We start from the raw sequence: 144,179 nt of genomic DNA, 5'->3' as shown, positions 1-144,179 counted from the left end.
TTTCAGCCTGCTCCCTCCTGTTATTTTTAGATTTGGTTTTACTCCTTATAAAGGGCCAGGGGTGGAGATGGGGAGAACATTTTTCCTTTTTCATTGGAAGTAGATGACAAAAGACAAGTCACTCATGGGGATAACAGGAGTCGCACTGTCTCTGTCCATTCCCTCCACCAGCTGCCACTGAGCAGAAAAGCAGCCACGCTAATCCAGTCTCCTCTGACTTTTCTAGAAGATACGCATTACCTAAGCGGGTGCCTACTGAGATTCCATCGGAAAACGGCACATGGTGTTCCCTTTCCATTCCTGCTCGCAGAATGATTGCATCTTAGAGCTGGTAGGGAGCGTCTGTGATTGTCTTCACGTTACCAGGGAGGAGCCCGGGGCAAAGGGAGGCCAAGGGAGGTGACCGAGAAGGTCTAACCGCTTGAGGTCTCTCCAGTTCCACCTTGCAAACACTGAGCCTGTCTGCTGAATCCACGTTTCTCCACTATCAAAATAAAGCAAGCGCTCCTTCCAGGGAGGAACTCCTGCCTTGTATTTTCTGTTGCTCAGGCCTCAGGAACTAGCCCAGGCAGGTAACGGTTCAGGGCGAAGCACTCGGCCTTCGCTCATTCTCCCACGCACACTTCTTGTTGTTTACCTCCTTTCCAATGACTTTTTTCTGTCTCTCAACCAAATGTAGCCTTGCGCATACTCTGTAAGCCTAGATATTTGTTTGCTTCCCTGTTTCTTGACTCAAAGATAGTTTAATTCCAGATTTTCTTACAAGACTTCATTTAGACTCAAAGTCCCATTATTAAATGTGTTTACAGTTGAGATGTCCCAATATTGGATGTAATAATTCAAAAGTCCTAGTCTGTGTGCTCAAGTAAGTCACGCGGAACAAGCACAGTACTTGTGGTCATAGCATGGAATGCAGTTTGCTACTGTCAGACTCTTGCCTTCCTTCCTTGTTGCCCCAAACGTAAGAAGAAGGCCATGGGGCGGGTGTGACCAGATGACATCACTTACAGGTTATCCGCGGGATTGAGCGAGGGAAGGCCTGGTGAGGACAACCTCCGTTTCCTGTCCTACAGCTGATGGAAAAGGCATACGTTCTGGAATCTCGGTGCTGCACACCAGGAAAATTAGGACACTCGATTGCAAAAGACAGAAACCCTAACTAGCTTGAGCGAAAGCGCAAACTTATTGGAAGGCTCACATCCCCATCTGGGGTCTGGGAAGGGCAGGGAGGCCACTGGACGTCAGAGGGGGCGGGGCCCAGGGCCTCACAGCCCCCATGTGCTCTCTTTCTCTCCCTCTCTCTCTGAGTCAACATTATTTCTCCCGGGAGGGCTTTGTCCATGGAGTGCAACCACGACCTCTTCCTCATTCCCAGTTTAAGCACTGGGGAGAGGTTAGCTCCCTCTCCCCAGTTCCAGCTGCAAAACCCCCAGGGAATGATTCGGTTGGTCTGCCGAGGGTCAGGGCCCTCCCCCCGACACCTGGGTACTGCGGGTCTTTCTCAGATGAGGAGAAATCATAGCCGGCCCCGCAGCCTTGATTCACTTCCACCGCCACATGTGGCGATGGGCAAATTCCTTAGCTTCCCTGAGCCTTGCTTTCTTCACTGTAAAATGAAAAATTAGGGTTTTTTGCGGGGGGGGGGGGGGCAAAGATAATCGCTTCTTCAAAGAGCTGTTGATCATTTTACATAGACAACCAATGTCAGTGGCTGGTGCAGAGACTGGTGTATATGAAGCATCAATAAATATTCATTTTCTTTCAAGATGAGTCTTAAAGTCAAGGAAGAAGTCAGTGCATTAAAATGGAGAGGAGAGGGCTTCCCTGGTGGCGCAGTGGTTGAGAGTCCGCCTGCCAATGCAGAGGACACGGGTTCGTGCCCCGGTCCGGGAAGATCCCACATGCCGCGGAGCGGCGGCTGGGCCCGTGAGCCATGGCCGCTGAGCCTGCGCGTCCGGAGCCTGTGCTCCGCAACGGGAGAGGCCGCAGCAGTGAGAGGCCCGCGTACCGCAAAAAAAAAAAAAAAAAATGGAGAGGAGAATTATTTGGAGCACAGGGAACCAAATGGGAAATGCTATACAATTCAGAGTACGAGGCACTATAGGCGTTGTTAAAAGGAGGGTAATTGAGTCTTAAACCATTCCTACCCTTAAATCACACACAAGATCTGTATTCTAGAAAAAGGGGGGCCAGCATTAGCTATCGGGAACCTGGAATGTCAAGGATATCAATCAATCTGTGGTTTGTGAGACATTCTCTGCTACCCAGGGGGAGATTATTCCAGTCAAGTAACATTTTAGGGCCAACATAAAAAGAATTGTGAAAGGTTCGGATTTTGATGAACTCCAAGGAGTGGAAGCTGCCTTCGCTCGCATTCCCTTTATAACTTTTTGGAGTCAGGCCAATGAATGGACCCAGCTGTGCAGTAGGATAATTTGAATTTACTACTAGTTCTACAAAAATATACCCTGTGTTGTCTTCCCTCATACACTTCATCCTTAAGTTTTATGAGAGGAAAAATAGACTTCATATTAAACATTTCTTAGGTATGATTGCTACACCGGTGCACCAATGGAGCACTGAAATCAATAGATGGTAAAATTTCCAGTTTTCCCAAAGCTTAGAGAGTTTAGTGCACCTAAGATTTGGTGGTTTATGCATTTGAATCAATTTAAATCACACCAACGTCTGCTCTTGATAAAATACTATGAAATTTAACATCTTCCTGGTGGCACAAGATCAAACTCTATCCCCTCTCCCTACTCTTCATCCCTTTCTTCCATAGTCTCCATGTCATCTGCTCTGCCAGTTTGTAAATGACCATGACGTCTGACAACTCACTAGAAGTCACCCACCCAAGGACACACTTGTGGTGTGTGGCGTCCTGCACAGTTCAATTTCCACACCTGTCAGGTTCATCCCACCCCCTTGAGCTTTAACTCAGCCCAGAGCCTGGCCCTAAGACCCAGCCCCTCAATGAAAGCATCCTTTACTGTCCCAGCACAAGGCACATTCTCCTCCAAGCTCTTACGTAACAGCATCAGTACTTTGATCTTAATCAAAGGCTGCCTGGTATTGCAATTTCATGTTTACGTGCCTGTGTCTGGGACCTTGCTGTGTACTTGTTCCCTGGTACCCAGCACAATGCCGATACACGGTCGAGGCTCCATAAATACGTGCATGCGTGAATGAGTGAGTGAATGGGACGCTTTTCTACACAGCTTGGCATTTAAGTCTTCGGGAATTGAGGTCTATGTCATATTTAGGTCTAAAGACAGCAGATTTTGGCTCAACCCTGTCAATTTCTCTTATAACAAATTGTCTCATGGATCTGGAGAAGCTAAGATCAGCATATGGAGATAGAATGAAACAGGGGGCTGTGAAGGATGAGCTGTGGGCAGGCACAGGTGTGGGGATGGTGACACAGGATGGGGCAAACATCTCAAATCCTTGTCCAAGAACCACATGACCTGCATGCTGCCCCTGGTCAATCACTAAAAAGCAAGTTCTGTGATCTAGGGCAAGTCACTGAATCTTCCTGAGCCCAAGAAAATTCATAGACATCTACCAATGTGTATATAAATTCCTCCTCTTCGTTGGCAGAACAAATTCCAGCATCCATTTGAAAATCTAAGTCCTGGACCCACTGTCAACCTGGCAGGAGACTTGCTACCCCAGGAGAAAATCACATGCAGACCTGAGGGCTGCTGGGATCATCATGACAATGTGAGCAGGCCATCAAGATCACTGGCAGGTGACCCTCATCTTTAAGGACCATCTATCCCCTCTCCCTTGACACACTGGACACCTGAGCAACCCCCTACACCAGAAACCAGACTGGCTGGAAGAGGAGGAAGGGGGAGGAACTCCCAGCGTTTGAGCATTTACCAGTAAGACCCTGAATTAACTGTTCTAAAGCAGAAAATAGAGATATCAGTCTTCAGTTTTCAATCAAAAATTTTCCCCCATCCCCTAAATCATCTGTGAGATGGGGTTCAAAAATAAGTTGAGGTAAGTTACATTCTATACAGAAAAGCCCTACAATGCTGACCAATGTTCCACAGTAGACCCGCTCGCTGCTTTAGCCGAGTCATTCTCTACCATCCATTAGGAGATCCAGTACTAATGCCCGAGGCTGAGTTTGGGATGACAAGAGGGGGAAGTCCTAAAACACTTTTAGCGGTTTTTTATAAATATATTTATTTCAACATTTTTTAAAAAAATTGTCAGCAAAACCACCAGCAACTCCAAAACTCCAAACTCAGATATTTATTTTTCTAACATAGGCTTGTGGGTCTCCTTCTGCACTTCATGTTGCTTTAAGGCTGCGTTTCCAAACCTCCCCGAAGATAAGAGCCATTAGATGCCTATTAACAAAGCTAAGCCCAAACCCCTCCCTGGACAGTCAGGTACAGCAAGTTGCACAGGATCCAAGATCCTTTGTTCCTTAACAGGTGCCCAGGAAAGGAGGGGAAACACTGCTTTAAGGCAGTGGTTCTCAAAGTGTGGTCACTGGACCAGCAGCACCAGTGTCACTTTGGAACTTGTTACAAGTGCAAATTCTCCTCCACCCCCAACACACACACATCTACTGAGTCAGAAGGTCTGGGCGTAGGGCCCAGTGATCTGGATTTTACCAAGCTCCCCAGATGATTCTGATGGGGGAAGGGGGAGGGGGAGGGGAGGGGCGGGGGAGGGAGGGGAGGGGGAGGGGAGGGGAGGGGAGGAAGAAGAGGAGGGGAAGGGGAGGAAGAAGAGGTGGGGGAGGGGAGGAAGAGGGCGGCAGGAGGAAGAGAACTAATGCTCTTGAGAGATTCCCATGTGCCAAGCTCCAGGCCCCAGTCATTTTCTTATCTCCCTTTTGTAGAGGGCGATGGGAAGCCAGGGCAGGGTATGAACTTGCCCCCGGTCACACCTGTGAGTAGCAGAAGCTCTCACCAGTCAAGATGCGAAGGCTGCTGAGTGATCAAGGATGCCAAGGGACAGGAAAGAGACTCGGAGAGGGCAGACGGAGGATGCTTGGGGCTCACTGGGGCCAGATCTGTGACACAGTGACACTTTACAAATTAACCTTACCAGCCGGTCTAGTCTAGGCATGACATTCTGGATCGTGGCGGAGCGAAGGGAGGCTTCCCGTGGGGTCCAGAGCAGCTGGGGTGAGGGAGAGGGCTTGGCACAGGGGCTTGTGGCAGGGGCATCTACCAATGGGCACAGATAGATCTCCACATTCAAGCAGCCTATACACACACGAGTGTGTGCCAGCAGAAGGTGATTCCCGGTTTAACCCGGTGCGGACACAGGGCATAAGGTTTTTTGTGGTTTAGGAGATTTAACTTTTTCAAAAGCCCTTTGGCATCCTCCTTAACCCATCTGTAATGAGGTCCCAGATGTCTCAATTGGGCCTCGAGCACAAGCACATCCAACTGCATCCAAGAGAACACGGCTCCCCTCCCCCCACCGTAAGGCCGTCCTGGGGGCTCTGATTGGAACCTGAGGTGAACAGTCATTGCACGTGAAGAACTAGTAGGGAGAGTGGTAGGGAGAGGCGGGGAGAGATTCATGAAACATTACCCAGAGTTATCTCAACTTTCATATTTGAGCTCGGAAAACACACCCAAAACATAACAAATAGGAGGAGCTCGTTGCTTCAGTGTTGCAAGTTTCCAGTCTGCTAGGCACGGGCATCACAGTTTTGTCATCTTCAGAGGAAATGTCATCCAGCTGGGAGGGAGGGTGAGTGGGAGGAGGGAGGGGCGAGGCCCACAGGAAGGTCAGAGGATTATGACAGAGCTGGGAGTCTCGGGAGATTTCAGTGAAAACAAATCACAAGTTTGCCACTTCAGAGATGTTAACCAAATTATGGCACAGAAATTCCTCAAGAAAAATGTGGACTGAAATGTATTGTTTCTGCAATGCTCTGGCAATCGTTTTGCACAGATTTAAGAAAATCAGAGCATATGGGCTTCCCTGGTGGCGCAGTGGTTGAGAGTCCGCCTGCCGATGCAGGGGACCCGGGTTCGTGCCCCGGTCCGGGAAGATCCCACATGCCGCGGAGCGGCTGGGCCCGTGAGCCATGGCCGCTGAGCCTGCGCGTCCGGAGCCTGTGATCCACAAGGGGAGAGGCCACAACAGTGAGAGGCCCGCGTACCGCAAAAAATAAATAAATAAATAAATAAAAGAACAGTAGCAAACAGCACGTGTGGAAAGTTTACCTCGTGCAAGCACGTCCTGACTATGTTCTAGATGCTGGCTCGAGTAACCAACGTGGCAACCTGTCCCCAATTACAAGGGAGGAACAAGGGAGGCCACACGAGTGGCACAAGGAAGAGCTAAGGGGTGACCTCAGGCAGCCTGATTCCAGAGCCCATCATTTCTTTATAGTTATGTGCTCTTTGCTTATGCTATAAATCAGTGACGTTTCCTAAGCAGCCCTAAGCACTGTCCTAAGCAGTTTACAGGTATTAATTCATTTAATTCTCATTGTTATGAGATACTATTCACACACTTTTCTCTTCTTTCATTCTTTCTTTTTTTTTTTTTTTTTGACAAATGAGAAACTGAGGCACAGAAAAGAGATGTAAATTTTCCCAGATTTCATAGTATGCAGTGGAGCCAGGGTTCAGAATTAGGTAGCCTGATTCTGGGCCTCATGTTCCTCACCAGCCAGTAACTGCCTAAGAAACACACACATCAGTATTGAGGAAAAGCTTTCAGTGAAAGCATGAAAGCAGGAAAAAATTCTGCTGCCTGAAATCTAATCATGATCATGGATGGGGAAAACCTCCACCTGACTGCCCGCATTAAGGCCGAGGGAATCATGGGAGCAGGTGATGAGCTCACCCCTTGGTGTTGCTGCCGTGCGAGCCTGGGTCCCAGTTTAACATGCATAGCTTAGCCTGGGTACCACCCTCTCGGCACAGGTGGGATGGGTCTCCACCCAGGTCAGGGCATCCCTGAACTCCGTTGTTTTTCTCATAAATTTGGTCCCTCTCTTTAGTTTCCCAAGCATGTGAATCTGCCCCAACTAGCACGTTGAGTAACCAACACTCCAGCCGTGTCAGGGAACCTAAGCTCAGACGCCTGCTCCAACCTGCTCCAACCCAAACCCGCGGGAGGAAGTGACGTTTATGGAAAGGTATACTTACTCTAGGTCCCAGCCTTGCATTTAGAGGCACCAGCAGAAAGTTGAATCCCTGCACTATGTCACCCTCGTCCCTCATAGAGTGTCTTTCCTAGAGCTGCATTTGGATATTTTGCTGTCAACATTTACCAAAAGTCCTTTGTGAAGCGGTCAAATGAAACGCTTTACGGCATCTGCCGTGGGAAAGTTTTTGAGGATATTGTCCACTGTGTCACCCAGGCCCCAAAGGAAAAGCCCAAATAAAAAACTTCCTTTTTTTTTTAAGCTGAGAAAAGCTTTACTTATCTTGAGAAAATAATATGTTTTGTCATTTCTGAGCATGAAAATTATGTCCTAACTGTCCATCACTCTTTCTGTCTCTCTCATTTTTTTAAACTTCTAGGAAGCTCAGAATCAAACTTGAAGCTGTGGGCCTTTATAGCCTATACCAGGGGCCCCAGAACCTTTTTTTTTTTAAATCTCACCATCTCCATAAGGGAAAAATTTAAAGATAAATCCCTATTAGGTATAGGGATTCATCTTTAAATAAAAGATAATATAGGGCTTCCCCGGTGGCGCAGTGGTTGAGAGTCCGCCTGCCGATGCAGGGGACACGGGTTCGTGCCCCGGTCTGGGAAGATCCCACATGCCACAGAGCGGCTGGGCCCGTGAGCCATGGCTGCTGAGCCTGCGCGTCCGGAGCCTGTGCTCCGCAACGGGAGAGGCCACAACAGAGAGAGGCCCGCGTACCGCAAAAAAAAAAAAAAAAAAAAAAAAAAGATAATATAAATCATAATATACACAGAGCTTGAAGTTCATTGTTAATGAATGGGGATATAAATGCATATTTCAAAGGGTCTTCTAATAATTTCAAAATTATTTTAGCCTCTTCTTTCAGCCCCAACTAGATTATATTTACTTTTAATTTTATTTATTTATTTATTTATGGCTGTGTTGGGTCTTTGTTTCTGTGCGAGGGCTTTCTCTAGTTGTGGTGAGCGGGGGCCACTCTTCATTGCGGTGCGCGGGCCTCTCACTATCGCGGCCTCTCTTGTTGTGGAGCACAGGCTCCAGACACGCAGGCTCAGTAATTGTGGCTCACGGGCCCAGTTGCTACGTGGCATGTGGGATCTTCCCAGACCAGGGCTCGAACCTGTGTCCCCTACATTGGCAGGCAGATTCTCAACCACTGCGCCACCAGGGAAGCCCTATAATTACTTTTAATGAGTCTAACAAAGAGCTTGCTCAGGCAACACCAGTACCTTCTTTGCTTGAAGATAATACCAGTATGAAGCAAAACCGGCAGTTTCTTTGCAGAAGTATTTTTAAGCTACTATCCTCCTTTTATGAGGATATACTTAAACATGGGCAATACAAACTAGAAATCCACTTAACTGGACGCACGTGTGCTGCAAGATGCCCCAGCCTGCACAAGGAGGCTCTGGGGTTCTCTGGTTGTAGGGCGTCTGCCCAGGGTTCCTCAAACGCCTTCCAGAAGTGTCAGGGGCCAGCTGAGGGAAGCACATGACAAACACATGTTAGATGGCACTAAATCTTAACACCTGTCATTCTAGATGAAAAATGTCTCTCAACATTCTAATGTATTTTCTTCCCATACCACAAATGTTCTCATATACGTACACCTCTCTGGAACCTACCCGTACCTCTGTCCGTTTTTATCTTTTCCTGGTCCTGACTCCCTACTTATGCTTTTCCTCGCCCTCACTCTATTCTTATTTACATTACCCATTATTTTGGCCTGTGTTCTCATTAAATCCTCTATGGAATGAGAGTGTGTGTACATTCCTACATGCTGTGAACAGAACAGATACGAGAAAGTGAATGAAAACACTTTTCCTCAAAGTCCTTATTGTTATTTTAGCTGATCATATATCTGAGAATCTGTAAGTTTGGGGTTATTCCATACACCTATGTCTCCGAACATTTCAAGGCCATGTTCAAAGGAATAAATGTGAGCTGGCATTGATTATCAGCAGAAAAGCAAATATTTCGGCTTTAACGAGATGTTAAGTATCTACCTAATCAGGATTAGGTTTGATTAGGAAACCCTGAGAAAACAGTGAGAACCCCTGAGAAAACAGTGACTTTAACCCACTAGGTTTTAGCCTTTCATGTAAAAGAAGTTCAGAGAAGGTTTCTCTAGGGTTAGTCTGGCAGCTCCATGAAATTATCTGGGATGCAGCCACCTTCAGTCACTCCCAGGATGTGGTCTTCATCCCTGTGCTCTAAGACGGCAGCTGGGGCTCCAGCCACCTCGTCCGCTTTCCAGGCTAACAGCAAGAGGAAGAGGGGAAGGGCGTGTGTCCCTAAGGACACACCACAGGGGGCTCCACACCACTTCCCTCACATCTTCCCAGCCAGGACACAGTGATACGGCAGGTGGGCGGGAAACGGAGGCACTAAAATCAGGGAGAATGGATACTGGGAGAACAGCAAGCAGTCTTGGCCACAAGTGCTTTAAAATTTGAGATTTTCATTAGCCAAGTACAGGATCCAATACTAGAATTGCATTCAACAGAATTCTAATTCTAGGCCATCAACTTATAACTGATTCCAACCTTTTCTTTTTTTTTTTTCTATTCGAAGAACTATTATCCATTGCTACCCAAGGGTATTTAAAACAAGAATCATCCCAGGAATACATTGTACATTGTAGAAGCCCTGAAACATGTCTCTGTGAATGCACAACTAATACAGACATATTGAAAGACAAACGTTTTCTGCCTAATAGAAACCACAGTAAGTATCTTCCTAAGACATTGTTTTGCATCAGGTTTTGCAAACCTGATCCTCCTTCAAATGCATTAGGAAAGTCAGCTACTTCATCTTATAATGTGAATAATCACACTCTAAAACATCTGTATCAGAATCTGAAATGTTCACTTATCAGATTTTCCTAAATTAATACAATCTCACAGATGATTTTAGCAAACTAAAAGAAAGCCTCTGAAATAAACCCCAAATGTGAATCTCATCATGGGTCATCATTTCCCTTTTTAAGTCTCATCTCAGCCGTTGCCGTGTGTTCTCCAGTAAAGGCCCCACTGGGAAGACAGTCAGCGGATGTTGCTACTTTCCCATCGACTTGACTTCCACAGTGGGAGATGCAGGCAGACGCCGAGTGGCGGTCTTGCTGAGAGGATTCATTGTGCGACCATGCGCACCTCTCATCTTTCAGATGCCAAATGTTCCAAGTAGAAAAATACCTCAACTGGTCACTGAGTGGAATAAGACAGGCGGTGTTGCATTCATGAGCTCACACCTCATGGGCGACATCACACTCTAACCAGGAGGGTCTGTGCAGTTTATAACTAATCAACCCTCAAGCCTAAAATAGACAAAAGTTCTCCTTTGCTGGGCCTCATGCCCCCTCACCAAAGTTGGAGTGCTTGCTCGCTCGAGTTTACAGGAGAAGTCCAGGAATCTGGAGAGCTCCACTAAGCTGGAGAGTAAAACACGCTGGGAGACAGGGGTTGAATTTAACTGTGTCCCTTACCAGTAATGAAACGGCCATCTCAAGAGGTGTGGTTTCCAGAAAGCGGCCACCATGTGAGCGCATTCACCAACCCATCGACATTACTTCCAACCCACAGGAGGGGAGGAAATCTCTTCCTCCGTTTTGTATTTTTCCTCCTCTGAATTTTAAGGGAAAGAGGAAAATTATAAAATCAGGAGACTGCCTATCCCCTGAGACATTTAAATTTAAGCTGGAGCAAGCACTACCCCTGTAACACAGGCAACAATTTCACCCTGGCAGGGAAGTGGACTAAGTGACTTAATGGGTATTTTCCATCTCTAATTTCCATGATTAAAAGAAAGAGGTTGAGAGGGGTACATGTGGAGCCTATTGTGAGTTTGCCAATGAATCCTAATTTAGATCAAAGAGAGCCTATGTGACACTGAACCATAAACACCCTAGTGTGCGTTACTTCAAGGAAGTTGTTAGTGTGTCCCCGATGGCTATTATGGGATATAGTTGCGCTCTATAGGCTTCACCCTTCAATTACTAATATAGAAGAAAATCCCATATAAGAGGGAGGAATGTAAATGAGACCTCTGCTCTTTTGAACATTTTATGCACTTGCCAAATTAAAATTTGCTGTGGACTTTGGTTTTCCCTGAACGCTGTTGGTAGTGATCATTTGGCTCGTGGGATTAAATCTGACTTTCCAAAAACTATTTCCGATCAGCGGGCAGATTTCCAATCTCTGTGCACGCTTTGCTCAAGACATGGATCATCAGAACCAGACTGGGAACAATTTTTTTGAAGTTTTCAAAGGTAGGGAAGAAATCCTCTTTCATCCTCATCTTTCTTTGTGCCAGGCACTGTTCAGTGCAGGTTGAGAGGGCTGCCACTGAGAGAGGAGCCCAGGGGTCCAGAGGCACAATGTCACACCACACTCGTGCACTGCCCCCAACACGTGCATGTGCTCCTGCGCTTTAGGGACGTGGGTCTGGCTCAGTAAGCACGACCATGCTCAAAGATGTGGGGCTTGTTCACGCTGAGTTTTAATGCACAATTTCAGGATGAGGACAACCACAAAGGTCAACTTGAACAGCATGATTTTTATGCTACTTCCTTCCCTAGGATTCTCCTGTCCTCAGCCTTTTGTAGGGGAAAAGGATTGAGAAGAACTTTGCATTTAAATGAGGAGCTGAGTGTAGGTTCACATGGATGAATGGCCCCAGGGTGAGGGACAGCAGCCCCGCCTCTCCAGGGGACTCTTCAAGACCAGCAGCCCTGTGGCTGACAGGGTCTCGGTGCTCTGGCCTGGTGTCAGGCCTGAGCCTCTGAGGTAGGAGAGCCGAGTTCAGGACATTGGACCACCAGAGACCTCCCAGCCCCACGTAATATCAATCGGCAAGAGCTCTCCCAGAGATCTCCATCTCAACGCTAAGACCCAGCTCCACCCAACGGCCAGCAAGCTCCAGTGCTGGACGCCCCACGCCAAACAACTAGCAAGACAGGAACACAACCCCACCCGTTAGTAGAGAGGCTGCCTAAAATCAGACTAAGTTCACAGACACGCCAAAACACACCACAGGACATGGTCCTGCCCACCAGCAAGACAAGATCCAGCCTCATCCACCAGAACACAGGCACCAGTCCCCTCCACTATGAAGCCTACACAACCCACTGAACCAACCTTACCCACTGGGATCAGACACCAAAAACAACGGGAACTATGAACCTGCAGCCTGCGAAAAGGAGACCCCAAACACAGTAAGCTAAGCTAAGCAAAATGAGAAGACAGAAAAACACAGAGCAGATGAAGGAGCAAGGTAAAAACCCACCAGACCAAACAAATGAAGAGGAAAAAGGAAGTCTACCTGAAAAAGAATTCAGAGTAATGATAGTAAAGATGATCCAAAATCGTGGAAATAGAATGGAGAAAATACAAGAAATGTTTAACAAGGACCTAGAAGAACTAAAGAGTAAACAAACAATGATGAACAACACAATAAATGAAATTAAAAATTCTCTAGAAGGAATCAATAGCAGAATAATTGAGGCAGAAGAACGGATAAGTGACCTGGAAGATAAAATAGTGGAAATAACTACCACAGAGCAGAATAAAGAAAAAAGAATGAAAAGAATTAAGGACAGTCTAAGAGACCTCTGGACAACATTAAACACACCAACATTTGAATTATCAGGGTCCCAGAAGAAGAAGAGAAAAAGAAGGGTTCTGAGAAAATATTTGAAGAGATTATAGTTGAAAACTTCCCTAACATGGGAAAGGAAATAGTCAAGTCCAGGAAGTACAGAGAGTCCCATACAGGATAAATCCAAGGAGAATCGTGCCAAGACACATATTAATCAAACTATCAAAAATCAAATACAAAGAAAAAATATTAAAAGCAGCAAGGGAAAAGCAACAAATAACACACAAGGGAATCCCCATAAGGTTAACAGCTGATCTTTCAGCAGAAACTCTGCAAGCCAGAAGGGAGTGGCCGGACATATTTAAAGTGATGAAAGGGAAAAACCTACAACCAAGATTACTCTACCCAGCAAGGATCTCATTCAGATTTGACGGAGAAATTAAAACGTTTACAGACAAGCAAAAGTTAACAGAATTCAGCACCACCAAACCAGCTTTACAACAAATGCTAAAGGAACTTCTCTAGGCAGGAAACATAAGAGAAGGAAAAGACCTACAAAAACAAACCCAAAACAATTAAGAAAATGGTAATAGGGACATACATATCAATAATTACCTTAAACGTAAATGAATTAAATGCTCCAACCAAAAGACATAGACTGGCTGAATGGATACAAAAACAAGACCTGTATATATGCTGTCTATAAGAGACCCACTTCAGAGCTAGGGACACATACAGACTGAAAGTGAAGGGACGGAAAAAGATATTCCATGCAAATGGAAAGCAAAGGAAAGCTGGAGTAGCAATTTTCATATCAGACAAAATAGATTTTAAAATAAAGACTATTACAAGAGACAAAGAAGAACAGCCTCTTCAATAAGTGGTGCTGGGAAAACTGGACAGCCACATGTAAAAGAATGAAATTAGAACACTTCCTAACATCATACACAAAAATAAACTCAAAATGGATTAAAGACCTAAATGTAAGGCCAGACACTATAAAACTCTTAGAGGAAAACATAGGCAGAACACTCTATGACATAAATCACAGCAAGATCCTTTTTGACCCACCTCCCAGAGAAATGGAAATAAAAACAAAAATAAACAAATGGGACCTAATGAAACTTAAAAGCTTTTGCACAGCAAAGGACACCATAAACAAGATGAAAACACAACCCTCAGAATGGGGAAAATATTTGCAAATGAAGCAACTGACAAAGGATTAATTTCCAAAATATGCAAGCAGCTCATGCAGCTCAAGGTCAAAAGAAACAAACAACCCAATCCAAAAATGGGCAGAAAACCTAAATAGACATTTCTCCAAAGACGATATACAGACTGCCAACAAACACCTGAAAGGATGCTGAACATCACTAATTATTAGAGAAATGCAGGTCAAAGCTGCAGCGAGGTATCACCTCACACCAGTCAGAATGGCCATCATCAAAAAATCTACAAACAATAAATGCTGGAGAGGGTGTGGAGAAAAGGCAACCCTCCTGCACTGTTGGTAGGAATGTGGATTAATACAGCCACTATGGAGAACAGTATGGAGGTTCCTTAAAAATCTAAAAATAGAACTACCAAATGACCCAGAAATCCCACTACTGGGCATATACCCTGAGAAAACCATAATCCAAAAAGAGTCATGTACCAAAATGTTCATTGCACCTCTATTTACAATAGCCAAGACATGGAAGCAACCTAAGTGTCCATCGACAGATGAATGGATATAGAAGATGTGGCACATATATACAATGGAATATTACTCAGCCATAAAAAGAAACGAAATTGAGTTATTTGTCATGAGGTGGATGGACCTAGAGTCTGTCATACAGAGTGAAGTAAGCCAGAAAGAAGAAAACAAATACTGTATGCTAACATATATATGGAACCTAAAAAAAAAAAAAAAAGGTTTTGGAGAACCTAGGGGCAGGACAGGAATAAAGACGCAGATGTAGAGAATGGACTTGAGGACACGGGGAGGGGGAAGGGGAAGCTGGGACAAAGTGAGAGAGTAGCATATATGTATATATACACTACCAAACGTGAAATAGATAGTTATTGGGAAGCAGCTACATAGCACAGGGAGATCAGCTCGGTGCTTTGTGACCGCCTAGAGGGGTGGTATAGAGAGGGTGGGAGGGAGACACAAGAGGGAGGGGATATGGGGATATATGTATACATATAGCTGATTCACTTTGCTATACAGCAGAAACTAACACACCATTGTAAAGCAATTATACTACAATAAAAATGTTTTAAAAAAGAGACACTTAAACTATAATTTTAAAGGAAACTTAAATAAAAAAAAAAAGATGAGTGTAGAACCAGGCCCTGTGCAAAAGCCAAGATGCTTATTAGAAAGAATGAATACTGCAGATATTAACCATTCAGGGAGATCTGCCATGTCCAACAATGCATCTTGTGCAGTAAAGCAAACTCCTTCTTTGCCATCTGTCTCATACTACAAAGGGATAATAATACTAAAATCATTGCTTAATGAGTAAACTAAGTAGAGGATAATTCCCCGGTAGATCATACTGGTGTTCTTCTCCAAAGGATGCCATATTCTCAATGAGGCAGAGAACACAGGGGAGAGTGTGTGCTCGTGCACAAACGAGGATGCCTAAAATCAAAAACCAGTGCAGCATATGTCAGTATTTAAAGCCCCATCAAAGAAACATCCAACTTTTCAGCTGTAACCCAAATATAAATTTTCCTTACCCCATCAATTAGCAGATTACAAAACTTCTGTAGCAGGAAGGCCATTCTGCCAACAAAGCCGTAGCATTTGGAATGGGTCCAGGTCTGACAGATGGTGTGGAAAAGAGGTGCAATGAGACGTTCCCTATCAGCAGAGGCAACTGTTCTTCCGTGCAGCAAATGTACCCTTCGAAGGGAGGAGCCCCAAGTTGAAGTGCATCTCCACACAGCTGGAGAAGCCTACACACATCCAGAATCACCATAGTAGTCAGTGACAAGCACGACAATGGGCTTGCTTAAGGGGAAGCATTTACAGAAGGAAAATATGCAAAATATTAAATCACCGGAAACCTTGGTTTGGGGCACCTAAAATGTGCGCCCCCAACCCCAAGCCGATGGGCATAAAAAAGCAGAATCACATCTTCTCCAAGTAAGACATGATTGCTAAGTTAGGAGAATAGTTCTTGCTCTCTTTGGAATACTGACTATACTATAAACACTTGAATGATGTAACCACAAGGGGAAGACAAAGAACATGTGTTATACTATTATTAAATGCCGCCTGTACATGTCACAGTCTGTTTGCAAAACTGGCTCACTTAGAAACAGCACCTACCCAGCTGCACAGAAAAGCTTGATTCGGGGTTGGTGATCAGTGAAGTTATTATGAATAGTAATAACAGTAATAGCTCATTGGATTTTAAAAGTGAGTTAAAAAATGTAAACACTAATTGACGACTTTTAAATTTCTTTTTAAGAATTTAAATTCGCTTTCATTAAAATCAAAGAAGCAAACCTACTTCATTAACTGAAATATTTTTAGGTCAGTAAAAGTGACTTCGTCGCTATTTCTTTAAATTAATAGTGACCAAGCCACTAGTAAGCACCAACAGTACACAACCTTTGACGCTTTACACATGTCAACCTACTTAACCCTCTAAACAGCCCTACAAAATGGAAAAATTCTCACCATTTTAGAGGTAATAAATTAAAGATCCTAGAAAGGAGCCTGGCCACAGCAGCAATAACTCAAAGCACTGATATTCCAAACCCCGGGGTCTAGCTGGAAGGCTGTTTTCTCTCCATGCCACTGCAACGCCCTCAAGGAGGGAGTGGCTGCTTCCTGCAAGTTCTAAGTCAGACTTTTGCCTTCAGATGAAGAAGTGCTACCTGTTGATGTGCAGATGAATTGACCCAATGCAAAACAACCAGTTTCTTTATGTCCTAATTCCTATTTTAGCCAGCTCCAGGTCTTGGCTAGTAGAACATGATTTTGCACCATGAAGTTATTTGCACCCAAACACAGGCTGGAGTCTTACGTTGAAGCAGCTCTTCCTGAAGGTGTTCCTGCAGGACCAGGAACCTGGTTCCACCTGGATGACTGCCTTCTGCCAAGTGAGAGATATACACAACACATAAGGAGGGCCTGGCACTTTAGATCTTCTTGGTGCCCTTCTTCCTTCTACTGGTGCCCACTCACTCACAGAGGCTGTGGTGGCCAGGTGCTCTTGTTGACACGGCATAGAGAGGAAGACACCAGGGTCATCATCCTGACCACACTGGCTCAATTCTTTCCAGCTGCTTTAGCAAAAGTGGACTCTGCCTTCACACAGAGGATGCGTTTTCTTTGCCATCGTCTTGATCGAACAAAATAGCACATGTCATGCTCTGTCTGCAATAGCTCCCGATGAAAGAGACTATAGACCTGGCAAAGCATTTGATGCTGTAGAGATTTCAGAACCAAAGCAAGGTTCACCCACCAAAGCTGGAGTGAAATTTTATGACTAGCACCACTGTTTTCACTTTACAACGACCTATAAGAAAGGTCGTGATTAAAACACAGTGATTAGGACTTCCCAGGCGGTGCAGTGGTTAAGAATCCTCTTGCCAATGCAGGGGACACGGGTCCGAGCCCTGGTCCAGGAAGATCCCACATGCCGCGGAGCAACTAAGCCCATGCGCCAGAACTACTGAGCCAGCGCTCTAGAGCCCGCGAGCCACAACTACTGAGCCGCGTGCCACAATTACTGAAACCCGCTTGCCTAGAGCCCGTGCTCCGCAACAAAAGAAGCCACCACAATGAGAAGCCTGTGCACCGCAGCCAAGAGTAGCCCCCGCTCGCTGCAACTGGAGAAAGCCCGCGCGCAGCAACAAAGACCCAACGCAGCCAAAAGTAAATAAATAAAATTAATTAATTAATTTAAAAAACACACACAGTGATTAAAACAACAATTAACTTGGTCATCAGTTTAAACTTTTCAACCCAGGCCCCTGCCCTATATCCACACCCTGAGAAGAGAAGAAAAAGAAAGCACAAAAGCCTCACAGAAGTAACAATTGCCTACTTTAATGCTGGCAACGTATAAGTGACAATTATGTTGTTAATTGATAGTTATTTCAGCGAGTTGTCATCCATGTAGATTGTGCAGATTAGCCATGTTGCTTTTGCATTGTGATTAAAACACCGAGTAGCTGCACAAAAACTGTTGTATTCTATGGTAGATACACTCTAACAACTCAGAAGAGAAAAGGGGCCAAGCTTTGTTTGTTTGTTTTTGCATTTTTATTGGAGTGTGGTTGATTTGCAGTGTTGTGTTGGTTTTGGGTGTGCAGCAGAGCGGATCAGTTATACATATACATTGGTCCACTCTTTTTTGGGTTCTTTTCCCACATGTGTCATTACAGAGTATTGAGTAGAGTTCCCTGTGCTAGGCAGTAGGTCTTATTAATCTGTTTTGTGTATGGTAGTGTGTATGTGTCAATCCCAATCTCCCAATTTATCCCTCCCCCCCTTTTGTGCCTTGGTTGGAGTCCTGGTTTTCAAACTCTCTTCTCAGTGTGTGCACAATAAATTTTTACTAATTCCAAAAAAAAAAAAAAGATACAGATGACTTTTAAAAGAGTCTAGGAAATACAAAGTTTTGCTAAAATGTGATTTTTAGCAGAAGGCTGGATTAGTGAAATGCAATGTCTAATTAAAGAAGTTTTTTCCTATGTAAATGAAGTATTAATTAGACAGAAGGCAGTGAAAGAGGGAGTGATAGCAGCATGGTTACCGAACAGGCCGAGGAAAATATTACTCCTGCCTGCATGAGGCTAACGGAGCCTGTCCCTGCAACTCTCTCTCAAGCTCATGACAGGGGCTGGTTTCTTTTTAGGGCTGAAGACCAGAGCAAGAAAAACCCCAAAGAAGTCTGGCCTGAAGGAAAGATTTAGAATAAATTCACAGCCCAAGACTAAATAGCAATGGATAACTCTACGTCTTCTAAAAGAAACTCCCAAAACTCTACATCTTACTTAAGTTTTCTGTGGCTTTCCAATCTTACAAAAACAGACTGAATCTCAAAGTTTTCCTACCGTGTAGAAGCTTAAAGCTATAGCCATTTGATTAGTAACATAAAACAGTGATCTTGAAATCTGAGGGCAGCAACTCCAGAAGGCCTACTGGTCCCTCCAATCTCATGGGGGCAGTCCTGGCCACAAGGTGGCAGCTGCCCAAATCTTGGGTAAGTGACCTTTTGGAAGTAAACAGAGTCTAGAAGTCATTTCATATAGTTTCTCCTTTTGGGTTGAGGTCTGGCAGGTCTCTACTAAAATGCAAATGCTGTGGCCCAATCTATAAATATTCATCCAAGTTTGTATCTGGAAGAGTAATATATTATTAACCATTAGCAACTTCGCATCGATTTATTAACCAGATTAGAAGTCTAAGAGGAGAGACCTGGATTGTGTGCTGACTTTAGGGGGCCAGGTAGCAGGACCCAGGTGGAGAGAAGAGAGAGATGCAGAGAGAAGAGGAATAGAGAAAGAAGAGTGGCACGGTGCCAAGAACAATCCGCCTAAGTTTCCTGTCTGCAGCTGCCGTTTGCAGGAATCATATCAGCCTTGGTTAAGGGGCGTATTGGATCAGAGCCACCAGGCGCCGTTATGCAGGACAGAACCTGGACAAGAGTGCAAGTAGGGACTGAAATCTAGCCAAGTCCCCTTGCCAAGCCCTGAGTCCTAGAGGGGCTGCATCTGCCCCGAGTGCCTTTCTCTGGTTGGTGCAAATACTTGGCAGTGGGAGTCCTGCATCAAAATCATTTTCAAGCCTTTTTTCACCCATGCAGGGACAAGAGCATGTTGACACTTCCTGGTGGCACAATCTTCTCCCACTTTGGGGAAAGTGACGAGGGACCTCATCGCCTTCCACGTCAATGGTACACCCAGGGCAATGTCCCCCAGTCACTCTCCTGACATTCAGGCTTGTCTGGGAGGTGACAGAAGGCAGAGGACTGTAGCCCAGGAAAGAATATCGTGGCAGTTATCAAATTACTTTCAATGACAGAGCTACTGGAGCCAAGTCTGTACTGGAAACATTGTGGGCACTGATCTATCATCAGGGTGGTCAGAGAAGGACAGCGGAGGAAGCTTCCATTTTATAAGAATCCTATTCAATGGAAATAAAAAATGAAACATTTTTATCTTCTCTCATTTCTGCTACGTTATTTACTGGAAAAAACAACAACAACTGGAATCAACGTTAGGGAGATCCCTGTGCCCTGTAAGTTATCTCTCCCGACACTTTCAGGACGTTAGTTTGCAGGGTTGCTTCTATCATATTTTGACAAGGAAGAAGTGGCCAATTAGCTCATTATTTCTTTTGAGCAGCGCCAAGAGGCTCAGAGAAAATCTTGTCTGGCCTTAGAGTATCTTACCTGATGAAGATAAACAGCAAATGTTCATTCTAGTTTTGCCCAAACTTTTTTCTACAGCTTTTTCTCTGGCCAATAGCAGAAGCTGAGGCTCACTTCGCACCTGTGGTCATCTGGGGTCCCCAGCCCTTTTTTACTCTTTCTCCTCTTTGCATTTTTCTTTTTAATCCATAATAATCTTGGTCTATGTTCTTAGGTTTCCCAGACCCACTAGCCATTCTGTATTACCATGGTGTTTATCATCATCTTGAGCTCTTGACAAAAGCAGAGGCAATTCTCCGTCATGGTGAAACATTTGCTAAGTACTGACAAATACTATTTAAACATCTCCAAGAGGAGTTACTTTTGATGTGATAAAATAAAAGATTACAGAGTAATCTTTAGTCATAATAATCTTATTATTCGTGATGACCCATTTGATTTCACAAAAATAATTCAAACGGAGGAAGGGAAATGCACCAGTTACTGTCAAAATATATTAAGAGGTATCATGGCAAGAGTAAAGTTATTAGGTTAATCTACAGAAACTTTGATTTCTCTGGAGTCTCCCTGCCCACAATCTTCTGTTCAATATTTACTCTGTTGACAATACCTCTTAATGCCTAAGAACTGCTTTAAGATTTTTGAAACAGGAAAAAAGTCATTAACATATATTTGTTCCAAAGGTGTACAGACACTGATGCTGTAATTATATATCATAATAAAGGATATATATAATTCAATGTCCTAAAAGCCAGCTTGCCTGAAAACATGTAGGAGATGATTTGGGCATGTGTTCAGGGATAGAGCAATTTGGTAGTTAGAAAATAATTTAGGCAGCAAGCAATGTGGTCTGCTTTCCCAAACCACAGAGCAAATGTAATTAAAAGGGGTAATGGAAAATATTGTGGGTTTGACTTAAAAAAAACTGGATAGGGACTTTTCCTGACTAAAATTGTCTCTTGTTACAAATGTCAGCATAAGGAAGTATGGATGCAAAGAACATGAAACGATGGTAGATCTGTCCAGGCTCTTCCTCTTAACCACCTGGTACGCAGACAAATAGTGAGAAAGACAGAGATAACTCTAAATGGTAAAGCTGGTAAATTCAGATACTTCATCCCCTCCAATAAAAGCCCTGTACCAGCCCCCTTTCAGTCTTTTGCTGAACTAACATGTAAGGAAAAGAAGTCCAGAGAAGGAAAACAAAGAACCTGGAGGTTAACATAAAAAGAGAAAGACGTATTTCGACAAAACATGGCTATCCCTGCCCACCCCCTTCTGCTGCCCTCAGATTGCTGCAAAAATGCCAGAGGAGATATATGATATAATGCTAGGGAAATCACCACACTCTCTGTTATACATTATTCTATTGATACTTGGAATTTCTTTCTTCATAAAGTTCCAATTTTACCTGAGACTTTCCAAAAAGCACAAGGTCTTGAAAAAAATATTTAGGGCAGCATCACATGGTTATATGTTACTATCTAACACCATCAGTGCCATCCTCAGGACTAGAGAGATTGGTCATTTTTTCTTTTGTTAAGGTCAGGTTCCCCAAGGGGAAGTAGTGAAATAGGGTGAAAGCATGAGAACCAAGAGGACCCTGGTGCCAGGAGCTGGGGACCTGGATAGGCTCCAGCTGAGGGAGCCAGAAAGTGAGCTGATGATACAGATATGCAGAGCAGTTCTCTGCTTTGAGCTCAGACTGACCATTGCCATCAATTCACATTTCTCACTGGAATGGAAGCTGAAAATAAATCCACTCTCTACCCTACTCAGTGAGCCCCATCTGCTCTACAAGGCAGGAGGTCTTCCCAGTGGACATTTCACAAACTGGAGCTGCCCCTCTCCTGGTGCAGCAAAGATGCAATAGAAGCATCTCAGACAGAAGGAAAAGAATTCAGGGTGCAATTAATGTCAGGCACGGTAGGCACAGTAGTGCCTAGGCTCACAATATGTTTAGGGGTCCACGAAAATGTTTTCAATTTCTTTTAAAATCAGGAGAATAATGAACCCAGCAATTATGCTCCTAGGTATATACCACCCCCCAAAAGTTGAAACAGGCATTCAAATAAATACTTGCACACAAATGTTCACAGCAGCACTATTCACAATAGCAAAAAGGTTAACAACCCAAACGCCCATCAGTGGATGAAAGGATAAACAGAATGTGGTAAATCCATACAATGGAATATTATTCAGCTGTGAAAAAGAATCAAGTACTGATACATGCTGCAACACAGATGAACCTCCAAGACATTATGCCAAGTGAAAGAAGCCAGATACAAGTGGCCGTGTATTGTATGATTCCACTTATATGAAATATCCAGGATAAGTAAATCCATGGAGACAGAAAGCAGAATAGTGGTTCTCAGAGACTGGGAGGAGAGTAACTGCTTAATGGGTACAGAGTTTCTCTTTGCAGTAATGTTTTGGAACTAGGCAGAGGGGGTGGTTGCACAACATTGTGACTATATTAAATGCCACTGAATTGGACATTTTTAAATGGTTATGTTATGTGATTTTAATCTCGATAGAAAAAAGAAAAAGAAAAAAAATCCAACCTGGATTATATTCATCTTGGTACCAATGTAGTCATAAAATATATGGTTTTTTATTATTACTTATGAAGGAGCCCTTAAAGGCAAGAGTGCCTAGAGCCCACAGAAGTCATAATGCATCCCTGACAGAATACACGATCCCAGAGGCAAGCCGGAAGGAACGTGAGGAAGTGAGAGATGGATTGTGGCCGGAGCACAGCAAGTGAGGTACAGACTCATCTGAGGAGGACCAACCAGGCCACGGCAAAGACTCAGGATGCTATTTGAAGTGCCAATCAAGAGTTTTAATGAGACTGATATATTTTTTAAAAAAATCATTCTGGGCTGCTACTTGGAGAGTAGATTAGTAGGGGTTCAAGAAGAGTGGTTATGGGGAGCCCAAATTAGGGGACATTGTCATAATCCAGGCAAAAATGATGGCTGTTGGCCAGGATACTGGCGGAGGAGATGTAGAGCGATCCATGCCTTTGAGACACCTGGAATATCAACGGGACCCATATGGGGGATGAGAAGGGGGCTGTCCAGGTTAACTTTCACTTTTCTGGCATGAGCATCTAGATGCATATGATGATGCTAGTCATTCAGATAAATCCTGAAAGTCCAAGTTTAGGGGAAGACACGCAGAAACTGAGTTTTGAATACATAAAGTTTGAGGTACCTTCAAAACTGCCAACAGAGGAGCCTAAACAGATAGTTCAATATCTTAGCTGCAACTCAAGTGAGGAGTAGAGACAGAACTCTGGGAGTTGCCCATGTCTGAAGTAAAAGGAAATCCCCAGAATGAATGAGGTCATCCAGTAAGAGTGTAATGTGAGAAGAGAAATCAGCTCAGGAGCAAGCCTGGAGAACACCTACCATTTAAGTGTCAGGTAGAAAAAGAAGAAAAGCTAGCAAAGAAGAGGAGACGTGGAAAGAAGCAGAAGGAAACCCAGGAGGACCGTGGATGTCAAGGAAAGCGACTGTATCAAGAAGGGGAGAATAGCCAACTGACCCGAACACTCTTGTCAAGCAGGATGTGAATGTTTGTGTCACAGGATTTAGTGACATGGAGGTCATTCAAGACTTGTCAAGAGTGTTGTCAGTGGAGTGATGGGGCAGAAGAAACTGAGAGGAAACTGAAAAGAGTGAAAGGAAGGTAGGTAGAGAGTGTGGACCACTCTTTCAAGAAGCTGACTTCACTCACCTTCGCTGCCTGTCCATCTGGCAAGAGAGAAATGAAGGCAGAAGAAACTTGGCCAGAAATAAAGGAGCTAGCAACCTGGCGCTGCTGATTCTTAGAGATCCGTGATAAGCACGAACAAGGCCCTTCTGCAGCCGGAGGCCTGTCTGGCAACTTGATAGTAGCCACCCTGGGATCCTGCTAGTTTTATGTCTGTTTGGAAAGGGACAGTCTTCTCTGCCCTTGCAAAGCAAAGCCAGAGGAATAAAAGTTTGCAGCTTGCCCCCCAGCAGCTTTCAAGTTGAGAGGGGAGCCTCAGGAACAAAGACTCTGGGGCAGAATCCCAAGAGCCATCTTCAAATAATGTTAAAACTCTGTACCAGCGGCAAGAAGTTGGCTCCTGTGAATAAATTCAGACGTTCTTTCCGTATAGATGGTTAAGAGCATGCCCAGCACCAGGGCTGAAGGCTGAGCCCTGCCCCATGATTCTCCTGCACATTCCTCCACATCAGCGGCTCTTAGCTGCTCACTTCCTTTCTCCAAGCCTCTCCTCCCTGTGTCCCAATCTTAAATTTTGGGACACAAAAAATATCTCAAAAGCTGTCCCTTTAATCTTTTTACCAGTTGAAGAAGGAAGCAGGCCAGCAGAGAGGAGCCAGATACAAGCCCCTGGGCTTTCTGGGTGGTGTTTACACCTACTGCCCCTTCCACCTTGTCATCAGAGCAATGATTTTACAGGGCGGGATTATTATTTTTTTCCTTCTTCACCCACTGTGATGAGAAAGTTGGTTGTGCGCATATGTTGCTGCCTTGCAGTCTCCAGTTTCCACTTCAGGGCTGACTGTCTCCAGTAGTAGAATAGATTTTGAAAAGACTTTGGCCAGACAGACAGACCCCATTAGCAACTTTTCTTACTTTGTTTTTTTCCTACCCTGAAACTCGGCCTATCAAGTAAGCCTTGAGCTCAACAGTAGAGCCTGAGCAAGTCAGCCGCTATGTTCTTTCTTTGAATGTCACAGAAGCTTTATTAGGCACCCTCATGTATATAACCCCGTGCCAAGCAGACACAGGGCCCACATCAGGCTCTTGCATGCTTGGTGTATGATGTTCCAGATGTCACAGCTGTGGACAGTTAGCAGGTTTATGCTGTAGCTCTTAGAGGATCATGTGTATTAAAAAAAAAGTTAATCTTCCCCTAACTTTGAAATAAAAGGAATATGTTGCTATAATGGAAAGAGTACATGAAACTAGAGAAACCAGGTAGAATTTTTTAATTTAAGTCAGAAAGGTAATTATAGTCAGAATGTCATCAGCCTCTCTAACTATATCCTTCAGGACAGGAACTATGGATTGATAATTCTTTTATCCCAAGTGCCGAGTATGTATCAGAAGACTCAAACAGGGTTACGTGTGGGAAAGAAAGGTAAATGGTAGTCAGGAACAGGACAGAGATGTCTGTTACCACCACTTCTAGTTAATATTAAGCTGCCAATGCAGTAAGATACTTTTTGTTTAAATAAAGGTATCAGAATTGGAAATGGAGACAAACCTTCTCTTATTTGAGGCCCATTTGACTGTCTACATAGAAAATCTTATAGAATCTATAGGCAAAATATTAGAACTAGCAAAAGATATAGAATAGACAAAATCGATTTATAAAAATCAATAGCATTTATAAAGACCAACACTGATCAATTTACAAATTAACTTAAAAAAAGCCTATTCCCCAGAAAAAAAAATTACATAGGAATAAATGTAAAAATAAGATGTGTTAAGACCTTTCAAAGAGAAAACAATAAAGGACATTAAAGTGGACTTGAATAAGTGGAGATAAAGAAGGTCCGTGGGTAGGAACAGTCAGAACTATTTTGAAGGACAGGTAAGGGGTGGGCAGAGGAGACCTGCCCTACCAGACATCAAGATGTGAAAGCCATGCTGTGGACACAGGGGGAAGGGGAGGGTGGGACGAGTTGAGAGTCGTGCTGACATATATACACTACTATGTGTAAAATAGATAGCTAGTGGGAAGCTGCTGTATAGCACAGGGAGCTCAGCTCTCTGCTCTGTGATGACCTAGAGGGCTGGCATTGGGTGGGGTGTGGGGTGGGAGGGAAGCTCAAGGTGGGGGGATATATGTATACGTATAGCTGATTCACTTTGTTCTACAGCAGAAACACAACATTGTAAAGCGATTATACTCCAACTGAAAAAAAAAAGTGAAACCCATGGTATTGATTGTATGGTCTCAGCACAGGAAAGGCAGAAAGAAATCAAGGAATAGACCCACATGCAAATGGAAACTTGATAAATGAGAGGTAGCATTACAATGAGTGGGGAAAAGTTGGGCCATTCAATAAGCTGTGCTGAGACAACTGGTAATCCACATGAAAAGTGTTAGGAACTTCACACCATGAACAAAAATCATTTCAAAGTGGATTAATAAGCCAAACTGAAAGACAAAATAAGAAAATTTTTAGAGAAAAATACTTTTATGACACCAGAGAATTTAAGACAGAAAAGCTACAAGACATAGATTCAATAAAACTTTTGTAGAACACTACCACACATACAAAACACCATAAACAAAGTTAAAAGATAAGCCAGACTGGGAAAAGATATTATCTGCCCATATATATCTAAAATAATATGTATCTGGAATATTATTATTAAGAATGCTTAAAAATCAATGTAAAATAAAAATAACCATAAAAGCAAATGGGCAAAGAATTCAAATAGATAATTCCTTTCAGAGGAAACATGGGTTATAAACATAACAAAAATATGCTCGACCTCACCAGAATACAGAGAAATCAGAATCAAAATCATGAATTATTTCATATCATTCATGTAGGAATGGAGATATATATAAAAAATATTTTAGATATATATATAAATATATATTTAAGTGGCAACACTGGGGTCTCTGCAAGAAAGGATTTCCCCAGTTTGAAGTGGGTTTCTGCAGCTGATGGGCTGATCTATGACTACTTGAGCTGGAATATGGATGGAGATGGAGGGGGAAGAATTGGGAGAAAACAGGGCAAGAGGCCACAGCACAGACTATACTCCCAGCCCCTGGGAAAAGTGAACATCATGGAAAACAGCTAGCTAGGCCTGAGCCTTCTTTCCAATATTCAATCCAAGAGGGCTGTATACTGTGTGAAGAAACCCCTACAGTGAGAGGCTGTGGGGAGTACCACACCAAGGCATGGGTTGAATGAGAGTTAAATGGTAGAACCAGTAAGAAAAACATGCATTGTTTCTGCTATAGTTAACATTGTTTGGTTATGCCTACTGCTATCAATATCTTTATATATACATGGCTTTGTTTTTCTGATTCCTTTTTAACTTTTTACACCTGCTTGTCTTTCTCCCAGATGGATTTTAAAGCACTTTGTCAGACTCCAAAATAAAATTGCATTGGTTTTTTCACTGGAAAGAAATACCTGCCAAGTCCAAGGATTTGGGGAGAGTGTGGGAAAATGTGAACTCCTATGTACTGTCACTAGCAGTGGAATTTGGCACATACACCGTGGAGATCAATTTGGCAATATCTGGTAAATCTGAAGATAAGAATATCTTATTGACCAGTGACTGAAGTTCTAGATACATACCTCAGAGAAACACTCACACACATGCACAAGGAAACATGTCAAGTATTTCATTGCAGCATTGTTTATAATAGACAAAGATTGGAAATAACTGAAATGTGCATCAACAAGAAAATGGATAAACTGTGATATACTCAACGAACTACAGCATTTAAAATGAATAGTTTAGAGGAACACGTGTTAACATGGATACATCTCAAAAACATGAGTGCAAAAACAAGTGCCCAAAGATTATGTACAGTATGATACCATTTATATAAAGTTTCAAAAACATGAAAACAACCCTATATATGCACACATATAGTAAGCATTTAAAACCATTCATGGTATCATTCTGATAAACATCAAATTCAGACCAGCAGTTACCCCTGCGTGTGAAAGGAAAGAAATGCAATGAGACAGGACTATGTAGATTTCAACTATAGCTATAATCGTTTCTCTTTAAAAGAAACAAGCAAATATGTGTAAAATGATTAAGACTGTAAAAGCTGGATGGTGGATACACAGGGATTTGTTATATTGTTTTCTATATTTTTTCTATATATTTGAAATGCTTCATCAAAAAGGCACAATACGAATACTAGCAATTTTGTTAATGTCTGCTGACAGAAAACCAGGGGGATCTAAGTGAATGAACACATTAATACAAGATGGGGATAATTATTTCCAAGTGTAGGAAGATTATTGATTTCTCTAAGGCTAACATTTACTAATACTTAACTATGTGCCAGGCACTGTGGGAAGTGGTTTACATGCACTAACCTATTTAATCTCCTCCATCACCCTTATGAAGATGATGCTACTATTACCCCCATTTTACATTTTTAAAAACTGAGGCCCAGGGTGGAAAGGTAGAGTCCATGGTCACACAGCTAGTAAGCAGCAGAGCCAGGACATAAACCCACGTGTGCCCAAGTCCAAAATCTATGCACTATGTTACACTGTGAAAAGTTTTCACCTTTACTAAATGATTCAAGATGAAAAAGCCACGCAAATTTACCAACAGTAAAAATGGGAAAGATGCAATTAACTAAGAATTCTTAAAGGATCTGGATGAGAGGAAGCTAAGTAATTGGGTACACACAATTAAAAGTGAACCAAACTGCACCTGAGTCAGAAGACATCATGAAAATATAAGACCATGTGGTGGAAGATACTAACCATAAAGCTAATGCTGGCAAAAAGTCAGTGCTCCGTTAAGACCAAAGACAGACACAAACATAGACACAGCCCTCTGATAAGTATCCTCAGACTGTAGATGGACCTCTAGGGCTTTTAATCAGTTCTCCTGGGCACACCTTATTGGCCCTCCAAAGCTCACCCTTTCTGACTCATTCAGGCTCTATGCTGAGTTTTCCCTCACCTAAACCTAACTGATCTGGCACTAACCATGACTTTTCATTGGTATTTTCTACAGCACCAAGTCATCAACCATTTGAACCAGTGTATTTTATTCAAGAAGGAATTGTATCTCAAAGATGTTTTAGTTGGCACTATTTGGTAGCAAGTAACAGCCTCTCAAACTTAAGAAAAACCTGAAGATAGAAGTGGGGGAGTCTCTGGAAGGTTTTGAGGGTATCTCATGGAACCCAGGAACAGGAAATGCACAGGCACAAAACATTGGAACAAAAACCAAAGTTATCAGGAATCAAGGCAGCCATTCTCTCTTCATCTTTTTCTTCTGGGATTGTATGGTCTCTCATCTTTGATTTATTCTCTTTCTGCTTCACACGCAGGTTCCAAATGCAACTTCCCAAGACATCAGTTTTCCGACTCCTGGGAGAAATCATCTAATTGGCTCAAATTTGACCAGATGTCCACTCCTTGTCCAATCATCTAAACAGCTCGCCCCTGAAGGTGGCAGGAAGTAATATTCAGAAAATGGGACATAAGTTGGGCAGATATCCTAAAAAGTATCTACCCTAACACTTCCTGTTATTTCACTGTTGCCTATTAATTGGAGGCTTAGACATATTTTGGAGAAATAAGCTGCATTTCTTTGATGACCTCTTCCAATTTTAAGGTTGGGACCACTAAATTATAAATGTTACCTTTCAATCAAAATGAACCTCAAGATTCTTTGGCTGGTTCCTAGAAATGTTAAACTAGAATTCTCTATCAGGGTGTAATTTCTGTTTCCTTCTTTTCTTCTTATTCCATCCTTTCTGATGAGGCAGTCACTTCAGACACATTGTCCACTATCAATTTAGATTCTATAGCTCTCTTTTCAGATTTCTGCTTTGAAAACTCCCCCTCATTCTGAAGGTGAAAATCAATGCATGAACCATATTTAAACAATGGACGCCCCAAAACACTGGTCCCTTCACTACGGAAAAGTGAAATCTCCAGTTAGTAAACGTGTAGGGGACAGGGGAAGATATCATTTATTGAGTCCCTACTGTAAGCCAGGAACTATACTAAATGCTTACATTTTAATCCTCGCAACAGTCCTATGAGGGATACTATTGTTAGTTATCCCCTTTTTATGGATGATGAAAATGAGGTTTCAAGAAGATAAGAAACCTACCCAATATCACACCATATAGTATGTAGCTTAATATGGATTTAGGAGAGAAGCAAGGCTGTTAAAAAGCTGGGGGGTGCGGAGAGGAAGGCTAAAGGCAATAGACTCCTTTCTCAGCACATCATATATCTTAAAATATGTAATTTAAAAAACCGATATAAATCATGTTACATGACAGCAAATCATGCAGCTTTTTCTAAATTTCAACTCCAACTTCGATATGCATTTTCAAAGGAAATAATAGTTATCTCTGAGTAGCTCAGAGATTATTTAAATTCCTTCATACTCTTATTTTCTTAATATTTATCAATGTAAGTATCACTTATATAATCAGAAATTTTTCCAACAATTTTCTTAATCCTGACTGAGCCACACATCTGCCCATCTTTCTTCTCTTCACCACTTAATTTAGAATATCCTATGCTTCCTGTCTCCATAGCCTCTTTTCCTGTGTCCTCAGTTTTTGATCCATCGACTGCTAACAAAGATCAGTTGGCAACTCCTTATTGCCAAAATCTTTTCTGTTTTCATCTAACTTGACCTCTCTACTGCATTTGATGTTCATCACCATCTTGACACTCAGTTTCTATGTCAGTCTCCTTGAGGACTCCTCTTTCTCCACCAGTTCCTTTAACGTGGCTATTTTCCAAGGTTCAGGCCTTTGCTCAAATGAATCCCCATTGTAGTGTTTGAACAGTTTTAACATTAGACTACAATGAAGACCTATGATCCCAAAAAGATTAGGAACCACTGGTAAAGATTAAAATCTGATCCCCTTCTCAATTTGACAGCCCCTCCTCCAAAACGTCCCCACTCCATCTCTCACAATTTCCCCTATCATCCACAGCAAAATTGCACTGTTCCTTTGCTAGAGCCATCTCCTCTGCCTGAATTTCCCAACTTCTCCATGCAGAATTCTCCCTCTTTTAAGTTTCTAGAGCGCTTTTTATCTGCCACTAGCATGTATTTACCACAATATATTTGATTATACACAAATCTGCCTGAACAAGACAAGGGGCCAAGTCAGTATTATCTTTGTGTCTCCAACACTAAATAAAAAACATGATTTCACTAAAGTATCAAATCTTGTTCCCAAGATATTGACCAATTTTGTTCTGTGCTGATTATCAGACTACAAAAGACTTACTGCTCACTCATGGCAAAAAGTTTTAAAAATACTGTTTAGTAAAACAAATTGTTCTCTTACACTGAAAACAATTCTTTTCTACTTAACATAATTAAAACTGAAAACCAAATCGTCTACTAGGGGAGCATGACCAACAATATTTTAAAACCAAATGTTATTATTAATAACCCCACATTTCAAACAATATTGAATACAATAAAAATTTTAATAGAAAAACTCTGGAATCATGAGTAAGTCAGTAATAGGATCCTTACTACAATTAAGATACTAAAGGGATGCTTGCTCTATTTAGAGTGATTCTAACCCAGGAGTGTTTATCAGAGCCACTTGAGGAGCTGTTAAAAATACATACAGTTGACCCCTGAAAAACAAGGGGTTTAATCCACATATAACTTATGGCCCTCACTATGCCTGATTCATCCACATCTGTTAACTCAACCAACCAGACTGTACAGCACTGCAGTATTTACTCCTGAAAAACAGCCGCGTTTAAGCAGACACCCCACAGTTCAAACCCACCGGCACTCACGGGTCACGTGTGTATATTCTCCATCTCCAGAAATGTAGATTTAGGTCAAGAACGAAGCTAGGCCTGTGGACATTTTTAAATGGTCCCAGCGTTTTCTGATGAACAATACTGGCTAAGAACTATTTTCTATGAAATATGTTTGACATGCTTTCAAATTACATGTACATGTATTTTTACTATTTAAGCATTTTCACTATTCGGAAATAACTTAAGCATCTTCGTTATTTTGCCCAAAGTTACTTACAGGGCACCCGGCCTTTTGCAATAGGTGTATGTCTTTAAAACTTTATTAAAGTAATTTAATAATTACTTTTAATTTAATAAAGTAATTGAATTACTTTTCAAAGGCATTAAGTCTCAACAGAAAATAAAATTTTCTTAAGCGTTTATTTTCTTTAAATTGAGGTATAGAGTATAGACACCTAGTCCACTAGATGAGTATGTTCTGATAAACAAATTATTTGTATGTAAATATACTGAATATGCACTAACTCTAGCCTTTACAAAAATAAAGCAATTGCCAGAAACGCCTTATTGAAGAATATACTTACACTAAGAAATATTATACCCATACACAATACTAATAGATTTTATAACTAGAAAAAAATTACTTCAGGGTAATTCTTCAAATATTAAGTTTCCAGAGTATATTCAACATTTTTTCAATAAAAATCAAGAAGTATTTAAAATCACCTTGGTTGAGGTTGAACAATAACTTTCATTTCTTTGTTAGGTAAAGATCCAAAATTCACAGGTATATTCCAGGTGGGCACTCAAAAAAATCTAAAAACTTATTTAAATAATATTTAAGACTACTTACTATCTTCATTGCATTCATGTTCTAAGAACTGATAAAATTTGCTTGGAAACTCATGGATCAAAAACTCTCTATAAGCTTACTATAAATTTTCAATATTAAAAACAGCTCTACTATCGCACTCTAAAAGTTTTTTAATTTCCTGACTTAATAGGTGTTTTTGCTCAAGTGAGCAACCTCCTCACATAATCCTCTTCACACAACCTACTTTTTTAAATTCTAGAAATTATTTACAGGAGTTTGAAGACTCAAATTCTAACCATGTAACTTCAAAATAAATGTACATTCATTAATTTCTATGATTCCAAGTAATACTTCCTATTTCACGTCACAAGCTTAAGTCTCACATGAGAAAAAACTTTGTGTTTTTATGTGTATCTAGCATTGTCCTATGCGTTCAAAGATATTACTGACAGTATCAGATTGGGCCTGGAAAACAGACAATGGAAATCTTTAACCCCACTGTATACACGTAGAAAGTAATTGGATTTTTTATTTTAAAATATCTAAAATAGTCGTATTAATATCCTGTTAATTTTTCCTTCCCTCTTACCCTGCCTTTATGATTAGACATATATAAATTCAAAAACATAACCCTTTCAAATAACTCTTGCCATGGTTACCAAAGCTTGTCTTATGCTATCATTTTCAAGAATCTTCATGTAAACTCAAGTTTTTGATAAATCAATATCCTGCATTGCTTTAACAGGGGAAACAAACAAAGGAAAAATAAGGTTTGCAAAATGGATTGATAAAATTCTAATGAATCAATGTGGGCTAAAAGATTTTTTTCAAAAGTTCTATTTAATAAGTGCATTTTTAGGCAAAAAAAATACTAATCTGCTAGAGCCTCTACTCTTCCCTTTTTAATATACCTGTTTACAATAATCTCAGCATCTGAAATCAAGAATCTGCAAATAAAATGCTAAGAAAAATAAATCACACTGATTTTCTTATCCCATACCACTGCAATTATTTTAAATGCATAGGAATACAACAAACTCAAAAGAAAAAAAAAATAGTGTTTTATTAACTACCACACTGTTATAATACACTTTAAACGTACAATAAGGTAGCCTTTAAATTTGAGGTGGTCTTAAGAATAACAAATGAACAGAATCCCAAATTTTTGAAATAAGTGAACTGCTGCAGTTATAGGTATACATTTTGGAAAATTGTATAGCTCTTACAAGACCAGCAATGAAACTTTATTTTGTACATTTTTTAATAATTGAAAATATAAACAATAATTAAAAAATAAAAAGAAAATACAGCATAATAAAAAACATACATTTCTCAATTAAATGTACTGGATACATATAAATTTTAAGGGAAAAAGCAAAAAAGGAAAATGGTTGATATTTAAGTGCAGACTGACTACCTAGACCAAAAACAAAACAAACAAAAAAAAAAGACTTAAAAAAATATCATAAAACCTCTAGTTCTCTATGACTAATATCCATATGGTTGGAGTATTGTCACTATGGAAGTGATTTTGTTATGTTTGCATATGTTATACTTTACTGGTAATTTACATGATGGCTTTTAAGGCCCTGGCAGACATGTGGTTTTTGGAAACAAGATTGGATTCAAAAAAAAAAAAAAAAAAAAAAAATCACTGCTAAGACGCAATAACACCTTGTTTTTTTGGTCCTCCAATACTCAAGAAAAGGGATAATTCACTATAACATTTTCTTACCACCCAAATGCCTCAACCTATACATTTTAAACTTTTTTAAACATTGGTTATATTGCCCAACTTCGTTATTGAAAGAATATTAACAAGACATTATTTTGGCAAATTAAATCTTAAACATGGCTTTTCAACAGGATTTAAAAGGTGACTATCCCTAGAGTTCCATGTTAAAATGTAGTTTTCAAAATCTTACAAGAGTAATGCTTAAAATATTGTACATAGTTAACCTAATTAAAATAATTAGCTTCAAAATGACAAATTGATAAGCTAAGTAAAGCCTACACTATGTAACATTTGCTTGGAAACTTGATTTGTCAGTTATGCATAATAAAAATTCCAGTCATCAAGAAAATTACAAAAAATTTTTTTTATCATAACATGATTTCTTTCACCCACCAACTTTTTTTTTTATCTTACAATAGATAAATACCAACATGTTCTCATTTTTACACTAAACCACACAGGATTGATGCATTTGGTTAGACTACCATTCGCATTGTTAAATTCAATTTTCTCTTTATATAACTTGGTAAAATTTCATTTCTTCTAGATTCCAAAAGTACCTACAAAACCCATGCAATTTTACCATTTTTAATATACTATGGAATATCATACAAAGTAAGGCATTTCAGTGTCATGTATAACCAAGTTACTGTCAATCCAAAAATTTTTGCACATCAATAAAAAGATATCTAAGAACTTAGGAACAATGTTCTTCTCACTACTGTATAAAAATAACCACGATGAATAAGTATTTGTGTAATATTTACTCCATTGTCTCATTTCCAGAAACTGTGACAAGCTGTAAAGGTATTTCAGTGTTGGTAAGGATATCTTGATTGCTGGTGGTGGAAGTATTAACAGTTCCTATCCCTGAAACAGAACCTTGTTGAATATTTGCAAGGATAAGTGTTGTTCCTCCTGCAGTAATCAAAGTATCATCTCGTGCAGCTTCCACAGATGCCAGCACTGTACTGCTAGAGTGAATACCTTTTTTATTCTGATGTGTTTTAATATGTTTGGCAAGGTGATCACTTCTCATAAAGCGTTTTGAACATTCTGGACAAACAAATTTCTTCTCACCTGTTGAAGAAATTACGTTACTTAGTCTTTTAAATTTAACATTAATAGACTCATCATTCCCTGAGAAAGAAAATAAGCCAACACTGACAGTTAGGGACAGGGAGCAGAGTTCAATTAGAACTATATTAGCTTCATGAGCTGTCCCTGCAAGATTTCTCTCATAGAATACTTTTCCCCTAAATAAACATGTCACCTTTATTTCTGGATGAAAAGCAATCTTCAAACTTATTATACACTGATATTCAGGTAAGAATTTAATACCTCAACTATGCTAATAGTTTTGAAACATCTGTTACAAAATACCAGCTTAAAAACGACTATCTGTAGCATACTTCTCTAAAGAAAAATACACTGTTTTAAGCTATATTTAAGGTATTATTAACATGTCAGATCCCTGATACTCAACCTTCAACTCTTAAATGCGAATTTAAGTAACTACAGAGTACTTCTAGATTAAAGCCAAGACACAAGCTTGAAGTCTAATAAAGACTGAGTAGTCCCAAGAATAATGGAGATGGCCAGATGACCTGATTTCAGCTGGAATAATCAAGAGCAAGCCTAATAAATCATGATGTTAAAAGTTAATAAGACTCTATGATGCCTAAATTTGTTTCCCAGCTTAAATACTTATTTTAAATACAAAAGACAGACAGAACTTCTATTATGTTGAAGACCTACTATGTAAGACAATTAGTAGAAGATAAGGCAAAAGGCCAACCTACAAGGAATCTAAGGAGAACTCAACCAATAAACAAATCCAGTATTTTCTTAATTTATTTTCTTCAAAATGTCTTTCTTACGTATCTCTTGTTCCAGCACCTCTCCTCTCAGCAGGTCCTCATCAGACCTCATGCCTGAACTATATTACAATGGCACACTAGTCTCTCCCTTTCCAATCCAACAAATCAATGCCAGACAAATCTTCCTTAAATACCAAATTTTATTACAGTACAAAACTTCACCACTGTACTAAGTGGTATGGGAATGCAAGAGTAACCTGCAGATAACTAAACAGTTCAGACTCTCCATTACCTAACTTCCAATGACTTCTATAACGTGGTTCAATCCTACGTAACAGAAATGTGTTAAATAAAATCTCATCTTCACTCGTGACAAATGATCTCACTTCTTCTATTCATATACTATTCTATTCTTCTGGGAAGGTATTTCCCAAAGCTTCTCTTGGAACATTAGTCCTGAGACATACTCCATGGCAAAATGGCAAAATGGCACAATGAGAGGTTGCCACTACCTCCCGCGACTTGGGAGATGTACAGTGCTCATTAACATTCTATTAAAGGTCCTAAGAGGCATTCCTTGAAGGTACTTGTATAGTAACCCTCTTTAACACAGTGTTTCCTACACTTATTTGATCATAGACCTTTTTTCCCTTTTACATTATTTCTTTTTATATCCTGCTGATCAAATTCCACTGAGGAAAATTCTATTATAGGGCCATGCTCAAAAATGCCTTACTATCCCAACAATAATGATCTCTGTCTCCAAGCACACTTTATCTACTTTCTTATATTGTCCGTTGCAGTTTCAAACAGGTTAAGCTCATCTGTCTACCTACCTGATAAGACAGAAATTAAAACAAGGAGAGCATGTAACATAATACTACATACTTCATGGGTTATTTTATTTATTTAGATCTAAGAGACTTCAAAATCCATATCGTCCACCGTTTCACCATAGTTCTTTCTTCTAAGCTCTCTAAACTTTGTAAATGCATTATATATTTTTCAATTCTTCAGTATTGAGCATAGACTGATGAACACCTTGATCATTAATGGCAGTAGAAGAAAAATATCTGTATATGTTATATTAAGTTAGAATTCAATTTGGGTCATTCCTAGGTCCATTTCATGTAACAACCACACAACACTATGTGTTAAAACAACTAAATGAAAGAGTCTTCACATCAACAATGCCTTGGTTATTCCTCAGTGAAATATCTTTTGCTTACCTCACACACATTAAAACAAGAAAGGGTGAAATGCCTGAATTTATCAGAGGAAAAGGAATTATTATTTATTACAGTGTTAAGGAGGAAGAAGAAGAAAATGATCAAGAGTAAAAACACACAACTAATTTAAAACATTAACATAATTAACAATGATGAGATAAATGTGGCTTAAGACACTGAATAATATGAAAACAAAAGCTAACCAAAGTCTGCATAAAATGAAACATTATTTTATAAAATAAGCCATACTGACTTGTTTGGAATTAGTGTTTTTAAATTGGTGTTACTGAAGATAGAAATATGATGTAATTGGTCATATTTTTAAAGATTCAGTTCAGTAAGGTATGCTTAAAAAAAATTTCAAGGTAGTATGTAGCCTTACAGTTAATTTTTATCTGTTAAAAGTAAATATTAGTAACCTGTATGTGTTCTTCTGTGCCTCTGTAATTCATCACTTCGAGTAAATCTTTTACCACAGAACATCCAGTTACAAATAAAAGGGCGCTCCCCAGAATGCCAACGCAGATGAGCTCTCAGATGTGAGGTCTTCCCATAGACTTTACCACATCCTGGTATATGACAAATGTGTTGCTTCTTTTTCCCAAGATTGGTACCTCTAAAAAACACACACAGAATAATATATACTTATATGAAAATATTCAAATGGACATTATCACTCATATCATACTCCCCATGTTGAATTTCAAATAGAAGACATTATCACTGTGAGGTCAATCAGAAACCAAGACCATTTAAAATCAATTTAAAGAAAAATTAATAAGTTTTACATATTCATTTTACTCCACAACTAATGTGAGTGTTGTCCAAATGTAAATATGCTCAAGAAATATATAATTTAAAAGAACACTTCATACATAAAGAGTATAGTAAAGTTATTTATTATTCGGTCAGAACCATTCCCAAATTCTATGCATAGGCCCAATCCGATTAAATTAGTTGTACCAGAAACTAAATGGCCTATTCAAAGTCATGATGTCAGCTAATTTAAAAAGTAAATAAACCAACAATAAATGCATAACTAATCATAGGTACAATTAAGGCACCTTAAGAAGACTTTAAATTAAGATGATATAAGCATTATTTATTCATATATTTGTATGGCCACACCCTGAATATACACTGACTTGGAGAAAATCAGAGAAAAAAATCTAGACAAAGCTATTGTCTTAGATCCCTAGAACTACATGAAATAAATTAAAATTATCTTTACAGTTAAAATTCCCTATTAACCATGCAAAGATACCCAAAATTATAAATCAGAGAAATAATAAAATGCAGTTTCTCCACATTGCAAAATTTGACATCTGTTACATTTCAGTATTTGATACCAAGAACAGGGTTTAGAAGATATGTGCTTATTAGATGGGTGAACACAGGTATCTTAGCCTAAGCAAGAAGAAAACGATTTTGATTCCAGAACTGATATTCAAATCATATTAAACACTATAGAAAATGTTATTACTCAACCTCAAAAAAAAAAGGCTAGTTACTGAATAAAAACAAATGAGTTTATAAAAAAATGACATTTTAGACTCATCAACTGTCAAAATCATATTATATAAACTTTGCAGTTTCTCTGAGATTACAAAAAGGTACATTTAAGACCCCCCCCAACTTCCCCTCCTCCCACAATCTCACAGTCTAGGTATAGCCTGTAAACCTTCCATAAGCCTGCAAATCCTCCTGTATATAATATACCTATCGTTTTTCAAATTTTACTGGAAAAATGCATATTTCCCCACATTTATATTTTAATGTACTCACACTCAGTAGCATGTGAAATTGCCATAGGACAAACAGTGCTAAACGGTGCAGTGCTGGCTGTTAGATGCCATAGGTGTTCTGAACAGGGAGACATCAATGTGGGCTCCAGTAGTTAGAGAAGGCTTCGTGGAGGAGGTGGGTAGGATTTAGATAGAAAGGAGGGAAGGCATTCCAGGCAGAGGAATAGCATAAGTAAAGACAAGGAGGAGTCATGCTGTTGTCTCAAGGGCAAGGATGTCATAATCTAACACAATTCTAGTTTCTGCTCCAGTCCACCCCCAATTTCTACTCTCTTCAAAGAGCTGAGTTGAGTGAAACAGGTTTTGCTGGCTCACCTGCAATGCCAAAGTCTTAACCAAAGCCAATAATATTTCCATTTAATTTAGCTTTTTAAATTTGTTTTATTCTTAAATGGCCCTAAGAAAAAGAGCAATGTCTGTGGCTATTGGTGTACAAACCGATTTTACATATTGTGTTCACCATAGCAATTTCACAGAGAACCCAATTCAGTTCACTCTACACTCTTATCTTCTTGCCTCTCTTCTAATCCTACCACTCAGGTGAATCAATGTGCTTTTATAAATTCAAAAGTGCTATTTTACTAACTTAGCAAAATTTAGCTTTGAGAGCATGAACAAAGCACAAGACTATAACAAATTACAGCAACAAATATGAGTTCCCAAAGAACCAAAAATCCAGGGAAAGATGTTTTCATCAACTGAATTATAAGGTAACAAGACATACTCGTTGTCTGAAAATGGGACAGGCAACTAAGAAAAAAAAATGGAGACGGGGCACACAAAAATATACAATATAAGGGAAAAAGTCCAATACCGAGGTCCAAGTTTTTATTTTAAAAAAATTTTTTTACTCAAGATAAGATCTAGATATGCCAGATATGGATTTATGGCATGTGATGTGAAGGAAGAGAACTGAAGTGAATTTATCAACAAACTTCAAGTAGTAAAAGATTACCGTAAGTTTTCCTCTTGATTTATATAGTTACACCACTAATACCTATTACATGATCTTACAAAACTAACAATTTTAAGTTCATTTTCTTGACTGCTTAAACTTGCTCCCAAAATTTTAATAATGCAAAGACAGAGTGACACAATAAATAAAGCTAAATTCTGAGTAGAGGGATTAAGAAAAGTTAAGTAAATCGAGTCTTTTGCTTGGGACAGGAGAAACGGAACACAAACTGAAAGGCTAACAGGGAAGAAAACAGATTTTACAAATTAACTTAAATTTTTTAAAACTGGATTGAGGTTGTCTAAACCACACAAAACCTATATAACAATAACGCCTTTAGAATTTATTTTACTTTATAAAATTGTCTCTTCCACTAGAGTATAAAGTTTCTGAAGTCTGGTTCTGCTTAATAAATATTGGCTAAATGCCCAAATGAATACAGTTTTTAAATATTTAATTATATTTTACACCTTGCTCAAAAAGGTAAAAAAATAAAATTTAGTTCTCTAAAGATGCCACTTTATACGTACTATTATTTTTTTAAAAGAATACTGTTGCGGAAAGGCTAATATTCTAAAATGTATAAAGTGCCACCTACCTCACCTTTGCAGAACAGGATTTACTATATGTTGTGCTTCTATTAATTAGATGCAGCAACTGTCAATGATACAATTGTGCCTATCATGAGTATATTAGTTGAATTTTGTTCAAATGAGCTCTAAGAAACAACAGTTGTTTTTCTTAAGAACTTCAATTTTAATTGTTAGAATAAGTTATTAAAAAGTGAACTCACAAAAGTTCTGGAAAAATATGAGTATTTTTATAATCCTCAGTTTAAGGAAGACTTTTAATAGCATGATAATAATGCATCTCAACTAAAAATTTTGTGCTTAAAAAAAGGTTTGCAAGCTTTAAGTGAGAACTTTCTTTACTTGTGTAAATAAATGCATTTTGCAAACCACTGACAAAGTTGAAAGACAATGTAAAACTGGAAAAAAATATGTGCACATATGACAGACAAATTAACAGATTCACAAAAGACAAAGAAATAATTCACAAAAGAAATTTTGAAATGGTAAAATAACACAACAAAAAATGTTCAAATAAAGTAACAAAAATATACTGAATAAAACAATAGTGAGGAATTACTTCTCATCTCTCAGACTTTAAAAGGTTTTTAAAAATTATAAAATCCATTGTTGGCAAGGGTGTGGGAAAACATACTCTCATACACCACTGATGGGAGTATAAATTGATACAACCTTTCTAGCAGACAATTCCCTTTGATAAAACAATTCCACCACTGCCAACTTATAATGATGAAATAATCAGATGTGCAAAGATATATGTGTAAGAATTAGAATTTCAACAATAAACTCCCAAAAGTTGTTAAATTCTTACACATCCATACCATAGAATACCATACAGTCATAAAAAACGGATACAAACTCTATGTACACTTGGAAATATGATCACAAAAATTTTCAAAAGAAAAACAGACACATAAAACAGTGAGAGTAAAGTCTGGAAGGATATATACAAAAATGTTACAATAGTCATCTTGAAGTAGGGTAGAAGTTTGGTATTCTTTTAAAACTTCTCTATATTTCTGAATTTTTATGAACATGTATTAATTTAATAAAAATAATTTTAAAAGATTTTCAATTTAAAGAAAAGAATAAGCAAAATACAGGCAAGGCCTTGACCCTCAGTTACATTTGACTTTCATGAAAATTTATCTTGAAAGTTCCCGTAAAAATGAGAGTAAATTTCAGAAAAGTTGTCTAACCAGAATTCCACACTAACTTATTTAAATTGACCAAAACATTTCAAAGAATAAGTAAAACTTCAAACAAGTGAATAATTACCAGTAGGAAATACAAATGCCTAAGGATCAGATGGAGAAGAAGCAAATTCACCTGGGAGGCAGTACAGTGCAGTGGTTAAGGCCTTGATAAGAAACTGGGTCCAAATCCCAGCTGTGTATGCTGTAAAGAATCATTCAACTTCTCCATGCCTCACTTATAAGACCATCTAGAACACAGTAAGCTCTCAGTATTAACAGTTACTAGTCATTACTATCATTGTGAATGGGCTGGCCAATGTACAAAACAACTCAAAAGGCAGAGAGGCTCTACTAGGTCAAGTTCATTAACAGGGTTTTTTTTTTTTTTTCTGGTCTATTTAAATAGTTCATTTCTGAGAGAGTTATATTAAGGTCTTTCACTATGACTAGAGGACATGGTTATAATGTCTTTAGAGTTCTATCAGTTTTTGCTCTATGTATTTCAAAGTTGTGGGGAAAAGGTACCATGGCTATTAAATCTTCTTGGTGAAAACTTCATATTATTAAGAAATATATCACTGGGCTTCCCTGGTGGCGCAGTGGTTGAGAGTCCACCTGCCGATGCAGGGGACACGGGTTCATGCCCCAGTCCGGGAAGATCCCACATGCCGTGGAGCGGCTGGGCACGTGAGCCATGGCTGCTGAGCCTACGCGTCCGGAGCCTGTGCTCCGCAACGGGAGAGGCCACAACAGTGAGAGGCCTGCATAATGCAAAAAAAAAAAAAAAGAAATATATCCCTATCTATCCATTTGATATTTTCACCTTAATCTTACCATGTCCAAGATTCCTTTTTGTTAACATTTGCCTAATAAGTCTCTTCCATTCCTTTACTTTCAACATCCCTGCACCAATTTGAGATGTTCCTTATAATCAATATAAGGCTGGGCTTTATGTCTTTTAAATATGATCTGAGAGTCAATCTCTCAATTATTAAGCTTAATCCATCCACATTTAATGTAATTACTGATCTGTTTTGAGTTTATTCCTGTCATGTTATTATTTCTTAATATTTCTGAAAACACTGAATGGAGATATTACAGTTCCACTTTTTAAAAAATTCCATCATTAAGGCTTATTATTCATTTCTATTGAAAATGGAAAATACTTATGCTTTATTAACAATTTCTGAACTTATATAACTGCTATTCTCAAGCTAAGAATCAACTTTTTATAAAAATTTATTTTTATTGGAGTATAGTTGCTTTACAATGTTGTGTTAGTTTCTACTGTAGAGAAGAATCAGCTTTTTAATCAGTATTTAGGCAAATCCATTGCTGGTTTGCAAACAGACTAATATCCAATATGGGCCTGTTAAATGGCATCTTACTATACTTTTTTTTTTTAAGTAAACTAAGTAATTTTAGTTTTTTTAAAACAGGCATTTAGAACTGAAAATTTGATTTCATGTATTTTGTTCTCTAACTTTTTCTGCCACACTCATACAGACAAACACACAAGATGATCATGTAATGAATAATTTCCCTTAGTTAAGTGACATGGCATGCAGCATTTCAAAAATTAGGGTGATGATATTAACAGTCTAAAAAGAAAAGTATGTTTCGTGTGTGCATACCTCCCACCACCTTCTTTACAGTTGGGACAGGTGCAAGCTACCCTTCGAAGTCTTTTTCCTTCTTGATGTTGTTGGTCCCCTTCTTCATCTACCACCTGTACTCTTAAATGTGTTAGATCATTGGTATTCAATGTAGAATCACCACTGAGCTGCCACTCTTCAGGATCAGGTTCTTCTTCCTTGATCCTAATATCTAAAGAAGAAAACAAATACAGATGAGAAGCAGCCCACTGGCCCAAAAAGATAGCATGAGATCTGAGCCTCTCTAAGGTAAAATGAATAAATACTATGTAAAAGTAAAAAATCATCTGTTTGTGGAGCATAATCATTGCTCCTTGTTGTGGATTATTCTTTTAAAACAATCTATTTTATTCTAAATATCAGAGATTAAGCCAAAAAGAGAATAAAGCCACCATGAGAGCTTGCTTTTAAAAATTCATTAAGAAAGCCAATTTCTTTTGAGCAAGCTGAGTCATAAAACAATCTGAAACTTCAGTTGTAATTGTTCAAATAGTCAATATATCAATGGTCAACTCAGAATAGAACAAATTCTAATGCCTGTTAAACCTCTTTTTTACAGCGTGTATCAATTACGCATATTTGTAGATACTATGGGAATGCAAAATGTAGGTCCTATGGGAATGAAATTATGCCTATCAGTAGGTACAATGAAATTATTACTCATAAACTTAAGTTTTAAAGTCAATCCTTACTAAAAATCTATAATGGCCACAACCACAATATCATTGTGGAAGGAGGTGCATAAGTATGAGAGAGTTTCTATTTTCAATGAGTTTTATTATAAAGCAGACTGGGAAACAAAATGAGCATGCAATGGTGAGGAAGAGTGGATATGGCAGGAAGTTACATTGTTCTGTCAGCATAGCCAAACATCTTTCTTTGTATCGATAATGATATAACATCATTTCCTTATGTGAAACTAAGAGGTTTTTTCAACTCAGAAAACTAATTAAAAGAAAAAAAAAGAAAACAATACATGAGTGCTAGCTTTGGCAGCACATATACTAAATTGGAAGGATAGAGAAAAAATTAGCATGGCCCCTGTGCAAGGATGACACACAAATTCATGAAGCATTCCATACTTTTACAATTTGTATGGCAACACAAAAGACCCCGAGGAGCCAAAACAATCTTGAGAAAGAAAAACGGAGCTGGAGGAATCAAGCTCCCTGACTTCAGACTATACTACAAAGGTACAGTAATCAAGACAGTATGGTACTGGCACAAAAACAGAAATATAGATCAACGGAACAAGATAGAAAGCCCAGAGATAAACCCACACACCTATGGTCAACTCATCTATGACAAAGAAGGCAAGAATATACAATGGAGAAAAGACAGTCTCTTCAATAAGTGGCACTGGGAAAACTGGACAGCTACTTGTAAAAGAATGAAATTAGAACACTCCCTAACACCATACACAAAAATAAACTCAAAATGGATTAAAGACCTAAATATAAGACCAGACACTATAAAACTCTTAGAGGAAAAACAATCTTTAACATAAATCACAGCAAGATCTTCTTTGGCTCACCTCCTAGAGTACTGAAAATAAAAACAGAAATAAACAAATGGGACCTAATGAAACTTAAAAGCTTTTGCACAGCAAAGAAAACCATAAACGAGATGAAAAGACACCCCTCAGAATGGGAGAAAATGTTTTGCAAATGAAGCAACCGACAAGGGATTAGTCTCCATAATATACAAACAGCTCATGCACTCAGCATCAAAAAAACAAACAACTCAATCAAAAAATGGGCAGAGGGCTTCCCTGGTGGCGCAGTGGTTAAGAGTCTGCCTGCCGATGCAGAGGACGCGGGTTCGTGCCCCGGTCTGGGGGGATCCCGCATGCCGCGGGGCGGCTGGGCCCGTGAGCCATGGCCGCTGGGCCTGCGCGTCCGGAGCCTGCGCTCCGCAGCGGGAGAGGCCACAGCAGTGAGAGGCCCGCGTAACGCAAAAAAAAAAAAGGGCAGAAAACCTAAATAGACATTTCTCCAAAGAAGACATACAGGTGGCCAAGAGGCACAAGAAAAGATGCTCAACATTACTAATTATTAGAGAAATGCAGATCAAAACTGGTCAGAATGGCCATCATCAAAAACTCTACAAACAATAAATACTGGACAGGGTGTGGAGAAAAGGGAACTCTCTTGCACTGTTTGGTGGGAATGTAAACTGATACAGCACTATGGAGAACAGTATGGAGGTTTCTTAAAAAACTAAAAATAGAACTACCATATGACCTAGCAATCCCACTACTGGGCATATACCCAGAGAAAACCATAATTCAAAAAGACACATGCACCCCAATGTTCACTGCAGCACTATTTACAATAGTCAGGACATGGAAGCAACCTAAATGCCCATCGACAGACAAATGGATAAAGAAGATGCAGCACATATATACAATGGAATATTACTCAGCCATAAAAAGGAACAAAATTGGATCATTTGTAGAGGTGTGGATGGACCTAGAGTCTGTCATACAGAATGAAGTAAGTCAGAAAGAGAAAAACAAATACTGTAATATTAACACATATATGTGGAATCTAGAAAAATGGTACAGATGAACCTATTTGCAGGTCAGGAATAGAGATGCAGACATAGAGAACAAACGTGTGGACATGGTGGGTGAGTGGTAAGGGAGGGTGGGATGAACTGGGAGATCGGGACTGACATATACATACACATTATCATGTGTAAAACAGACAGCTAATGGGAACCGCTGTATAGCGCAGGGAGCTCAGCTCGGTGCTCTGTGGTGACCTAGATGGGCGTGATTGGGGGCGGGGGAGGGAGGTCCAAGAGGGAGGGGATATATATATACATATAGCTGATTCACTTCATTGTACAGCAGAAACTAACACAACATTGTAAAGCAACTATTCCCCAATAAAAAAAAATTAAAATGAAAACAAAAACCCCCACAATACATGATTTAGAACAAACACTGAATATAATCATCTTTGATAAAACATAAATTCCTACACATTTTAATTTTGATTTATGTAAACTAAAAATCTTAATGGACATTTATTTTAGATTTACACCAGTCACTAATAATTGGAGCCAAAAATAGCCTAAAGAAATCAAATGTGCCCTAATAGCTCCTGAATTTATACTAATGAAAACTAGAATGTGCAACCAAGAAAAATGCCTCTAACAGTTTAAAATTAATTTATTTTATCAGAAAAACTACAACTAAGAATCAAGGGGGGAAATGGGAAGAGAGGGCACTCTGGCCTGGGCAACAGGGTAGATGGTGGTGCCATTCACTGCAATAGGAAACACTGGAGAAGGTTCAGGTGGAGGTAAAGAAGGACAGTTAATTCAAGGTTGCTGGTCACAGAGTCTGAACAGCTTGTGAGACAAAACAGTAAAAAAGCTGAATCTACACAGATGGAGTGCATCCAAAGTAGTAGGTTAGATCATTCAAGGACTATAAGTAGAATGAGAAGAGAAAGCAGCCTATGAGGAATGCAGACATTTAAGGAACAGGCAGAAGAGGATGAACCTGTGCAGGAAAGGCGTACCCAGAAAAATGTGCTACATTAAAGAAAGGAAAAGTGGTCAACATCAAATACTGCAGAAAATTCAAGAAGGAAACTAAGAAAATGGGCAAGAAGTGCAAAAGTGTTTAATAACAAGTACAGATATGTCTGGCTTGAGAGGGAGACAGAAACATGACACTACAGGCTAAAGGGGACCAAAAAAGAGAGTCTGGGGGAAGAAGTGTTTTGTTCTATGTTTGAAGACAGGGAAGACTTGAACATGTGTAAATGTTCATGAGAAAGATCCACTATAGAGGGAGAGACTGAAAACACAAGAATAAAGTCCCTAAGAAGTCATGAGGAGATGATGAGCCATAGCACTTACAGGCTTAACTGCTGGAGCACAGCCACCTCCTCTATTACATGAGGGAAGAAAAGATATAGGCACATTCATTCAATAAGTGATTAGCTACTATGTGCCATGAACTGTGCTAGACCCCAGAGGCAGAGAGAATTTGATGCCTAGAAATTAAGGGGAAATGGTTTCTATTTCCTCAGTGAAAGCATGAAGAATTAGATATGTATAAAATTCATCCAAACACACAACATAAATGAGTACTGACCTCTGTTCCTTTATAATCAGGTGTCCACCTGCATCATTATGACAAGACATTTAAATATATGCACAAATACCGCATAGTATTAGCTTTTTTACAAGTTAAATAAAAGACAGCATATGGATAGCACATATCCAGAGTTGGATAAATTTTAAGTCCATAAAACGAGGAATTTTGTCAATGTTTTTAAAGCTACTCATCTTACATTATTTGTGACAAGACAACAAGGAAAAAGGACGACAGAATAATATTAAGAGCAGATAAAGGAGTCTAGAGAGAGAGAAGATTTAAAGAAATCGTAGAGAACAAATAAAGCAACTGATGAGAGAGGGCAAGAATGAAATACAACCTGACTGAGGGGATAACGATATTACAGGTCATTCCTACTCCTATTGTTAATTCTCTTAACTGGAACCTACAAAATATCTTTAAAGAGTGTGTCATGGCCATGGATACTTATAACTTAGTTCTCTTTCCTATTGAATTCCAATAAAACAAAGGCACATAGAACATAACATGTCCAAACTGAACACATCTTGTCCACTCACCAAACCTTCTCCTGCTTCCCCCTTTATTGATAATTGCAAGCCACCTAATGGCTCAAACCATCAATTTCAGGTGAGTCCTGTCAGTCCATTCCCAGCCTCTCATGTCTCGCTTCTGCCAATCCAACTTCTACAGAGCTTCCAGAATCTTCTTCCTAAATACAAAATCTAATGGCATCACTTTCCTGATTCATTACCTGCACTAATTCTCTATTTTCTACAGTATTAAGTACTAACTTGTTAATTTGGTACTCAAGAACCTTCTCAATCTGGCCGCAACTGCTCTTCCAACTTCAGTATTAAAATACTGAAATTCTCATCACTGTCAGAACCCATGTCCTTTCTCAATGTCACACCCATAAGTATATGCCTCTCTTGCCTGGACTGTTTTCTAGCTCTTTTCCTTTTTCATGTAACCAACATCTACTTATCCTTCAATATTAGTTCAAATGTCATCTCCCTTATACATGCTTATGGTAGAATTAGTTCTACTTACTGGCTCATACATCCCTTTAGATAATAAATGCTTCACTCAAAAGTGCTCAGAAAATACAATCTGACTAAATGAACAAACCCTTCCTTAAGGAGGAACTTCCAGTCTAGGTAATAATCTACCTGGAAAACTCTGCCCTCTACTTCTCTATGCTCCTTCTATCTGCAAATAATACATATAGAGAAGATTTAAAAATTTAATTTTATCTCAAATGGATACTTGATTTTCTAGCATTACTTACTGAAAACAAAAAAGAGTCAGTTCATATGGACAGGACCACAAAGTGCTCATTAAAGACAATAAATTATTTGCCCAAGAAGTGTTATACCCAATTTTTAATCATTTTTCTTGCTCATACACATCTGGGGTATTTTAGAATCTTAATCATAAATTTCACCCATCTAGTAAATCTTAAATAATTCCTCTTTGCCAACCTGCATTATCAACTTAATACAGACACCTTTAAAAACAGGTCTTCAGGGCTTCCCTGGTGGCGCAGTGGTTGAGAGTCCGCTGCCGATGCAGGGGACGCAGGTTCATGCCCGTTCCGGGAAGATCCCACATGCCGCAGAGCGGCTGGGCCCATGAGCCATGGCTGCTGAGCCTGCACGTCCAGAGCCTGTGCTCCGCAACGGGAGAGGCCACAGCAGGGAGAGGCCCGCGTACCGCAAAAAAACCCCAAAAAACAAAAAAATAGGTCTTCAGTACTAGGCAGTCAAGTTTGTATCTTCCTCTATATCTTAGTGTAGATAATAGCAAAATATTTTTTACCATGCTGCATTAGTGTCCTGCATGGTACCTAGTTATCCTCAGAAATCTACTGTTTATAAAGCTCAGGAGAAGGGGAAGTGATACCCATCAAAATGGCCCACAGAAGTATGAAAAAGTATTCAATATTATTAGATATCAGGAAAATTAAAATTAAAATCATAGTGAAATATCCTACACATCCACCAAGATGGCTAAAACTTTTTAACAGGTCACCTGTTAGCAAAGTAATAGAGCAACTGAAACTCTCCCACACTGCTGGTGGGTGTGTAAATCAGTATAACAACTTTGGAAATCTTTTGACCGTATATTTTAAAGATGAACCTATGTATACCCTATAACGGAAGCAATTTCACTCCAACGGAAAGGCATATACACATGACACCAAAAGTACAGAAATTCATCCTAAACTGGAAGTAACTCATATATCCACTAGTGTTGGAATAGAAAAATCATAATATATTCATTCATACAGTGTAATATGTTAAAACAATGAAAATTAACAACTTACATGCAACAGGAACACCACAGACATAATTTTAAACAAAAGAAGGCACATACACACTCTCTCTTACATATAATACCTCTATCTATAGAGAGACAGATATACCATTTAAATAAAGCTCAAAGCAACAGGAAACACTACTATACAGTGACTGCCTACCTTTACGAGGCGTAATGACTGGGTACAGGGAGATTGAGGAACTGCTGGCAATATCTTATTTCTTGATCCAGGTGGTAATTTTTCCTATGTGTTTGTTTTATAAAAAATCATCGTTACACACCTATGATTTGTATATTTTTCTGAGTGTATACTATACTTTGAAAGATCATTCTAAATAAAAAAATTTAAAGTAATCTATAGGAGATGACTTAGGGAATTTGTTAAAGACAGTCAATCAATGTTTGTTGTGGTTTCATCTCTAGTTCCTGTATAACCAACTAGCCCCTTCTCCCACCACTGGAATTAAAAACAAAAACATAAATAAACAAACAAAACCTTAAGATGACTGGGCTCCCAGCAAAGTATTGCACTGGATCTGAACCCAGGCATTTGAATTTCGGAGCCTGCACTATTAAGCACTAGTCCATATGAAATTAATAAACCCCTCGTTAAGATAACGCAGTAGCAAGACCAAGAAATTAATCACATTTTATTTCTCATTTGAATTTCCAGTGTCTTAAACGCATGATAATACACTTCCATATTCAGTAAGTAATTATTAAGAATCTACTGGATATCAGACACTGTGCTATGGGACAAAGAATTAAAGGGAAAAAAGAGAAAAAGAAAAAAAATGTCTAAGGGATTTTATTGTAAAAGAATAAAGTCATAATCAAAAGAAAAAAAAAGATGACTGTGCTCCAAAAATTAAGTCAATTTGAAGTTTAGGACATAATGTTATTCTCTACAAATATGTGAGTGATTACAATATGCCAGTCACTGTTCTAGGTTCTAAGGATAAAAGTGAACAACAGTTAAGCTCATGTCTTTATCAAGTTTCCTTTTTAGTGGGAAAAGACAGAACAAATAATCGAGTAAATATGGCTGACCCTTGAACAATGCAGAGTTAGGAGTGCCATTGTGTAACTTATAGTTCTCCTTCCGTATACATCTGCCTATTCAACCAACTGCAGATCGTGTAATACTGTTGTATTTTCTATTGAAAAAACTCTGCGTGTAAATGGATTTGAGCAGTTCAAACCCATATTCAAGGGTCAACTGTACACAGCATTTTGTGTGGTGGTGAACTGTTATGGGAATAAAGTGAGGTAAGGATAGACAGAAAGTGAAAGGAGAGAAGTACTTGCTGTTTTAAATAAGTGGCCAGAAAAGGTTTTGCTAATACGGTGACATTTGACCCTGAAGGAGGCAAAGGAGCAAGAAGGTGGGGGAAAGTATTCCAGGTAGAAGGAAGAGCAAGGTGGATGGGATGTATGCTTGGTGTGTTCAGAGAAATGCAAGGAGGCCTGTGTGGCTGGAAAGAAATGAATGTGAAAGAAGAGTAGTAAGTAACAAGATAGCAGAGATAAAAATGTAAAGGTGGGATAAGATTATATATGATGTTATACATTGTGTACTACCCTGTAGGCCACTAGAAGTTTCCATTTTAGGGCTTCCCTGGTGGCGCAGTGGTTGAGAGTCCACCTGCCGATGCAGGGGACGTGGGTTTATGCCCCAGTCTGGGAGGATCCCACATGCTGCGGAGCAGCTGGGCCCGTGAGCCATGGCCACTGGGCCTGCGCGTCCGGAGCCTGTGCTCTGCAGCGGGAGAGGCCACAGCAGTGAGAGGCCCGCGTACCGCAAAAAAATAAAATAAAAGTTTACATTTTATTCAGTGAGTGAAGCCACTGAGAGTAGAGGGGTGATACAGTGGCGTAAAACTAGTTGTTAATGAGTAAGTGGTAAGGAATGGTCAGAATCAGGAAATACTTTGTAGGTAGAGTCAAAGACATTTGCTAACAGGGTTTTATGTGAGGTGTGAGAACAAGGAGTTAAATATAACTCCAAGGTTTTAGTCCTGAGCAACTAAAAAGATGGAGTTGCCATTAACTGAAACAGAGTACAGTGGGGGTAGAAAAAATTACGGGAGAGGGGTGCCGTTCAGGGGTCCATTTTTGGATATGAAAGTTTTGAAGTACCTATGAAATACCCAAATGATCATGTTGATTAGGCGGCTGACGGATCTGGAGTTCAAACAGAAGTATGGCCCACAGATATAAATTTGGGCATCATCAACATTTACAGTTGGTTACTGAGAGTCACCTGGAATGTAGTATATATATATATTTATAGGAAGAAACCCTAGGCACTTCAAAGCTGACAAGCAGTGATTAAAAAAAAAAAAAAGAAAGAAAGAAAAAAAGCCAGTGAGACAGGAGGAAGCTGGTATCCAAAAGCCAAGTGAAGAAATCATTTCAAGAAGAAAATAATCAGGGGCTTCCCTGGTAGCGCAGTGGTGGAGAGTCCGCCTGCCGATGCAGGGGACACAGGTTCGTGCCCCGGTCCAGGAGGATCCCACATGCCGCGGAGCGGCTAGGCCCGTGAGCCATGGCCACTGAGCCTGCGCGTCCGGAGCCTGTGCTCCGCAACGGGAGAGGCCACAACAGTGAGAGGCCCAGGTACCACAAAAAAAAAAAGAAAAGAAAATAATCAAAGATGTCAAATGCTTGTCAGTCAAGTAAAATGAGGATTGAGAAATGACTTTTGGATGTAACAATGTGGTAATATCTTGACAAGAGCTGTTCCAATAGAGAAGTGGGAATACAACCCTGCCCAGAGTACATTCAAGAAAATGGAAGGAAATGAACTAGAAACAAGTATATACAAGTCTTTCCAAGAGTTCTGCAGGGAAAGTAAGCATTATAAAAAGGGCACTGAAGGTCCTAAACTAGCCCACAAGGGTAGATTTAACACATAACACTACCTGAAATAGTGTAAACTCACCTTTATTTTCAGTAGCACTACCTATATAATATACACTAGTAATATAAAAATGAACATGCTTATTTAAACTTGACTTTTGGTACTTAAGGAATAACAAGTTTTAAACGCAAGAAAAAAATGTAAGCAATGGAAACAAATTCTCAAGGACATTTGAGTATACATTTAAGAACTTTATAAACTAACAGCACTGGTTTTTGATTATATCTATTCTCTACCTCAAAATGCTTAAATGTCCACTTCACCTGGCCTGGTATATGACTGACAGTATCTTTGTGCCATAGTTATAGTTGTTTTCAAGGCCTACCCCAATAAAACAAGTTTGTGAAAGGGATATATAAATGAAAAAAAATTTTTTTCCAATTTCCTGCACACCTCGGTAAGAGCTAAAGGAAAAGAGAGAGAAACAGAGACTTTAAATGATGAAAAAATACACACACACACACAACACAGTATGGTTACAAAGATAAGACTAATTTTCTTGTATAGCCAATGGACAAACACAAAATAACAGAAAGGTATTATTTTAACATGTCATTAATACACTTTAAGTAGAGGAATACCAAAAAAGTAGAGACTGGCGTACGGAAGTGTGGTGGTGAGGGTGTAGATGGATCCAACTTCCCACAGACACCACTATATAGCACTGATGACTTCAAAGAGTTTGGCTGTTTTTGTGGATTAGGAAGAGGATGAAGCCAGTGGTCTCCAAATCTTCTTGATTGCTCGACACTATTAGTAAAGTTGTGAACATGCACCCCGTAAATGTGTTTATTAAGTATATACAAGTAATACTATTCTAACTGATTATTAAACAGTATAAAACACAAATAGTTATATAAGATAAACAAATGTATTGTTAACTGCGATAGCTCAATATTAGATAATGTCACAACAATATTTAGGTAAGATTCAGTGTTATCAATAGCAGATGGAAACTCTACCATTTTCAATGATACTTGCATTTCTTTTCTATTTAATCCATGGTTTCTTTACATGAATATTAAAGCCACTTGTCCACTCTGAAGGACATTCAGTTAAAACCAAAAAATACAATTCCATTTAATCCAAGCATATCCAAGTACATATAAACAGCAATATGCAGCAGCATGCTAAAAGCAACAAAAAGTGGGTAAGTGAGCAGGCTTATCATATGTAACACAAACACAAATGACATGGAATTAGTGAAGGCACCAATGGCAATCTGTATAATCAATATTAGTTAAGCATTAATAACAAGAGTATGTTTAGATTTCTATTAAAAATATTACAAGAAAGTGTTAAATGCCTCCTCCTGAGACTATTTGCTACTTATTTGTCAATAGAGCTAATTGAATATTTAAGATAAATTATTTACTGGTTTATCAAGTCTGAAACATGCATATTTAAATAATACCAGATAAATATGAATTACAGTACTATTGATAAAATGAGACATTCTCCTTTATCAATAGCGTATCATTAGGATTTTGTTGTTCTTATCAAAGGCTTTCATGTTCTCTGCCTTCAATTTTTAAAGTACTGATGAAATTACTTCATTTGATTCTGAAAGTTTATTTTCCTTACATTTTTCTTTAATCAGTTTCACCTGCTATAAAAATCACCTAAAGAGAATTACAGGATAATCCTACAAGATCTCGTATATTGTTTAATTACATTTTCACGTTCATAACTATTTAGATTCCTATGGACATTTCAGAGCTACCAAGTCTTTTTTTCTAGTTTTTCTTTCAATGGGATAGTTCTAAACTATAGACATGGATTCCTAAAAATATAAGTTCACTAATCTGATCAAAAGAAGTTAACACTTTAGGGGAAGGTTTTAAAACCAAATTTTCTTTAACAAATATAAACTTTATATATATAAAATCTCTGCTTTAACATGAAGCAATCTCTTTCCCATAAACCCTATCTCCTTAGATTTGGATCATTACTCTTCTATGACTGCTCCCTTCCCCCTCCCCCACTTAAATTTAATCTTTTATTTCATCTCTACTAATCTTTTTCAAATCCAATCCCCTTCTATTTTTTTTTTTACAGCAGTTTCCCAAATTATTTTCAAACCTTTTCTACCCAACTGGAGATTATACATTAATAGGAGTATTCTTCCTAGTAAATCTAAACAATACAAGCTTTTGTAAGATACACACACATAGATATAAACATAACTGGAAATGACTGATTTTCTAATATGCCTTACAGAAGACCTCATTTTACAGACATACCACAAATATATGAGAGAGACTATGACCTGCAATTAATACACTGTGAACAGTGAAATACTAACTTCACTTTAATCTGAAGTACTAAATAAGTTACTGTTAAAGGAAGTGTTCAATACCATATGCTAACGCATATATATGGACTTTTTAAAAGCTGTACTCGTGAACCTAGTGGCAAGGCAGGAATAAAGACGTAGAGGTAGAGAACGGACTTGAGGGCACGGTGGCAGGGGGAGGAAGCTGGGATGAAGTGAGAGAGTAGCACTGACATATATACACTACCAAATGTAAAATGGATGGCTAGTGGGAAGATGCTTCACAGCACAAGGAGATCAACTTGATGCTTTGTGACAACCTAGAGGGATGGGATAGGGAGGCTTAAGAGGGAGGGGATATGGGGATATATGTATACATATAGCTGATTCACTTTGTTGTACAGCAGCAACTAACACAGCATTGTAAAGCATTTATACTCCAATAAAGGTGTGGAAAAAAAAAAAGGAACAGTGTTCTACTCTATGATGACGATAACATATAAGATTTACTACTTGTTGGACACTATTACAAGCACTTAACATACACTGACTTACTTCGTACTCCCAACTACCCTAAGGTTTTAGTCATACTTTTCTCCCAACTTTCTAGATGAGAAAACAAAGAGGTTAAGTTATTTGCCTGAAGTCACACAGCTAAAAAGTGGTGGAGCCAGGACATAAGACAAAGAATTATGCAAAACCGTATTATAAACATTGCTAAAAATCAGTTCCCGCGCTTTTAAAAATGTCCGTACCTAGCACCGCCCCTACATCCAAATACTGGCAACCCTACGGTGGTCACTATAATAATTTGGGGAAAACTGGGATGGGAAACATTACCTGTGTGTAACTTTGCAAAGTCTGAGACCTCTGAGGTAGAGCACAATGTAGAGTAGAGCACAATGGAGGGCAGATGTCAAGGGCCCGACAACATCTTATTCAAAGAATCCATGTCCTTAGACAACAGATTTGTGATTGCCGAGAGGGAGGGGGTACGGGGGAGGGATGGATTGGGAGTCTGGGGTTAGCAGATGCATTATATACAGAATGGATAAACAACAAGGTCCTACTGTATAGCACAGGAATGGTATTCAATATCCTGTAATACACCATAATGGAAAATAATTTTTAAAAGAATGTGTATATATATATATAACTGAGTCACTTTGCTGTACAGCAGAAATTAACACAACACTGTGAATCAACTATACTTCAATAAAAAAACCAGGGGGCTTCCCTGGTGGCGCAGTGGTTGAGAGTCCACCTGCCGATGCAGGAGACACGGGTTTGTGCCCCTGTCCGGGAAGATCCCATGTGCCGCGGAGCGGCTGGGCCCGTGAGCCATGGCCACTGGGCCTGCGCGTCCAGAGCCTGTGCTCCGTGGTGGGAGAGGCCGCAGCAGTAAGAGGCCCGCGTACCGCCAAAAAAATAAAAATCAGTTCCCTCCCAGGGCTAGTTCCCAGGAATAGCAGTCTAGCCTCCTTACATATGAATATGTAGTTTTAATTGTAGTTTGTTCAAACCAGTGCGACTTAAAAAATCTGGGGACGATAAAGAAAATGTATAGACATACAATGAAATATTGTGCAGCCTTAAAAAGGAAATCTTGTCATGTGCTACAACATGGATGAACCTTGAGAACATTACACTAAGTGAAATAAGCCAATCACAAAAGGACAAATGCTCTATGAGTCTACTAATATGAAGTATCAAAAGTAGACAAAATCATAGAAACAGAATGTAGAATGGTGGTTGCCAAGGGCTAGGAAGAGGAAAGAAGGGGAATGGATACAGATTTTCAGTTTTTCATTATGTAAAGTTCTACAGCCTGTTGCACAGCAGTGTGAATATATTTAACACTACTGAACTATACACTTAAAATGGTAAATTTAATGTTATGTGTTTTTTACTATAATTTTTAAAAATCTGGGAAAATCTCCCGTTACTTCCCACTCTCAGAGATGACTTATGTTAGGAATCTTACAGATGAAATCTTCAGTGTCACAGATAAGAAGTTCAAATTAACTATGAAGGATACACATCAATATAAGATATTACTGCAAACGGTACTCTTTGCTAAGATTCATCCCTTCCTCCATTAGCTGCAGAGACTAGTTTTCCTCTCTAATTTCAGATTTATAAAGACTACTTTAAAACTATTCCGAAGTTTTTTAAAAAGTAAAAGCTGTTTTCCTCCAACCCTCCCCCAGGTTAAAATAATACCAAAAAGATAGTTCTCAAAAAGTCCTGATTGCCCTCTAAGAAACAATAAGAAAGTGATTTGTTACCAGCAGCTCTCACAACTCTCACTATTCAAATCCTAACAGTACCAAACATTCATACTAAGAGTAGATTCAATTTTTAGAGACAAGATGATAACCAGAAGTCACATGTTATGAATACTAGTATTTAAACTGGAAGATATAATTTTGCTCTTCATTCAAAACAAACCGTGACCACAATATAAATTGGATCTCTACAGTAGTTTACCTCCCTAGCACCTAATCATCATTGGAATAAGCAGAACACCTCCTCAGCCTAAGCAATTCAGGACCAATTTTTTTTTTTAAGTCTTCTTAGGAAGGCCAAGAGGGGAAATATACAAAAACGTAGTAAGTTATACATGATTTTGTTTTTTAACCTCACCTCTCACAATCCTATTCTCAGTTTTTATATCATCCATCCGGTAGATAAACATATCTTCTCCCATGTTCACAAAGCTATGTTTATGTTACTCACCAAGGGTGCAAAATATAGCTCTACATTAATTCTACTACTAATCCATTCTAATTTCATGTTGCAAGAAAATTCTCTTCCAAACTGGTTTGCAGTCAGGAATTCCCTGGAGGGTCAGTAGTTAGGACTCGGCGCTTTCACTGTCAGGGGCCCAAGTTCAATCCCTGGTTGGGGAACTAAGATCCTGCAAGCCTCGCAGCACAGTCAAAAAAAAAATTGGTTTGCAGTCATCTGTTAAAACACTATTTTAAAAAATAGCTATGGAAGAACAGATAGTTGTTTGAATACTATGTATTATCATAATTGGTTGAAATACAATGGCAATAGCATATAGTATACTATATGCTCATCTCAAATTTATATAACCTGGGTTTCTTTTGTAAGTTTTAATTATTAAAAACTCTTTAAAAGGACTTTCCTGGTGGCACAGTGGTTGAGAATCAACCTGCTAATGCAGGGACACGGGTTCGAGCCCTGGTCCGGGAAGATCCCACATGCCCCGGAGCAACTAAGCCCGTGCGCCACAACTACTGAGCCTGCGCTCTAGAGCCTGCGAGCCACAACTACTGAAGCCCGTGTGCCTAGAGCCCGTGCTCCACAACAAGAGAAGACCCCACTCACCGCAACTAGAGAAAGCCCATGCACAGCAAGGAAGACCCAACGCAGCCAAAAACAAACAAACAAAACTCTTTAAAAAATTAAACGTTGGAAAAGAGTATGGAGAACTGCGTCTTGTCTCTCAACTCAGGCGCCAGTTGCTGAAGGGGACCGGGCGAGCAGTGCTGCCGCCACCGCTTCCTGATTGGCTGCGGGTGGCTCCCTCTTCGTTCTGATTGGCAGCTGGTGAGCTGGATGATGCTGAGCAAGGGCCTGAAGCAAAAGCGAGAGGAGGAGGAGGAGGGGAAAGAAGCCCTGGCAGTCGACACCTGGTGGCTGGATCCTGGCCACCCAGCAGTGGCACACGCACCCCCAGCCGTGGCCTCGCACCCCCAGCCGTGGCCTCCCGTTCCCTCTTTGACCTTTCGGTGCTCAAGCTCCACCACAGCCTGAGGCAGAGTGAACCGGACCTGCAGCACCTGGTGCTGGTAGTGAACACACTGCAGCGAATTCAGGCGTGCATGGCACCCACAGCTGCCCTGCCACCTATGCCCAGCCTGCCTACAGCCCCAGGCATAGCTGACAACCTGCTGGCCAGCTCTGATGCCTCCCTCTCAGCCTCCATGGCCAGCCTTCTGGAGGACCTCAGCCATATTGAGGGCCTGAGCCAGGCTCCCCAGCCCCTGGTAGATGAGGGGCCACCAGGCCACCCCACTGGGGGAGCCGCACCCAGCTTGGGTGCCTTGGACCTGCTCGGCCCAGCCACTGGATGTCTGCTGGTCGATGGGCTTGAGGGCCTGTTTGAGGACACTGACACAATGTATGACAGTGAACTTTGGGCACCAGCCTCTGAGGGCCACAAATCCAGCCCTGAGGATGGGCCAGGCAAGGAAGAAGCTCCAGAGCTGGATGAGGCCGAACTGGACTACCTCATGGACGTGCTGGTGGGCACACAGGCACTGGAGCGGCGACCAGGGCCAGGGTGCTGACTCCCCCAGAGCTGGGATGTTGATCTGGTGTCCAAACTGAGCCTGGTGGCTGGACCAACTCTCCTTTGAAAGACACAGCTGGCTTCCCTAGAGAGGGGCTTTGGAGAGAAAGAATCCAGTCCTGGGCAACTTCACCTCCGTCCTCTGGTCTCTGGCTGATGGGGGTAGACTGGAATTGGCCCGTGTGATGAAATGACAGGGCCTGGTGGCTGGAATGTGACTGGACCAGGCCCAGTGCTGAATCCCTGGAGGCACAGCTTGGTATACTCTTTCCCTGATGTGGGAAAAGACCCCAACCAGTTTTTTTGAAATTAAAGCCAGTCGTGGGAAGTCTCAAAAAAAAAAAAAAAAAGAAAAGAGTATGATCTACTACTTCAATGTTTAATTATTTGTATATCACTTTAAAAATACATAGAAAACGTCTAAAATTTTAAACCTTCAGGGCATGAGTTGTTTAGGATGGTAGTTTACCAGATAACTACAGGTTACCATATTTTGAATAGACATCTCTCCAGAATTCATTATATATTTACCTACCTTCTTTAGTGGGAAGCTCAGTCTAATGACTCAAATTCATTAGTAAAAATAATTTATGGTAGTAAACAAGCCCTAGAACATTGTACTAAAAACATATACAGAATTCTGGCTTTTTATTTCTTGTATCTACTTGTGGGTTTTTTGGGGTTTTTTTTTTTGCCTTCTTCCCAACTCTTCCATCCTCCATCTCTCAGGCTACACATCCATTGTCCATTCTAATGTTTATCCTCCAAGCCAGTTTTAAACTTGGAAATCAGCCAGGATTGTTAAAACTGTGTATAAATATTGGATAAATTAGGTCTACAGAAAGAACCTAAAGCTTTTCCTAAGAAACCCAAACTGAAAACAATGAAGATGGGGACTTACCTGGTGGCACAGTGGTTAAGAATCTGCCTGCCAATGCAGGGGACATGGGTTTGACCCCTGGTCCGGAAAGATCCCACATGCCACAGAGCAACTAAGCCTGTGCGCCATAACTACTGAGCCGGCGCTCTAGAGTCCGCGAGCCACAACTACTGAAGCCCATGCACCTAGAGCCTGTGCTCTGCAACAAGAGAAGCCACCACAATGAGAAACCCGCACACCGCAATGAAGAGTAGCCCCCACTCACTGCAACTAGAGAAAGCCCGTGCAGCAACAAAGACCCAACGCAACCCAAACAAACAAATAAATATATTTTTTTTAATGTTAAAAAAAAAAATGAAGATGGCCACAGTGGCTATACCTGCTCCAGCAAAGGGATTTTCAAACTATAGTTTCTTAAAAGACACTACAGGTGTCAGCAGAAAAGATGACTATGTATAAAGTCTCAGATCCTCATATAAATCAGAGCAACCCCATAAGATCAGTGTTATACACTGGAGTTCTACCTAAGGCTTCATTTGAGGTTAGGTTCTGCTCTAGCACTGAACTAAAACTGATGTTGCTGCCACTGACACTAGGGTTAAAAAAAGATAATGGTTTAGGGTTTTTCCCCTACTCACCTCATTTAAAAAAATATTCCCTTTAAACAAAACAGTCCCTTGATTTCCTCAATCCTGTGTTTAAAATGCATATTACTTTTTCTAAGGATTATTCACTACACTTTCTATAGATTCAACAATCTTAATTTGAGCTTTTACCACCAGAAAGAGGAAACAATGCTTTAAATCATCCAGTAAACCATAATGATGCTACGTATAGCTCTGAACAATTATTTCTAGTTAAAATGTTACAGGTTTCATTGTTCTCTAATTTTTCCTGTGTCTTCTACAATCTCTCTGCCATATTACCTCTACATAAAAGAGAGCACTTAGTCCATGTGTGGCCTTGGCTATTATAAGGAATATAAGCCAAAAAGCTGTATTTTGGCAGTTTCAGAATTTGTACATTTTCTTCTGCCCTCAAATTTCAATGTATTCAATTCAAACATTTATTGAGCACCTACTGTGACTAAAATTATAACCTAACACATCAATCGGAACTAGTGAGGTGGTGGTACAGTAACAAACAATCCCCAAATCTCAGTGGCTTGACATAACAAAAGTTTATTTCTCATTAATTTTACATGTCCAACTCTGGTTGGCAGGAGAGATCTGCTTATCACAGTCCCTCCACTTGACACATGCTTCCAAGATTGTCTTGCCAAGGAAGGTAAAAGGTAATGTGGTAAATCACATCCTGCTCTTAAACTTTCATTCACATTTTATTGGCCACAGTAAGTCAGAGAGCCATGCCTGATTTCAATAATGGCATGAAAGGGCAATCCTATCATGTGCTTAGAAGAGAAGTGGTCTATTTATGAAGAAGCATGATTCCCAAGTCCCTGTGCTGATCAAATATTCAATTTACTTTTCCTCCCACATTTGGATACACCTGTCCCCTTTCATGCAGAAGATAACCCAAAAATCCCACCTAGTTATAGCACCAAGCTCAAAGCTCTCAGGTCCAGACGTGGCCCTTGTTCACAAAGACCTGTTTACTAAATCAAGTTACCTACCTCCCTTCACAGACACAATATACAATGATAGAAAAAGCTAAGTATAACCATAAAAAACACTCCTGTTCAAAAGAGGAGGAACAGGAGATAAAACAGTCAATAGTTCATAGCAATTCACATACCCCGCTGAACAGATAGTGTAAGTGCTCTCAGTTCTGGGGGAGAGAATTCTCTGACTGATCACTGGGAGGAATTTCTCAGTCTAGTATTCTCTGAGCCTTTTGGCTCTACCTTCCAGGAGATTTTTTTTCTTGCCTGCTATCCTCCTCCACCACAAGTGAAGTGAACACAGGGAGTGTACATCCTTAGCTAAGAGGAATTTTCAGCCTGCTGGTAGAAGGTTAGGGGGTGGTGACCAACTCATGCAATCACACTTTCTTCACACTTTCCATGCTGGTTTCTTGGGCTGTACAACTCCCTGAAAAACTTAGACACTTCTTATCTGTTCTAGCCATTGCCAAGTGCCAATGTCTAGAACCATAGCTTTTTTTCTAGATATGTCTTTTAGACTTTCTACATTTCTTTGCTTTCTTGCCCCAAGAGACTGTGTGCTATCTATTTCTCTCTATTTAATTGTGGGTGCCCTGGAACTACCTGGCTTTAGTAGGGAATCCATACCTTTAAAAAAAAGTCTCTTTTCCCTAACCCAACAGAAAGGCACCACCCCCTTAAGTAGACCTTTACTCTGAATCACCTTAATCCATTCAGACTTTTTAACAATGAGTGATGGTCATAACGCTGATTGCCAGAAAAGTTTTAATTATCTGCTCAATAGGCTTCTTAGTTTCATCTCTTACTGACTGACAGTGAGAAACAATTGCTTCTTCCAATCCTACAATTCCCCAAATTTCTGGCCTCTCTTTATTGCTCTTCATTCCCACTTGCAAACTAGCCAATCATGTTCTAGCTCATTTTTTTTTCTTCCATCTTGTCAAATGGAGCCAACAACAGCTAAAATACAATTTGTTTTCCAGCCTCGTCCCTAAAGCTATAAATGCATTAGGTACATTACTGGCCTTCCAAGTTATTGCAGGCAAGTTTTACCAAATGCTTCTCTGCATCGCATCTTCCCAGCCTCTAATATCAGTTTCCTTGCTACCTGACCCCTGACCAATGCAACATTTGAGGGGTTCTGTTAGAGTACCCTACTGCTTGTACCAACTTTGATTTTAGTCAGGATAGGTTACATAAATGCTGCCCAATAGAAATATAATTCAAGTCACATATGCAATTGTAAAGTTTCTAGTAGCCACATTTAAAGGGTAAAAAGAAACAGTGAAATTAATATATTTCATTTAACCCAATATACCCAAAATAATTACATTTCAACCTGCAAGCAATGTAGAAATTATTGAGTTATTTTACATTTTGTTCATACCAAATCTTTAAAATCCAGTTTATATTTTCATACTTAATCACATCTCAATTCAGTCTAGCCACATTTCAAGTGCTTATTAACAGCATCATGGAGCGAGTGGCCACCATATTAGACCATGCAGGGCAAAATAAAATTGCAGTAGCTAACAGCCCCTGAAATCTCAGTGGCTTAAAACGAAGGCTTATTTTTTATTCATGTCCACCGTAGCCAAGAATGTTCTGTATGCTTTCCTCACTTACAGATCCAGCCTGGTAGAACAGTCAGTAGAGCATACATAGTTCACTGGCCAAAGCAAGCTACACAGCTGCATCCAACTTGGTTGTGCCCGGAAAGAAATCCGGAAATACAGGTAGATAGCTCTAATGATCATCACACCCAATTTTTAAACTGCAATTAAAAACTTCCAAATTATGTCTTCAAAGAACTATATCTTTTAAATTTTCCTTTTTTCCCAATAGACACCTACTTCAAAAAGCAAATAAGGCAATGACGTAGTAAGCTACTACTAGATAGTTAGAACTCTAGGACAAATGCATTTTCTTTGCTATGAAACGTAACTTTTTCAATAAAGTTTCTGAAGAGTCAGTAAAAGCAATTGAAAAAGTGTGACTAGATCTCAAATACTATTCCTTTTACTTCATTTTGGCAAACAAGTACTTCAAATCCTCTTTAACTTTTCTTATCAAGCCTTTCCAAGGGACTACTGCCACTGAAACAAGGCTGAAGAAAAATTAAATGGCAGAGGAAAAGCCACATTTATTCCTCAAAAGTGGACAAAAGAGAGGAAAATAACATTAATCAAAACTAAAGATACTTCTACTACTTTTTTCTAAAAGATTTCCTTATCTCCTTTAGAAGTTAACATTCCGCCATTTAACACTGTAACATAAAAACCAATTGCCTGGGCTTCGCTGGTGGCGCAGTGGTTGAGAGTCCACCTGCCGATGCAGGGGGACACGGGTTCGTGCCCCGGTCCGGGAAGATCCCACATGCTGCGGAGCGGCTGGGCCCGTGAGCCACGGCCGCTGAGCCTGCGCGTACAGAGCATGTGCTCCGCAACGGGAGAGGCCACAACAGTGAGAGGCCCGCGTACCGCCAAAAAAAAAAAAAAAAAACCAATTGCCTATTTATTCATCCCAAATAAAGGTATTACTTCAAAGCCTAAAGTTCTACTTTCACAGGTCTAAGGCTGAAACCCCTTTCTTCTAAAAAATAAACTCTTACACTCTATTCCACCTTCACTTAAGCATCCAAAGAAAGAATTTTACCCTATTAGAGGACCCAAGATACTGGCTGGATTACATGAAGTTTTAGGTATTAAACGGTATCTCAGTGAGGTATAAGTGGTAGGCAATAAAAGAGCATCATGACTTTCCTGACGGCACAGTGGTTAAGAATCCACCTGCCAATGCAGCGGACACGGGTTCGAGCCCTGGGCCGGGAAGATCCCACATGCCATGGAGCAACTAAGCCCATGTGCCACAACTACTGAGCCTGCACTCTAGAGCCCACGGGCCACAACTACTGAAGCCCATGCCTAGAGCCCATGCTCCGCAACAAGAGTAGCCCCTGCTCGCCACAACCAGAGAAAGCCTGCTCACAGCAACGAAGACCCAACGCAGCCAAAATTAATTAAAAAAAACCATCACAAGGAGGGACTAATGTAAATAAAACAGCAAATTTTGCTTAGGGAATACATGTGTGCTGGTATATATGGGGATTGGTTTCATATAACCATTAATACCGCCCTATAAAATCCTTGTTTTGAAGCCGGGTATTCTACCTTAATTATGAATCAGGGTAAAATAAACTCTTAAATAAAGAATAAGTGATAATATCTCGAACTAATAAGCAATCAATGTAGACGACTTTCTGAGAGAAAATAATAAGACAAAGCCAAACCCCAAACAAACAAACAAAACCAAAACTATACTGAATCCAAACTAAACTTTCTGATGCCAGACATCGAAGAGAAATACCTGTTTTTCTGCTACCCAAAGAAATCTACTACCCACTAAAACTTTATAATCCTAAAAGAATATCTTAGAAATGGTACCAAATATACACATTTTCATGCATTTTTATTAATGCTAACAGAGTACCTAATTAATTTATAGTTCCCATCCCCAAAAATCTCCCCCAAATCTTTTTTATAACTTTCTCATTCAGTTTACCTACTTATAACTTTCTCATTCAGTTTACCTACTTATGACTTCATGTTATCACCTCTCTTCTACAGAATTCCAGTCCTCTGTCTTGAGCTCAGTCCTCTATCTCTATCACCAATAGTCATTGCAACCTAGCACCACAAATTCAATCCATTAAAACTGGTATCCCTTTACTTCCCCCAGATCCGTTTCCCTTCCGAACTCTGCCCATGGTATGATCTTTTTAAAATAATGGACTCATCTTTTTTGTTTGTTTGTGGTATGTGGGCCTCTCACTGTTGTGGCCTCTCCCGTTGCGGAGCACAGGCTCCGGACGCGCAGGCTCAGTGGCCATGGCTCACGGGCCCAGCCGCTCCGCGGCATGTGGGATCCTCCCGGACCGGGGCACGAACCCGTGTCCCCTGCATCAGCAGGCGGACTCTCCACCACTGCGCCACCAGGGAAGCCCTAAAGGACTCATCTTTTATTCCAGATAGCTTATCACTAAATCCTGTAGATTTATCTTTTGAAATGTCGAGCATTTTTACTTCCTTACTTTATCCCTGTATAATTGAAATAGCTTCCTATCATCTACAGTGCCAGTTTCTTCCCATTCCAATATATTCTTAAAGTACAAACAGTTGATTTATTCATGTTATTCATTTGTTCAAAAACCTTTAAGGACCTACGTTAAAAATATTAAAATCCTCACCAATAGTACTTAGCGCTGTCTACTCTTACCCAAACATGTCCTAACAGTCTCTGGTCCCCAGACAACATCAAAGCCTTCTATTTATGCTGTTACTGCATTTCCCAAAGCGTTTCTCACAATTAACCCAATGAAATACTTATCTCCAGAGATGTATAGTCTAAAAAAGAAAAAGGATGCTACTTCCTTTCCTTAAACAGGTTTATTTTCCACAGGATTTCTCAGACTTTAATAAGCTAATGAGAATTTTTCATAACCTATTTAATAATACCCATTAATATCTTACAAGCCATTTTTTGGGAAATGCTGGGCTATTAAACTGTCTTCTGGATAGACTGTCTCTATTCTCACTTATACGGCTTTCTGCCTTGTTAGAACATACCTTCCCCTCATCTTTCTACCTATACAAATCTATATTCCTCTACTGAAGTTCTCTCTTTTCCATAAAATCTTCCCTGACAGCTGGAACCCTCTTTGATCTAAGACTTCTCTGAACTTTAATTCTTCTAAATTTCCTCATATGCAGACAAGACTAAATCTAAATTCCTTTTGCTTCTCTTGTTTTTTCCCCCCCACAGATTTATAGATTGCTTTCTGAAACATAATTCTCAATGCCAAGAGTCTTTAAAAAGCTACACATTTAACACAATTACACAACTGGAAGCAGTATAAAATAAACAAGTACCAGGAATCTCACACAACTGAACCAAGTTAATCATTTCAGAAGCAAGCAGGTAAAATTTACATTATATGTTACCACACAAACCTATGTTTATCCTGTACCTATTACTGACATTTCATTCATTCACTCTCAAAAAATGCAGAGATCAAAAGATGAATAAGAAATACTTGCTGATTTCCAAAAGAAGACAAACATGTTAACTGTAATACAGAAACATGCTATTAAAAATAAAGGAGGCAGGAGTCAGGAAAGGCTATGGGATGAGGTAGTATCTGAGCTAAGCCTTGGAAGATGTCCACTCAAAGGTTACTCCTCTACTCCTCCCTGTTCCCAACTGTGGTTCAATGTTAGTGTACCATTTACCACATTACATCAGAATCTTCTACCTGACTGCCTAACCCCATGGTTCTCAAAGAAAAGGGGGGAAATTTGGCCCTCCAGTGGACATTTGGCAATGTCTAAAGCCCTTTTTTTATTGTCATGAATGAAGGATTAAGGGGTGCGACTGGCATCTAGTGAGGGATGCTGCTAAACATCCTACAATGGAAAGGACAGTCCCCATAACAAAGAATTATCAGGTCGAAAATATCAGTCACGTGGAGACTGAGAATACCCAGTCTAATCTTTAGATTATCAACAATTCTGGTGCAAGAAGTATCTTATTCACCTTTGTATGCCCAGCACTGGACACAGCAGGAACTCTATACACAGTGGTAAGTAAACCTCAATTTAAAGGCAATGGAATACAATTTTACATGTCAATTATACCTCAATACAAATGAAATAAAAAATAAAGCAATGGAAGAGCCAGTGAAGATTTTAAAGAAGGCAACAACATGACCTGTGTTCACTGATGTAAAGGATATACTGGAACAACTTCCAGTATCTTCCAAAATTAAAGATGTATATAATCTCTAGATATATATCTATTCTTCAGATACACATATTTTCCATAAGTGAAAAAAAATGTGTATAAGGATATTCACTGCAGTATAATTTGAAGATAGAAAATAAATACCCACCAATAAGGATCTTACTAAATGACAAGATACTTGTTCAATAGAACACTGTTACTGTCACTGCTAAGAATGAGATAGCTCTCTACTTGTAATATTAAGAGATCCAACATAAAAATTTTTTATGCAGAAGAATGGTACAATTTCAGGGAATGGTAGAGAATACATAGGTATGGTAGTGTTTGTAAATGTATCCTTCCACCAGAGATATTCCATACAGTTAAAAAAAAAAACCAAAAAACTGGTAACAATGGCTATCTCTAGGGAGAGAAACTGGGGGGTTAAGATAAGGAGGGAAAGAGACTAACTCTTTAATGATTACTCTTTAATATATTTTCTGAATGCATGCCTTGTGCAGGTATTACTTATTATTCAAGAAAAAATTTTTCGAAAAAGAATTTTAAATGCACTATAAAGAGGAAAGATTAGAGGCATGGAAAACAAATTATTGTAACAACAGCCTAGGAGAACAGTAAAAGCCAGACTAATAAAATGAGAACGGAAAGGAAGAACAGATCACAAAAACATGGCAGAGATAAAACCAAAAGGACTTGGAACTTTCTACCAGGAAACAGAAAAGAGTTAACCCTGCACCTGCATGCAAGCAACTAAAGGTAACTGGAGAAAAAACACAATTGTACTAATTATTCAACTGAGCACCCAGTAACACCTGCAACTGTCTCACCAATAATTTCACTTTGCAATTGTCTCAGATGACCATTTCATGCCTTTTTCCTTCTTAAATTTCTAAAACCTGTCCTCCTCACCCATCTCAGCTTCTTATAACAAAAGGAAATCAGAAGCAACCTGACAAGAATGACCTTATCTTCCTACCAACACATCTGTACCCGCAAAGCCCTATCCCATGCCCTTCCCATTAAAACATGATTATTCCCACTCTTCTCTGTGGCCAACCTCTATACCTGTGTCCTGTATTTCATCTTGCTTGCCTTCGTAATAACTTTCCTCCATTATACCTTCTTCCTGCATCATCAATTTCTTCCTTTTTTTTGAGAAAGGTCAGCCCACCCTGACCTCAAGCTTACCTCCAACTACCATGTCTTATTTCAACATTCTTCTTCTTAACAGAAAAAAACCCTTAAATTATTTGTCTGTAATTACTGTTGCTACTCCCTCTTCCCTTCATCTCCTTTTAAATCACTCTATTCAGACTTTTCTCCCCAACACTCCACTGAAACCACAACAACTGGATTCCCATTCTTTACCATCTTATGTACCCTCCACAATATCTGAAAAGTTGAGAACTCTTCCTTTAAGTGGTTCATTCACTTGGCTTCCAGGATATTCCTCTCTGCTGGAAGCGCCTTCCATTTCCTTTACTGGTTGCTCCTCTACTTCTTGCCCTCTAAATGTTGAAAATGTCCTCAGATTCAGCCAAGGATTTCCCTCAATTTTGGTCATTTTAAGTTTCAGTTCCTGAATTTGTATTTGGTCCTTTTACAATCTGCCATGTCATTTTCATAACAATCCCCAACTCTCTGTTAAAAATTTTCAACCTTGGCTTTTTCCTTCCAGACCATAGTAAAACAATTGTTTAAATCCATATGTGGTATATAAAGTCCCAGTAAGTCTTACTTCTATTGTCTGATGTTTCTGCTGGTTCTCACTCATGGCATGTCATCTCCTCATACGCCCAACTACCTCTGATTCTGTGCTAGACACTGCATTTGAAAAATCAAGGAAAATAATCTGAGGCTCAAGATACTATTTTCCAATCTTTTCTTTATCTATATTCTTTCTGTATTAAGCTACTAATTTTCAAACCAGTTGTACTTCAAAATCTCTTGGGGGCTTTTAAAATACATCTTTCCTAGGCCTAATGCAGCAATTAAATTAGAATTGGGAGGATGCTCAACACAAATTGTTGGCATTTTTAAAAAGTTCCCTGTGAGAGAGAGCAGACAGCAGAAGCAAGAACTACAATTCTGCAGCCTGTGGAAGGAAAACCACATTCACAGAAACACAGACAAAATGAAAAGCCAGAGGACTATGTACCAGATGAAGGAACAACACATAAAACCCCAGAAAAGCTAAATGGAGATAAGCAACCTTCCAGAAAAAGAATTTAGAATGATAGTGAAGATGATCCAGGACCTCAGAAAAAGAATGGAGGCAAAGACTAAGAAGACATAAGAAATGTTTAACAAAGACCTAGAAGAATTAAAGAAAAAACACCTAGAAGAATTAAAGAACAAACAAACAGCAATGAACAATACGACAACTGAAATGAAAAATACACTAGAAGGAATCAATAGCAGAATAACTGAGGCAGAAGACCAGATAAGTGACCTGGAAGACAGAATGGTGGAATTCACCGCTGCAGAACAGAATAAAGGAAAAAGGATGAAAAGAAATAAAGACAGCATAAGAGACCTCTGGGACAACATTAAATCCAACAACATTTGCATTACAGGGGTCCCAGAAGGAGAAGAGAGAGATAAAGGACCAGAGAAAATATATGAAGAGATTATAGTCGAAAACTTCCCTAACATGGGAAAGGAAAAACCCACCCAAGTCCAGGAAGCACAGAGAGTCCCATGCAGGATAAACCCAAGAAGAAACAAGCCAAGACACATAGTAATCAAATCAATAAAAATTAAAGACAAAGAATAATATCGAAAGCAGCAAGGGAAAAATGACAAATAACATACAAGGGAACTCCCATAAGGTTAACAGCTGATTTCTCAACAAAAACTCTACAAGCCAGAAGGGAATGGCATGACATATTTGAAGTGATGAAAGGGAAGAACCTACAACCAAAATTACTCTACCCAGCAAGAATCTCATTCAGATTCAATGGAGAAATCAAAACTTTTACAGATAAGCAAAAGCTAAGAGAATTCAGCACCACCAAACCAGCTCTACAACAAATGCTAAAGGAACTTCTCTAAGTGGGAAACACAAGAGAAGAAAAGGACCTACAAAAACAAACCCAAAACAATTAAGAAAATGATCACAGGAACATACATATCGATAATTACCTTAAACGTGAATGGATTAAATGCTCCAACCAAAAGACACAGGCTCACTGAATGAATACAAAAACAAGACCCATATATATGCTGTCTACAAGACACCCACTTCAGACCTAGGGACACATACAGACTGAAAGTGAGGGGATGGAAAAAGATATTCCATGCAAATGGAAATCAAAAGAAAGCTGGAGTAGCAATACTCATATATTAGATAAAACAGACTTTAAAATAAAGAATGTTACAAGAGACAAGGATGGACACTACATAATGATCAATCCAAGAAAAAGATATAACAATTATATATGCACCCAACATAGGAGCACCTCAATACATAAGGCAACTGCTAACAGCTGTAAAAGAGGAAATCGACAGTAACACAATAATAGTGGGGGACTTTAACACCTCACTTACACCAATAGACAGATCATCCAAAATGAAAATAAATAAGGAAACACAAGCTTTAAATGACACAATAGACCAGATAGATCTAATTGATATTTATAGGACATTCCATCCAAAAACAGCAGATTACACTTCTCAAGTGCGCACAGAACGTTCTCCAGGATAGATCACATCTTGGGTCACAAATCAAGCCTCAGTAAATTTAAGAAAACTGAAGTCATATCAAGCACCTTTTCTGACCACAACTCTGTGAGATTAGAAATGAATTACAGGGGGAAAAAAAAAACGTAAAAACCACAAACACATGGAGGCTAAACAATATGTTACTAAATAACCAAGAGATCACTGAAGAAATCAAAGAGGAGATCAAAAAATACCCAGAGACAAATGACAATGAAAACACGACCATCCAAAACCTATAGGATGCAGCAAAAGCAGTTCTAAGAGGGAAGTTTATAGCTATACAAGCCTACCTCAAGAACAAGAAAAATCTCAAATATACAATCTAACCTTACACCTAAAGGAACTAGAGAAAGAAGAACAAAAAAACGCCAAAGTTAGCAAAAGGAAAGAAATCATAAAGATCAGAGCACAAATAAATGAATTCGAAACAAAGAAAATAACAAAGATCACTAAAACTAAAATCTGGTTCTTTGAGAAGGTAAACAAAATTGATAAACCATTAGCCAGATTCATCAAGAAAATGAGGGAGAGGACTCAAATCAATAAAATTAGAAGTGAAAAAGGAGGAGTTACAACAGACACAGCAGAAAGACAAAGCATCCTAAGAGACTACTACAAGCAACTCTATGCCAATAAAATGGACAACCTGGCAGAAATGGGCAGATTTGTAGAAAGGTATAACTTTCCAACAATGAACCAGGAAGAAACAGAAAATATAAACAGACCAATCACAAGTAATGAAATTGAAACAGTGATTAAAAATCTTCCAACAAACAAAAGTCCAGGCAGGACCAGATGGCTTCACAGGTGAATTCTATCAAACATTTAGAGAAGAGCTAACACCCATCCTTCTCAAACTCTTCCAAAAAATTGCAGAGGAAGGAACACTCCCAAACTCATTCTATGAGGCCACCATCAAATCACCCTGATACCAAAACCAGAGGAAGATACTACAAAGAAAGAAAATTTACAGACCAGTATCACTGATGAATATAGATGCAAAAATCCTCAACAAAATACTAGCAAACAGAATCCAACAACACAGTAAAAGGATCATACACCATGATCAAGTGGGATTTATCTCAGGGATGCAAGGATTCTTCAATATACGCAAATCAATGTGATACACCATATTAACAAATTGAAGAATAAAAACCATATGATCATCTCAATAGATGCAGAAAAAGCTTTTGACAAAATTCAACACCCATTTATGATAAAAACTCTACAGAAAGTGGGCACAGAGGGAACCTACCTCGGGCTTGCCTGGTGGCGCAGTGGTTGAGAGTCCGCCTGCCGATGCAGGGGACAGGGGTTTGTGCCCCGGTCCGGGAAGATCCCACATGCCGCGGAGTGGCTGGGCCCGTGAGCCATGGCCGCTGAGCCTGCACGTCCGGAGCCTGTGCTCCGCAACGGGAGAGGCCACAACAGTGAGAGGCCCACATACCGCAAAAAAAAAAAAAAGAAAAAAGAAAAAGAAAGAGGGAACCTACCTCAACATAATAAAGGCCATATATGACAAACCCACAGCAAACATCATTCTCAATGGTGAAAAACTGAAAGCATTTCCTCTAAGATCAGGAACAAGACAAGGATGTCCACTCTCACCACTATTATTCAACACAGTTTTGGAAGTCCTAGCCACGGCAATCGAAGAAGAAAAAGAAAAGGAATACAAATTGGAAAAGAAGAAGGAAAACTGTCACCGTTTGCAGACGACATGATACCATACATAGAGAATCCTAAAGATACCACCAGAAAACTACTACAGCTAGTCAATGAATTTGGTAAAGTTGCAGGATACAAAATTAATTCACAGAAATCTCTTGCATTTATACACGAATGATGAAAAATCTGAAAGAGAAATTAAGGAAACACTCCCATCTACCATTGCAACAAAAAGAATAAAATACCTAGGAATAAACCTACCTAGGGAGACAAAAGACCTGTATGCAGAAAACTATAAGACACTGATGAAAGAAATTAAAGATTATACCAACAGAAGGAGAGATATACCATGTTCTTGGATTGGAAGAATCAATATTGTGAAAATGACTATACTACCCAAAGCAATCTACAGATTCAATGCAATCCCTATCAAATTACCAATGGCATTTTTTACGGAACTAGAACAGAAAATCTTAAAATCTGTATGGAGACACAAAAGACCCCGAATAGCCAAAGCAGTCCTGAGGGAAAAAAACGGAGCTGGAGGAATCAGACTCCCTGACTTCAGACTGTACTACAAAGCTATAGTAATCAAGACAATACGGTACTTGCACAAAAACAGAAACACAGATCAATGGAACAAGATAGAAAGCCCAGAGATAAACCCACGCACCTATGGTCAACTCATCTATGACAAAGAAGGCAAGGATATACAATGGAGAAAAGACAATCTCTTCAATAAGCGGTGCTGGGAAAACTGGACAGCTACATGTAAAAGAATGAAATTAGAACACTCCCTAACACCATACACAAAAATAAACTCAAAATGGATTCGAGACCTAAATGTAAGACTGGACACTATAAAACTCTTAGAGGAAAACATAGGAAGAACACTCTTTGACATAAATCACAGCAAGATCTTTTTTGATCCACCTCCTAGAGTAATGGAAATAAAAACAAAAATAAACAACGGGGACCTAATGAAACTTCAAAGCCTTTGCACAGCAAAGGAAACCATAAACAAGACGAAAAGACAGCCCTCAAAATGGGAGAAAATACGCATCAACGGACAAAGGATTAATCTCCAAAATATATAAACAGCTCATGCAGCTCAATATTAAAAAAAAAAACAACCCAATCCAAAAATGGGCAGAACACCTAAATAGACATTTCTCCAAAGAAGACATATGGATAGCCAAGAAGCACATGAAAAGCTACTCAACATCACTAATTATTAGAGAAATGCAAATCAAAACTACAATGAGGTATCACCTCACACCAGTTAGAATGGGCATCATCAGAAAATCTACAAACAACAAATGCTGGAGACAGTGTGGAGAAAAGGGAACCCTCTTGCACTGTTGGTGGGAATGTAAATTGATACAGCCACTATGGAGAACAGTACGGAGGTTCCTTAAAAAATTAAAAATAGAATTACCATATGATCCAGCAATCCCACTACTGGGCATATACCCAGAGAAAACCATAATTCAAAAAGAGACATGCACCCCCAATGTTCATTGCAGCACTATTTACAACAGCCAGGTCATGGAAGCAACCTAAATGCCCATCGACAGACGAATGGATAAAGAAGATGTGGGGGCTTCCCTGGTGGCACAGTGGTTGAGAGTCCACCTGCCGATGCAGGGGACACGGGTTCGTGCCCTGGTCCGGGAAGATCCCACATGCCGCAGAGCGGCTGGGCCCGTGAGCCATGGCCGCTGAGCCTGCGCGTCCTAAGCCTGTGCTCCGCAACGGGAGAGGCCACAACAGTGAGAGGCCCGCGTACCACAGAAAAAGAAAAGAAAAAAAAAAAGAAGATCTGTACATATATACAATGGAATATTACTCAGCCATAAAAAGGAACGAAATTGGGTCATTTGTAGAGACGTGGATGGATCTAAAGACTGTCATACAGAGTGAAATAAATCAGAAAAACGAATATCATATTAATACATATATGTAGAACCTAGAAAAATGGTACAGACGAACCGGTTTGCAAGGCAAAATAGAGATACTGATGTAGAGAACAAACGTATGGACACCAAGGGGGGAAAGTGGCGGGGGGTGGTTGTGGTGGTATGAATTGGGAGACTGGGATTGACATATATATACTAGTATGTATAAAACAGATAACTAATAAGAACCTGCTATATAAAAAAATGAATAAAATTCAAAAATTAAATTGAAACAAACAAACAAACAAGTTCCCTGTGAGATTCTACTATACAGCCAAAAAAGCTATGACCCCAATTTTTTCATCTGGTCACTTCTATCTACATTAAAGCCTCCCAAAATTTTATCTCTTGCTCGACCTGAGCTCCAGATTCTGATATACAACTCTTTACTTGAACCATCCACTTGGCTATCTAATAGACATTTCAAATTTAACAAAGCCACAAGTCTTACTTCTCCCTTTACCCCTCCCTTCTCCAGGCTTTCCTTACTACTAGGCTTAGCCAGACTCACTATCTCCTTTTGCCTGTATTACTGCACTAGCCTTATCCTTACTCTTGTTATTAGAACCCCCAACCCCCATCACCACCTGCCACAGGGATCTGCCAGACTGATCTTCTTAAAACATAAAAACCTCCAATGTTTTCATATTAAAAAAAAAAAAAAAACCCAAGTTCCTTATCATGGCTTTTATTATCCCTGCCTACTTCCAATCTCATATTCTGACTCCACACATTCACTAAATCCCAGCCACCTTTGCTCATTACTTTTCCTCCAGATGTCAATAAGACAGGCTCCTCAATGTTCAGATATGAAATTCTTTTTCACCTCGTTATAAGGTTATTTCCTAACCACCCTACCTAAAATAACAACCAAGCTCCATGGTTTTCCCTATTCCCTACTATTCCATAACCCTAACTTTATTTTCTTCAAACACTAGTCATGTAAAATTACCGTGTTTGCTTATTTGTCTTCATCCACTAAAACACAAAATTTATGAGAGTGGGGACTTTTTCTCTTTTACTGTTGCAAAGAACCTAAAAAACATTACCTGGAGAACTGTAGTATAGACTCAAATATTTGTGGACTGAATGAATGATGACTGACTTCCCTAATCTTAGTTGCCTGTAAGATGGTACCGTTCATCAGAGAATTTATGAGATTTATGAAGTGTCACATGTCAAGTACCCTCACATAAAATAAAGCTGGATACAAAATCTGTCCCCAAGAACCACTAAAATGGACAAAGTAGTTTAAAGACTAGCTTTAATAAAGTTATTCTCCTAATTAAAAATAATATGGAACTACAGAACAATGTATCGAAGAAGGCATATAATGAAAACCACACATTAATTATGTGCTTTCCATTCTGTTGTGTCCATCAAGAATTCTAATCTGCACTATTACTATTACATTATGAGGTAAATTCGTTTAATCATAAATTATACTATTTCAGAAAACAAAGAGAAATGTATTTAAAAACAGACACCAAGCAGCCATTTGTTGAAGATGCATCTGATGAGTTAAACTAGTTGACCTCTCTAAGATTCCATGGTTTAAATAACAGAGATACATAATACTGTTAATATATATTCCAATGTTACTATATATACCATATAATAATACTACTATTCAATATTATACCTAAGATATTTGAGACCTCTAGAAGTATCATTGTCAATGGATTACTCATGGATCTGTGAACACTAATTTTCCACAGGATACTAAGAAAATAACAAGTGTGACCAAAAACATACATTAAAATGATTTATTTTAAAAGACAGTGTACTCTAGATATTTTTCTAGGCATAGGTATTATAATTTGAAATTCCCAACTTCTTGCACAAATTCTTGAATTGCATCAGATGACTTGTAAATCAATACAAACTGAGTTCAAAAACTATGGTTCAAAGTTTCTAAATTATTTTACTCAAAAAAAAAAGTCTAGGGCTTCCCTGGTGGTGCAGTGGTTGAGAGTCCGCCTGCCGATGCAGGGGACACGGGTTCGTGCCCCGGTCCAAGAAGATCCCACGTGCCGCGGAGTGGCTGGGCCCGTGAGCCATGGCCGCTGAGCCTGCGCGTCCGGAGCCTGTGCTCCGCAACGGGAGAGGCCACGACAGTGAGAGGCCCGCGTACCGCAAAAAAAAAAAAAAAAAGTCTAGTAAGAACTTACATGTACTAAAACTCACCACTAAACAAACTTAATGGCAAACAAATGGAGAAAATATCTGTGGTGTGTGACAAAAGACTGATGTCCTTAACATAAAGATGTCTTTTAAAAATGTCTTACAAATCAGTAGTGAGGGAAAAACAAGCAAAAAACATGAAAGGATAATGACCAAACACAAATAGACAATAAACATGCAAAAATGTTCAAGTTCCCCAATAATAAATGAATGTATTAGAGTCTATTTTTACCACCCCAAAACTGCCATTTGATAAAATGACATCCCAGTACAAAAAACCCCATCCTCGCAAACAATGGGGGTGAAAGAGCGTTTCTGCAGTATATATAAAAGCCTTAAATTCTTCTGCATAAGGAAATGATCAGAAGTGTGAGCAAAGATTTCTATGTAACGGGAAAAAAATGAAAAATAACCTAAACACCTAACAAGAGAGGATTAGTTAAATCATGAAATATCCTCACCAAAATACTTAGTAATGAAACTAATCATGTTGTGGAAAACTAATGATCTGGGAAATGCACACAATATATTATTTGGAAAAAAAAGATAAAGTTGTGTATATGACCTCAATTTTAAAGTGACCCCAAAGTGTAAAGACACAGTATGCAATATGCACCAAAAAAAGACCAGAAGATTATACAGGCAATTTACCAACTTTATTGGTTGTAGGATTACTAATTTTTTTTCTTCTCAGGACTGTCCTGAATTTCTACATCTGATATTAGTCTTTTTCTTTGCTATACTTCTTCTCCTTTCCTATTTTCTGTTGGATTGATAATTTTCTACCTCCTGCCCCAGTTTAGAAGTTAAAAATTGCACTTTTGCAATAGACAGAACACAGAGGGTCTCCAGGGTAGTAAAAATACTCTTACTATACCATAATGATGGATATGTTATTATACACTTGTCCAAACTCAAATAATGTACAACACCAAGAGTGAACCATTATGTAAACTATGGACTTTGTGTAATTATGATGTATTAACGTAGGTTCATCAGTTTTAACAAATGTATCACTATGGTGAGAGACGTCATGATGGGGGATGCTATGCATGTGTAGGGGCAGAAGGTAGATGGAAAATCTCTGTACCTCCTCTTCAATGTTGCTGTGAACCTAAAACTGCTCTAAAAAAAGTCTTAATTTAAAAATATATATATATATAAAATCACACTTTTGTTCTCTTACTTATATCCAAATTATAAATTGATGTAAAATGGCTAAAACTATTTTCTATAAAGCTGATCCTCCTAAAAATGACAAGAACCTCTACCCAGGAACCAATCCCCACAAGTCCCACACCGCTATTTCTTTTTTAGGCTTAGTATTCCACTTCTTAACAATATAAATATTAATTTCCAAGAATAATGAATACCATGTATTAAAATACAACTGATAAAAAATGAGTTCACCATGATACACCAAAGGAAAAAAAAAAGAGAGAGAGAGAACCTCTGATGGCAGCTAAGACACCAACTCATTCTGAAAACAGATAAATAAACGGAATGGATTTAATAGCTTATCCTGCCTTTCTTGTACAAACTGTGCTTCGGGGGTAACCAAATAGCTAACAAGGGAAGGATCTTTTCAGAAAAAAATCACAGCTTAACACAAAAGGACTGAGAAAATTAGAAAAATCACCATTTTGCAAATCTTAATGAAATAATGAATCCAAGTTACAACAATGAAAAGCTGCTAAAACTATTACTTGAAAAGCTGAGACTTGGAGGCACATGAACCAATAAAAGACACAGTGCTTGTTTGAATCCTAACTTGATCAATTCTAAAAAGGTATTTTTAATCATTTGGGGAAAACTAAACATTACAAGGCTATTAAATAATACTAAAGGATAACTATAAATTTAGGGTATTGTAAATAATGGTACTTTGGTTATGTTTCTTAAAATCCTTAACATTAGCGCAGCAGTTTTCAAACTTCTCGATATCAGAATCACTTTAAGTTTTAAAAATTACTGAGGACTTCAAAGAGTTTTTGTTTATGTGAGTAACACCTATTTGCCAGAGAACAAGGGTAAAGGAGAATGGCTGACTATGAAGTTGCATATGGGAATGGAGAGAGGTGGTAAAATGATACTATATCTTAATTATGGTGGTGATTATACAACTGTGTTCAGTTACTGAAAGTGCAGAATGGTGCACTAAAATTTTAGAAGGAATTTTACTGTATGTAAATTATGTTGTTAAAAAAAATAGAAAAAAATCCATTTTTAAAAAATTTGAATGAAGATTTCAGTTGTCCTCTGCTTATATATCAATATTTTCCATATTAAGAATCAAAACTGGGAACATTTTAAAGGTTGATTTATTAATTTCAAAGTAACAAACTCATAAATGTTAACATAAGTAACATCCTCTTATGAAAAATATATATTTTTAAAAATTAGAATAGTTTGACATTTTTGCAAATATCTTTAATATCTGGCTTCTTAGAAAATAGCTAGATCATACTAAGTTAAATAAGTCAGACACAGACAAATATATGCTATCACTGATACAAATTAACATTTACAAAACAGAAATGTAATCACAGACATAGAAAACAAACTTATGGTTACAAAATAGGAAAGGAGAGGGAAGGAATAAATTAGGAGTTTGGAATTAACAGATACACACTACTCTATATAAAACAGATAACAAGGACCTACTGTATAGCACAGGGAACTATATTCAATATCTTATAATAACCTATAATGGAAAAAATCTGCAAAAGAATAGATATATACATATATATAACTTTACTGCTTTGCTGTACACCTGAAACTAACACAACATTGTAAATCAACAATACTTCAATTTAAAAAAAAAAACAAAAAACAGCTAGATCTTTATATCTGCTTCTGTGTTCAATCTGCTGTGTTATCATATATCATATAGCCTCTGAAAAACTCCACTGTACACCACTTGTGAGGCAAAAATGAAATAAGCAAATAGCATCTTGGTATTATTATGAAAATAACTTGGACCTCACAGACACCTAGGAAAAGGGTCTGGGACTCCTAGACCACACCGTGCAAATCACTCCATTAGTATTACTGGGTAAAGTTATACACTCTCTGGAATTTACTTTAAAATACTCCAGCAAGAGTAAAATTTCAAACAGTGGGAAAAGAAGAAAGGCAGAATGTTGATAACTGTTGAAGCTGCGAGGTGGTTACCTTAAGGTTCATCATACATTTATCTGCTTTGGTGTATCTCTGAAATTTTCTGTAACTTAAAGTTACTAGTGTTTTACGGTCAGTTAAATTATTAATTTTTTACCCACTGTAATCACTACTATGTCCTCATTTCCTCTGGATCCATTTTTCTACTTAACACTTCAGTAGTTACTTTCATAAGGGTCTTTGAATAATAAACTTTCAGTCCTTGATTATTTTAAATATCTTCATTATATTCTAACTCTTAAGTAGGATTTTTAATTGCATACAGAATTCTTGCCTGCTGGTTACTTTCTCTCAGTGCTATAAAGATACTACTACATGATCTTCTGGTATGTGTGTGGCTGATGAGAAGTTTGTAGGTCTGTAATTTGTTAGCAATATGACTTTTCTGTTAAAATTTAAGATTATCTTTCTCCAAAATTTTAGTTTAAGACAGGGGTGGACTTATTTTTGTTTATCTTTCTTAATACTTGAAGCAAAATTTTCATCTGTAAACTATGTATCTCCAACACCAGAAAATTCTCAGCCATTATCTCATCCAACACTGCTTCTCTTGCCATTCACTCTATTCTCTTTTTCTGAAAATCTTATGTTGGTGACTCTCAATCTTTCAAGTCTCTACCTGTTCATTATCTCTAAACTATATTCTGGGTAAATTTCTAAGTATATTACTATTCACTCATTTTTTTCTATGTCCAGCCTAAAGATTCTCCTGTTTGTCCCGCCAAATTTTTCTATTTCATCTAAACAATGCTATCAAGACATACCACTACTAGTAAAAAAGAAAAAGCACTGTAAATTAAACACTGACATGCCATGGTCGGTAAGATATACTCATATCTCAGAAGAAATGTTAAAACGTTAAACAATTCGTGTCTTTGAATCAATGAAATATGCTTCTCCTTTCTAGGATTTCTGGTTGTTTCTTTTACACATCTACCTTTTTTGTTTCACAACTTCTTTTCTAAAGATGCTACAGCTTCCTTTATCTCATTGACAGGTATAAACATACTGATTTTAAAGTCTTTCACAGATTTTTAAATTATCTTTCTTTAATTGGACATGAATTCATCTCTTGATTGTTGATTTTACTGGCTATCTTTCATAGATTTTCCCTTCATCATGTATTTTGCAATTTTGGTTTTCAGGCTTATACTGAGTATAATTTTTCTCTCTGCATTATACCTCCATGCCTGGCATTTTTCCAAGTGTTTCCACCAAGTCTGTCTGGCCCTAATGTAGACCTAGGTCTTTTATTGGCTTCAAAGCTAATACTGGAGATGTCATAAATCTAGACACCAAGTTAATCGCTCAATGGTTCAGACTGGTTCAGAATCTGATCACAAGATTGTTGATGTCCTCCTATTTCCCCATGTCCTCTTCTCATTTCTGTAAGTGTACAGCCTCATTTAAGCTGTACCTTAGAGTAACAGACAGCAACAAACTTTTTTTTTTTTTTTTAAGCTCACCTCTACAAAAAGGAATCCTACGCCAGGCCCTGGTTTTAGGCAGTGAATTTGACTCTTAGCTCTTTCTCATGTGGGGTCTTTTTAACTATATTAATAGATAATTAAATAGAATATAATTCCTGACCTAAATACTTAACAGGTATGGTCACCCTACCAAAAAAAGTAACTAAAAATTAAGCAGGATAAAAAAAAACTGTACAAGCAGTATAGTTATGACAATATTTTAAAATGTGCATGACACCAAGCTTTACATATACCCAATCTTAGAGGATAAGCCAAAATCGGGTAGAGAACTAAAATTTGAGAAACTGGCTAAGTCTTGGCTTGAATTTGGGAGAAATTTTCTCACTCGAAAAGATGTCAGAAAGATCGCCTAGCTTCAAATACACAGCAAATGGTAGAGTAAAAATTAAATTTCAAAAACAGCATGCATTTCTCAGTGGGCAAGGAAAAGAAATAAAGGGAGTGAGTGGGGTTGCAGCTTGGGGCCCAATGAGCTCTATGTTCCAAGGAAGATGGGGGTTTGGTTTCTAAGGGATAAGAGGCACTAAACATACCCCTCATGAGGAGAGACCCTGAATCAGATTCACTTCTTAAAACAGGTTGGAATAGAGGTCATTTTTGTGAAAGAGGAGCTTAGAAAAAAGGTCAAAGAAATTGCAGAGTCCTAGTAAAAAAAACGGTGTGGTCTCATTTATTTGGGAAATGTGTTACATTGTTTCCATACTCACCAAAATGCAAACCAATGGTGTCAAAATTTTAAGCAGTTCATCTGTGCATACTATGCTCTAACACCGATAAAGGTTTTTTTTACTGATTTTTCATGTAAGAAAACACATCCTAAAATAATTTCTTCCTTCTTGCCAATTAAAAAGACAGTACACCAAGGGGTAGTTTTCCTATTACCAAATTATCCCCAAATTACAACTTCCTGGTTTTTATTTCTAAATATGCTGTTATGTACTATGCAGCATTTTTATTCTGATTCTCTTTAAATTTTATTTTCTCAAGTTCTTTCCCCATTCCTTTAAAATTTGGAAAAAAATTCAAATTTAATGGCCTTCTGGAGTGCTTATTTTACCCTCCCTTGCCAACATACAATAAACTAAATTATCATCCTAAAAATTCGATTTTGTATTTAATTCAAACACTGTTGCTATTTTGATAGTATTTTGGAAATAAATTATTGTACTGAGCACTTAGTGCTTTATATCAATCTAATTTCATGACCAACATAAATCCACAAAATTACAAATAAATTCTCTAGAGGTGTTTTTCTAACATGTATAGATCTCCATAACTTTAACTTTGTGGAAGCTTTAAAAACTGGTTTCTAAAAACTATCTCCTATGTCCTCAGAAGTCTGTCATCTACCAGTATTCTCAAACTTTTTGGTCTCAGGACTCCTTCTAAACTCTTAAATATTACTGAGGTCCCCAAAAAGCTTTTGTTAATGTAGGGTATTTATTTTGATATTTACTGTATTAGGAATTAGAAGAGAAATTTTTAATGTTTTGATTCATTTGAAAACAATAAATCCATTAAATGTTAACACAAATTAAGATTTTATGAAAAACAACTATTTTCCAAAAACATACATAAAAGTTTAATGAGGAGAGAGGTCATGTTTCACATTTTTGCAAATCTCTTTAATATCTAGGTTAAAAGAAGACAACTGGAGTTTCATATTTGCTTTTGCAGTGTGTTGCAATACGTGGTTTGGGTTGAAGCATATGAAGAATATCTAGTTTCACAAAGATATGTGGCTGGAAAAAGAAGTAATCTGATAGTCTTTCAGCCAATTGTGGTTATTCTTCTTGGATACTATACCAAATCTGACAAGTGCTAAATTTCTTAAAGGTCAGTTGTAATGTAGAATCTGAAACTATATTGGTAAACTTTCCACATGCTTGTTGTTGGCCTATCTTGAACTCTGAACAGATGGATCTTTTACCCATGCAGGATTTTGTAACATGAGCTGATCATCTGAAAACTACTGGTTCACTCAGTTATCATAAAGATCTTCCAAATGATGGCATATTTCATTATAATACAGTATCCCCCAAAATGCTATTTATTAATATTAATATCACTGTCCATTTCATCATAAAAGTATGTAATTATTAACAAGTTACCAAGTTCATAGTAGTAGATTCAAGTTTTCCAAAATTCTAATTTTCACTGGAAAGCCCAAATTTTATCATTGGTAGCAAACAGTCAAGTTTTTTTCCTTTTAAGGACAGGCTCACTTAATTCATTATACTTTTTAGAAAATATCTGTCACTGAAGTACATGAGTCTCTCAATAACCATAGTTTGTCAGTCTTTCAAGTAAAATGTGTTTCCAAAAAATAGCACCTAGTTCAGCTTGCAACTCATACAATTGCTCAATTGAAAACAATATATATATTTTCAAAGATAATCATCTTATTTTGGTATGCAGAAGTGCTTTATTAAAGTATACTTCCCATTTTGTCATAAAGAATATTACAAAGACATGCAGCAGGAACTACAAATCAGAAACACAATGAGATACCACTTCACACCCATTCTTAGTATATCTAAAATCAAAAAGGAGGACAATGATAAATGTTGGTGGGGATATAGAAAAACCGGAACCCTTTTGCTGGTGAGAATGTAAAATGGTACAGTCACTTTGGAAAAACAGTTTGGCAGTTCCTCAAAATGTTAAACATACAACCCAGCAATTCCACTGCTAAGTATATACCCAAAAGAAACAAAAACATGTCCACACCAAAAAACTGTACACGAACGTTCATAGCAGCATTATTCTTAATAGCTAAAAAATGGAAATGTTGTTCATCAATGGATAAAGGAATAAAATGTGGTATATCCATACAATGGAATATTATTCGACCACAAAAAAGAACAAAGTACGTTTAAAGGCTACAAGACAGATGAACCCTAAAAATATTATGGTAAATTAAAAGTCAGACACAGTGAGCCACATACTGTATGATTCCACTGATAAGATATAATAGGCAAATCTAAAGAGACAGAAAGTAGATTAGTGGTTGTTGGGGGGCTCAGGGGACGGGGCAGGGAATGTGGAGTGACTGCTAATGGGTACGGGGTTTGGGGGAGGTGCTGAAAATGTTCTAAAAATAGAGAGTGGTGATGGGTGCATCAGTCTGTGCCTATATTAAAAACCACTAAACTATATACTTTAAAGGGCGAGTTTTATAGTATGTGAATTATATTTCAATAAAGCTATTATTTTAAAAAGGACATGCAGCATTCAAGGGTCAAGGTTTAGTAAAAATAACTCTTTTGACTTGTTCATCAAGGTCATTGCTCAGTGAAGCTAGCTAGCATTTTTCTTTAACTGCAAGTGGATGGTCATAAAGAATACAACTACTAGTACAGTTTAGCATCACAGCTTTGATTTGCGCTAAAACACAGCAGTTTTAGCCACCATCAGTAAAAATGTCTATACAAGAAAAAAGGCAAATAAACTGTACTATTTTTACGAAAAGTAGTTTGATATCAAGGACCTCTGACAGGGTCTCAGGGATCCTCAGAGATCCACAGACCACACTTTGAGAATGCTGCTCTAAACCATAGCTTCAGAAGGCTCAAATGCAATTAAAGGCTTTCTAAGCACAGACAATTCCTATTTTCTAAATATATATCACAAATTCCTCAAAAGAAAAAATACTATTACTTCAAAAAATTAAATCCAAGTGTCCCAATTTAAGAGTTTAGAATCACTGACTCAGTGGAAGGTTATAACAGCACAATCTCCACAAAAACCCAAATAATGACGTAAAAGAGTAAAAGTAAGAATTTAGTGTACAACAAAGGATTCAATAAAACACTATCTAAATAAATAACAGCACTAAGGTAATGAGGATACTATCTTTTAAAAGAGATTTCTATTTTTATTATTAAATAATTATGTACTACTTAATTCTTAACACAACAAAGAGTAGACTTCCAAAATTTCTACCCATGCTATCAATAATAACATATCTAACACAGCTAGGTTTAAGTACTTCACACTTGTAAGAATAAACTATCACAGAACTGAAGAATTTTAGGTCTAGAAGGTACCCTAGATATAGTTACCTAGGCCAACAACTGCATTTTACATGCTGAGAAAACTGAGTTTGCAAGAGAAAAAGTAACTTAGCCAAAACCACACAGGCTAGCTAATGGGTGAGACAGCATAAACAGTACCTACTCCCAGTACCATGTTTTCACTATACCAACCTGATTGCCCAACCAAATAAAATGCATAGAACATTTAATTTACATCACACCAAGAACAGCCAAGACACCTTACATGCCAAATAAAAATTCTGTGATGCTTGAGAGTACCAATCAGATGTGAAAAAATGTACAAAACTAAGTGACGAAAAACAAATGTAATTGGCATAACAGAGAAATGAATCTTTGACTTCAAAAACTACAATCTTTCAATGAAGAACAATTTGAAACACGTTTTGGTGTTGACTTTTCACAAAGACACAGGGAAATGTATCATCACCTTTAAAGACAGCCAGATACTGATGAACACCTCACTGAACTTATCTATAGCATGACATGACTTGGAAAACTCACCTGCAGGACTGTCAGCATTCTCTCCGGGGTGTAGTTGTATACCAGTAGAATCTATAGAGTTTACTGTAACTGTCTGTAGATTTGGCAACTGACCAGTGCTTAGACTAACTGGAGTTGAAGTCAAGGCTCCACCTGCTGCAACTTGACCAAGCGTGAGTGTCTGAACAGGCGTCAAAGTTATTTGTTGGGCAGCAGTATTCTGTATTTGCAAATTCTGCAAGTTCTGAACCCCTTGTACTTGAAATGTTTGCCAAGTTATCTGTCCAGAAGGGGTCACTGTCTGTGCCTGAATTAAAAAGGTTCCAGGATTCAGCTGCAACTGAAGATTTTGCAAAGCCTGTTGTGATATATTCTGACCACTGGCTTGCACACCATGGATTGTCTGTGGTGTAATACCTTGCACAATTTGGGCTTGACTGGTTGGCTGCTGAGACTCTTGAAGTTGCAGATGTTGTACAACAGGCTGTGCTGTAGAAACCTGAATATTCTGAGCCTGTGTCTCTTCAGAAACAGGCGACTGGATATAATTTCCCTGAAGATCTGAAGAATGGACTTGCCCACCAGTAGTAGTCAAGCTATTTGTATTTTGTTGTAATATACCTGTACTATCTATAGTAACAGGCAACTGTGATGAAGAGGATGTTGGCACAAATAAATCTGTCTCAGTATTAGTTTCATTAATATCAGGAGAAACCCGCTCACCAGTCCTTTCTGAATTGTCTGAACTATCCATAGCTTGTCCTGTGTTTATCAAATGTCCATCAGCATTAATGCCTGCGGTCATTGTCTGAGAACTGCCCGAGAGTCCCAAAGAATCTAGATCGACACTATTGATTGGTACAAAAGTAATATTTCCTGGAAGACCAAGAGGCACATTAGCAACTACTTGGGTTTGGCCAGGAAAGGATGAACCACCAATTGCAACTCCCTGAACCTGGACTTGACCAGTCTGTGGTATGAGATTCTGGATATTAGCAGGAGGTGTTCCAGAGGCAAGCAAGGTTTGATTAGAGCCAGGAATGATCTGAATTTGACCACTTTCTTGATTTATACCCCCATTATCTGAAGAGCCTGTGAAACCAATCTGAACCTGCTGACCATCTGATGACTGAATCTGTGGTATTACTTGATACTGAACATTGGACACTGTACCATTTGATGAATCTGATCCTGGTGCAACTGAAAATATTTGCTGATTCTGCAAATTCTGAAGGGGAAGGACATACTGCCCACTGGAAGTAGCAGCACTTGGAATCTGTACTAGATTACCAGCTTCATCTTTTATAGTTGTAGGTGTGGCTGACAAAACCTCCCATCGGTTTGGTGCTCCTCCTAACTGTGCAGAAGCCAAATCACCTGTCTGGATAAAGAAAACAAAAAATGTTATGTGATATGTATTTGTGGTACATTTAATCCAATCCTCAAAAAACTGATATAAATCCTACCACCTGAAAATAAAAGTTCTCTTAGTAACACAACACAGCTCAAATACAGAAGTACTATATAAACTACAATAATCATCATTTCCAATTTTGTTAGTTATTGCAAAGATAAGCCATGCTATCTGAGCAGGAAAAAAGTTCAATTAGAATATTATTTGTTTTATGACTACCAACTGATTTTCTAATCCCTCACCTATGATCTACAGTTAAAAATAAATAAGTAAAAGTAGAAGTAGCTAGAGAAAAGATTACGGACAGCTCAAACCAAACATACCTCACTGAAAAGAGTTCAAAAGGTATAAAACTCACTAAAAACATACCACTAAATCAGGTACATTACATACGCATACGAAAAAGAAATATCAGAGCAGTGTCATCAGTTCCCTGAGTTAGAAAAAGTTAAGATTTGTATATTACTGCTATCAATGTAATTGATAGCAACCTTAAATCAAACAATTAAAGCTACTCTTTCATGGCATGTATTAAGGTACTCCAGAGTAAACTCAGGGTGAGGGCGATTCCTTTAGTGAGCCATCAAATTCTTTTTCCCATGAACTACTAAAAAAAATATGAGACCTTAAAAAATTTTAATGAGGAAAGGTTATTGCCCTGTGACCACCACTGCAAAGTCAGCCCATCTGAAAGGTTTTTCTAGAATCTAAAAGCTGGAGGATATAGACTTGCTTTACCTACTATTTCTACCTAAGTCTGCAGAAGAATGCTAGACATATACATTTTGTATTCTGTGACCTGCTAGAATCTCAGATATCATCTCCATATTTTATGGATTAGACAAGACTAGAAAAATACCAATGGAGGAAAGTAGAAAGCAATAAAACCCAACAAATCAATGTCAAATTTTTTTTGACATTGACATTCAAAGGGTAAATTTTTTAAGGAATAATAACAGTAACATCTAACATTTGAACCGTTCTTTTATATGCCAAAAACCACTTTTATATGCCAAGAACCATGATAGGGATTTATAAGATTATATCACCTGTTGCTTACAACTATCCTATGAGGTATTATGACTATCCCCATATCACAGATGACAAAATTGACAGACAAAATCACACAGCTATCAAATGGCCAAAACAGGATTTAAAACTAAGCCAGTCTAACTCCAGAAGCCAGGCTCTTGAATACTATACCATACTTGTCTCCCACTAAGACCAGGGGTAAAGATGTGGGGAATGAGACCCTATATGAATTAATCACCATCAAAATAATGCCATCCCTAACCCATTTCCTTCTAGATCTGTATATGACTTCCCATAACTCCACACACCACTAGACAATGAGAACATGAGCATATCTAGCCCAGAATTCTCAACCTAGGATCCATGCCTGGGATTCAAGGGATCTTTAAATCCTCTAAAATAGCATACCAACTTTTTGATAGAGGGCCTGGGGTGGGGGTGGGGGCAATGGTATCTAGAGTTTCTTCATATTCTCACAGGGGGGTCTTGTGACCATAAAAAAAAAAAGGTTAAGACAAATACTGTTCTCTCAACATAAACCATTCCACAAAATTTAATACAAATATTGTACAACCAGATGAACCTAAAAATTTAAGAAGATTCACTACCTAATTTTCATGTACACACACAGTTGAAGAGTATATATTTCAATAGATGAACCACAGTGTAATGACTCCATTCAAGACATTTGAGCCTATCTGCCAAGATGAAATAAGGATGAGTAAGCCCATGAGATATATAAGGTCATCTTCAAGTGGTTCACAATCTATCCAAGCAGACATACACATACAAGCTACTACTATGTGAATAGTGGTGTACACTAGGCATATAATCAGAACACTTTGGGGGAACACAGAAAAATGAAAAAAAAAAGATTTCACATAAGAGATTTTTAAGTAATTGTGGATAAAATTTAAGATTTCACTGTGTGTGGTTAGGAAACAGAAATACAGGCATTAACAAGGTATAGAAATAAAGTCACAGACTTTTAAGAGACTCTAAAAAAATAATGTATAGTTTGGAGTTCGAGAGGATCCAGAAAACATTCATATTCGTAGAAAAGAGTAATGGGGAACAGGACTAGACATTTTTATCAGGGCCTGTAGTAAATGGTTTCACAGGTCCTACTAACAAGTTTGGACTTTATCCTACAGATAGTGAATGAAAGCTATAAAAGGTTTTGAGGCAAGTGAGTGGCGCAATCAGATCTGTGCTTTATAAAGATAAACTAAGACCTAGTGAAGGAGACTGAAAGGCTGAAGACAATAAAGGCAGAGAAACCGTAGGACCCAGTACAAATGTCCAGGCCTGAACTAAAATAGTGATCTATCCTTTAAACACAAACATTTAAACTTATCAAACTTAAATTGTTAAAATGAAGCACCAGACTTTAAAAGTAGCCTACATTCTTCAAATTCTACCTGGTATAAAAATTACAAGCTTAAGTAATCTTTCCCTATATTAGAGTAACAATTCATGTTTCACTTCAGTCGCTTGGTTTTTTTTTTTTTTTTTTTGCGGTATGTGGGCCTCTCACTGTTGTGGCCTCTCCTGTTGCAGAGCACAGGCTCCAGATGCGCAGGCCCAGCGGCCATGGCTCACGGGCCCAGCCGCTCCACAGCATGTGGGATCTTCCCGGACCAGGGCACGAACCTGTGTCCCCTGCATCGGCAGGCGGACTCTTAACCACTGCGCCACCAGGGAAGCCCAGTCGCTTGGCATTTTAAATAAACTAAAGATATTTAAATCTATCCTTTATACTGAAATCTACACTAAAGTATAGTGCTTCAAATCCAATTCTTATCTTCTTAAGGTTATTGTTCACCTATGGAGAACCAACCTTGAATTTTTTCTGACCGGCATTAAATATACAATTTTTCAACTTATACCAAATATAGTATCTTACATACAAATTAATTTTACAATGCAGTCATTCGTAGGTATCCCCAGGATATTGGTTCCAGTACCCTGCAGATACCAAAATCCCCCATGCTCAATTCCCTTACATAAAATGTATACTACAGGCAGACCTCCAAGGATGCAGAACCCACAGATATAGAGAGACAACCGTACTGGCATTTTGTCTCTTTTTCATCCTTAAAATAAAAAGTCAAATTTATGGCATCTGAGTATTTTTTTTAACAAAATCTTAATAAGAGCAGATTCAACCATAAGTGAACAGCTTTCTAGTTCAAGAAATTCCTTGAAAATACTTACAACTACTCAAATGACAAGTCTGAATAAATACTAGAACCCCCTTCTCCAGAAGCTAAATAAAAATAAACTACAGTACCACTTTTCCCAACAATGCAGGCCATTAATTGAAGGGAAATCTCCAAACCTAGGACAAAATGATATACTTGAACTTTTTTGAGTAAACCTAAGGTTAAGAGCATATATAAAAACTATTTATGAACACTGAAACAAGAATACTAGACTTTCATAATATAAGCTAAGACTATAAATGCTTAGAAGAAGGGAGTACATTGCACTAGAAAGGAAAAAATTCATAACTGGGTTCTAGCCTAGCTAGAACTGTGGAATCATGTGTGATTTAGAGCAGGACCTTATGGGAAAAATATTACCTTGCAGGGTCATAAGATCCTAAAGAAAGTGTTAAGCGTCATAAACTGTAAAGCACTATATAATCCTATATTATCCTTATGATAACTAAGATTATGAAGACAGATTTGAAAAACATCCAATTGCGCTTAGCATAATGAGCAATAAATACTTACTGAATGAATAAAAGTATTTTAAAATTATTGCAAAGGAAATGATAGGAAAAATGAATAAAACCGACCTTGAGATATTACAGTCTTCAATGAAAAACTCTACACCAATTTTAAACCAATTCCACAATAACCCCCCAATATTTCAAAACTACAAAGCCTACTAAAACCATTCATTTGTAAGAGAAATTTCGTCAGCAGCATACCAAAAAAATAGGTAAATTAGAATCTGAGACCAAAAAACAGTTGTAAGAACGTGTGATGGGGCTTCCCCGGTGGCACAATGGTTAAGAATCTGCCTGCCAATGCAGGAGACACAGGTTCAAGCCCTGGTCCAGGAAGATCCCACATGACATGGAGCAACTAAGCTCGTGCGCCACAACTACTGAGCCTGTGCTCTAGAGCCCATGAGCCACAACTACTGAAGCCCGCGTGCCTAGAGCCCTTGCTCCAAAACAAGAGAAGCCACCGCAATGAGAAGCCCATGCACCACAACGAACAGTAGCCCCTGCTCACCGCAACTGGAGAAAACCCACACACAGCAACGAACACCCAACACAGCCATAAATTAATTAATTATTTTTAAATGTGTGATGTTAGGCTACTGGAAACACTACAAAGGGAGGGAGACATAAAAATACATATCCCAAGCAAGAATTAGTATTTGGTTTGGATTCAAGATAACCCTCTTCATTAAGCCTAGACATTAAAAGAAAAATCCACCAGTGTTTCTCTCAGGAATTCTAATATTCTTATTGACAAACAAAACACCTATTAACATGGACACTGGCATTACTGTAAAAGGTTGTAACTGAAGGTAATCCGAGTTTCCCTCTGTATACAAACACATAATCACATGGTAAATAAGACCACATCCAAGAGTAGCCCTGGGACACTGCTATAGCAAATTCATTACAAGGGCATTCTCCACTACAACCAGGCATGAAATGGACGGACGGACGGACGGACGGACGGACGGACACACACACACACACACACACACACACACACACACACACACACCCCACCCAAGGATATCTTCTCCATAACAGCTGTGTAACGGAAAAAAATAAACTTCATACCAAATTGTTACATCACATTTAGAAAGGATTATTAACCTCTCAGTTAATGGCTTTATGAAAGCCAGAAATGGGCAAGGAAAGAATATAACTGGAAACAAGTGTGAAGCTAAGGTGAAAACAAACTTAAGAATCACTCTTAGGCAAGTACTAAAGTTTCTTAAAATCTTCAAAGGAACGGTAAAGAACACAGACTGCAGATACAAAAACAATTACCTAATGAATTCCTTACAATGACAGTGTAAGTCTTATTTGAAATAACAGCCAAAATAACCTTTTTTTGAAATAAGCTATTATTCACTTTGTAGTTCACCAACATTTACGTAGTAAATGAACACTAAATTTACAAGTTAAACTGAAATTCAGGCAATGCCTTTCATAATATTTACTTGTTCAATTTATTACACTGAATTACAAACAAAATAAATTAGTAATTCACAGGTTCACACAAATGTAGATTGGACAAGTTAATATCTCATAAAGGTCTACTTTTTCTTTTCTTTTTTCTATAAATTTATTTATTTTATTTTTGGCTGCGTTGGGTCTTCGTTGCTGCGCGCAGGCTTTCTCTAGTTGCGGCGAGCAGGGGCCACTCTTTGTTGCGGTGCGCAGGCCTCTCATCGCAGTGGCCTCTCTGGTTGTGGCTCACGGGCTCTAGGCATGCGGGCTTCAGTAGTTGTGGCACGCGGGCTCAGCAGCTGTGGCTTGCGGGCTCCAGAGCGCAGGCTCAGTACTTGTGGCTCACGGGCTTAGTTGCTCCGCAGCATGTGGGATCTTCCCGGACCAGGGCTCGAACCCGTGTCCCCTGCATTGGCAGGTGGATTCTTAACCACTGCGCCACCAGGGAAGCCCAAGGTCTACTTTTTCTATACCTTGATCTATTACTAAAACTACACAACTCTTAATAATAAGTATAAAAGCCTTGCCATCAAACCAATTTTGAGAGTCCACACTGTGGGACATTACAGGTGAGACTGCTTTGTGATTAGACCTACTCAGCTCTGTACTGAGGGTAACCAAACACTCTTGGCCAGGATCCAGGATGAACACATAAGATACTCTAACAAATTCTAAATTGAAAATATGTAAAGCAAATCTGCAGTACAGCTATTGGCTTTTCAATGCCCTTTTAATCTTAAAATACCAAACTAGGGCTTCCCTGGTGGTGCAGTGGTTGGGAATCCACCTGCCAATGCAGGGAACACAGGTTCGAGCCCTGGTCTGGGAAGATCCCACATACCGCGGAGCTCCTAAGCCTGTGTGCCACAACTACTGAGCCTGCACTCTGGAGCCCGCGAGCCACAACTACTGAGCCCACGTGCCACAACTACTGAAGCCCACGCGCCTAGAGCCCATGCTCCACAACAAGAGAAGCCACCGCAATGAGAAGGCCTCGCACCACAACGAAGAGTGGCCCCTGCTCGCCGCAACTAGAGAAAGCCTGCGCGCAGCAACAAAGACCCAACGCAGCCAAAAATAATAAATAAATAAAAAAATTTTTTAAATGCTAAACTAAACTACTATAAAGTTGCATTTTATGTGTATATTTCCCCTTGGTTTTAAACACAATACTATACGCAATGTAGTATCCTGAACTGGATTCTGAAACAGAAAATGGGCATTAGTGAAAAAATGGTGATATCAGAACAAAATCTATACTTTAGCTAATAACACTGTATCACTGTTAATCTCCTAGTTTTGACAAATGTACCATGGTTATATTAACATTAGAGGAAGCTGGGTGAAAGGTAAAAGGTACCTCTCAGTTCTATCTTTGAAACTTTTGTGTAAATATGAAATAAACCCAAAATAAAATTTTTAAAAAGCACAGCTCCAAAAAATCTCTCCCTAAACCTCTCATAATTCCCAGCAATTTGAATAAAGTAACATTATCCAAGCACATTTTTAAGTGGGGAAAACTACTATGAAATCACTTAAATTCTTTCATTTTCTGAGATGTCCATGTCTAAAATTCATCTTTGAACTGGAAAAATAATTTTCCCATTCGCCAAGGCAAACATACTCAAGCAGTCTTACTAATTTTTACTCAGTGAAAAATGTTATGCACAGGTACCAAACATACAAAGAAAAAATGCTCAGACTGATTCTGCTTCATGTTCATCTGGCGGGAAATGTGATGTCAGTAGAGATTTGGCAGTTCAGAGGAGCTGAAGAGGCATGGAAACAACTTCCCTACAAATATATGGCCACAGCAGGGTAAGGTTGGAGACAGTATTCTATTCTTTGGGTGAGACTCATGTACATACACATATTTTTTACCTGTAACTTCCTCCTTCACTTCTCTCCTCCCCCAATCACTGAACTGATATCTAAAAACTTGGTAAGTTGCAGTTACAAAAAGTTTTTTGTTCTATTTGAAAGATTAAAAAAGATAAGTAGAAGCAATCTGCTTTGCAATTTTACTCATGCAATGGTTTTTAAGATAAACTTTTTTTGTGTGTGTGTGGCATTGTGGGCCTAACGGGATATAGTTCATAAAAGAGGTTTACCAGTCCATAAATTTGTTTAAAAAGTAACAATGCCTCTCACATACATGATTTTAAGCCTTTACATTTTAATCTGCTTACAAGAGGACAAAACCTAAAGTCATACTTTTAAGTCATTAAATCTACTCACATCCCTCTACAGTATAATTTCAAACACTAAAATTAAAAATACAATATTTAATATAGCTTAACATTAGCTTCACTTTTAATGCCTTGGAATACTAAGAATTTCCTGCAGACTATACCAAATATCAAACTTTTTTGTCCACAGTGACAATTCAAAATATCACGAAACAAACCGATTCCCATAATCCACATTAAAAAAAAAAAAAACACGCAAAAATGATGGGAGAAGTTCCAATTATTTTAATAAGTGAACACATCTACATGTTAAACTAACGCAACAACAAAGATACAAACGAATATAAAATTCACAAAAATCTTAGAAACAGTTTATAGCTAATTGATATGAAGCCCTCCTGTAACACTGGCCAGCTCCTCCCCCTGCCCCCGACAAACTAAAAATCCTATAAAGAGAATCCCACCACATCTTATCAGACTGGCAATCACAATAAAATGAAAATATAGCTTTGCCAACCAAATTCAACTAAGTATGGTATGCATTAGCATTAATGTAAATATTGATATAATTCCATACACGTACTTTTGTTTCTAACACTGGTATACCTATTCAATTTCAAGAGCCAAAGTACTACGTAACTTCGCCGATTTCAACGGTCACTTAAACTCCATTTATGAAAAATTACTGTAAATTTAAGTAGTCTGCAAAAACTAAAATTCGACAATTTAGAATGGCCATCAAAAAAGCACTCAAAAAGTATTCAAGTGTTCATTCTTGTATACAAGAGTAATTCAAAGAGTAAACCTTTGTTCCTCTTTGTAAAAAAACGATTTAACACTTAAATCGGTAAGATCTAGTAACTTCCAGCAGGAAAAGCCCCGAGTTCAAAAAATACTAGAAACTGAAGACACTGCCTCCGTAGCTGATACTATCTATGGCCGATAGGCTGTGCCTGAAATTTTCGTAGCGCTCGGCGAAGGAGTTTTCAGCACTGATACGAATTGCTCTAACATCCATTTTGGAGTCCTCTACCCCCACCCTCTCAGACTTCATTTTGTAGTGAATTTGGATGGAGGTGCCGCAGTGACAATGTAGAGAAAGCCTGGTCTGGCTTCTAATCCGAACAAGCATGCGAAAGAGCAGGAAAGGGCGCCCCGGCCGCGCGACCGTCCCTCTCCGGGAAGGCGCGGGCGCCGGGGAGGCCTTTCGGGCGGGATGGCGGGCGCGCCGCGGGCCCGGGATGGCGGGCGCAGGGCCTCGGCGGGGGCGGGCCGCGCGCGAGACTTACCGCTCCGGCGGCGGCGGGGGCCCCGGCTGCGGCGGCCGCCTCCTCCTCGTCGTCGCCCGGCGATGGTGGCCCTATCTTGCTGCAGGTAGCGGCCAGCAGAGCGAGCGGTGACGGCTGAGTGTCCTACCCCCGATGGGCGGGTTCAGAGAGGGAGACAGGGGGAGGGGGTGGCGGTTAGGGCCGGGCCGCGCTCGCACAGGAAGTGCGACTCGGGCCTCGCAGGCTGCACCCGGGCGAGCGCCAGCCCGCGCTCTCCTCCTCCTCCTCCTCGCCTCCGGCTCGCACGCACACGGGCTCCACCGTCCGCGGGAAGGCGGGCGGCGGGCCGCGCGCCGGGCCTCCACCTTCCGCCCGGAACCCAGCCCCGGGAGGGCGCAAGCTCACACACACTCACACTCTCTCTCTCACTCACTCACACACACACACACACACACACACACACTCACACACACACAAAAAGACGGCGGGCGGGGGAGCGCGGGCGGGGTCGGAGCGTTGGCGCCTCGGGCGGGCAGCTCCCGGGGCGGGGGGAGGGGAGGAGAGAAGCGCGGAGGGAGGGGAGAGGCGAGGGGAGGAGAAAGCGGCGCGAGGGGGGAGCCGGGCCGGGGCTAAGCCGCTCCTCACCTGGGCCGCCGCCGCCGCCACCGCGCCGTTTCCGTGCTGCTGCTGCTGCTGCTGCAGATACTCGCCGTGGCCGCCGCCGCCGCTGTCCACGTCCAAGGCAGCCATTTCCTCTTGTTTCACGGGCTTTTCGGGAGCTGCAGGCACAGCGCGGGGGGGGGTGGGGGTGGGGAGGAAGGCGGGTGGAGGAGAGGGAGGGGGCCCGCGGGCCGAGGCGAAATTACTCCGAAAGCCCGGACCGAGTCCCCTTCCCCTCCCCCACCCGCCCCCCGGCGGCGGCGGCTGCTCCCTCCTCCCCTCCTGCTGCTGCCCCCGCCCGCCGCTGCCTGTAACCCTCCTCCTCCTCTTTCCCTCCTCCTCCTCCTCCCCGCGCTGCCCCTGCCCCCTCTCCTCTCCTCCCCTTTCCCTTCGCGCCGCTCGCTCTCACTCGCGCTCGCTCCTCTCGCACCGTCAGTCACTCACACGCTCGCCCGCCGCCCGCGCCCGCACACGGGGGGATACGCTCCCGGCGGCCCGGGCCGCCAGCCCCGGGCCCGGCGGGGACACTGCGTTGCTGGGGCTTGAGGGGTGGACGGTAGCTGGCGGGGAGGGGAGGGAGGCGGAGGGGATTGCGGCTTTCTGCCTCTCACAGACACTCGGTCGCACACAGGGGGCCGGGAGCCGGCGGCGGTGGCCCCCGGCTGGCTGTGGTCGGCGGTAGCGGCGGCGGCGGCAGCAGCAAGGGTTGCTCTCTCTCGGCTTTACGTACCGGTCATAGTGTGTTTAGGGCACCTCAGGCGGGGCTCCCCGCCGCCTTACACATGGTGAGGAGCGAAGGCGGCGGCGGCGGGAGAGGATGCGGGAAGCGGCGGCGGACACGGCCGGAGCGGTCCGGGGATTTTTTTTTCCTATTTTGATTGACTGTGCGGGAAACACAAAAGGTGGAGCCTCCAGCCCAAAAGGGGGGAAGAGGGTGACAGCCCGCCCGGAAGTTCCGCCCCTCTTCTCCGCGCTCATTCGCCACCACGCTCTTCGTAGGCAGTGCTCATTGGCCCGGATGCCCGTCCGTCACTCGGCCAGGCGGCGCGCTTCCTGTTTGCCCCCCGGGTGGAAGGGGAGAGACAATGAGCGGTCGTGGCGGCGAAGGTTCCCGAGAGCGGCCACGGCTCGCCTGTTACCCCGCTGTGGCCGCCTAGTTCGCCGGCTGCCGCTGCCAGGCCGAGGCGAAGGCCTCTTCCACCTTGCAGGCGCTCGGAGCAGGCCCCAGCAAGCTGTAGGGGGGCTGAGCTGGGGAGGAAATCCGTCCCCGGAGGATCCGGCTCCACTCGACGCTTCCTCCATCCCGGCGGCAGCCGGATCTCCCCAGGGCGCTCTCGGAGCCTCTGCTTCCCTGCGCTGCCAGGAGGCCGCCGCCGCTCAGCCCCGGGGCTGCTGCTGCGACCGCTGCTGCTACTGAGCAAACCGGGCCCGCCCCGCGAGCCCGGGAGGAGGGAGCTGGTATTGGGGGAGACACCCCCTCCGAGGCTGGAGGAGGATTTTCTCTCGTACACGTTCAGCTCTTAGATTCAGTCTGAGCCATCTCGTTCCCATCCCCCTTAGCCCTTGGTTTCCCAACCAGTCTCCCACTTTTACGTACCCTGGAAGCAGGCATTTTAAGCAGAAAAGAAATCTCAATTCACCTCACAGATAGGAGAGCTTTCATTCTGGCCAGTGGCACCAAAGCAGACAAATATATTTCATTTAATACGTAGTGCGTATATTCAAAGGGACACAATCCTTTAAAAAAATGTTTTTTTCGGCCACATAATCATTTTGTTGCACAAACATAAATTATTCCCTGCTTCTTAATCGTCTTGGTAACGAGTGAAATATCTGAAAAAGCCCATCAATAATTGCCAGCATTTTTAAAATAGTGAATCTCAGCGAAGTTTTTTTTTCTTGGAACATTTTAGTTACACTTTAATTAAAAATCCCGTTTCGCTTACTGGATTAGGTTAACACTCCTTTGCTCTTTGGCATGCTTGACATCTTGATGTCATCCTGGGTGGGAGAAATACTCAAGTTGTGTGTGTGTGTCTGTATGTTGCCAACTAAGAGACATCTCTGCCTATTACCTTTAGATCTAATTGCCAAGAGAGAGGTTAAGCTCAAGAGGTAGAAATGCTGTCCACCATACGCTTTTTGTTAGAAATCTGACTCCAAGAATTAGTGTTCCAACTGTGATTATTATATTTGTTTCGTAAATAAAGTTGTGCTGGGGGCTGGAGTTGTAAAGCCCAAGCACTTGAACTAGATTTTGTGTGCGCTAACTGAAAAGAATTTAAGAATTCTTTTATGAGAGACAGAGCTTGCATCTCAGTTTTTATATTTTCATCTTCTCATAGGATCAGAAACATTGCATGGTTAATGGGCACTTAATTGTACAAAAGACGGAATTTCCAGGGAAATGACCTAAAAACCACAAACATGCAAAAACAAGACTTGAAATTCTACATCTAAGAATGAAGTTGATGTCTTCTAACAGTGAGAACTTTTGTCTCATAAGTAGAAGAATCACTTTTTAAAGTAAATTGTATAAACTCTCCCTGTACCATTTTACACTTAAATTCTAAAGGAAAATTAAAGTGTTATAGAATAAGCTGATTTTTGAAGAAGAAAAAGAGGGATGGGAGGCTTCAGGGGAGGACAAGTGAAAACAAGTGGAGTGGGAGAGAGGGAGGGAAGTCACAGTATTGTCACTTTCTACTGACATGGATGTAGTGGATAGAGAATAGCTCTTTCCCTAGAAGAGATACTTCAGACATTTTCAGGTGTTTTTCTAGGAGTGGGGATGTGTTTTATGAGTCTAAGCATACTACCTCCATGCCCCTTTCACAAAGTCTTAGTCTAGCCACCCATAGAAAGCAAAGTACTTGGCCACAGAAATTCAGTTCATTTCCTCACTGATACCAATTGACAAATGGAAATAAAAAATCATTTTCAAACATTTTTGGTCCATATACCATTCTGACAAGATGCAAAAACAGTTCATCTAATCTAACTGGAGAAATAATAACCTACCAGAGCTAACTATTCTGCTTTTAATGAAATGCTTTTAAGAGACACATATACCAAAAGTATCACTACTACATAATCAGATTCAGAGGACCTGCTCAGACCACACTGAAAAGAGTTATTGTCATGGAATATCTTAAGAAGACTGGAAATGAAGGTAGTCTCTGGAAAGAACATCTTTTCTTAGCTATTCCAGTACTGTAGTCAAATCTTGAAATACAATTTGTGTTAATTAAAAGATATTTGTTTTTCGGTAGAAGACGGCCTCTCAATGGCACTTACTGCTACATTACATAGGAACTCAGAAATTGCAGTTGCTTATCAAGAAGGGAAGCGCTGTGCTGGATATTATTTATACTTTCTCCTTTCCAAAGATGATTTGAGGAAGCTCTATGCTGGTCACTGTTTACATCACAGCAGGAGATCTGAATGTCACTTTATTTTCCCTTTTTCTCAATTTCCTCACTTACTTTTTTAAATCTTATTTGTGTTTTTGTAAGTTAAATCCTTTGGAAACCGTGATGAATGTCAAAGGGCCTCAAAGACCTACAGACCCACTGGCATGACATCTTCATGCATCTTCAATCCCCTTTTTCTCTACAAAGAGAAGAGGGCACTAAATAATACTTGGTTCACATCTGCAGGAGCCTAGCCATTCTGTATTAAAAACAGCGACAGCTCTGGTTAACTGCACCACAGCTAAAGGGCTCTGCCCTTTCCTTCACAGCCCCTACTGCCTTTCTTCCCTTCTGAACATCTATTAAGTGAACAGTATTAAATTGCCAATATTCATCCATTTTTTGTCTAAAAAGGTGGCAATTTTGTATAGTTCCACCTAAGTCAATGTCTATTTAACATAAAATTTGTTGAATTTGTTGCTATGATTGTGACCCTCCTTTTACCCACCTCTGAATCTCTTCAGCTTGTGTACACTGGATTTCAAGAATCTTCAAGTTTGTTCTACTTAATCACTATCATATTTCAGAAGTATTCTAGTTGACATTGACTAGGTGTACTTAACCTCCTTCATATTTCATATCTTCCCTACTTTCTCAAAAATATACCTCAAAAGGGCTTCCCTGGTGGCGCAGTGGTTGAGAGTCCGCCTGCCGATGCAGGGGACACGGGTTCGTGCCCCGGACCGGGAAGATCCCACATGCCGCGGAGCGGCTGGGCCCGTGAGCCATGGCCGCTGAGCCTGCGCGTCCGGAGCCTGTGCTCCGCAACGGGAGAGGCCGCAACAGTGAGAGGCCCGCGTACCGCAAAAAAAAAAAAAAAAAAAAAAAAAAAAAATATATATATATATATATATATATATACCTCAAAAGCCGTGTCTCCTGTCTTATTTTTACTTAGTCTACCAAAAAGAGAGCTTTTTGAGGTTTTGCTATGTGCCAACTCCTTTGCATCTTTAATCCTCACAGCCCTAATAGGTAAGTATCATAGGTTCATCATTGTGTAGATAAGGAAACTGAGGCTAGCAAGGTTTTCAGACTTGCTCAGTGTCATTTTCAAATAAATGGCAGAGTCAGGCTTCAAACCCACGCGTCAGTCTCACCAATCAACATATCAAGTCTTCTTAAATGATCAACTGAAAAGACTCACCTACCCGTTATGTAAAAAATAAAGAAAAGAGAAAAGATAAACACAATAAAGTAGATCAAACATACGTATTTATAAGGAAGATCATTTTTTTTTTTTTTCAGTACTAGGGCCTCTCACCGCCGCGGCCTTCTCCCGTTGCGGAGCACAGGCTCTGGACGCGCAGGCCCAGCCGCTCCGCGGCACGCGGGATCCTCCCGGACCGGGGCACGAACCCACGCCTCCTGCATCGGCAGGCGGACCCCCAACCACTGCGCCACCAGGGAAGCCCAGGAAGATCATTTTTAAAGCAAGTCTTCTTAGAATGTGAACTCTTTGTGTTAGGGGTCATATATTTTGAATGCTCTAACCAATACTGAACACGTTGTGGATGTTTAATTAATACTAAGCAGAAAGACTGTCAAGACAATTATCTTGTGGGAAAATGAATGATGAATTAAAAAATTACAATTAAGCAATACATACTGTATGATAAAATTTCTTTGACCTTATAATAGTTCACCTCTTTCAAGATCAACTTTCCCAAGTGAGTTAGACCCTTATTTTCATTCAAGTTCCACACCAATGATATCACCATGGTACAAAAGGACTGATATTTTTACAATTCAAGAAATCCCATTCTTTTCATTCAGGCTATTGATGTCCCTGGGTATTCTAAATTTTCTAAGTATCCGTAACACTTCTGAAGTCATCTTCATGTCAGTCCAGGAAGCTTAGTCTACTGCCATATTTCTGAGTTGTTGCAATTTTCTAAGAAAAGGTGGATTATGCATTTCTACCTTGTTAATAATCTGTCTTAGAAGAATATACAGTGCTAGAAAGTATCTTGTGAATTATCTTTCTTTGAATAATATAAAAATGCTAGAAATTCTCTTGGTTATAAGTTAGCAAACTTATGAGGTAGCTTTACTTAAAAATATTAACACTTAAAAATATACTTAAGGGACTTCCCTGGTGGTGCAGTGGTTAAGAATCCGCCTGCCAATGCAAGAGACACGGGTTCGATCCCTGGTCTGGGAAGATTCCACATGCCGCGGAGCAACTAAGCCCGTGCGCCACAACTACTGAGCCTGTGCTCTAGAACCCGCGAATCACAACTACTGAGCCCACGTGCGGCAACTACTGAAGCCCACGTGCCTAAGAGCCCGTGCTCTACAAGAGAAGCCACCGCAATGAGAAGCCCGCGCACCGCAACGAAGAGTAGCCCCTGCTCGCCGCAACTAGAGAAGGCCCGTGCACAGCAATGAAGACCCAATGCAGCCAAAAATAAATAAATTTATTTTTTAAAAAAAGATTATTATAAAAAAGTATATATATATACTTTAATAATACTTAAAAATAAATAAACCTGATGCCATTAAGTTGTGGTGTCTCTCAATGATGAACAATAACCTTCAACGTGAAGTGTATTCAAATTTATTTCGTGATTAAATCTCTATCTTATAATGGAATTTTTTGTTTTTGTTTGTTTGTTTTTGGCCACACGGTGTGGCTTGTGGGATCTTAGTTCCCTGACCAGGGATCAAACCCCGGGCCACGGCCGAGGTGCCGAGTCCTAACCACTGGACTGCCAGGGAATTCCATTTTTCTATCCTTTAATTCTATAAGCCAGACAGATCTACCAACTATTCTCAAAAAGAGCCAACAATGCCCAAGGCCTAGTTAGATGAGGTAAGAGAAAGAGGAAAAAATAAAGAATGAGGTGGCAGAGAGCAAGCTGGATAGAACTGTAGAAAATATTGAAAAGAGTTTTTACCTGCCTTGAGGAATAGAATTTTTCCAATTACCCAAAAAATGGCTGAAATGCTGCACCATGTCATCACTCCATTTCAACTCTAGAGTCGAGTAAAAAAATAAAAGCAATTATACACACACATATATTTATTATATATAGAAATATGGGTGTACATATATATATATATACACATTATATACAGTAAAATGCACAATGGTTAATAAATTATGGTATATTCATTAAATAACATTTAAAATAAATGAAAGATGATTCATCATGGATAAATCTCAAAAACAATAGTGAGTGAAAAAAAGTTATAGTAGAATAAACAATATACCAGCATTTATATAAAGTTTAAAAACATACCAACTTATATTCTATACTATATATGGATACATGTGGAGTAAAACTATAAATCTTGAATGGGAATGATAAATACTAAATTTTAAATGTTGATTACCCTTGGTATGGAGAGAAGGATGGGATCTGAACGGATTTCATATTTCAAGTTTTTCTTAAGCTAGGCTGAGTATACTATCCTTATGATATTTTTCTCTATTACTGCCCTGTTTGCCTGAAATATTTCATAATCATTATTTTAAACAAACAAACAAAAAGTATAAATTAATACATGAGTCTATGGCAGAGGTATTAAAAATAAGCATGCCCAGGCAGCTGACTGACTGAAGGAGTGGAGGGGAGGGAGAGAATGATTCACATATGACTAAGTTTTCCAGCTTTAGTAACTGGAAAGATGAGCTGGGAATAAAGAATATAAAAAATGGAATGGGTATGGGACAGACAATCATGAGTTTGATTTTAGATGTGTTGAGTTGGAGGTGCTAGCAGGATATTCATGAGCTATCCAAGTTTACAGACTATTGTAAACTTGAACTCATAGCTAAAAAGAGAAGCAAATGCAGGGCAGGGATTTGGGTGCCTGTGAAATAACAGAAAATACATGTATTGCTCTCTGCCCCCTCCCCACACCCCCAGCCCTGTTCCTGGCACACAGCTCCTGTCACTCTTGTGATTTCCTAAGTGATAGTAGCACTAGGAGGATCTTTTGTTCAAATATTTGGCTTTGACCCTGGATCTTGACACAGAGCTCCTAAATCCCTTGGAATTTCCTGGATGATAGGAGTATCTTTTGTTCTAATGAGCTGACTTCAAGTGGGCTCCTGGATGGGGGCCAATTACTATAAAGACCAAGCCACGATTAGAAACTTGGAACTTTCAGCCCCACCCCCTATCCTCTGGAGAGGGGTTGGAAAATGAGTCAATAATCGGTCGTGCCTATGTGATGACGCCTCCATAAAAATCCCTGAAGTATGGAGTTCAGAGAGCTTCCAGATTGCTAGATGCTAGGAAGGTGGCATGCCAGGAAAGGGCATGGAAGCTCCTAACCCCTTCCCCAAACCTCACCATACGTATTTTTCATGTCTGCTCATCTATATCCCTTAGGGTAAATGTGTCTTCCTGAGTTCTGTGGGACATTCAAGCAAATCATCAAACCCAAATATGATGTTGTAGGGACCCCAACTTATCGCTGGTCAGTCAGAAGTACTGGAAACAATCTAAGACTTGCAACTGGTGTCTGAAGTGGGGACAGGCTTGTGGGGCTGAGCCTTTAACATGTGAGATCTGACCCTAATTCCAGACAGTGTCAGAACTGAATTGTAGGACATCAGCTGATGTTGGAGAGCTGGTTAGTGCGGGATTAAAAACACACATCTGGGGACTTCCCTGGTAGTCCAGTGGTAAAGAATCCGCCTTCCAATGCAGGGGATGCAGGTTCGATCCCTGGTCAGGGAATCAAGATCCCACATGCCAAGAGGCAACTAAGCCGGTGCACCACAACTACTGAGCTCGCGCACCTCAGCTAGAGAGGCTGTGTGCCGCAAACTACAGAGCCCACGTGCTCTGGAACCCACGCACCACAACTACAGAGCCCACGCACCCTGGAGCCCGTGCACCACAACTAGAGAAGAGAAAAACCCAAAGGCCACAACTAGAGAGAAGCCCAAGTGCTGCAACAAGGAGCCCACACACTGCGACGAAAGATCCCACATGCCTCAACGAAGATCCTGCGTGCTGCAACTAAGACCCGACACAGCCAATAAATAAATAAATATATAAGTTTTTTTAAGAAAACACACATTTGGTGACTAGAAGTGAAGCGTTCTGAGGATTATGACTGTGACAGTAAAAAGAGAAACCAGGAGTTTTCCCCAGACAAAGCCCTTAACATCTTCATACGCCTCTGTCCATTCTCCAAACATGAACAAGTCCCCCATCTTTAAAACCCCTCCATGTGACTCTGCAGTTTTCTTTAATTTTTGTCTTCTTTCTTTCCTTTGCTTGCCCAAGGTCTCAATAACTTGCTCTCTACCTACTGCCTTACTAATGCAATGCTACATCAGTTTCTGTCCCTACCATGCTACCTGAAATTGCTCTTAAAGGTCTCCAATGACTTCCTTATTGCCAAATCCATGGATTGTCCCTACGCAGATTTTCATTCTTTTTCGGCATTTGACACTGTAAACATTTCGTCCTTAAACTTTCTCCTCCCTTGAAAGGTCATCGGCTTTCTGGTTTTCTCTCAAATGAGTATTTCTCTATATCTTTGCAATGCTGTCCAATAAAACTATGATGAGGGGAACATTTTGTTTGCACTGTCCATTACAGTAGCCACTAATCACACGTGGCTAGTGAGCATTTGAAATGTGGCTATTGTGACCCAGGAACTGAGTTTTTAATTGTATTTAATTTTAATTAATTTAAATTTAGATGGCCACATGTGGCTAGTGACCACCATACTGGACAGTGCAGGTTTAGTGTTTCTTTCCCTCCTTCCAGCTCCTAAATGATGAACATTACTCCAGACTCAGGTTTTGATTCCCTGAGCTTTTCTTTACAAGCTCATCCCCTGGAAGCTCGACCATTCCTGCAACTTTAGCCATCTCTAAATTCAATCCCAAATCTCTGTAATTGTCTCCTGTCATCTGAGTTCCAGTTCCATAACCTCAAGCACTGTAAATTCCTCTGGAATGTCTCACTTTCACCTCAAACTCAGAATGTTCAAAGCTAAACTGATAACTTTCTACAGAACCAGCTCCCCTCTCCCTTGTGACTTTCCTATCTCTGACAGCAAGGTTCTCGTTTTCTCAGATGCCCATACATGAAATTGCCTTTGACACATTTCTCTCTTTCTTCTCTCACTGGCAGCCAGTTACGAGGTGCTAACAAGTTTTCCTGCAGAATCTCTCTCAGCTACCCTCTGAAACCACAAAATTTATTGAACCCTATTCCATAAGATACTGCTTGGTCTCTACTGCCAAGAAGCAGATAATCCATTTAAGAGACAAAAGATAAAAAAAAAAAAAAAAGATTAAAAAAAAGATAAAAAAAAAAAGAGACAAAAGATAAACATACACAAATCCAGATAAAACAGAAGAGAAATAACAAAGTCTAAAGTCCACTACATACATTGCTAAAGGAGTATCTTCCAAATTCAGAAATCACTGAGGGTTAGACAGCTCCTTCTGAAAGAGATCAAAGGGTGCTTTGCCCTGTCTGGAATTCTGTAGCTCTAGATGGTACTCCAGACTTTCCTGCGCCCTTCTTTTCTGCATCTGCCACCAAATTAACCTTCCATTGCCTCAAAAATGTTAGTGAGGGCTTCCCTGGTGGCGCAGTGGTTGAGAGTCCGCCTGCCAATGCAGGGGACACGGGTTCGTGCCCCGGTCCGGGAAGATACCACATGCCGCGGAGCGGCTGGGCCCGTGAGCCATGGCCACTGAGCCTTCGCGTCCGGAGCCTGTGCTCCTCAACGGGAGAGGCCGCAACAGTGAGAAGCCCACGTACCGCAAAAAAACAAAAAAATGTTAGTGATTCTCATGATCTAATGCATACAAACCCCTCACTGCCCTATGTGTGTAATCACTCCTACCCCTGAACCTTTACTCACTCTACCACCAGGTTTGTCCTGCCCTCTCCCCTGTGCTCTTGCAAATTCAAACAAGCTTTTAAGCCTCAGTTCAAGTCTTAACCTCTTCCATAAAGCCATTACTTCCAGCAATTAGTAATTCCCTTGCTTTTAATTTTCCAAGACACAAAGAGTATGTACCCTTAATATTACGCTTAATTCATGACCACGTTGTCACCACTGTTTCAATCCTACATGTTTTGTGCCCCAGCATGATGTCTCACCCTTTTTCTGTGACTTGTAAGTGGTGATTCTCAAGGAAGGAGAGGAGTATGATTTGAAAAGAAAACAACTCTTCATTTGTCCCACTGGGACTTTTTTTTTAAAGCTATGACATTAACTTATTTGAATTTCAAATATTAAAAGAAAATGTTAGATTTTTACGCTTTATCAAAAGAGACATGTTTGATATAAGTTCAGGAAACAATTCTATTTGTTGAGCAAAGAGAAAATAATGAACAAACATCTATTAAATGGTTCATTGATTTCAATACACCACGAATTTGTATTCTGTTAAGATGAAAGTCTCAGACATCTTATTTCATGGAGAAACTGCTAGTGATATGACCTGCTGATTGTAAAGGGGCCACAAAACTAGCATTCACCAGCTGAACAAATCATCACAAACTTGTAAGGAAATCTTTAAATGTCTTTATTATATACCGTTTGATATATATAAAATATGTGCAATATATATGTAAATTATAAAGCATAATAAATAATAAATTAGGTGACTCTACCACCTAATAAGATACTTCTGGTATTGATAGACTACCCAGAATACAAGTGTTCTCTCATCCCTGACAGCAAATGTCACTATTTTCTTTTTTTGGGCTGCACCACGTGTCTTGTGGGATCTTAGTTCCCTGACCAGGGATTGAACCTGGGTCCTTGGCAGTGAAAGCTCGGAGTCCTAACCACTGGACCGCCAGGGAATTCCCAAAGCATAATTATTTGCTCTAATTATATATATTCCAGTGAGTTATTATTTTAGTCTACTACATTAAAAATACACTTAATGTTTTTACTTAGAATATTAATATTTAAACTCTATAGTTAATATTCCTTTCTTACTCATAGCATTTGAATTATTTTATTTCTAGCATGCTTATTTACTCACCTAATGAGTTTTCATTCTTTTACTCTATTTTGAACATTGTGATTTCGTGTTACTATGAGATGATCTTTCTTCTTCATATTTCCTCCACCTTGAATTGAGTAAGCCACTTATCTGCTTCTGTTCCTAGTCTACTCAAGTCTTTTCATTCCTTCTTTGTATTGACTGTCCCTGCCTCTCATTTTGTATAACATACAAAACTGCATGTTCCTTCTTCTAAGTCATTGACATATAAAATGAGTAAAATTGGTCCTAATATTGATCCCTAGAGCTTTGTAATCCATCCATTCCAAACTATTCCACACTTTGATATCAAAGTCAATGTTTAATCTACTTAAGTAGTTCATCCTCACACCTTACTTCTCTAACTTCCAGATTAGTTGTTTGTATAGTATTCTTTTCATGGTGCTTTATCCCAAGTAATTGGTTCATGGCTTCCCTCAGCTGATATTTGTTGTTAGACCCAGAGGTTATTTCACATAACTGAGGCAGATAAGATGTGAATTCATGTTGACTTTTTAAATTAAATCATAACTTTCTGATACTTTCAATCATTGATTTCCTGCAGAATTTACCAATGTCTTGTCCTCCATGAAATTTAAACTTAATAATTCTGAATCTTCAGGAGAAAAGGAATATTTAGGAAATGAACAATAATTTAATGAAGTTTGTATTTATTATAACTGGTATAGACATAGTCCATAAGTATTTCAAGTCATCTTTATCTTGATTGATGAATTCAAACATCTATTAAGAATCAAGAAGAGAATATTTGAATTACAATTGTAAAAAATCTAGTATAGTCCAAAATCCATAGAATTGTGCCTGAAAAGGATGTCTTATTGTATGTAAATTTTACCTTGATTTTTTTAAATGGGAAGAAAAAAAGTAACTAGAATCTTCACTTTTAAAAATCTAGTAGAATACTGGAGTGAAAGACTCTATAAGAACAGTATAGGGACCTGTGCATAAAGGGGTTCAACCAATCATGGAAACTTTTTTGAGAGATGAAAGCATATGAACAAAGGCTTAGAAATGAATATTTCAAAAGTAAGTAAAATCCATGGATAAAGCAATGGAATGAAAGAAGTAAAAACTTTTAGAAGTCTATTTAATGTATACTAAAAGTGAATACATTTAAAAGGCCACCTGCAAACAAGTATCTCTGAAAACACAAACGGCAAGATAATAAAAAGATGAGTAGTGTATATTTCATATGTAGAAAGTCCCTCTCCCAGGCAAACCAGGATGGTTAGTCACCGTACAATGTTAACATTTTATATTACCCTGGTACATTCGTCAAAACTAAGAAACCAGCATTGGTGAGTTACTACCAACTAAACTCCAGACTTTATTTGGATTTCACCTGTTTTTCCACTAATGTTCTTCTGTTCCTGGATCTAACTCAGGATACCACGTTGTGTTTAGTTGTCCTGTCTTCGTGTCCTCTGACCTGTGACAGTTTCTCAGTCTTTCCTTGCTTCTCACAACCTGGACTCTTTTGAGGAGCAATTGTATTTTGTAGAATGCCACTCTCAATTTGGGTTTGTCTGATGTTTTTCTCATGTTTAGACTGGTGTAATGGGCTTTGGGGCCCTAATTTATTTTTAAACTCTGCAAATGTCAGTGCTTATTTTCATGGTTACGTTAGTCCTTGTGGACTTTAATTTCCTCAGAACATCATTTTAATTTTAAAAGGGGATTAAATCACTTGTCTAAGAGTCAGAGTGAATTTTTAATTCTAGAGAGAGTCCTCACATTACTATTCCACAAAGAGCAAAATCAAATTGCTTCAAATTCAAAAAATTCTTATTTAAAATTTGAAAATGATAGAGCTCATTGCCCAAGTTACCTTTGAAGCCATAAGGCTTCTTCCACTGGCACCATCCTCAGGGGATAAAAATATACCACCATTTGGCTAAATATATAATGCTATGAAGGTTTATTTTTCTATTTATGAAAAGAAAATATATTCTCTGTAGAAAATTTATAAAACAGAGATGATGAAAATGAAGAAAAATTAAATGCAATTCCACTACCCTAGAAAAACCACTGGTTTTAACTGTTAACTTTCTTTTCCATCCTTTTAGTCTTTTTCTCTATCCATCAGATTTTCTTTTGTAAAAATTGGATTATACTGTTATATGCTAATTTTTTAAATTATTTATTTATTTATTTTTCGCTGTGTTGGGTCTTCGTTGCTTCGTGCGGGCTCTCTGTAGTTGCAGTGAGCGGGGGCTACTCTTCATTGCGGTGCACGGACTTGTCATTGCAGTGACTTCTCTTGTTGTGTAGCACAGGCTCTAGGTGCGTGTGCTTCAGTAGTTGTGGCATGTGGGCTCAGTAGTTGTGGCCCACAGACTCTAGAGTGCAGGCTCAGTAGTTGTGGCGCACGGGCTTAGTTGCTCTGCGGCATGTGGATCTTCCCGGACCGGGGCTCGAACCCGTGTCCCCTGCATTGGCAGGCGGATTCTTAACAACTGCACCATCAGGTAAGTCCCGTTATATGCTAATTTTAATTAACTTTTAAAATTTGACATATTATGAATATCCTTTTATATAATTAAATACCTATGACATCATTTTAATACCTGCGTATTTCATAGTATAGGTATATTATTTAACAGCCTTGTAGCTAAATAGTTACACAGATCCATGATAATTCCTTAAAGTTAAATTCCTTTTCTTTTTTGGCTGCGCCATGCAGCTTGTGGGATCTTAGTTCCCTGACCAGGGATCTAACTCGTGGAAGCACAGAATCCTAATCACTGGACTGACAGGGAGTTCCCTAAAGTTAAATTCCTTTAATTGGATTTGCTGTATCAAAGGGTACACACAATTTTAAGGTTTCTGATATGCACTGCCAAATTGCCCTCCAATTTATACACTCACTAGCTACTTATAAAAGTAAGTACCCATTTCTCACATACTCACCACCTCAGTTTCTATTTTTATTTTTAATCTTTGCCAATTTGATAATCAAAAACATGGCTTTTTGTTTAAGTTGAAATTCTTTGATTACTAGCGAGGGTGAGCATTTTTATATAGTTAGTACCATTTGTATTTCTTATACTGTGCATTATTATATTATTATACCCTTTGTTGAGGTATTCGCCATTTTCTTCTTGATTTGAAAGTGCACTTTTTGGGCGGTGGGGGCCACACCACGCAGCATGCAGGATCTTAGCTCCCCGACCAGGGATCGAACCCGTGCCCCCTTCAGTGGAAGCGCAGAGTCCTAACCACTGGACCATCAGGGAAGTCCTGAAGGTGCACTTTCAAATGACATTAAACTTCTCTTACATATGTTTCAAACACACTTTTCCCAGTCTTTAACTTGTCTTTTAATTTTGAAATTCAGAGGTGTGAAATGTTCTCATTTGTTTTCTGCCTTTGATAGCTGTTTTTGGGTTTGGGTTTGGTTTTGTTTTGGTTTTAATATTGAGCTCAGTCCTGAATCCTGCCTGTCCCTATTCAGGGCACATCATGCGAGTCTAAGGCATCCTGTAGCACAGCAGTTTCAGCAAAGGTTGACATGTTCCCTTTCCTAATGAAGCAATGCCCTGAGTCCTCACAACCCCAAGCTTTAGGAGAGGAAAAAAAGAAACAAAAAAGAAATGAAAGCAAATTCAAAAGCACACTGCCCTGAACACTGCCAAATTCAGGCTGCCACCAACCTCCAAGGAAATAAATTCCAAAGATAGTAGTAACTCTCAGTTAAAATAAAATTAAAAAAAAAAAGCCCACCTCTTAAGACAAATCAGCTCCCAAACCTCAAAATCATCTGTTTTAGCAGCTTTACTGTTGTGCAGAGTAAGGCTTCCCAGCCCACTGTTTGTGAGCACCCCCGCCTTCAAGTCCTTCCCGGGGGCTCCTGGCTCCTTCTGCACAGGGAGGAGAGCCTGGGCTTCGAAGCCAGGCTCAGGGAGGCCAGGAGTTCTCTTCCTGCTTCCCCTTCCTCTTGCCTAAAGTCATGGCAATTTCAAGGCAAATGTCAGAACTGAAAGTTATTAGAAAGAACCGGAAAGATTTAAAAGCCTTCTTCTCCCCCTCCCTTTTTTTTTTAATGAAAACATTTAAGACAGCAAAAGTTTTACATTAAATTTCAGCCAAGAAAAAACAAATAGAAAAGAAAAACATAAGGCAAGAAGAAGACCTGGTTCACAGGACAGTAGACATAGTCGCTTTTGTGTTGTGAATCAAGGGGTCTCAGGAAGGCCTCCTCCTCACACATTCCCCAGAATATCTCCCTACCACAAACTCACCATAAATGGTTCCTTTCTTTCTTTTTTTTTTTTTTTGGTGGTACGCGGGCCTCTCACTGTTGTGGCCTCTCCCGTTGCGGAGCACAGGCTCCAGACATGCAGGCTCAGCGGCCATGGCTCACGGGCCCAGCCGCTCCATGGCATGTGGGATCTTCCCGGAGCGGGGCACGAACCCGTGTCCCCTGCATCGGCAGGCGGACTCTCAACCACTGCGCCACCAGGGAAGCCAATGGTTCCTTTCTGAAGTGCCTGACCCAATACCCAGATAGAGTGGGTGTTTGTGAGTAACTGTTAGAAACGTAGAAATTCCTGGGAAGTACTGGAGTATATGAACTAGGTGTTTGTCCTCAAGTCTTCAGAGATACAGATTGCTCTCCAGAATAAAGAGGTACCATTATACCCCCAGAGTAAAATTCTGCTTGATTTGCCCTTTCCAGTTGAGAAGGGGATCCTGATGGGGACAACAGCCCATGTAGCTTTGAATAAAGTGGGAGTAGGAACTGGGACAGGGCACTGCTGGTGCCTGACGCACATGCTTACTCTGCCCATCAGGTAATCCAGCCTTGGTCCTGAGGGAGATACCACACTGATGTTCAGAGGTATTAAAAATAGGAAAGGGGATGTGGTTTTCACCCCAACCTACTCACTACTCCCAGGAGCCAGTCTAATTCTGAAGCTGCAGATCAGAACAGCTCAACATTCAGCCAACAACCCCAGTCACATCCCTGATTCTAAAAGGTTCCAGCCCAGCTCCTGTTCAAGGAAGTTGTGATAAATATTTTAACACTTGTAAACTGCCTGCTTTCTAGAGTTTCCTTGTTGATGACCTTATTTTGCCATCCAGCTGCAATATTAATTCAGCATGGAAGGGGAGTGGAGGGATGTCCCAGCTTGAGCCTAAGCTGGGCTCAGAGCCAGGATTCAGATCTGTCTAGGCATGTCTGGTGCACTTGCCAGGCAGGAGTTTCTCAGCACAAGGGATGCAGGAGGCTCACAGATAATAGCATCCTAAGGCAGTGAGCGTGGAGGGACACATCACAGGTATCAGAATCACCAGGGAAACTTTTAAAAATGTGTACACCCTGCACAAATGCATTCCCCATTCTGATAGTGTGTGTGTGAGCGTGTGCGTGTGTACACATGGGTGCACACTAGCAAGGAGCACTGCTTTGGAACCAAAATTGGCCCTCGGAGTTACACAGGTCAGCCTGCACCAGGAGCACTGAGGACCCCAGAGAATACAGCGTGGCTTCCGTATGTGACAGCTCCCAATGCATTGACAGCAGGACCCGGCTGCGTAGCTCTGAACACTGATGGCTTCCACACTTAAGGGACTGTCTGCATCAGGAATTCTTTTTTTTTTTTTGCGGTACGCGGGCCTCTCACTGTTGTGGCCTCTCCCGCTGCGGAGCACAGGCTCCAGACGCACAGGCTCAGCGGCCATGGCTCATGGGCCCAGCCGCTCCGCGGCATGTGGGATCCTCCCGGACCGGGGCATGAACCCGTGTCCCCTGCATCGGCAGGCGGACTCTCAACCACTGCGCCACCAGGGAAGCCCTGCATCAGGAATTCTTAAACTGGAGACCATGGACTCCTGGGAGTCCAAGAATAGGCTGCAAGTGTCCATGAACTCTTGAAAACTGCATGCAACTAACTGGGTATGTATGTTTATTTCTCTGGAAATAGGTTCTATGAGTTGCACAGATGCTGAAAAGAGGATATGATTCTCAAATGGTTAAGAACTGGCAAGTGCCAAAGAATACTGGGGCAGGCAGACTGGGTAAGGTTTAGAACACCACTATAGTAGATTTGGACCAAAGCCAGAAAAATACTGTTTTTTTCAGTTACCGTGACTTATTTTTACCTTGAGGCATCAGTGACCTGGTGAAACATTGAAAATATGAAATCCCACCTATGCTTCAAGCCCACCTCAAATACCCGCACCTCCTCCCCAGCCAAAAAGTGTTGCTCCCTTGCCTGAGCCTTGTTGGTGTACCTCTCGAAACACTGAACACGTTCCCCCTTGTATTTCAGATAGGCACGTGCACACGTCATGTCTCTTCTACAAACTATAACCTTTGAGAGTAGGCATCATGTCTTATCCATCTTCTTTCTGTTACCGTGTCCAACACAGCATATTTACTTAGTTATTGCTGGATGAGGGAGTGAACAGATCACAAATCCATCCTATCTGCCAGACTTTTTTACTCTCTCTACTAAAAGCAACTAACCTATTTTCTTGTAAATTATGCATCTTGAACGTATTCCTTGTAATTTATATTGTCGTAGTTAATTGATTTACTTCTTTACACCTTATCCAATTTTTACCTGCTTTATCTGTTTACTTGGTTGCAAATTGCTTAGAGGGCAAGGATCATGTATAACTCAAACTAGGTAAACCCACATGCCTCTTGGGAGGAACACACGGGGCTAACCAATGAGTTCAGTGCTTTGGCCAACACACCCAAGAGGAAATCTTTCATAAGAAGACACAGACTCAGATGGAACAGAGGTTGGTAAAAAAAGAAAAAAGCAACTCTTAACAGGAACTAAGCAGAAGAGCAAACTCATCAGGTTGTGGAACTGAATTATAAAGAGGAGATAAACCAAAGAGAACAGCCTGAACCTGCCTGAGGAAGAAGAGTGTGAACCAGAAACAGCCCTGCCTCAGAGGAGGTGTGGCTGGACAGCAGTTCAGAGCTTTGGCCCTGGCTCCATGCAGGTTTTGCAAGAGCTGCCAGGTTTTTCCTAGCCCTGTTACCCTATTTGGATTGTTCCCTATTTGTGTCGGGCTTTTCTTGTGTTCAAAAAACCCTGACTGCCATTATTATATGTGCAATGATGTTAATGAAATTGTTTTACGAAGTTAAATCTGTTTTCAGAGTGGAACACAAGCCAAGCGGAGAATTTTTCAACTGCTCTGAGCACATCCCTGAGTATCAGAGAGAGGCACGCGCAAAGACAGGGCAGCTCTCTCCTCTTTTTCTCCTCTTGGTCTCAGTTTAATATTTACTTACTTACATATCCACCCACACGTTACCATACCCTTAGTTCTCCACAATCAAAGTCTGGAGGATTGTGTGATCTTGCTAACCATTTCAGCTTAATGACTGAATTGATACAGTATGATTATTCTGGGGAAGTTTATTAACTGATGATGGGCAGAGCCATAAATGTCAGACCAACCATTCCACAGGCAAGGGTCACACCAGAGAAAGTGCAAGTAGAAGGAGGAAAGGCCAAGCCAATTAGTGGCTACATGAATAGTAGCTTAGCTAGTGATTCAGAATTATCCAGAGATCGGCCCTAGGGCACAGGGGGTATTTTGGGGTGAATGCATTTCGATAAATTAGATACTCTCACATTGCTTATTTAGCTTATCACAAGTTTAAAGTATTCATTTGTCATTCAATAGCATATATTGAGTGCCTAGGTATGAGATCCATCATTAAACAGAACGAAAATCCCTGCCCTTGTGAAGTTTACATCCCAGCAGCAAAGAGTCCTATCTGGGCATCATCTGTCAATCCTTGCAGTAGTTTTGCATCTTCTCTAGGTCTAGGGGTCATTATCTTGCTTATCTCTGTCATTTGCATCTCTGGACCCCAAATGAGTTTGTATTCAGCTCCCTAAGTCTTTAGAGAAGCAGGGTCTCTACATTTCTGGGTCCCAGGTGCAACTTGACCCTCTCCCATATGCACATTTAAACATGCCGTTTTCCTCACCACCTCAGGCTGACCAGTGGAAATCTGTGATGACTGAGAGAGACTTCCAGGACAAAGGTTGGGGAAAATACGACAGATATCCAGTCTAACCCACATACTTCTCAGATGTGGAAACTGAGACCCAGAAAGGCAAAGTGACTTGCCAGTGTCACACACGGGGACCTGGTCTTATCCCTTGGCCCCTTCCTCCCAGTCTAGTGCTTTTCTATCATATGATAAATAACATAATTCTTGGGATCAAACAGGCCAAAAGAGCCAAAAGTGACTATAGAACAGAGGTGGAGCAGAACAGACTCAGAGACAGCTCACACTTGAAGAATAATACTAGGGAGGACTGACTATTTTGTTAGACCTGAAATCCACCCTAGCTTACGTGTTTGAGTACCTTGGCATCACATCCTCTCCAGCACCCCAGACAGGATGAAAGCAAGGCCCAGGACCTGGAGTTGGGGGTCTGTCCTGAAAGCTAATGCAGCTATTGGCCAGACTGTAGGTAAGTTAGAATTTAAAAACCTGTGTTCCATAAACTAATCCATGTATGTGTTTTTACAATTGTTTTCTCAGTTTACTAGGGTGAGCCAATTTTGAAAGGGTCCAATGTTGTCACAGCTGGGCTGGACTCCGCTAAGAGGAAAGAGAATATTTCTAGATCTCATTCAATATTGGGATGAGGAAAAACAGTTGCTTGAGCCAACAAACCTGACCATGGGACAGAGGGAGCTGAAGCCATAGGAAGCTTGGGCTTGCCCACCTGCTGAGATTTTCTTTTAAAGAACCCTCACAAAATTTAAAACTTTAATAAGAAACCATATGATTCAAGGCACATATACATAATTCATTAGTTTTTAACAGTCCTTACCATATTAATCAGTTAGCAGTTAAAGAAGAGCATGGGGTTGGGATCAGAAGACTTACATTCCTCATGTGCCAGCTTTATGACTTGGGACAAGATCCTTAACTTTCCTGAGACTTGACCTCTCCAGCCATAAAGTAGAGAGAGTAAAACCTGCCTCATCTTACTCTCTATGTTGCAAAAATTAAATGAGCAAGCATATGAATGCTTTTTATAAACTGTAAAGAACTATAAGATTTTAATTATCATTGTCAATTAACGTTCAACTTGAAAATTTTCCTAATTAAACTCAATCTTAAATTTAGCAACAATATGAACTTGACACTCTGTTTGGGGGTGGGGGCAGGGGCGATGGTTGCATGTTACCAACATCAAAATTTTAAAATTCAAAGAAACAAAACAAATTCCTACAGGTATAATCATATGAATAAAAATTACTTTTCTTTCTCTTTTAAATGAAAAATACAATTTCTTTCCCTTGTCAGGAAAAGTTTTTTAAAAAAAGAGCCACTGGGGTGAATTTTCTAATATACACTTCAGGGAGCAGATAAGATATTATTTACTCAATTGCTGAGTGCTGGAGCAGAGTAAGAATCAGTATTAGCTGCCCATCCTTCAAAAGGGCTCACACGGGACTTCCCTGGTGGCGCAGCGGATAAGACTCTGCGTTCCCAACACAGGGGGCCCAGGTTCGATCCCTGGTCGGGGAACTAGATCCCACATGCATGCCACAACTAATAGTTTGCATGCCGCAACTAAGGAGCCCGCCTGCCACAACTAAGGGGCCCATGTGCTTGCAACTAAGGAGCCAGCGAGCCACAACTAAGGAGCCCTGGAGCTGCAACTAAGTAGCCCGCCTGCCGCAACTAAGGAGCCCACATGCCGCAACTAAGGAGCCAGCAAGGCGCAACAAAGGAGCCCGCCTGCTGCAACTAACACCCCATGCAACCAAATAAATAAATATTTTAAAAAACAAAAACAAAAGGGCTCACACTTTTGACTGCAGGAAAATCTTGTCTCATCAGATCCTCTACTTTCATTTTACACCATAGAAACGTTTGTTACTTGCTCCCAAATTGCATGAAGACTTTCTTTACTGAGATAAACAAAGCTTTGACATTTTTAGTACTTTTGATCGCAAACTGATTCTACAGATCTGGCTGCCCAGACAAGCCGACTGATGGGCAGATATTTATGAGCCTGCACATAACTGAGGGATGCCCTTACAATGCAATAATTCTTAAGCCCAAATCTGCCAACCTCCAGGGCATAATTATTTTATTTTTAAAATTGCACCCTGTGCAACACAGCCCTTGGATACTTGTAGAGAAAATGAGCACATTATAAGAAATAAAATACTACAGAACAACTAATAGTTTAAACCCATTAAAAATAAGAACCCACAAAATAGCCTTACTGCTGCGCCACTGGGAAGGAACAAAATCCTTTAACCACTAACACCGGGATGCACTGGAAAGAAGTGACTTTGCTTAGGCAATGCAGGAGAAGCAGGAGTAGGTAGAGGGAAGAGGGCTGGAGGAGGAAAACATCGAGTTTTATTTGGAGCACATTACTTCCCAGCAGGCCCACCAAAGGTCCCCACATATGGCCCAGGCAGCACTGGCCCACATCTGCCCTGAGGACCATAGGTAGGTAGGTCATATTTGGTTTCTTGAGATGTGTAGTCCAACTTTACATCACTAACTGAAGCCTTCCCTATTTCATTTTCCTGCCAGACTTAGAACTTGATGTCACCTCCCTCACTTTTCCAAATAGGAAAAGTTATTTTATATGTTATTTTAAAACTTAAATAGAACTTATCTATTTCATATACACAAATCATAACAGAAAAATGTATAAATAAGTGTACACAGGCATATGGCATACACACGTTTACACACTCCCACATGTGTATCTGTGAACTTGCCCTTCCCCAGATGACAACATAGGATAACATAATTAATCTACTAGCCAAAATACAAAGCCAGTAGGCATTCTTGAAATGAGTGTACTCTAACTTTTCTTTAAGCCTCCACAAAGTTTTGCATTGCTATCAAAATATTTTTGGAAATTCTGTAATGTTTCTCCTTTTCCCTTGGCTTCTTATTTCTGGCAAGGACTAAACCCCAAAATATCTTTCCTCTGGGACACTGAAATAACTGTCCCAAGGCAGCTGCCAGAGCTAAAGCTATTCAGAATTTTAGGACAGATTTCAAGGAAGGCCATTTGCAATTTTAATTATTAGAGTCAAAAGCCCCACCTTCTCAGATTCTCTAAGAACAGGTATGGGGGCGGGTGAGGGGTAGGGGTGGTAATCTTCCTGGATTCTCTCATTTTCGTTCATGACTCTATCTTCTGTTTCACTTCTGCTTCTTCCCTCCTTCTGTCTTTGCCCACCCCTCCTCTGGGTTTTATTTTAGATGTAAAGAAAAAATCAGCAAACCATCCCCTCTCCCCTCAGTGGTCTGAAGTTGTATTCCTCCTCTGCTAACTTTCCGAAAGCTCCCTTACTATAATGGTGCCACAGAACTGGGTTCTTTTTACCCAGGACCACCTCCCTCAAGCTTAGAACAAGTTAGAGGAGGTATCTGGTAGATAAAGAGAGAAAGAAAGAGGTCTTCACCAGCAAGTACAGCTGCCTGACTGGCCCAGACTGAGGGACTTCCTGCAGACAAATAAGGTTTGTACCCATTATGTAGCACACAGGAACCTTGACTGTGTTCATGCCCAGGCTATTCACCTTTACATCAGTGGTTCTCAACCCTGGTTGCATCTCAGAATCACCTGGGAATGGTTACAAAAAGTACCTTTGTCAAACAAAAAACAAAACAGAAAACAGACAAACAAAAACTTTGTGCAAGTCTGATGCACTGAATCTGGGCCTGGGCCTGAGAGTCTCAATTTTTTAACAGCTCCCAGATGATTCCATTGTGCAGCAGCGTTAAGATTTAGCTCGTGGAAGCTATCCAACCCTGAGCTTACTCCCTTCCTTCCAAATACACCCCAGGAGATTCCTCTGCCTGTTCTCACACCAAAGATTTCTGGGAGCCAGGAAATAGAGTACCACAGCCTAGGGAATGCAGTTTAGTTTTCAAAGAGAAAGGGGTTGAAAAGAGAGGAGGTGCCAGGGCAGGGGGGAGGCTGGCCTTGGTGGTCCTCCAGGCCCCCCTGGATGTGACGGCACACAGCTGGTGTACGTGAGGTCACCTCCTCTCCCCAGGGTCTGATTCTCTTAGGACTTGGAGGATGAGATACTTTAGGAGTCATAATTCTCAGTTTCTTTCTTGCCTGGGTAGGAGAGGGGGAAAACTAAGTTATGGAGGACGCTGGAGACTCAGGAACTGTGATGCAGAGACTTGGGAAGAGAATACAATCCCCAGCCAGCAAAAGGGCAATTTAAAAATTAAGTCACATCTATGCTGAAAAGGTTAGGATACAATAACGAGTATGATTTTACATGCAGATCGTAGCTGGAGAGACACACAGCTGCTGCCGTGACTCAGCCACTCCTGGTCACAGGACTCAGCTGGCCTGGGGAAAGTGGCTCCGGAAGCCCCCAAACACGACGGCCACTTCAGACCCTCCAGCTGCTCACCACACAGTTTGGAAAGAATAAGGAGGCCCCTCCTTGGAGCCCAGAGTTCTAACAAACCCCCGGGGCTTCCAACCACCCCCCCGGTTGCTGAGGCAACTGGTGGGCACCGTCTGATTCTCCTGGTCGGAACGGTGCTGGGAGAGGGGCCTGCCCTGATGCTCAGCTCTCGCTCAGAGATTCTTGGCTCTCTGCCAGCCTCCCTCTGGCACGTTGACGGCTGCTGTTGTGCTCTTGGCTTCTTCTATACAGACAAGGTCTCCCTGCCTCTCCCTGTCTTTCTTCCAATCTCTCTCTCCCCAGCTGTCTCAGGGTTTATGTGGGAAAGCATGAGCTTACCCGCTATGAAAGAGACTTTCAAAGCCATGCCTTCCCCTGCAGCCTCTGGAGTCAACCGTGTCCAGGCTGTGTGAAGGGGACTGAACCGGAGCGGGTGACTATTTGCATTCTCTGGGTAGAGTTGCTAAATGTTTCTGGGTTTCCCCTGGCACGGTTCTGATTAGTGAGCGTCCAAAACTCAGGTCCTTGCCCTCAGAAACAATCGTGAAAAGCACGGGCAGCAGGACTAATGCAGATGTGCAACACAGATGGGTTCCAGCTAGGAAGGAGCAGGGGTTTACATTTTCTTGTTCAATTAAAACCCTCCCCATTTACACGACCTTGGTGCTTCCAACTTAATGAAGTTCCATTACTTCAAATTCTGGGTGTGTTTCTTTCGTTTTTTTTTTCCTCCAAAGAAGTTCAAGCAATGACCAAATGAGAGTGAATGATGTCTCTTTCAGATAATGAACCTCCAGAGGCCAGGCTGAGCTGTGCCTCACCAAACCAGTATGTGTCAGCCTGTGCTGGTCACCACCACTCCTTCCAGACTCAAGCTGTCCAGCTGACTCCTCTGGGGCTGGGGGATGGTCCCTTCTTAGAGCTTCAGCATAATATTAGTAAACATGTGTACCTCCCAACTTCAAGAATAGTGTTTTTTTAATGAAATGAAACCATGTAACCTACTGTATTTGCATTCTAATCTAACAGTCAGACTGGACACTGAATGTGATGTATCTTTAAAACTTATCAGAGTGATCACATACCAAGGAAAGGGAATAGGAATGCCCAAAGGCAGGTCCTCCTACAGGAGGAGACTGGCAGGAACACCCTGCCTGGAACGAGCACTCCTGCTAGAGGGGTTTCTTACCCTGTTTTGTTTTTAGAAACCAGAAAAACATGAAATGTAAAAAGGGCTCCAGTTCTAACCATCCCACTCAGACCTGGCCCCAGGCAAAATGAGAAACCCAGCCAGCCGGGCCAGGCCAGGCTTCCAGCCCCATCTGCCCCTGTAAAAGCCAAGAACCCAGTCAGGGACACCCTACTCCCCAGCCCAGAGGAGACAGAGCAGCTCAGGGGCACGTGCATTCCAGAAATCTCTGTGTATAGGAAAGAGAGCAGAAAAGACACAGAAGTATATCAGGGAGTCAATATAATAATCAGCATGATAATAATAACAAAAATAATAATGGCCATGAGGAGTCTTATCCTAGTTCTGCTACTTAGAGGCTTTGTAACCTTGGACAATCATTTAATCTCTCTCTTTCTTCACCTGTAAAATGGTTATAGTTATCTGTGCTGCCCTTGTCCCAAAGGTGTCATAAGAATCAGTTGAGATCATACGAAAGTTATTTTGAAAACTGCAAAGTTGATTTGTAACCGTTTAGAATATTTATTCTTTTTAAGACTACTTATACCTACTGGATAGTATCTTAGTTATCAGTTGATGGCTAAATATGCAGAATTTGGTGGGCACACCTGCTATACTGTATTTTTCTTATACTAGTCCAAACTCTTACTGAGAATATATGTAAATAGCCTCATTGCGTAAAACCAGTTATCACAGCATTTGCTAAAGTGGGCTTCTACCAGTGATGTGGTCTGGTTTCAAGGGTCCTTGAGGGGTGCTCTGCACAGCTCTGAATGGGTGGTGCACATCTTTAACTAGACCACATAAAAATTCTCTCTATTCTTGTTGAGCGCAGCTATCTCTGTGATTTGTGAGTAGGCTGCTCGATGAGTTCAAAAAAACATTTCCCTCTAGCTCCAGCTGGCAAGATGTCAAGATTGAAAAACACATTTCCTGGTTCTCTTTCTTGCCCCAGTTGGGATGAATGACCCTAATTCTCACCACCCCATTTCCTTAAGGCATTAGCAGTGACTGAATCTCTGCCCATCCCAATGAGCCTCACACAGACAATTTTAATGCACAGCGGCACCCATAATAGAGAGAACTATGTTGTGAAACTTCAAATTTACCTTTAATTCCATCTTTGACAGAGCAAATTGCAGCCATGGGTTATACTTTGCTATGGTCACTTAACACTAGTTGGAAATTCAGGCACCCTTCAGTTTGTAAAAGTTTCCCTCTCCCATTAGCCCCAGATCAAATAGAGGCATCTCCATTTCTATCTTGATGGCTTTCAGTCCACGGAAAGGGTTCATCTTGACAAGGAGGTGGTATAGGAAGGACAGCCAGAAGCCAGTGTCCCTGAGGAACTGGGGACGTAATAGGAGAGAGGCAATGAGACAGCCAAGTGTCCTCTTACTGTACATACATTCACTGTGCACTTGTTAAGTGCTGCTGAATGAGGAAGGAGTTTCATGAAACACAAAAACACTACAAGTAATATTCACTCATTCTTAAGTGACCAAGCATAATTCATCTGCTATAAAGTTTCAGAGAAGAGAAAGACAACAGCAACATCACCATTGACTACTATCTCTCTTTACTCTCACAACAAACCCATGAGGGACTATGATTCCCATTTTATAGATGAGGTAATAGGAGGCTTAGAAAGGTTGAGTAACTTGCCTAATAGTCAATAGATATTGGGTGGTAGACAAAAATTTCCAATCCAGATTTATCTGATTCCCAAGCCCTTTCTCTTTACCATTATACTCAGCTGCCTACCATTGTCCGGAGGGGTGAATCAGGAAACCTTTAGGAAGGTGAAGCTTGAATTGGCGCTTGAGGGCAGTGTATGGTTTGGATTGCCTTGGATTAAGGAAGAAGGGAAGACAGCATAATCCAAATCGCTGAGTTTGTATCCCCAGAACACAAAATACTGCTTCATATATGGTATATGCTCAATATCTATTTAAAGAATGAATGAATGAGAAACAGTACAAATAAAGACAAAGAGACGGGTCCAAGTATGGGGAGCAAGGGCTGGGAAAGGGAAACTGAGAAAGTGGAAGGGGAAAGAAGAACAAAGAGATCAGACTGGAGCACAGTATTCACTGTGGCAGGGAGCTGAGGTCATCTAAGCCAGGTGGAACTATCTGATGGGAGAAAACTGTAGTGTGAGCAGTTTGGATTTAGTCCTATGCATGTTGTAAAATTAATTCCTAAAGGGGGACCCGATAAGGTGAAAGCCATGATTTAGAAGGATTCATCTGGCTCTAGTGAGCAGGAGGGACTGGAGGTGGAGGGACCAGAGACAGTGAGACCAGCAGACGATGAACACTGGGGGACTCACTCAGGAGGACCTGGGGGCTCTGATTGGTGAGCTAGGGTAAGAGGCAAGCACAAACTTGTGTCTTAGTTAGACAAGAGACGGAGGTGTTTACAGCAAGCAGAGGACTGCAGGGAAACATACAATCTCTCTTCATCTCCAGGGCACTCTGATATGGAGATACTTTGAAAATATTCAGCTAAGCCTCACTGTACAAACAATTACCTTTAAAAATCTTTGGATACCAGGTCAAAGGAATTGGCTACTGGTCTAAGCAAATGGTTACATGTACTTTTTTTTTTTTTTTTTGGTACGCGGGCCTCTCACTGTTGTGGCCTCTCCCGTTGCGGAGCACAGGCTCCAGACGCGCAGGCTCAGCGGCCATGGCTCACGGGCCCAGCCGCTCCGCGGCATGTGGGATCTTCCCGGACTGGGGCACGAACCGGCGTCCCCTGCATCGGCAGGTGGACTCTCAATCACTGCGCCACCAGGGAAGCCCTACATGTACCTTTAATGATCTTCATTGACTTGAGTTTTTAAGTCCTCAAATTCAAGCAGTTCTTTGGTTTAAATTAGGTGGATCCTCTTGCTAATAAGAGTTAGGAACCATAGGTGGCCATTTGTACAGAAAATTCCCCAGCCAGATGGCCAGCTTGTTGAGAACAAGGATGGGGCCTTCTCCTTTCAGGAGAACCTCACAGTGGATTCAGCACTGGCTACATAGAAATGAACACTTCACAAATACATACTGTCTTGACTTTCTAGTCACTGAGAGAGATTTGTCCTTATGGCCTATGCAGACTTGGCACTCAGCTGCTTCTGGTAAATGCTCAAAGAGCAACTGGAGCATCAAACACTTGTGTCCAACATCAGTTCTCTGACTATACATCAGTTCTCTGACTATACATCAGTTCTCTGACTACACTTTGATCACATGCACCCACAGGGGCTGTGCCTTTAAGAAATGCACCTTAGGGTTCTTAGATATTAGTAGTATTCTCTGAACAGAAGACGTTTTGAAAGTACAGATATATAGATGTCCATCAATCATTCAACAAACATTTGCTGTGTGCCTGCTATATATTTATATATATATATATATGCACACACACACATACACACACACACACACACACACACACATATGCCAGGCACTGTTTATGGCGCTAAAAATATATCAGTAAACAACATGGGTAATCCTGCCTTCATGAAGGTTACCTTCTAGTAGAAGGAGAAAAATGATAAGCAATAAATATAATAAAAAAGTAAATTAGTAGATTGGAAAGTGATAAGTACCATGGAGAAAAGAAAGAGTATGATGGTTGCGGGTGGTATCACAATTTTAAATAAGGTGGTCAAAGTTGGCTTCATTGAGAAGGTGATATTGATAAGCGACCTGAAAGTGATAACTGTCCGTGTTGTCCATTAGTTATAATACTTAAATTTAAAGTCTTTCTTCAAACTTAAGGTAAAAATAAAACATTAGCTTATATCTGGTATAAGGAGAATTGGGGACTGGCCTTCTTATTATGAAACTAATCTGACACATATTTTATACACTTGCATTTTAACAACAAAAGCAATTAGAAAACTTAATCTTCCAAGGGAAACTGTGTTAAAATACCATCTCCAAAATCTTTCTGTGTAACACAACTCCCCTCGTTAAAACACTGGCCCCGGGCTTCCCTGGTGGCGCAGGGGTTGGGAGTCCGCCTGACGATGCAGGGGACACGAGTTCGTAGTCCTGGTCTGGGAAGATCCCACATGCCGCCGCGGAGCGGCTGGGCCCGTGAGCCACGGCCGGTGAGTCTGCGCGTCCGGAGCCTGTTGCTCCGCAACAGGAGAGGCCGCGATAGTGAGAGGCCCGCACACCGCGATGAAGAGTGGCCCCCGCTTGCCGCAACTAGAGAAAGCCCTTGCACAGAAACGAAGACCCAACACAGCCCAAAATAAATAAATAAAAATAAAGGAATTCCCTTAAAAAAAAAAAAAAAAAACACTGGCCCCACCTGTCAGTGGGTCTCTCTCTCAGGTACCAGTCTTCCTCTGAAGACTACAATAACAACTGCTCTCTTACCAAGATTAAAAACAGAAACCAAATTTTTGTAGGGAATAATTAGTAGCCGACAGCAAGTTTTAGCATTAATGCAGCAGCATATGAACAAATTACAAAAATTTCCTTTGCTAGAGAAACAGCAATCAGCTGTCTTACCGATCACCCAGCAGCCTTTATTTCCCACTTGGTACTATATTTATGGCTTTTATGGGGAAAAAAAGAGGTTGAGAATTATGGATTGAATAAATTTGATATCTGTCTAACCAATGATAACAATTCACATTTAAGTGCATATTATTAAATTTGTAATCTCTCTTCCAGATTCTAATCTATTGTAATATGCTTCTTTTCAAGACTTTCATATTTCAAATGGCTCCCAAATCTAGAAAATTATCTTACTGGTCAGCTAGCCAAGGCGTTGACCTTGAATGAAACCAGTTTAGAGAGAGCTCCCCTGGGGTACTTTCAAGAATTCTGAAACATAATGTGTCTGAGAAATTAGCAAATTCACAACATGTGTTTCTGTTACATGATTATAACTGGGTTTGTGAGTGGTGTTCACGGCTACTAAGTGGTCTGCTCAAAGATTCACCCCCAATACCTCCACATGCCTGCCTCCTGCCCGCATTCCTCTGCTGGTGTATAAATCTTCACTCTGACCTTGCTCAACACAGCTCAGGTCTTCCCCGATTCTGGGCTGCCAAGACCAGAGTACGTGGCTGAAACATTTTTGAATGCTCATGTGAAAGGAACTCAACTTCTGCTTTTGGATCATTTAGTAACAGTTGCTCTATTTCCTTTTCTTCTGTTAAGCAATTCTATTTGCACAGGAAAATATAACCAACAAGTGACTTTTCTTTTTACCAAGTAATAAAAACAATGATAATAAACTAAACTATGCCAGACATTTACATAACCTACTCCATGCTCACTGGTGACATCTGGCAATGTGTTGTGAGCCCTTTCAGAGGAGAAATAACAACGAACTTAAAAGAACTTTACAGAGAAAAGAAAGCATGGTTTAATTGTGATTTGACCTGATGAGAAACACTTCCTGCTTCAAGCAAAAAAACTTCAGACTATTAGGCACATTATCAGACTGATGTTTGAATACCCCTGTTTATTTTCTCCATCTTTTGCCAGATGTTCAATTCCAAGACTTGGTCTAGAACCAATAAATACTTCCTGTTAAAGCACAGGCAGGAAATAGATTCTTCCACAGGAAGGCTCAACAGGAAAGCTCAAGCACTATCCCCTTGACCCCTTGATCCATTCTTGAGGCTCCATTCATGACTTTCTACACGCATCGAGCAACACTGTATCTCACTATAACCTCAACCATCCCCCTATTGTGTAGATGAATTGACTGTGACAAGGTCAAGTGATCTGCCCAAGATCCAAGCACAGGTGTCAGCACCAGAACTCAGGTCTCCAGACTGCAGAGGTGCTCTATTGCCCAAGGTTACACAAGTAATTAACGAAAAGTACAATTATTCCCTGCTTGCCAGCTTCTAGCAACACCCAACTCCCCTACCCTCTAGTGCCTCCCTCAACACACCTAGCCTGTGCCTCACACACAATGGGAATGTCTTACTGCTATAACATGCACTTGAATACACTCTTCTATGTCATTTGGTTGAGTGTTGCCTGTCTTAGATGCAGCGGTGATATTCAAAATATTTTACAACTGGTATGGCCTAGGCACTGACCAGTCAGAAGGGATGCTGGCTTACTGCTGGAGGACTGGAGGCTACCCTCCCCTTGCAATAGGCCCCTGTAGCTGCAGGTGTGGGGGGAGATGAGAGGAGACTCCAGGAAAGCCCTGCTTAGGGCCAGCTTCTGAAGGGAAACTTGTAAAGGATCCCGTCTTCTGTAATTTGTGCACCATGTGCACAATGCTTCCGATTTATTATTCATTCAACAAATATTAAGTAACTACAATGTGAGGAACCTTATGAGAAAAGCAAAGGCAGTCACACATGCCCCCATGTCCTACCTTATTCCCTGGTAGAATAGATAAAAAATGTATCTCAGTAGCTACAATACAAACCAGAACTTTGTCTATGTTTTAGGATAGGTCCAGGAAAATGGGTATGGCTGTTGACAAAAAAAGAAGAGATCCTTTCTGGTTGTAGATCATAGAAGGCCTTCTAGAGGGCTCATTACAGCTGTGGCTTTTAAAGGGTGGGGAGGAGTGATGATCATTTTCATAATATATAGAAATATTAAATCACTATGTTGTGCACCAGGTACTAACACTGTAGGTCAATATACTTCAAAAACAAACAAACAAACTCATAGAAAAAGAGATCAGATCTGTGGTTACCAGAGGCAGGGGGTAGAGTGAGGGAGAACTGGATGAAGGTGGTCAAAAGGTACAAACTTCCAGTTATAAGTAGTAGGGATACAACGTACAACATGATAAATATAATTAACATATATGAAAGAGAGTAAATCCTGAGTTCTCATCACAAGGAAAAACATTTTTGCTTTATTTTGTATCTATATGACATGATGGATGTTCACTAAACTTATTGTGGCGATCATTTCATGATGTATATAAGTCAAATCATTATGCTGTACACCTTAACCTTACACTGTATGGCAAGTACATCTCAATAAAACTGGAAGGGAAAAGAAATGAATGAATGAATGAATGAATGAATGATGCGGAGGATTTAGCGAGGAGGAGCTAAAAGGGATGAACATTCCAGACTGCGGGAAGAAGATGAACGGCACACATTCCTGAGAAATGGTAGGGTAGAGAAAGTCAGCAGTGGCTGGACTGAAAGGCGCTGGAGGGCACTGGTGGTGCCTGTGTAGGCATCTGCTCCGAGTGGTGTGGCAGACCAGGTAAGGGGGCTCAGCAAGGACCACATGCTCGGATCAAGGCTCCCTGGGGTTCAGCGCGTGCTCCCTAAGGGCCCTCTCATTTCCAAACTGGCCAGGCGCTCCCTCCACACCCCCTCCCCGTTCTGACAATACTAGAGAACAAATAGGCATTTGCCAAGTGGCCTAAGGGATTACATGCCCTTGCCTGGCTCCGAGGATTCAATGTTGCCCCTGGAATCGCTGCCCAGGAACAGGATGCATTCTCTCAGCCTGCTTGGAGGCAGCCCAGCGCTGAACCTGGCTCCAGTCCAGTCCAGTGTGGGAGCCAGGAGAGAGTACGTGGCAATGGGCGGTGGGTGCTCCCTACTTCCTAGCACTGACTCAGCTGAGGCTGGAGGTGGGAAAGGGGAGGGTTGGTCAAAGGCAGATTTAAAATAGGAGTAGGCAGACAACACGGGGAGAAGTCATTTGAGAAGAATGATGGATTTCTCAGAGTCTGCTATAGACAAAATTGGAAGAGAGTTAAAAGTTGTTTTTACCGTCTCCTATAGAATATAAGCGACCCTCATAATTTTAGTTGAATGACAAAAACTAGCTACGTGCTAATTGGAAAGAGTGTGGTCTCTGGAGTTTCCTAATCTGGTCCAAGTCCCTTCCTTGTCAGGAGAAGAGCACAATTCCTATTTACCTAGAAATGATGCATTGGCAGGGAGGGTTCGTGGATTCATGATGAAGTCTAGGAAAAGGAAAGTTAGTGAACAATAATTTGTTCTTGCCTTCTCTATCATAAGGCAAGAAAGATGGAGCTCTGTTCTCCATGACTGGTAGAGTCTTAAACAAAAATATTTGTAGAGCAAATGCAGGTTAGGATAACCAGCTACCCTTGTCTGAGGACTGTGTTCCCTGAGAACAGCCAACTCCCTCTGTTCTTATTCTACACCCACCAATCTGCCTTCTGATCTGCAATCTGGTTTCCTGAGTGGACTTGCTTTAGAGCATCCTGTATACATAACTAACTCCCGTTTTCAAACAAAGCCTTTCTTCTATTGCATTATTTTTCACATTGGAGTCTTCAATCATATTCTTAGAGGTCCAGGAATTCTTTAGAATAATTTTTAAATTTTGTGTTTTCATTTTAAAGATAATATAAAAATTTTAACACAAGCATCACCTGGATTGCCACCTTTTCGTAGAATAATGCCAATGTTCAGGCTAGATTTGCATTTCTGACTGTTTTGATCAAGTGATCACATAAAGTCTCATGATGTAAGTACGAATACAATGTTTCTTAAAGTGGGATATATTCAAGAGTCTACAAGTTCTCAAGTTTGAGAAATATTTCCTATTTTAAATAATCTGACAAGCTGGTCTACACGTCTGTTTCTTATAAGTTGGGCTATATGAATTCATCCTTTCCAGCCTAATCACCCTGAGGGAAGGGGCCCGGTAGTTATTTGATGTGTAAGGCTGAGGATCACATCTGTGGTATCTGCACCAGTATACTGCCAGTCAGTGAAGCAACCAGCCAGATGATCTCCTCCTGAAAAGCTCTACTCTCTTCTATGTGATAGATGGATTGTAATTGGTTAATCAGACAAACCCATCTTAGATTTGAAATAGAAGACTTTCTGATCCACGGTAAATCCCTTAATCTCTGCTCTCAATTTTGTAAAATACAGGTGATACTAGCACCACCACTACTACCAACAACAGGGATCTTGTGCTAATAATTTCACACTTTCTGCCGTGCCGGGTCTGTCTGGCCCTGCTCCTGACACAGTACACTAAGGGGCTTACAATTTGCCAAGAGACCAATGAGATAGGGAGGCATGAGAAGGAATATTTTGGGAGTCATCCCTGAGGTCTGAAGACTAGCTCTGGTGGAACTGTGATAAGTGTCTTTAGGTAAATAGCACATCTCAGAGACACCTTAGAGTCTGGGTGGGAGTAGCAATAAGCCTATTTCGGAGGCAAGTAACAAAGGACTCATTGGCTCTTGTAACTGGAAGTGCAGAGATGGACCAGGCCTCAGGACCATTTCTTTCTGCCGCTCTGCCCTGCCACCCACAGTTTGACTCTCCTCATGGGCATAGGATGCCTGCCATGTGCTTCCTCATTTGGACATGCTTCTGTTCAGCATTCCAAGCAAGAATTGTAAGGTTCACCCTGATTAGAGTCCTCCTTGACATCTGTCTTCTCCAACGTTCACATCCAATCTGTCAGAAAATGGTTCTACCTTCAAATTTTATCCAACATCTAACACCTCTCACCATCTCTGCTGCTACTACCCTATTGCCAATCATCAACATTTCATCTGCATTACTGGAGTCATCTCCTAACTGGTCCTCCCTGCTTCTGCTCCTGTCCCTCCTACCGCAGCCTGAATGATACTTTAAAAATATAAGTCAGATCCTGTCACTGCTCAGAATCTTCCAATTGATTCCCGTCTCACTGGAGTAAAAGCCGATGGCCTTGCAATGCCCTGTAAGGACATGATCTGACTCCCCTGTAACCTCTGACCTCAGCCTCTGCCACCTCCCTCCCTTTCGTACTCCACTCCAGGCACAATGGCCTCCTGTTTCTGTTAACAGGCCAGGTGTGCTCAGCTTCTGACCAGGGACTTGGTACTGGCTGTCCCCTCTGCTTGGGACAGTCTTCTTCTGGAGAACCACATGGCCCACCTAAGTCATGTTGTCAGTGAGGCCTACCCAGGACACGCCTTTGAAAACTGTAATGCCCGCAGACCCTCTGCATTCACAGTCCTTCTACACTGCTTGTATTTGTCTATAGCACTGCTCACCTAGTGTATTTATTGATTTGTTGACTGTTGACTCCCAGCTAGAATGTAAGGGATTTGTATCTATTTGTATTATTGATGTATCTCCAGACCCTAGAACAGTATTTAGTTCATAGCAGATGCTCAAAAATTTGTTGAATGAATGAATGAACAAATTGGACTGGCTTGGATACCCACTCTTCTTCTGAACTCTTAGCTGGGGAATGCCTAAGTCCTTAAAGCTAAGAGTACAACCTACCAAGGTTGGACCAAGCTGGGTGTCTCCAGAACCTGGAATTTAGATTATGCTCTAAGAAAGAATCTAGCACAAATCAACAGATAGTCAGTGAGGTTAACAGCACCTATGATGCTTATTTAACATGATTATCCTTGGGTCCCACCATAAACTTACAAATCAAAATTTTGAGAGGCAGGGGTCACAAATCTGCTTTTTTTTTTGGTGTGTTCATTTGTCTCTTTTAATCAGCAGTCTGCAGCTGATTCTTTCATTAACTAAAACAGAATAGTCTGGGTAGTACGTGTAAATGCTTGGCAGGAGCAACCCAGGTGTACTGTAAGACATATCTGGAGTATGGCAAAGAAAATTGAGATATAATACATGGCATTGACCTATCAGAAAAAAGAACGTATAAACAGAAGAAGGAAGATGTAATATCATGTCATCTGCAAATAGTGACATTTTTATTTCTTCCTTTCCAATTTGGGTTTTGTTTTGTTTTGTTTGCCTAATTGCTCTGGCTAGGACTTCCAGTACTATGTTGACTAAAAAGTGGCAAGAGTGGACACACTTGTCTTGTTCCTGATCTTAGAGGAGAAGCTTTCAGCTTTTCACCATGAAGTATGATGTTAGCTGTGGGCCTGTCATATATGGCCTTTACTATGTTGAGGTACATTCCCTCTATACCCACTATGTTGCGAGTTTTTATCATAAACGGATGTTGAAATTTGTCAAATGCTTTCCTTCAGCGGGATGATCATATGGTTTCTATCCTTCATTGTGTTAATGTGGTGTATCACATTGACTGCTTTGTGGATCCCTGGAATAAATCCCCCTTTATCATAGCGTATGATCCTTTTAATGTATTATTGAATTCAGTTTGCTAATATTTTGTTGAGGATTTTTGCATCTATGTTCATCAAGTATATTGGCCGGTAATTTTCCTTTCTTGTGGCATCCTTAACACTGGTTTTGGTATCAGGGTAATGCTGGCCTTGGAAGATGAGCTTGGAAGAGTTCCTCCTCTTCTATTTTTGAAAGAATTTGAGAAGGATTGGTATTAATTCTTTGAATGCTTGGTAGAATTCACCAATGAAGCTGTCCAGTCTTGGACTTTTGTTGGTTGGGATAATTCTGATTACTCCTTACCAGTAATTGGTCTGTTCAGACTTTTTATTTCATCAAGGTTCAGTCTTAGTAGGTTGTATGTTTCTGGGAATTTACCCATTTCTTCTAGGCTGTCCAATTTGTTAGTGTATAATTGTTCATAGTAGTCTCTTATGATCCTTTGCATTTCTGTGGCACCAGTTTAACATCTCCTCTTTCATTTATGATTTTATTTATTTGAGTCCTCTCTCTTTTTTTCTTGGTGAGTCTAGCTAAAGGTTTGGCAACATTGTTTATCTTTTCAAAGAACCAGGTCTTAGTTTCATTGATCTTTTCTACTTTATTTTTTCCTTTTCTTTTTAGTCTCTTATTTATTTTCACTCTAATCTTACTTTCTTCCTACTACTAGCTTTGGGCTTCATTTGTTCTTCTTATTCTATTTCCTTGAGGTGTAAAATTAGGTTGTTTATTTGAGACTTTTATTGTTTCTTGAGGTAGGTATTTATTGCTATGAACTTCCCTCTTAGAACTATTTTTGCTGCATCCTATAAATTTTGATATGTTACATTCCTAATTTTCATCTGTCTCAGGGATTTTAAAATTATTCTTTAGATTTCTTCTTTGATCCATTTGTTGTTCAGTAGCATGTTGCTTAATCTCCACATATTTGTGAATTATCCAGTTTTCTTCATAAAATCAATTTCTAGTTTTATACCATTTTGGTCAGAAAAGATGCTTGATATGATTTCAATCCTCTTAAATTTATTGACTTATTCTGTGACCTAACATATTTTCTATCTTGAAAAATAGATAGAGAAGAATGTATATGCACATGAGAAGAATATATTCTGTTGCTTTTGGATGGAATGTTCTGTAAATATCTGTTAAGTCCATTTGGTCTAACATGTCATTTAAGACCAATGTTGCCTTATTGATTTTTTGTCTGGATGATCTATCCATTGATTTAAGTGGGTTATTAAAGTCCCCTACTATTATTGTATTGCTATCTATTTCTCCTTTTAGATTTGTTAATATTTGCTATATATATTTAGGTTCTCCTGTGCTGGTGCATAAATATTTACAAGTGTTATAAATTCTTGTTGGATTTACTCTTTTATCATTAGGTAATGCCCTTCTTTTTCTTTTAGTCTTTGTTTTAAAGTCTATTTTGTCTGATATAAGTATAGCGACTCCAGCTTTCTTTTGGTTTCCATTTGCACAGACTATTCCATCCCTTCACTTTCAGTCTGTGTGTCCTTACATCTAAAGTGAGTCTTTTGTAGACAGCATATAGGTCAGTATTTTTTTTTTTTTTTTTTTTGCGGTACGCGGGCCTCTCACTGTTGTGGCCTCTCCTGTTGCGGAGCACAGGCTCCGGAAGCGCAGGCTCAGCGGCCATGGCTCACGGGCCCAGCCACTCCACGGCACGTGGGATCCTTCCGGACCGGGGCACAAACCCGTGTTCCCTGCATCGGCAGGCAGACTCTCAACCACTGCGCCACCAGGGAAGCCCTCAGTCTTTTTTTTTTTAATCCATTCAGCCACTCTATGTCTTTTGATTGGAGAATATAGTCCAGTTATATAGATATTTAAAGTAATTACTGATAGGTATGTGCTTATTGCCATTTTGTTAATTGTTTTCTGGCTGTTTTTGTAGTCCCTATCTGTTCCCCTCTTCTCTTGCTCTCTTCCTTTGTCGTTTGATGACTTGCTTTAGAGGTATGCCTATATTCCGTTCTCTTTCTCTTTTGCGTATTTACTATAGGTTTTTGCTTTGTGGTTACCATGTGGCTTACATATAACAACTTACATCTATAACAGTATATTTTACGTTGATAACAACTTAAGTTTTCTGCCATTCCCATTTATAAGAATGCCAGTTATAGTGGATTATGGGCCACCCTACTCTTAATCAATTACATCTGCAATGAATGACTCCATTTCCAAATAAGATCACATTCCAAGGTACAAGGAGCTAGAACTTCAACATATGGATTTGGAGGGGACACAATTCAACCCATAAAACCATCCACTTCTCTCATGTGATTCTGAGATCACCAAACAACTTTCTGGTTCCCCAGGTACACAGGATTTAGCAGTGAGGGTCCTGGAGAACAAACAGGAGTCTCCTGATCACTGGAGATGAATTTCCCCATTGTGAACTGGCATTCTGTTCAAAAGACTTCAGTGAGTCTGGCTAGCATGAATCAGTCCCTGAGAACCTCATCATTCTAGTTGCATTGACAATGTGAGTTCTGGGGACTACACAACTGTGATTACCTCTCATTAGGCCTGTTTGCAGAACTGGTTGGCTTCTCTCTCTGATATTATTGTGTTCTCTCTATATCTACAAGAGGGAGCTCCATCTCAGGATTTAGAAAAACAGCTCGTGAAGCTAGGAGATATGCCTAGTGCATATCCCTTACAAGCCCTATTTCCAAGCAATCTCCACACCAAACCTAAGGTTCCAGGCCTAACATCCTCAAAAATGAAGAACATCACACTGTGTGCCCTCATTTAAAAGGGGTTAGAGGTACCTGAGTTGCAGGCAGGTATTCCCAGATATTTTGCCAAAGATGGTCCATCCTTCCCTGGCCACATCTTCTGTGAACAACAGGCATTTTGAAAAGGGGTAAACTTCTGAGAGCTAGTCCTGCAGATCAGGGTAAATACATTTATCAACCCAGGAAAATACCCATCTGTCTTTACTATGCTCTCTGGCAGGATAGCCCCCAATACCTTTTTTATCTGGGAAGCTCCACCAAGAAGGAAGGTCTTGACTTCAACTTAAATATTCTTGCTTGCCATGTCCTTTTCTGGTACCATCAAATATCTTTCAAGTGCTGTGTCCCTGGAAAGAATACAGGACTTAAATGGAGGTTCTCAGAAGCCCAGATATTGTCACAAACTAGGAAAACTGTTTTCTTATATTAGCTTAGACATTTTATCAATTAACTTCCTTGTTCTATCCGTAGAAAAGGATACAATATAAATGGCCTTAAAATGGCTCAGTTATGTTTGGTTAACTATATAACATGAACTCTGTGGGCCATTAGCACTAACTCTAAGCTTGAGAGTTTTAGATCCAAGCCAGGTTTCTTTAAAACTCAAGCCACACATCCAAAACTTGAGTGCAAGGAGATTTCCAAACCCTGGTGGTTGACCCAGAAATTTAATCCAACAAAATTTTAATATAGTAGAAGCCCTCTTAATGAAACAATGCTTAACTAACTAACTGGATTAACCTTCACTCTCTATCCCTCTCTAACCCCCACTGATGCCAGGTGCACTGAATGCTAGGTGACTACTCTTTAAAACAGTATGTTTCAAACTGTAGGTCTTCATATCAATTTACTGGGTTGAAATAAATTCACTGGGTCATGACTAACATTTTTTGAATGAAACATTACAGAACAGTTGAATTGCATCCTTAGAATCAGTTATTTATTCTAAAATGTGTTGATGTCTGTTACATAAAATAATGAAATGAGTGCAAAAGAAAAAAACTCAAAACAAATAAAGTGGACATGAAAAATGATATAAAAATGAAGTTGAATGATTTCTGAAAAGACTCTATAAAGGCAGGTCACTAAAAAATAAATAATAAAAATTGATGTCAAATTAGTTGTGAGCTAGAAAACGGTAAAAGATGAAGAAAAAAATTGTAAAGCCTAAAAAACTCCCCGCTTATAATTGTTTTACAAGTGTCTTTATGTTCTGTCTCCACTATAGAAAAACAGAGGCTGGAAATCATAAACACAATGACTCAACAGTGGGACTAGGGCTTCCCTGGTGGCACAGTGGTTAAGAATCTGCCTGCCAATGCAGGGGATATGGGTTCGAGCCCTGGCCAGGGAAGATCCCACATGCTGCAGAGCAACTAAGCCCGTGGGCCACAACTACTGAGCCTGCACTCTAGAGTCCATGAGCCACAACTACTCAGCCTGTGCTCCAGAGCCTTTGAGCCACAACTACTGAAGTTCATGACCCTAGAGGCCATGTTCCACAACAAGAGAAGCCATTGCAACGAAAAACCTGCGCACCGCAATGAAGAAGATTAGCCCCCGCTCACTGCAACTAGAGAAAGCCCACGCACAGCAGCAAGGACCCAATGCACCCAAAAATAAATAAATAAATTTATTTATTTATTAAAAAAAAAAAGTGGGGGCTTCCCTGGTGGCGCAGTGGTTGAGAGTCTGCCTGCCGATGTAGGGGACACGGGTTCATGCTCCGGTCCGGGAAGATCCCACATGCCACGGAGCGGCTGGGCCCGTGAGCCATGGCCGCTGAGCCTGCGCGTCTGGAGCCTGTTCTCCGCAACGGGAGAGGCCACAACAGTGAGAGGCCCGCGTACCGCAAAACAAAAAACAAAAAACAAAAACAAAAAAAGTGGAACTAACGCAAGACAAAACTATGAGTAAGTTTAATCAGAGGACCCACAGTGAGCCCAACACCTAAAGACTAGGGAATGAATGTATACACTTTAAGTAAAAATAAGAAGTTTAAGGTTTAAGGTGTTTTCTAAGCCTCAATCATATCTAATAAAAGGACTTACATATTTTTAAATTTTGGCCAGTCCTTGGAATATGGTGGAATAGGACTTGACCATTATAAACTCACTGCCCCTATCAAGTAAGGAATCACAAAGCATACCCTTAATGTATCAGAGAATATAATAAGAAAACATAATTAGGGCAAAGTATGCAAAAAATAATAGTTTCACATCAGGAAGGACTACCCACTTATAAGCTAAAGATTTGTAATCGGCCCAGATAACTAGTTTTCTATGAAGCTTCTCCTGTCTCCTCCTTCTCACTGTGCTCTTGCCCCACTACAACGGGCTACTCCTTTGTGTCCCACTGGCTGCTGTAAGTATGCCTACTCATGGATGTGTCAAAGCTCCTGTGATAATTCTCTATAAATAACATCATTATTTATATATGCATGTCCATCAATGAGACCCTAACCTCCTGGAAGATAAGGACAAGGTCTTGACTGGTATTCCCAGCATCAGCACAGGGTGTGGCATTTGGAAGGTGCTTAGTAAATTTTTGTTGAATGAAAGAATAACTGTGCAAATAAATCAAGCTGTTGTGCTCATTTTCAATAAAAACAAGGTAACTCTGTTTGAAGTAAATTGCAAATTTGAAATTTAAAAAAAAAAGTGTTTTCCAACAGCATTTGCTCACTCACTTCATGTCTCTGGGTCCCATTTTGGTAGTTCTCGCAATATTTCAAAGTTTTCCATTTTTATTATATTTGTCATGGTGATCTGTGATCAGGGATTTTTGATGTTACTACTGCAAAAGACTATGATCACTGAAGGTTCAGATGATGGTTAGCATTTTTTTAGCAATAAAGCATTTTTAACTAAAAAAAAAAAAAAAAAGTTACAGTAATACAAGCAGAACGGCACTGGTGCATCTCTAAGCCAAAAAAGAAAATCACTGGAAAGGTCAAAATTCACTAGACTGCTACAGCTTGGTTGAGATAACCATTAAAACCATTTTGCCTTGACTCTGGATTTAATATGAACCCTTCTATGATTTTCATTCCCTGCCTTGGATCTTGATCCTTCAAAGGAAGTGCCTAAATAGGCAAGACAAGTATTCTGGTCACTGAAAAGGAAATGTCTTTATACTTCAAACTAATCAGTTGATTTTCTAGCACGAATCAGAAAAGATTCACTAGTCTGAAAAAGAAGAAAACTATTGCTTTATTCTCAGGATTTTTTTTCCCTCCATCTCTAAGTATCCAAAATATGATCATTTTTATAACCTAAATTATATAAAGTACTTTTCCTAAGTAACACAGTAATACATACTCTGAAAAGTATGGAAAGGACTAAAAAGTATAAAGCAGGAGAAAAAGAATCACTCATAATTCTACTCCAGCAGGGCATCAACTCTATACTTCGTGATGTTCACTTCCAATTGTCTTTTTTACAGTTTTCTTTATATAATTGAAATTACTATAATGATACCTTTTATGAACAAGATAATGAACAAGATAACCATCTATTAAGTTTTTTCTATTTACCCTGCCCCATGAAGAGCTTTCCTTTTTCATAACTTCAAATTTTCTAGAAAAATCTCTCTCTAGATAAATTTTATTAATTATTCAATCCACATGTATTGAACACAAGCTATGTGAAATGTATCAAATTGGTGTCAGAGTATACATAGAAATGACAGTATGTTTAAAGAACTTAAAAAGCAGGTTGAGGAAACAATCTACCTATATGTACACAAAGAAAACATGTCAAGCAACCCCCTGCTTAATGGATTAGATGGCAAAATAATGGGGTGCATAAGAGGGAATACCCAGGGTAGCTTAGGAGAAAGGGGGCTCATGGCTCTGACAGATAAGACTAGATAAACTCTACATGAATCATTTCATTGAATCCTCCAGTCAACCTTGTAAGGTGAGTATTATTATTATCTCCATTTCACAGTGGTGGAAACTGCAGTGTAGGGAGATTAAGTAATTTGCCTCAAAGCATAGAGCTAGTTAGTGGTGAAGCTGAGATTCAATCAAAGTCTTTCTCCAGAGCTGGACTCAGCACTGCCTTCTATGAGGTGTCCAAAAGCCCAGGGGAGTCAAAGAATAAGGGGAGACATCCAATTAAGTGTTAGCAGAAACGAAAGTATGAGCTTGTTACCTGGGGTCGGGAAGAGAGAGTAATAGGCAAGAAAGGAAAACAAATGCAATAAACATGACTATTCAATGATAGGCTTCCTAGGAGATCACCACGGGCAGGACAGGAAGGAAGACAAGGTGTCTGGACCATTCTTCAAAGATGCTCAGCACTTCGGTCCTACTGGAAGACGGCTTCCCAGGGGACCTCCTGGCTTTTTGATTTCGGACACACTGTCTCGCTTTCACCCCACCACTCGGTATAAGTTTGGGGAGAGGGGTTCCTGGAACAAAAACATTCCTCTTCATGGATGCACATTCCGGCTCACATACCTCGGTACATGCTCGCATTCACACACCTTAACCTGGAAATTTCCCCCTCACTTCTTCTGACAGTTTCCCACATGAGGACCACAGAAATGCAGACCTCACTCTCAGATATGGGAGCCCCTTGGAGAGGTTGGTTGGGGAATCGGAGGAGTCACACTGAACCCCGGGCCATCAGGCTCCCGCCATTCAGACGAGCACCTGAAGCTAGGTGCGCTCTTGGCCAATGCCTTCTACAGAAAGCACCGCGCGGCCACACTCCAGCCTCACACCGCGTTCGGTCATTAGTGCAGCTGAACCGGCCTCAAGGGCTGCGGGGCCTCCGCCAGCCGCCCCTCCTTCCGCGGCTTCGACGCTGACTTCCGCTCCTTTCCCCGGGCCGCGACGCCCCAGCTGTCCCCCAGGCCGCCCGGGGACGTCCGGGAAACAGGAGTTGGCGCTCCCCTCGACGTACGCAAGCGATCACCAGCCACCTCGTACGACTTCCGCGGGCCCGACCAGAATTCCGGGGACCCAGGCGGGAGGGCGTGGCCAGGAACCCCCGCCCCGAGCCCCGCCCCCCGTGGCTTGCGTTCCCTCCCCCCACCTCCGCTCCGCCTCCACCTCTCCCCACCCCTTCCGGCTCTCCCTCTTTCCCAGCGCCCACTCTCTTCCCACTCTTACTCCCTCCCTCTCCCTTCTTACCCTCCCCTCCCTCTCTCTTTGCCATGTCCCCTCCCCCTCCTTCTCTCCCCTCCTTCCTTCTTCCCTCCCCCGCGCCCTGCAGGGAACAGGGCACCCGGCGGAGCTGAAGACCCCTTCCCTCCCCAGGGAGCTAGAAGCCGTGACACTTGAGGCCCTGGCCGCGCTGGCCGCCTGTGTTTCGGCGCTTCTGGACCCGGAATCGGCAAACACTGAGCCAGTGACACCCGCCAAACGGGTTAAAGGCGAGCAAAGGTGTTTCGAGGAGGCTCTTTCGGTAAATCAAGTTTTCACGCGAATGGCTCCTCCCTTAGGGTCAGGAAGTAAGAGGCAACATTGCAGCTCCTTAGAGAAAATGTTTGGACGCTCTCGGCCCTGAGGCATGGTGGAGAGTGGGAAAGATTTTAGGTGAAGGAGCAAAAGGCCCAGGTCAGGCCCAGCTCACCTGTGTCCTGGGCCTCTTCAAGGGGGTTTGAGCCCCTTGACGTCCCTGCAGGTGCCCTCCAGGCCCTCAAGGTGCTAGAACCATCGTCAGTGCCTTCCCCTGGTGATCCTCAAGGCTTCACTAGAAAACAGTATTTCAGATTGGGGGAGGGGATTACAACCCCAAATCCTAGGAATTTAGAGCCAACAGTCTGATGTGACCAAAAAGCAAAGTGGTGTGCTCAAGGGAAAAAAAAAAAAATTAGAAATACAGGAAGTTCGCCAGATCTGAAGTAAAAAGATTGACTTAAGCCCTGGCATTGCCTCAGGCTAGTTTTAGGCCTCGAATGAGTTACTGAAGCTCTTTGAGACCATTTCTTCATCTATAAAATGGAATAATAATCCCTGCCCTCAAGGTTGTTGTGAGGAGAAACTGAGGTAATGTATGTGATAATGTAAACTATAAAATTCCATACAAATGTAAGCTATTATATCTTCTGAGATTTATGGCCCAATCTAAGGAGAAAAGAAAACAGGATAGCTTAACCCCAACTTCCAGCAAGACCACAGTGAAAGCCATATTTCCCAACACTGTTTTAGCAATACCCTGGAGGAGACTCCAGGGACCTGTGGGACTGTCACAAAATTCTTGCAAAATTGTCTTTAACTGGGATACTTGTATTTCACCATCATTTTTTAAAAGCTTACCATCTGAGAAGAGGGAATGTTATGAATCAAAGATTGGGTGTCAAGATAGTGAAAATATAGTTGAGGATTAGGAAACATTCAGTTAAGCCAAATAAACCCCGTTGTTTCTTTGTTGTTTTACTACAGAATTCCTCAGAGCCTTTGGTATGTTATGCTCCAGAAAAAAAAAAAAAAAAAATTATTACTAATAGTTGTGCTAATGTTGATGGGATCCAAGTGTCTGCAGCTTGGCATCTTTGTCAGCCTTAAGCCTTTACCCAGAAAGACCCCCATCTTCCTGACAGTGGGCAATAACCAAAGCAGAGAGTCGTGCAGTGCAGAATCACGGGAACAGACTCTAGGGGCCACCACCTCATGTAGTGAGCTCCTACCATAGTGCCCCTGAGATGGCTTTATAGGCCCGACGTGCCTGCCTCCACCCTGCAGACCCCTGACACATTCAACAACCTTCACCCTCACTCTTCTCAGTCACCTCGCCTTTCACCCTCTTGGACCTCAGGAACCCTAATGTTTGTCAATGGTGAACAGACATGTGCCCGTTCGTGTTAGAAGGGCTTGCTGCCAGTGTCTTCTTATTTAGAGAAAACTGCCTCCAGGAAGAGAGCCCGGTTTCTCCTCTAGGCCCTTGTGCATTCCGCTCCTGTTCCCAGCCAGGCCACGGTGGATTTTTCCTCATTGAGAGGGGAGACCCCACCTAGCCATTGGCTGAGGTCACTGACCTCATGGTCACGAGAGACTTGTGGCTCCACAGATATTGTTGGTCAGGATGAGGCTAACTTGGGCATTATGTTTTACTAAAAGAAAAATAGTAAATAAATCATAATCCATATGGTTTGTGGGTAAAGCAAAATCATGAGGGTTGTTCACAAATGGCTGTAGTTGAGGGAACATGCATCCAGTGAATAACTCACCTGGCATCAAGGAGTGCCCCGAGGGTATGAGGGAGGCCGGGCATGGGAGTGGGGGACTGAGACGGGTGAGAGAAAGGGGAGGGAATCCTGTGTGTCCAGCCTGAGCCAGTGGGCCTTCCCCCACAGCATCACACCTCCACACTCTTCCCTGAGCGGAGCTTCAGCTGCACTGTAACACTAATAGTGAGAAAAGCCTGACAGTTCTTGACGAGAAAACTCACTGGGGTTTTCAGCAGGAGGGCAGGAGTTTTCATGACACTGAATCCCACAGACAGAGCAGAAGGTACCTTTGGGTATTTGACTTCACGTGCTCAGAGGAGAGGGCCACGACTGTCACTCTGCAGTAATAAATTGCCAAATTAATTATCTACTAATGTCTCCTAAAAACTATCACTCTATTTCACTGTAACCTATTTATCAATAAAGACCTTCCCCCTCCCAAAAACAAGTCATTCAATAATTCGATATTTTCTCCAAGAAAATATCTCCAAACTGTCAGCAGTCTCCCGTGTGTCCTAATTATTGTGTCACTAACAGTGTTGGTTCCATTTCTTTTTTCCACAAGATGGGTCCCTCAGCATTGGCTGATCGTAGTTATCATTTTTTAATGTTCAACTCTGATGGAGTCACAAAGAGTTTCCCCAAAGCCGCACGCCATTTGAGCCAAATGCATCATCGCGAGATGAGTGTGAGTTGAGTGATTCCGTCTCAGCCATTTGTGAACACCTCAGAGGAGAAAATGTCAGCAGCACATGACTGTGATTGAAATAGTTATGAATTCAAATTCAGCTATACTCCTTCTAAGGATTATAACTGCATGATGTTAACCACCTATTACCTTTACATTTCATAGTTTGTACATAGTTTAATTTTTCTACCATAATTCTTGGCCTACCAATTATGGGTAAGAT

General features: G+C 40.3%; 1 protein-coding gene, 1 long non-coding RNA gene and 1 pseudogene across 3 annotated transcripts; 1 reads left to right on the top strand and 2 right to left on the bottom strand.

Moving 5' to 3' along the window:
- Positions 1-33,480: 33,480 nt before the first annotated feature.
- Positions 33,481-98,068, bottom strand: SP3 (Sp3 transcription factor). Its single transcript, XM_082658809.1, has 7 exons — positions 97,915-98,068; positions 97,170-97,303; positions 96,546-96,668; positions 86,433-87,792; positions 43,407-43,599; positions 37,646-37,842; positions 33,481-35,257 (listed from the first exon to the last, which is right to left on the bottom strand). Exons 1-7 carry the CDS (start codon positions 97,919-97,921, stop codon positions 34,941-34,943), a joined length of 2,331 nt encoding a protein of 776 aa, XP_082514935.1. The 5' UTR covers positions 97,922-98,068; the 3' UTR covers positions 33,481-34,940.
- On the top strand, positions 58,546-59,365 carry LOC309825053 (SERTA domain-containing protein 1-like; annotated as a pseudogene). Its single transcript has one exon. The product of its transcript is annotated as an SERTA domain-containing protein 1-like (transcript).
- An 11,241-nt stretch (positions 98,069-109,309) lies between the features above and the next one.
- Positions 109,310-138,915, bottom strand: LOC309825428. The gene is made up of 4 exons (XR_014297030.1): positions 138,776-138,915; positions 136,322-136,433; positions 136,120-136,235; positions 109,310-109,388 (listed from the first exon to the last, which is right to left on the bottom strand). It is a non-coding gene; the product is annotated as an uncharacterized lncRNA (long non-coding RNA).
- Between the last annotated feature and the right edge of the window lie 5,264 nt (positions 138,916-144,179).

This window comes from Grampus griseus (genome assembly GCF_964374135.1).
Source record: "Grampus griseus genome assembly, chromosome: 7".
In the NCBI taxonomy this organism is placed as follows: Eukaryota; Metazoa; Chordata; class Mammalia; order Artiodactyla; family Delphinidae; genus Grampus; species Grampus griseus.
The sequence above is the reverse complement of the archived record's forward strand: the minus strand, read 5'-3'. Positions and strand labels throughout refer to the sequence as shown.

What these genes read in the sequence shown, in the direction of transcription:
- SP3 (XM_082658809.1), bottom strand. An exon ending in TGTAAAGAAGGTGGTGGGAG is followed by an intron (nt 37,843 to 43,406) that starts GTATGCACACAC and finishes TGTGTTTTTTAG; the next exon opens with AGGTACCAATCTTGGGAAAA. An exon ending in GCACAGAAGAACACATACAG is followed by an intron (nt 35,258 to 37,645) that starts GTTACTAATATT and finishes TTTCTTCAACAG; the next exon opens with GTGAGAAGAAATTTGTTTGT.